This window comes from Ranitomeya variabilis, chromosome 2 (genome assembly GCF_051348905.1).
Source record: "Ranitomeya variabilis isolate aRanVar5 chromosome 2, aRanVar5.hap1, whole genome shotgun sequence".
NCBI lineage: Eukaryota > Metazoa > Chordata > Amphibia > Anura > Dendrobatidae > Ranitomeya > Ranitomeya variabilis.
In genome coordinates, this window is record NC_135233.1 from 441,651,442 (window position 1) to 441,766,368 (window position 114,927).

The 114,927-nt window shown below is 45.3% G+C and overlaps 1 protein-coding gene across 6 annotated transcripts; it reads right to left on the reverse strand.

Annotated features, from left to right (window-relative positions):
• Window positions 1-31,798: 31,798 nt before the first annotated feature.
• On the reverse strand, window positions 31,799-104,339 carry NAP1L4 (nucleosome assembly protein 1 like 4). 6 transcript variants are annotated; one of them, XM_077287114.1, is made up of 15 exons: window positions 104,246-104,339; window positions 99,355-99,414; window positions 96,497-96,596; window positions 91,808-91,949; window positions 81,786-81,878; window positions 81,396-81,515; window positions 79,740-79,811; window positions 79,432-79,571; window positions 77,679-77,824; window positions 77,237-77,256; window positions 76,919-77,038; window positions 76,610-76,639; window positions 76,030-76,086; window positions 72,339-72,382; window positions 52,702-55,093 (listed from the first exon to the last, which is right to left on the reverse strand). In XM_077287114.1, the coding sequence occupies exons 2-14, from the start codon at window positions 99,386-99,388 to the stop codon at window positions 72,377-72,379; spliced, it is 1,080 nt and encodes a 359-aa protein (XP_077143229.1). In that variant the 5' UTR covers window positions 99,389-99,414; window positions 104,246-104,339; the 3' UTR covers window positions 52,702-55,093; window positions 72,339-72,376. The 6 variants fall into 6 exon arrangements, with proteins under 6 accessions (XP_077143228.1, XP_077143229.1, XP_077143232.1 ...); XM_077287117.1 differs by having other exon boundaries at window positions 104,154-104,255; XM_077287115.1 differs by lacking the exon at window positions 104,246-104,339 and adding an exon at window positions 104,011-104,239.
• Window positions 104,340-114,927: the final 10,588 nt, after the last annotated feature.

Below are 114,927 nucleotides of genomic sequence, written 5' to 3' on the forward strand. Positions count from 1 at the left end.
CACAGCCACGTAGTATATTGCACAGCCCACGTAGTATATGTCACAGCCACGTAGTATATGTCACAGCCAAGTAGTAAATAACAGCCCACGTAGTGTATTACACAGCCACGTAGTATATAGCACAGCCCACGTAGTATATAGCAGCCACATAGTGTATTGCACAGCCCACGCAGTATATTGCACAGCCCACGTAGTATATTGCACAGCCCACGTAGTATATTGCACAGCCCACGTAGTATATTGCACAGCCCACGCAGTATATAGCACAGCTCACGTAGTATATAGCACAGCCCACGCAGTATATAACACTGCCCACTTAGTATATTGAACAGCCCACTTAGTATATAGCAATGTGGGCATCACATCCATGTTAAAAAAAAGAATTAAAATAAAAAATAGTTATATACTCACATTCCGTTGGCCCCCGGATCCAGACGAAGCGTTTACCGATGCTCCTCGCGCGCTCCGGTCCCAAGAGTGCATTGCGGTCTCGCGAGATGATGATGTAGCGGTCTCGTGAGACCGCTACGTCATCATCTTGTGAGATCTCAATGCATGGAGCGGTCACCGGAGCGTCGCGAGGAGCGGAAAAGGCCTGTTCCTGATCCGGGGGGCCGATGGACGGTGAGTATATAACTATTTTTTTATTTTTTTTAAATTATTTTTAACATTAGATCTTTTTACTATTGATGCTGCATAGGCAGCATCAATAGTAAAAAGTTGGTCACACAGGGTTAATAGCAGCGTTAACGGAGTGCGTTACACGGCGGCATAACACGCTCCGTTAACGCTGCCATTAACCCTGTGTGAGCACTGACTGGAGGGGAGTATGGAGCAGGCACTGACTGCGGGGAGTTAGGAGTGGCCATTTTGCCGCCGGACTGTGCCCGTCCCTGATTGGTCGTGGCTGTTTTGCCGCGACCAATCAGCGATTTGGGATTTCCGTGACAGACAGAAAGACGGAAGTGACCCTTAGACAATTATATAGTAGATACCTAGGGGACAGTATTATAGTAGTTATATTCTTGTACATAGGGGGCAGTATTAAAGCAGTTATATTCTTGCACATAGGTATAGTAGTTATATTCTTGTACATAGGGGCAGTATCATAGTAGTTATATTCTTGTACATAGAAGCAGTATTATAGTAGTTATATTCTTATACATAGGGGCAATATTATAGCAGTTATATTCCTGTACATAGGAGCAGTATTATGGTAGTTATATTCTTGTACATAGGGGCAGTATTATAGTGGTTATATTCTTGTACATAGGAGCAGTATTATAGTAGTTATATTCTTGTACATAGGGCAGTATTATCGTAGTCATATTCTTGTACATAGTTGCAGTACATAGTTATTAAGGTTGAAGGAAGACTTTAAGTCCATCTAGTTCAACCCATAGCCTAACCTAACATGCCCTAACATGTTGATCCAGAGGAAGGAAAAAAAAACCCATGTGGCAAAGAGTAAGCTCCACATTGGTGAAAAAAATTCCTTCCCAACTCCACATACGGCAATCAGACTAGTTCCCTGGATCAACGCCCTATCAAGGAATCTAACGTATATACCCTGTAACATTATACTTTTCCCGAAAGGTATCCAGTCCCCTCTTAAATTTAAGTAACGAATCACTCATTACAACATCATATGGCAGAGAGTTCCATAGTCTCACTGCTCTTAAAGTAAAGAATCCGCGTCTGTTATTATGCTTAAACCTTTTTTCCTCCAGACGTAGAGGATGCCCCCTTGTCCCTGTCTCAGGTCTATGATTAAAAAGATCATCAGAAAGGTCTTTGTACTGTCCCCTCATATACTTATACATTAAAATAAGATCACCCCTTAGGGTATGTGCACACGTCAGGATTTCTTGCAGAAATTTTCCTGACAAAAACCAGACATTTCTGCCAGAAAACCGCATGCGTTTTTATTTTGCGTTTTTTTCATGCGTTTTTTGTGCGTTTTTGTGTTTTTTTTTCCAAATGCATAGAATTGCGGGAAAAACGCGGAAAATCCGCAAAATTAATGAACATGCTGCTTTTTTTACCGCGATGCGGTTTTTTTTTTCGCGGAAAAAAAACGCACTATGTGCACAAAACATGCAGAATGCATTCTAAATGATAGGATGCATAATGTATGCGTTTTTAATGAGTTTTATAGCATTTTTATCACGAAAAAAACGCGAAAAAAACCTGAACGTGTGCACATAGCCTTAGTCTTCGTTTTTCCAAACTAAATAGCCCCAAGTGTAATAACCTATTTTGGTATTGCAGGCCCCCCAGTCCTCTAATAACCTTGGTCGCTCTTCTCTGCACCCGCTCTAGTTCAGCTATGTCTTTCTTATACACCGGAGACCAGAACTATGCACAGTATTCTAAGTGTGGTCGAACTAGTGACTTGTATAGAGGTAAAATTATGTTCTCCTCATGAGTAGTGTTGAGCATTCCGATACCGCAAGTATCGGGTATCGGCCGATACTTGCGGTATCGGAATTCCGATACCGGGATTCCGATACTTGCCGCGTATCGGATACCGGAATCGGAAGTTCAAAGATTCAAAATGCAGAAATTCAGCCAATGAGAATGATTCCAAGTGTGGGCACATCCTGTTTAGCATGGAGGGCATGAAACTACTGGCAAGGCTGTGATTGGCTGCTGAAATGATGTCATGCTGCAGTTTAAAAGTCGCTGGCGCCATTTTGCGATCACTCTGCTGTGAATTCAGTTAGTGACAGGACGCTGTTTGCTGACTGAGGGACAGTTTAGAGATAGCGATTTGCTTCTTTGTGCTTTCCAAAGGCTAATTTAGCAACCGCTGTGTTCACCTACTATTCACCTTGCTTTTGCCTTGTAGCGCTGTTTTCACAGCGATCTGCAAGGTCTGTGTGTGTGTGTGTGTGTGAGTGCAGCCCACTCTCTAGTCTGAGTGCAGCCACATAGGCCATCCATAGCTGGTTGTATTCAGTTCAGGGAGGGTGGTTCATTGCCTCATACTGTTCTTTTTTTTTTTTTTTTTTTTTCAAGTAGTGTAGTCTGCTGCTAATTTATTAAAAAAAATCCTATTAGTGTCTTTCCACCCGTCTCCAGCTAATTTGTGGAAAAACACTACATAGGATAAAGTAGAGGAGGGTTTTTGGGCCTTGCAGCGCCGTTTACGGCTGTCTGCATGGTCTCCGTGTGACTGCAGCTCGCCCTGTAGTCTGTGAGCAGCCATAGCCTGGTTGTCTCCAGCTCAGGGTTGTTCACTGCGTCATACCGCCAAATCAATTTTAATTTTTTTTCAAGTAGTGTAGTCTGCTGCTAATTTATTTAAAAAAATCCTATTAGTGTCTTTCCACCCGTCTCCAGCTAATTTGTGGAAAAACACTACATAGGATAAAGTAGAGGAGGGTTTTTGGGCCTTGCAGCGCCGTTTACGGCTGTCTGCACGGTCTCCGTGTGATTGCAGCTCGCCCTGTAGTCTGTGAGCAGCCATAGCCTGGTTGTCTCCAGCTCAGGGTTGTTCACTGCGTCATACCGCCAAATCAATTTTAATTTTTTTTCAAGTAGTGTAGTCTGCTGCTAATTTATTTAAAAAAATCCTATTAGTGTCTTTCCACCCGTCTCCAGCTAATTTGTGGAAAAACACTACATAGGATAAAGTAGAGGAGGGTTTTTGGGCCTTGCAGCGCCGTTTACGGCTGTCTGCACGGTCTCCGTGTGATTGCAGCTCGCCCTGTAGTCTGTGAGCAGCCATAGCCTGGTTGTCTCCAGCTCAGGGTTGTTCACTGCGTCATACCGCCAAATCAATTTTAATTTTTTTTCAAGTAGTGTAGTCTGCTGCTAATTTATTTAAAAAAATCCTATTAGTGTCTTTCCACCCGTCTCCAGCTAATTTGTGGAAAAACACTACATAGGATAAAGTAGAGGAGGGTTTTTGGGCCTTGCAGCGCCGTTTACGGCTGTCTGCACGGTCTCCGTGTGATTGCAGCTCGCCCTGTAGTCTGTGAGCAGCCATAGCCTGGTTGTCTCCAGCTCAGGGTTGTTCACTGCGTCATACCGCCAAATCAATTTTCTTTTTTTTTCAAGTAGTGTAGGTTGCTGCTAATTTATTTAAAAAAATCCTATTAGTGTCTTTCCACCCGTCTCCAGCTAACTTGTGGAAAAACACTACATAGGATAATGTAGAGGAGGGTTTTTGGGCCTTGCAGCGCCGTTTACGTCTGTCTGCACGGTCTCCGTGTGACTGCAGCTCTATCTGTTGTCAGTTCAGCCCCCAAAAAATAAATAAATAATAAAGTTCACCAAACACACCAGTTACACCACTTTACATTTGTGTAGGCCACATTAGCTCATATTAAAGTCTAGTCCACACTTTAGAAAATTAGTGTTTCTTATACCTGTTAGGAGGAGTTGCTCAGGAATAAGCACACAAATCCGTTAGTACTTTTCTGCTTATCTTTATCAGTCAACCAAGATGAAGAAGGCAGTGAGTAAGGCACGTGGGCGTGGGCGTGGGCGCGGAGCAGGGAGGGGACGTGGGGATTCTGTGCCTGCTGCGGGCACCGGTGACTCATCAGCACCCACTTTCACCAGGCAACAGTCGTTCATGCGCAGCTTTGTGTCAGAGCGCCGTACACCGCTGCTGCGTCAAGAACAAATTGAAGCTGTTGTCGGATGGATGGCAGCTAATGCATCAACTTCCATTAGTGCCACATCCTCTCAGACACAGAGCACTGGAGAGCAGCCATCTGTCTCTTCACCACCTGCCAAATTGCCCAGGCAGACAGAGAGCCCAGGACAGGAGCCGTCTCTACTTCTGTTCTCTGAATCTCTTGGCTTGGAAACAGGGGGCCAGCCAAGCAGCATTGGAGAAATGGAAGAAGAGGCAGGGTGCAGTGATGCCCAACAGCTTTTTCTGTCTTCCTCTGAAGAGGCGGGTGGGCCAGTGGCTCCGGTCACCACATCGCAGGCCGCATCAGCTGATGATGACACTCAGGTGCCACTTACTGGTGCGTGCTCTGCTGCTGAGACTACCCAGGAGGAGCAGTTGGGGGCAGAGGGTAGTGTAGATGATGAGGTCCTCGACCCATCTTGGCGTGAGGGACAGGAAGGTGGTGGGAGCAGCTCTGAGGAAGAGATTCCCCGTACGGCCCAAAGAGGGAGAGGGAGGGGGAAGACTGCGGATCCTGCAGCCTCCGCTTTGGCACCCGTTAGGAGCATGTCTCTTCCAAAAGCCAAAAAGGGCGCTCCCAAGACTTGCAGTGCCTGGTCCTTTTTTGACACAGTTGCAGATGACATTTGCTATGTCAGATGCAACGTGTGTCATCAAAAAGTCAAAAGAGGTCGAAATGTCAGCAACCTCAATACCTCCAACATGTGGAAACATGTGCGCAACAGGCACCCGGCGGAGTTAGAAAAACACACTGAAGAGGTAGGCCAACCAACAGCGGCAGCTACCACCTCTTCAGCTCGTGTTGCCTCTTCCTCTAGCTCACACGCAGCTGGTTCGGCTTCCTCCCAGGATCGCCGTGGAAGAACCTCTGGCCCTGTTGTCCAGAGACCCGCTGTAATTCCACCCGCAGCACCACTTTCCCAGTCAACCACACACTCCCAGCCCAGTCTACAGCCATCGGTAGTACAGGCATGGGAGAAAAGGCGGCCTTTCTCGTCAAACCACCCACGAGCACAGGCTCTGACTGCAGGCATTGCCAAACTTCTGTCACTGGAAATGCTGTCATTCAGGCTGGTGGAGACTGACAGCTTCCGTGACTTGATGTCATTGGCAGTCCCACAGTACAATGTGCCCAGCCGCTTTTACTTCAGCAGGCAAGCCGTCCCTGCCCTGCACAAGCATGTGGAGGGACACATAAAACACGCGCTACTGAACGCCGTCAGTAGCAAGGTCCACCTCACCACCGATGCGTGGACCAGTCAACATGGACAGGGGCGATACCTTTCCCTCACTGCCCATTGGGTTAATGTCGTTGAGCCGGGTACAGACCGTGCGAGTGGCGCAGGACGTGTCCTGCCCACTCCAAGGATTGCAGGAATCCATTCTGTACGCATTGACTCCTCCTCTTACACCAGTTCCTCAGAATCATCGCTGCAGGAGCCGTCACAGTCCACCTCCACATGGACCCGTGATGAACGTGTACCTGTTACGACCGACATGAGCACAGCCGTGGCCAAACGTCAACAGGCCGTGTTGAAATTAATTTTTTTGGGGAATCGTAGCCACACAGCGCAGGAGCTCTGGAATGCCATCAAGCAGGAGAGCGATGTGTGGTTTGTGCCAGCGAATCTCCAGCCAGGCATGGTAGTGTGTGATAATGGCCGAAATCTGGTGGCAGCTCTGGGCCTCGGCAACCTCACTCACATCCCATGTCTGGCACATGTGCTCAATTTGGTCGTGCAGAGCTTTTTGAGGGACTATCCGGATCTTGATGCACTGCTGCACAAGGTCCGCCTAGAGTGTGCTCACTTGCGGCGTTCCAGCACGGCAAAAGCGCGCATTGCGGCTCTGCAGCGCCGACACCGCCTGCCGGAACATCGCATCATATGTGACCTACCTACCAGGTGGAATTCCACGTTACATATGTTGGAGCGGTTGTGTGAGCAGCAGCAAGCTGTAATGGAGTACCAGCTGCTTCAGGCGCAAAAAAGTCGCAGTCAGCGCCGTACAGACTTCACAACCACAGAGTGGGCCACTATGAATGACGTCTGCCAGGTTTTGCGTCCCTTTGATTATTCCACGCGGATGGCGAGTGCAGATGATGCACTAGTCAGCATGACTGTCCCCCTTATCTGCCTGCTTGAAAAATCACTGCAAGCGCTAAGGGATGATGTTGTGGAAGAGGTGGAGGATGAGGATTCACCATTTCCATCATCTTCTGGACAGTCAGCGCCACGTGGTTCCTCACAAACGCGTAGGCAGGGGACAGTTTGTGAGGAGGATGAGGAGGAGTCAATGGAGGAGGAAGACGTCCGTCCAGAGGAGGGAGTTACCGAATTGTCCAGTACTCAGTGTGTACAGCGAGGGTGGGGTGATGACGAGCAGGCAGAGATCACGCCTCCAGCAGGGGACAGCGTTTCTTGGGCAGTTGGCAGTCTGCAGCACATGGTGGATTACATGCTGCAGTGCCTGAGAAACGACCGCCGCATCGCCCACATTCTCAACATGTCTGATTATTGGGTGTTCACCCTCCTCGATCCTCGCTACCGGGACAACGTAGAAAGCCTCATCACACCGTTGAACCGGGAGCGAAAAATGCGGGAGTACCAAGACACACTGGTCAATTCCATCATCTTCTCCATTCCAACTGAGAGAAGTGCTGCTAGTGCATTCCAAAGCAGCTCAGTGCGTCCAGGCAGTGGTGGAGGCTCTGCACAAAGAGGGAGCAGAAGCAGTGCCTCTGCCCAAGGCAAGACCAGTATGGCCCAACTGTGGCACAGTTTTCTGTGCCCCCCACAAAAGTCTACACCATCACAGACGGCTCCAGTCAGCAGGAGGCAACGGTTCCGTCAGATGGTGACAGACTACATGTCCTCTTGCTGTACTCCCAGACGGCTCTTCCCCTTTCAAGTTTTGGGTCTCAAAGCTGGATACATGGCCAGAGCTAAGCTAGTATGCATTGGAGGTGCTGTCTTGCCCTGCGGCCAGTGTATTATCGGAACGTGTCTTTAGTGCTGCAGGTGGTGTACTAACTGACCGTCGCATGCGACTATCCTCCGATAACGTTGACCGGCTTACTTTCCTGAAAATGAACAAGGCCTGGATCTCGCAGGAATTTGCCACTCCTCCTCCTGATTAAATAATTAGGTCACTGTATACGTTATCCAGGTCTCCTGTTGTGTTCATCTTTCTACCACCTGAACTTAAATTCCTGGGCTCCAACACCGCCAGTTGAGGCTCAGAAGTGCCGTCTGCACAGTCAAAACATACGACCCAGTGTTATTGGGTTTCAGTAACGTCAGCTGATCCCCAGCTGTGTAGCCGGCAATGTGTCATGCGACCGCCACGCTGACACAACAACTGAAATGTAAGGGAATCTGTCCCCCCCCCCCAAGGCGTTTGTTACTGAAAGAGCCACCTTGTGCAGCAGTAATGCTGCACAAGGAAAAGGTAGCTATTTTTGTTTAGCACCTTGCACACGCAGAACTTAACACTTATAAAATGTGTCCACTGATACCGTAACACCGTCCCGGAGGTGGGACTTTCCTTCGTAATGTGACGCAGCACAGCCGTCATTCCTACCCCCCCGGCGCCGCGCACCCGCTCCTCAGCGTTGTTTGATTCCGTCCCGGAGCCTGCGCTGTTATGTTATCCCGTGGCCAGGCACACTTAGCGCTGCCCGTCTTCTGGCATCATTTGGTGTCAGGATGGCTGCGCCTGTGCGGCCGCGCTGGCAGAGAGCCCGCCTCGCAGTGTCTTCTGATTTAATCCCACTGGGGGCCTGGGATCCATGGACATGCGCAGTGCATATCTGAACCTCCACCTCTCACTTATCTCCCTATGGCTTCTTCAGACTGTTCGGTGTCAGCTGGTCCCTAATAGCATGCCACGGCCCTAACACCGCACAGTCTTAAGAAGCCGTAGGGAGGGGAGTGAGAGGCGAGGATATGCACTGCGCATGTCCATGGATCCCAGGCCCGCGGTGGGATTAAATCAGAAGACACTGCGAGGCGGGCTCTCTGCCAGCGCGGCCGCACAGGCGCAGCCATCCTGACACCAAATGATGCCAGAAGACGGGAAGCGCTAAGTGTGCCTGGCCACGGGATAACATAACAGCGCAGGCTCCGGGACAGAATCAAACATCGCTGAGGAGCCAGTGCGCGTCGCCGGGGGGGGGTAGGAATGACGGCTGTGCTGCGTCACATTACGAAGGAAAGTCCCACCTCCAGGACGGTTTTACGGTTGCAGGGGACACATTTTATAAGTGTTTAGTTCTGTGTTTGCAAGGAGCATGATGAAAAGAGCCACCTTTTCCTTTTGCATCTTTTGTGCTGCACAAGCTGGCTCTTTCAGCTACAAACGCCTTGGGGGGGGGTTAAAGGTTCCCTTTCGACTTTCTCAGGCTTCGGCCTACATTGTGTTCCTCTGCTTTTCCACCTGTCCCTGGGCTCCAACACCGCCAGTTGCCATCCAGAAGTGCTGTACGCACAGTCAACAGTCCCTCCTCTGTTATTGGGGTTCAGTAACGTCAGCTGTTCCCCTGCTGTGTGTGTGGCAATCCCTCCTACCTCCTCCAACCTCCTCCAACCTCCTCCTCCTCCACCTGTCCCTGGGCTCCAACACCGCCAGTTGCCGTCCAGAAGTGCTGTACGCACAGTCAACAGTCCCTCCTCTGTTATTGGGGTTCAGTAACGTCAGCTGTTCCCCTGCTGTGTGTGTGGCAATCCCTCCAACCTCCTCCAACCTCCTCCTCCTCCTCCACCTGTCCCTGGGCTCCAACACCGCCAGTTGCCGTCCAGAAGTGCTGTACGCACAGTCAACAGTCCCTCCTCTGTTATTGGGGTTCAGTAACGTCAGCTGTTCCCCTGCTGTGTGTGTGGCAATCCCTCCAACCTCCTCCAACCTCCTCCTCCTCCACCTGTCCCTGGGCTCCAACACCGCCAGTTGCCGTCCAGAAGTGCTGTACGCACAGTCAACAGTCCCTCCTCTGTTATTGGGGTTCAGTAACGTCAGCTGTTCCCCTGCTGTGTGTGTGGCAATCCCTCCTACCTCCTCCTACCTCCTCCTCCTCCACCTGTCCCTGGGCTCCAACACCGCCAGTTGCCGTCCAGAAGTGCTGTACGCACAGTCAACAGTCCCTCCTCTGTTATTGGGGTTCAGTAACGTCAGCTGTTCCCCTGCTGTGTGTGTGGCAATCCCTCCTACCTCCTCCAACCTCCTCCAACCTCCTCCTCCTCCACCTGTCCCTGGGCTCCAACACCGCCAGTTGCCGTCCAGAAGTGCTGTACGCACAGTCAACAGTCCCTCCTCTGTTATTGGGGTTCAGTAACGTCAGCTGTTCCCCTGCTGTGTGTGTGGCAATCCCTCCAACCTCCTCCAACCTCCTCCTCCTCCACCTGTCCCTGGGCTCCAACACCGCCAGTTGCCGTCCAGAAGTGCTGTACGCACAGTCAACAGTCCCTCCTCTGTTATTGGGGTTCAGTAACGTCAGCTGTTCCCCTGCTGTGTGTGTGGCAATCCCTCCTACCTCCTCCTACCTCCTCCTCCTCCACCTGTCCCTGGGCTCCAACACCGCCAGTTGCCGTCCAGAAGTGCTGTACGCACAGTCAACAGTCCCTCCTCTGTTATTGGGGTTCAGTAACGTCAGCTGTTCCCCTGCTGTGTGTGTGGCAATCCCTCCTACCTCCTCCTACCTCCTCCTCCTCCACCTGTCCCTGGGCTCCAACACCGCCAGTTGCCGTCCAGAAGTGCTGTACGCACAGTCAACAGTCCCTCCTCTGTTATTGGGGTTCAGTAACGTCAGCTGTTCCCCTGCTGTGTGTGTGGCAATCCCTCCAACCTCCTCCAACCTCCTCCTCCTCCACCTGTCCCTGGGCTCCAACACCGCCAGTTGCCGTCCAGAAGTGCTGTACGCACAGTCAACAGTCCCTCCTCTGTTATTGGGGTTCAGTAACGTCAGCTGTTCCCCTGCTGTGTGTGTGGCAATCCCTCCAACCTCCTCCAACCTCCTCCTCCTCCACCTGTCCCTGGGCTCCAACACCGCCAGTTGCCGTCCAGAAGTGCTGTACGCACAGTCAACAGTCCCTCCTCTGTTATTGGGGTTCAGTAACGTCAGCTGTTCCCCTGCTGTGTGTGTGGCAATCCCTCCTACCTCCTCCAACCTCCTCCAACCTCCTCCTCCTCCACCTGTCCCTGGGCTCCAACACCGCCAGTTGCCGTCCAGAAGTGCTGCACGCACAGAGCCAAACACCTCGCAAATGTGTTAGTGGGGTTCAGCACCGCCAGCTGTTCCCCTGCTGTGTATACGGCAACGTGTACTGCGACCGCCACGCAGGCACAACAAGTTAAATTTAAGGGAACCTGTCCCCCCCCCCCCCAGGCGTTTGTTACTGAAGGAGCCACCTTGTGCAGCAGTAATGATGCAAAGGGAAAAAGTGCCTCTTTTCGTGGTGCTCCTTGCAGATGCTGAACCTAACACTTATGAAATGTGTCCCCTCACAGCGTTCAACCGTCCGGTAGGTGGAACTTTCCTTTGTCATGTGACGCAGCACAGCCGTCATTTTTACCCCCTTGGCGCCGTGCGCCGCCTCCTCAGCGTTGTTTGAATCTGTCCCGGAGCCTGCGCTGTTAGGTTACCCCTTGGCCATGCACACATTTCGCGCTGCCTGTCTTCTGACATCATTTGCTGTCAGGCTGGCTGCGCCTGTGTGTGTGCGCTGTCCGAGATTCAGCCTCGCAGTGTCGTGTAATGTAATCCCACCGCGGGCCTGGGATCCGTGGCCATGCGCAGTGCATATCCTCGCCTCTCACTCCCCTCCCTACGGCTTCTAAAGACTGTTCGGTGTCAGCTGATCCCTAATAGCATGCCACGGCCGTGACACCGCACAGTCTGAAGAAGCCGTAGGGAGGGGAGTGAGAGGTGAGGATATGCACTGCGCATGGCCACGGATCCCAGGCCCGCGGTGGGATTACATTACACGACACCGCGAGGCTGAATCTCGGACAGCGCACCCACACAGGCGCAGCCAGCCTGACAGCAAATGATGTCAGAAGACGGGCAGCGCGAAATGTGTGCATGGCCAAGGGGTAACCTAACAGCGCAGGCTCCGGGACAGATTCAAACAACGCTGAGGAGGCGGCGCACGGCGCCAAGGGGGTAAAAATGACGGCTGTGCTGCGTCACATGACAAAGGAAAGTTCCACCTACCGGACGGTTGAACGCTGTGAGGGGACACATTTCATAAGTGTTAGGTTCAGCATCTGCAAGGACCATAATTAAAAGAGCTAAGTTTACCTTTTCCAGCATTAGTGGTGTACACGATGGCTCTTCCAGCTACAAACGCCTGGGGGGGGGGGGGGGGGTTAAAGGTTTCCTTTCAACTTGCTCCAGTGCAGGCTTCGGCCTACACTCCGCTCCCCCTGCTCCTCCTGCTGACCCTGGGCTCTAACACCGCCAGTTGGGGCCCAGATGTGCTAGCTGCACAGAGAAAAACACCAGCCAATGTGTCAGTGGGGTTCAGCACCGCCAGCTATTCCCCTGCTGTGCAGCCGGCAACGTGTCCTGCAACTGCCACGCAGGCACAACAGACCCAAAAGCTGCCGCCAGTGCAGGCTTCGGCCTACACTCTGCTCCATCTCCTCCTCCTGCTGACCCCGGGCTCCAACACCGCCAGTTGGGGCCCGGTACTGCTAGCTGCACAGAGAAAAACACCAGCCAATGTGTCAGTGGGGTTCAGCACCGCCAGCTGTTCCCCTGCTGTGCAGCCGGCATCGTGTCCTGCAAAAGCCACGCAGACACAAGAACTGAAATTGAAGGGAACCTGTCCCCCCTCCCCCAGGCGTTTGTACGTTTTAAAGGCCACCTTGTACAGCGGTAATGCTGCATGTGTGCAAGGTGGCTCATAAACGTATTCTCCTCGCACATGTGGAACTGAAAACACGTCTAAAATGTGTCCTCTGTGTGACCATTTAACCGTCCCGGTGGTGTGACTTTCCTTTGTAATGACACGCTGCAACCCCCTTGGTAGCGCTGCCCGTCTTCTGGCATCATTGTTTGGCTGCCTGCGCCTCTGCGGCCGCCCTGACCCACACAACGCCCCTCGTTGTCTTATTTATTGGGACTGCGAGGGTGTGATTGACGGGCATGATCAGTGCATCAGTTCGCCTGTCCCTCATCTCCTTCCACCTTCTGCGGACTGTGCGGCTTCATGGCCGTGGCATGCGATAAGGGATCAGATGACGCCGCACAGTCTGAAGCGGGTGTAAGGACCCGAGTGTCAGAGGCGAACATATGTGCTGCGCCAGGCCCTGAATCCCAGCCCCGCAGTGTTTTAACAATGTTAAGACACTGCGGGGCTGGGATTCATGGTCATCGCGAACCGCACCGGCCGACATTAAATGATGCCAGAACATGGGCAGCGCTAACAGCGCTAGGCCAGGGGATCACACGACAGCGCAGACTCCTGTACAGCAAATAACAACGCTCAGGAGGCTGCACCCAGCACCAAGGTGGGATTCTTGACATCTGTGCTGCGTCTCATTACAAAGGGAACTCGCGCCTCCAACACAGTTTGACTGTTTAAAGGGCTAAATGTTATACGTGTTTCATTCAGCGTGTGCAAGGAGCGAAATTAAAAGAGCAACCTTTGACTTGTGCAGCACTACTGCTGCATAAGCTGTGGCTCTTCTACTTTGTAACCCCTGAGGGGGGGTTAAAGGTTACCTTTGAAATTGGTTCAATTAGGCTTCGGCCTACACTCTGCTCCCCCTGCAGAGCCCTGGGCTCCAACACCGCCAGTTGGGGCCCGGTACTGCTAGCTGCACAGAGAAAAACACCAGCCAATGTGTCAGTGGGGTTCAGCACCGCCAGCTGTTCCCCTGCTGTGCAGCCGGCAACGTGTCCTGCAACTGCCACGCAGGCACAACAGACCCAAAAGCTGCCGCCAGTGCAGGCTTCGGCCTACACTCTGCTCCATCTCCTCCTCCTGCTGACCCCGGGCTCCAACACCGCCAGTTGGGGCCCGGTACTGCTAGCTGCACAGAGAAAAACACCAGCCAATGTGTCAGTGGGGTTCAGCACCGCCAGCTGTTCCCCTGCTGTGCAGCCGGCATCGTGTCCTGCAAAAGCCACGCAGACACTTGCTCTTGTACCTTCTGCTCCCCATCCTGGTTCCAGTACCGTCAGCTGGTTCCGGGCAGAGCCTTTGGCTTAGGTGCCTCCCTCTGGGTATCCGAGTTCCACCAACGTCAGGTGGTCCTTGGTAGTGCTTTCAGGCACGGGTACCTCCTGCTTAGTAACCGGGTTCCAGTAACGTCAGCTGGTCCTCGGTAGTTCCATTGGCTCTTGGACCTTCGGCTACCCATCCGGGTTCCAGCACCGTCAGCTGGTTCTCGGCAGTGTCTTTTGCTCTTGTACCTTCTGCTCCCCATCCTGGTTCCAGTACCGTCAGCTGGTTCCGGGCAGAGCCTTTGGCTTAGGTGCCTCCCTCTGGGTATCCGAGTTCCACCAACGTCAGGTGGTCCTTGGTAGTGCTTTCAGGCACGGGTACCTCCTGCTTAGTAACCGGGTTCCAGTAACGTCAGCTGGTCCTCGGTAGTTCCATTGGCTCTTGGACCTTCGGGTAGCCATCCGAGTTCCAGTTCCATCAGCTGGTTCTCGGCATTTTCTCAGCCTTCTTGTACCTTCTGCTACATTTCCAAGTTCAAGAGACTAAACACGATGACCCGGAAGACCACCCCTAAGATGACGACGACACCAGAGACGACAACCACTGTGATGACGACGACCCTGGAGACGATGACCCCGAAGACCACCCCGATGACGACGACCCCGGAGACGACGACCCTGGAGACGACGACGACCTGGAAGACCGAGAAGCAGAAGAACAAGAGGCTGCAGAACAAAGAGCAGAAGAACATTAAGCATAACACTAAATATCAGAGCAAAAAATATTATCTAAATTATAAGCAGAAGAAGACTAAGCAGTGTATGGGGGTGAGTCCGTTCCTCCTCGTGGTGCCCCTGGATAAAGCCTGATGCTGCAGGCCAAACTGAACATGGACAAATGTAACTGTTTTGTGACAGGCAGAACGGAAGGTGTAATCTTCAAACTTTTATAGATAACAACTACGGGAATGCCTGTCACAAATAAGAATATGATGAAGAAGTAGAATATGATGAAGATAATAGTAAAATAAAAAGAATATGAACAATGTAACCAAAAAAATAATAGGTAGAAGATGAAGAAGATGAATAAGGTGAAGAAGTTGATGTCAAAGAAGCTGATGATGAGGATAATGAAGAAGAAAGTGTGGGAGAAGTAAAAAAGAAGGTGAAGGGCGTGGAAGTAGTGAAACATCAATATCTGACAAAATAAAAAAAAATTAACATAGTCTAAATCTTTCTACCGCCGAACGTCATAAAAAACAAAACAAAATCCTGCTATTCTATTACATTGGGCTAAACCTCTGTGCCTTTAATGTCTCCGCCACGTCCCCCAATACATCCTACATTATTCTTAGTTGTTTTCCTTCATGTAGAATGAACCTACAAGTTTATAAAGGGTTTATTTTAATTCCGATATTTTCGTCCCATTGACTTGCATTGGGATCGGGTATCGGTATCGGATTGGATCCGATCCGATATTTTGACGGTATCGGCCGATACTTTCCGATACCGATACTTTCCGATATCGGAAAGTATCGCTCAACACTACTCATGAGCATCTATGCCTCTTTTAATGCATCCCATTATTTTATTTGCCTTTGTAGCAGCTGCCTGACACTGGCCACTGAATATTAGTTTGTCATCCACCCATACACCCGGGTCTTTTTCATTGACGGTTTTGCCCAGAGTTTTAGAATTAAGCACATAGTTATACATCTTATTACTTCCACCCAAGTGCATGACCTTACATTTATCCCCATTAAAGCTCATTTGCCATTTATCAGCCCAAGCTTCTAGTTTACATAAATCATCCTATAATATAAAATTGTCCTCCCCTGTATTGATTACCCTGCAGAGTTTAGTGTCATCTGCAAATATTGAAATTCTACTCTGAATGCCCCCTACAAGGTCATTAATAATTATGTTAAAAAGAAGAGGGCCCAATACTGACCCCTGTGGTACCCCACTGCTAACCGCGACCCAGTCCAAGTGTGCTCCATTAATAACCACCCTTTGTTTCCTATCCCTGAGTCAGCTCTTAACCCACACATATTTTCCCCTATCCCCATTATTCTCAATTTATGTATCAACCTTTTGTGTACATATGGGCAGTATTATAGTGGTTATATTCTTGTACATAGGGGCAGTATTATAGTAGTTATATTCTTAAACATAGGAGGCAGTATTATAGCAGTTATATTCTTGTACATAGGTATAGTAGTTATATTCTTATACATAGGGGACAGTATTATAGTAGTTATATTCTTATACATAGGGGCAGTATTATAGCAGTTATATTCTTGTACATAGGGACAGTATTACAGTAGTTATCTTCTTGTACATAGGGGCAGTATTATAGTAGTTATATTCTTGCACATATGGGGCAGTATTATAGTAGTTATATTCTTGTACATAGGGGCAGTATTATAGCAGTTATATTCTTGCACATAGGGGCAGTATCAGAGTAGTTATATTCTTGTACATAGGAGCAGTATTATAGTAGTTATATTCTTGTACATAGGAGCAGTATTATAGTAGTTATATTCTTGCACATAGGAGCAGTATTATAGTAATTATATTCTTGTACATAGAGGGCAGTATTATAGTAGTCATATTCTTGCACATAGAGGGCAGTATTATAGTAGTTATATTCTTGTACATAGGAGCAGTATTATAGTAGTTATATTCTTGTACATAGGAGCAGTATTATAGTAGTTATATTCTTGTACATAGTGGGCAGTATTATAGTAGTTATATTCTTGTACATAGGGGCAGTATTATAGTAGTTATATTCTTGTACATAGGAGCAGTATTATAGTAGTTATATTCTTGTACATAGTGGGCAGTATTATAGTAGTTATATTCTTGTACATAGGAGCAGTATTATAGTAGTTATATTCTTGTACATAGGAGCAGTATTATAGTAGTAATATTCTTGTACATAGTGGGCAGTATTATAGTAGTTATATTCTTGTACATAGGGGCAGTATTATAGTAGCTATATTCTTGCATATAGGGGCAGTATTATCTATATATATATATATAATTGTCTAAGGGGTACTTCCGTCTTTCTGTCCTCAACTTCCGTCACGGAAATCCCGCGTCGCTGATTGGTCTCGGCAGCTGCCTGTCATGGCTGCCGCGACCAATCAGCGACGGGCTTAGTCCGATTAGTCCCTCCCCTACTCCCCTGCAGTCAGTGCCTGGCGCCCGCTCCATAATCCCCTCCAGTCACCGCTCCCACAGGGTTAATGGCAGCGGTAACGGGCCGCGGTGTAACGCACTCCGTTACCGCTGCTATTAACCCTGTGTGCCCCCCGTGAGTATAAGCCGAGATTTTCAGCCCAAATTTTTGGGCTGAAAGTGCCCCTCTCGGCTTATACTCGAGTCATGGTCGGCGGGTGAGGGAGAGAGAGGACTGTCGCATACTCACCTGCTCCCGGCGCTCCTAATGCTGTCCCAGCCTGTCCCATGGTCTCCCGCGCTGCAGCTCTTCCTCTATTCAGCGGTCACATGGTACCGCTCATTAAAGTAATGAATATGGACTCCACTCCCATAGGGGTGGAGCCGCATATTCATTACTGTAATGAGCGGTACCATGTGATCGCTCATTACAGGAGGAAGCTGCGGTACCATGGGACAGGCAAGGACAGCGTCAGGAGCGCCAGGAGCAGGTGAGTATTTCATATTCACCTGTCCGCGTTCCATCCGCCGCTCCGTCTTCCCGTCCTCTTGCAGTGACTGTGCAGGTCAGAGGGCGCGATGACGTATTAGGCTTCTTTCACACTTCAGTTGTTTGGCGTCAGTCTGCTCCGACATAGTGACGGATCGACGGATCTGTCACAATTGTTGAGAAAACGGTTCTAACGGATCCGTTTTTTTGACGGATCCGTTACTTGGGGGTTGTCTGGGAAAAGTATCTACTTTTTGGAGCATGCGCAATTGAAAAAGCGGATTGGGGTGACGGATCCGCCGAAATGACGGTTGCGACGGATCGGTCGCCCATAGGCGGCCATTCTATGGAATGGCGGACGAGATGGATCCGTCGCGAACCGCCATTTCGGCGCAAACAAAAAACTTTATAATGTCCGTCAATGTCTAGATGATGTCCGCCAAATCTCGACGGATCCATCACATGGCGGATGGAACGGACGACCATCTGCTATAATCTGTCACTAATGCATGTCTATGGAAAAATAGCGCATCCGCCAAAAAAAAATATGGCGGATCCGCTATTTGACGAAAATGGCGGTTTCAAACTGACGCCAAAAGACTGAAGTGTGAAAGAGGCCTTAGTGTGTGCGCCGCCCTCTGCCTGAACAGTCAGTGCAGAGAGACGGGACGCTGAGGAGCAGCGACGAGAGGTGAGTATGTGATTTTTTTATTTTTATTGCAGCAGCATTACATGTGGCACAATGCTGTATGGAGCATCTATAGGGCCATAAAGAACTGCATGGAGCATTATATGGAGCATCTATGGGGCCATAACTGCATGGAGCATTATATTGGGCATCTATGGGGCCATAACTGCATGGAGCATTATATGGGGCATCTATAGGGCCATAACTGCATGGAGCATTATATGGGGCATCTATGGGGTTATAACTGCATGGGGCATTATATGAAGCATCTATGGGACCATAACTGCATGGAGCATTATATGGAGCATCTATGGGGCCATAACTGTATGGAGCATTATATGGGGCATCTATGGGGCCATAACTGCATGGAGCATTATATGGGGCATCTATGGGGCCATAACTGCATGGAGCATTATATGGGGCATCTATGGGGCCATAACTGCATGGAGCATTATATGGGGCATCTATGGGGCCATAACTGCATGGAGCATTATATGGAGCATCTATGGGGCCTTAACTGCATGGAGCATTATATGGGGCATCTATGGGGCTATAAAGTACTGCATGGAGCATTATATGGGGCATCTATGGGGCCATACCTGCATGGAGCAATATATGGTACATCTATGGGGCCATAACTGCATGGAGCATTATATGGACCATCTATGGGGCCATAACTGCATTGAGCATTATATGGAGCATCTATGGGGCCATAACTGCATGGAGCATTATATGGAGCATCTATGGGGCCATAACTGCATGGAGCATTATATGGAGCATCTATGGGGCCTTAACTGCATGGAGCATTATATGGGGCATCTATGGGGCTATAAAGAAGTGCATGGAGCATTATATGGGGCATCTATGGGGCCATTACTGCATGGAGCATTATATGGAGCATCTATGGGGCCTTAACTGCATGGAGCATTATATGGGGCATCTATGGGGCTATAAAGAAGTGCATGGAGCATTATATGGGGCATCTATGGGGCCATTACTGCATGGAGCATTATATGGAGCATCTATGGGGCCTTAACTGCATGGAGCATTATATGGGGCATCTATGGGGCTATAAAGAAGTGCATGGAGCATTATATGGGGCATCTATGGGGCCATTACTGCATGGAGCATTATATGGGGCATCTATGGGGCCATAACAGCATGGAGCATTATACTACGTGGCTGGGCAATATACTTCGTGGCTGGGAAATATACTACGTGGCTGGGCAATATGCTACGTGACTGGGCAATGTACTACGTGGCTGGGCAATATACTACTTGGCTGGCCAATATACTACGTGGCTGGGCAATATACTACGTGGACATGCATATACTACAATACCCGATGCGTTAGAATCGGGCCACCATCTAGTAGTAGTTATATTCTTGTAGATAGAGGCAGTATTGTTGTAGCATTATTTTGGTACATAGAGGGATTATTATAGTAGAAGTAGGCCCACTAAATTCAGCTACAATTTTCAGTGCAGAGGTGGCCAAACATTTTAGGGTCTTTGTTAGGACTGGGCAGCACTTGTTCATTAGACCAGTGGGAGTCTCAGCTGTCAGACCACAGCATTTCTAACTTTTATAACATTTGATAGTTCAAGGATCCTCTGTCTCACCATATTATTCATCCAATCATTGGTTTCATACCCCCCCACCTTTGCCTTTTGAGGTTGACAGCACTAATATAGCCTTGCTTTGGAGATTCTCGTGATTTGAAGGAATGTGGTCACGTCTCAGTGGTGGACCCCCCTCGTGCTTGATAATTCATCCTTCAGCCTCGCATCCATCTCAGCATTACATTGTGATGAAAACTGAGCTTTTAATTGTTTTCTGTAGGTGTAGAGACAAATGCTGACAAATGTTTATCCAGGATGTGGGATTGTCCTCTTCCTGGAGCACAGCGATTGTTCACTTTAGCCGATGAAGTCGCGGTGACAGCACAATACAGGATTTGTCCGTCAGGCTCACTGCTCACTGTCACATCATGTACAAACCGCAAGTGGCATACTTGTGGCCACAGAAAATAGTTTCCCTTCCATTTATCTGTTCTGCACACAAATAGTTGGGACGGCTAAGACTGCAAGTATGCAGGAACACACGACCCACGCCCTGAGCCTGCAGTACATAAACTTTACATTTTGGGGTAAAATTAAAGGGAGCTTCCATTTTTGTGATTCTTCAAATTTAAGGGAGTAACTAAAGCACTTGGGACCCAATGCAACATTTATTACGAAACACTGAGGGTTGAAAAATGAACCCTCCACCCTCCTACAAAAATAAGGAGAGACACCTCTTTTTTTTTTTAAATTCGTTTATTAATTCCAGAATAAACAAACAATGCACACATTTGCATTTATCATTATCAATTATACCACCGGATACAAATAATTACAGAATATCATCATATCCAAATTTTACAGGGGTAATAAACTGTGCATCTTGAATCACTATTATCTATAAAATGCCTACTATACAACTTTAACCCTTAATAGTAAGTCGCCAAAAGGAAAAACAGATTTAAATCCTACTCCACAAGTGATGTCCCAAAACCACAAGCCCGTCTTCCTGTGCATGTATCTAATCAGCGTGGACTACAGAGTATGATAAGAGGAGTTCCATCTACCCCAGATTTTTTCGAATTTACCTGGGCATCCTCTATTTTGGTACAGTGTTCTTTCAAATGGGATGACCGAGTTCACCAAGTCAATCCAAGTTCTGAGAGACGGGGAGGAACCACCCATCCACCTTAACGGCAGTACCTTCCGTGCTAAGAAGAGCGTCTCTCAAAGAAAGATCCCAGTATGGTGATCCCAGGCCTCTGTATCCCACACCCCGAATAAGCAGGTCAATGGCTCAAGTGGGACAGGGATTGACAATAAAGATGTTAATAATGTCGTGACCTCTTTCCAATAGTGAAATATTACCGGGCACCTCCAGATCATATGGATAAAATCTGCATCACGCGTGTGACATCGTAAGCAATCTGAAGAATGTAGGCGGCCCATTTTAAAGAGTCGTGTTGGGTTCAAATAAGTCTGATATATAATATATAGCTGGGTCATCCTGTTATTAACTGAAGGAGAGACTTTAGTTGGAGACTCTAGAATATCTTCCCATTCCTCTCCCAGTGTATCAGGAAGAAGTCCCTCCCACTTCCTTTTGAGAGAGGTAATAGTAGACCCATCTTCCACGGATAATAGGGACGTATATAAAGAGGAAATGAGTCCCTGTGATTTGAGAATGCCTATCAGAGGTAGAGATGAGATCGCTTGACCTGCACCCACATTTCGCATATGCGATTGGAAAGCTGACCTAAGCTGTAAATAACGGAAGAATTGAGATCTTGGGTTATTGTAGGTATCTCGTAATTGTTCGAAGGATACAAAAAAACCCTGGTCGTGTACATTGCCCACCGAAAGAACACCACATGAGATCCAGAACTCAGTAGATGGGTGATTCAGTAATTCTGAGAAATAACTCTTATGCCATAGTGGCATTTCGGCTATTATATCTGCAAATTTAATAACTTTTTTGATTTGTCTCCATATTAATCTCGCCAGTCGAAGTAAAGGCAGCAAACGGGGAGCATTGACTTTCTCTATTTCCAAAAATCCTAATGGACAATCAATCCGGGCAGAATGGATTAGATGACTCTCTGAATTAGGTAGGGAGTTATTAGGCATCCATCTGCTTAATGTCTTAGCCTGCCCGGCAAGATAGTATAGATAAAAATCTGGTAGGGCCGCCCCACCCCCCCTTTTCGGTCTCTGCAGAGTAGATAGTTTATGTTTGGGTCTGGTTTTCCCAAATATAAAGGATGTGGTTAGGGAGTTTAAATTTGCAAAGAAAGACTTGGGTATTGGCACAACACTATGTTGGAGACAATAATTAAGTTTGGGGAGCAGTATCATTTTAATTAGATTAATGCGGCCTGCAACGGAGAGAGGGAGTTTGCTCCAGGTTATAAATTTAGATTTGACCAGGTCTAATAGTGGATAGATGTTAAGTTGTAGGTCCAGCCGACTATATTGAGACATATGGATACCTAAATATTTGAAATTGGAAACTACAGGTAGTGACGAGAGATTTTCGAGACAAGGCATCGGAGCATGAGATAGAGGCATCAGGGCAGACTTGTCCCAATTTATATAAAGACCGGAGAATTTACTAAATTTACCAATGGTCGTTATTACTTGTGGTAGTGTTTCTTCTATTTTATCCATAAATATGATCATGTCATCGGCATAAAAACCGATGGTATCCACACGATCTGCAATATTTATTCCCTTAATATCTGTGGAGGACCTTATGCTTATTGCTAAAGCTTCTATCGCGAGGGCAAAGAGAGCCGGGGACAAAGGACATCCTTGTCGGGTTCCCCTGTGCAAGGTAAAAGAATCAGAGATAGAGTTATTCACAATTACCGGTGCCCTAGGATTCCTATATAGCGTATCTATCCCTCTAATAAATTTGTCCCCAAAACCGTATTTCTGTAGACATGCGGACAGGAAAGGCCACTCGAGGAAGTCAAACGCTTTCGCTTTTCCAATTCTAGAGAGCTATATTGAATCACTGATTGGACCCGCCTAATATTGATGGAGGTACTTTTCCCGGGCATAAAGCCAGTTTGATCTAGGTGTATAAGGTCTAGTATGATCGTATTTAGTCTAGTAGCCAAGATTTTAGTGAAGATCTTATAATCTACGTTCAGCAATGATATGGGGCTATACGATCCACACTCCAAGGGATCCTTTCCCTCCTTCTTAAGTACAATAATATTTGCATCGTAAAATGTTTCAGGCATAAATTCTCCCTCCCATATACTCCAGAGTACCTTCAGTAAAAGTGGTGCCAGGTGGCTTCGATATTTTTTATAGAACTCAGCGGGAAACCCGTCGGGTCCAGGGGCCTTCCCGGTGGCCATGTCTATTATAGCATGTTCCACTTCCTCCAGAGTAAACTCGGCTTCCATAAAAGCTTGCTGGGTTGGACTCAGTGAGGGGAATGCTATGTCCGATAAATAATCTATACATTCAGGGACACCAAGACCACTACCAGATTTGTACAATGACTTATAGTAATTACGAAAACACAGAAGAATCTCCTCAGTAGAGGATACCAACGAACCATCAAGTGCTCGAATCTATAGTACTGTATTAGAGGTATTATGCTGGCGTACTAAAAAGGCTAGAAGTGTACTAGCCTGATTCCCCAGTTCAAAATAGGATTGACGGGTAAAGAATAGTTTACATTTCGATTTATGTATCTATATGTTGGGTGTATAATCTTTGGGAAGTAAGCCATTCCACCCTGTTGCCACTGGTTTGATTGGTTACATAGGCGGCCTCCGAATCCCTCAGCCGCCGCTCCATCTCATCATCCTCTCCTGCCGTCACCCTTTTTATGTAGGAAATTGTGGAGGACAGACATCCCCTTAAATATGCCTTTAGAGTGTCCCAAAACAAATTAAGATTAGAGACACCTCATTTTGCTCCTGTTATGCACTTAACTGCCACTGTGATTGTTATGCCTGCTGCAGCGCAGTAGCACACAACCTCCACCAGGTAGTGCAGGTGAAGTAAAGCAGATATACTCACAGTGAAATCAGAGAGCAGCAGGCACTAGGTGGCGAAAGAGTAGTCAGAAAAAGCCGGGTCAGCAACAGAGAAGGAACGAAGTACCAGAGGTCACAAGGGTCAGAAACAAGCCAAAGAAGTCAGAGCCGATCGGGAGCAGGAAAGCCAGAGACACAAGACAGTCAAACAGGTCAGAGGACAAAGCCAAGTCAAATACCAAGGGGTCACAACACAGAGAGCAAGTACTACAACAAGCGAAGTCAGAGGGGAAAACAGGAACGGGACCTAGGTAAACGGGCAGAGGCTAAATCAGGGTATAACGGGGTCAGCTGCTCAAATCAGAGACAGGAACAATAACTGATACAGATTGCATGTAACAGCAGACTGAAACAGCCAGAGAGATTCCAAAATGAGGCAAGGAAGATTAACCCCCACATGACCATCCCGGGGAGAGAATAATCAGAAACAAACCCCGGACTGTATCATGACAGTGATGTTCTGAACGGATATGCCATTTAGTTATTGTGTTATTCTGGGTCAACTTTGACCCTGTTGCGGTGGAGATACCATGCAGTTTCAGAAATTTTACTTTTTGCTATGCGTTTGCTATTATTTTGCATGTGCTTTTATTTTATGCTACATTGTGCTTCGTTCCGCCTGCTGCTAGGATAGATACAGCGGTGACATTTGCAAACTGCAGCTTTGATTACACGTGATGTGTCATATAAGTGATGAGAGTAAGAGATAACATCTCACTGCTGATTACATGCCCAAGAAATGTCTCATAGAAGATGTCTGAAGTAGCACTAGCAATAGAAGAGAGGATTTGGCACTATGTCCTTAATGTTAATGTGCACTGAGTTTTTGGTGGCATGGTTGGTTCACCGGGAAAAATTAACATCCCGAGAGCACAAAAGGCAGGAGGTTCCTTACAGGAGAGGTCAGACACACACAGATGGTACAGAGAGGCAGAGGAGGAGACGCTGAGAAGATCACAGAAACACGTGCCTTATAGCTAGACAGCAAGTGGGGGTGAGTAGTACTCAATGTTAGTGAGGGTCGTAGAGAAGCATGAAGAAAATTACAGAACATAGAAACTTGTACATCCATCTGCCATTGGAACTAAAAACAGTTGATCGGTGGTCAGGTGTCGGACCCCCATCGATCTGTTATTGATGACTAATCCTACGGATGGGTCATCAGTATCAGAAACCTGGACAGCCCCTTTAGTAGCTCCAGCACAGCCTCCCCATCTGGCATCCTAAACTTAAACCGTACAAAGCAAAACTGAATTCCTGCTACACACTTGCTAAAATTTTTGATTTTTTTGCATGAAAAGGAAACAGGGAAACAAAAGGGAGCAGTTTCTTTAAAATGTGTATAAATAGGCCTGTGCTCTGACAGTTTTAGGGACATTCCATAGTGCAATGAAATGGGCTTAAAGGGTTTTTCCATTATGACAATATTGATGACCTATTCTTATCATTCGAGGATCTAATCTGCAGTATCTGGCAGTGGCCACTACATGTTGTGCTGGAGCAAAAGAGCATCGGACCTACATATCCTGATTGAATAAATACTTATATGGTAATATGAATCCCTATAAACAGCATGTAAATGTAGAGCAGTAAATAGTAAATATAAGGGCTGATATAGGTGTTCATAGAGAGGTAGATAGGCTCACGGTAAACACTGCATTTGCACAGGTATCTTGAATACTGGTGATAAAATAATTAGATTAAACAAACACATACAGACAAAGTATGATACTAAGATGAACAGTAAATTACCTGAGGCCATATTGTGTAGGATATGTGGTCTATGACCGCATCTCGACGTGCGTTTCACCACCTTTGCAGACAATGTGATTATTTTAACACCTACTGCCGGAGCGGTTAATGGCTGATCCGTGGTGATGCTGAGGATGGTTCATCAATTTCATTGAAGAGGTTATCTAGGGCTTAAAATGCATAGCAATGATGGAAGCCTGACCCCTGGAATTGATGCTGATCGCTTGCTTAAAGGGACAGCACCTCTCAGGAGACTAATGTGACCTATTTACAATTTGCAGTGATTAATGCACATCGGCGAGTGGTTTGCTGCAACAGTTTTAAAGCTTCATCCCATTTTTTCCTAAGCATAGTGTAAACAGACCTTCCTAAAATATCTTGTTTATTGGACTATAAGACGCTCCGGACCATAAGACGCATCCCAAATTTTCAGAAGAAAAATAGGGAAAAAAATGAATGCGTCAAATGAGGGTAGTCCGAATTATTCAGCTTACCTGGGGGGTAGGGTGTGATAGGGAGCACTAGTGGAGCAGAGTCTTAGATGGTATCAGGTGGTCTGGCTCATCCCAGGCTGGTGCAGCAGGCTCGGTGCTGCGGGGGCTCCGCCATTTTGGGAAAGCCCCCACACATCCATCCCATGCTGATGCGCGGCAGTTTGGCAGATGATCGGTGGTGCAGCACAAAATGCCAGCGCAGCCCCCGCACCACCGATCATTTGCCAAACTGCTGCGCATCAGCCTGGGATGTGTCTCCTGATAAGTGCATCCCGACCATAAGACGCACCCCCATTTTCCCCCCAAATTCTGGGGGAATAAGTGTGTCTTATGGTCCGAAAAATACGGAAATTATAGACTATAGTCCATTGGAAAAGCCAAAAAGATTAACTGGAGTATGAGTTGGTATACATGCAATTTGTAGGAGCTTGTTCACACTGTGGCCATAAAACAGAGAAAACCTAACATAGGAACAAATTGAACATATACCCATGCAAAAGTCTATATAAATAGCATAGGGTACGTAGTACAATGTTTTAGACCATTTAAAGCGTAAAAGCCATCCCACCAGCGCCAAGGTGTACCCAGTCCAGATGTCCCATCCTCTAGTATTAAAACCTTACCATGTGTAAAAAATTGACCTCAATGTGAGTAATGGCCGAGCAGGAGCGGGATCCAACTATGGACACCCAGCCATGCTATGTAAATGCAATGTCCAGCTCAAAGAAAGGGATGGCCGCACCCTTGTGGAACTGAGTGCAAAAACCTAAATTTAACCCCGCAAAAATGAACTGGAGTATAAGTTGATATACATGCAGTGTTTAGGAGCATGTTCACACTGGACATTACGCTTATATAGCTTCCCCTTGCTGGTGTCCACAGTTGGGCACCATTCCTGCACTGAATGTCACCTACACACCTCTAGATAGGGAGAGCCGAATATATGGGGTGCACAAGAGATTTGCCTACAGCTTCACCATTTTTGGAGGGTATGAAAACTTTCCTATCCTGGTGACAACCTATTGCCAGGCTTTTTATGGTCGCGACGTAGATTTCTTAGCATCCTGATGGGCAATAAACGAGTGTCATGACCCCATAGCTTTTCTGATCAGGCGTTTAGGGAAGCTGATTGGGGTCTATGATGGAGGACGTACTATTCCCCAATGGAAGCGTAGAACATATTGATAATAAGTTGACATAAGGGGCTTTTACATTTATCAGGGGTTTGATGGACTTCAGACCTAGATTTCCTATTTAATTAGTGATCGGCTTCCTTGGCAGACTTCTCGCAGCCTGTGTGTACAGTGACTCCTTTGATTCTGCAGAGAATAATTATCCGGGGCGGACATCGGCTGCCTGTAGGGTGAGTCATCGCCCTCTAACACTGGAAAATATATCCTCAGTCATGGAGACGCGGCTGAATCACTTCTCCAAACAATTCACCGCGAATATATGGCCATAGGGAACATGTCAAATAAAAGGCTGGTTTCTATGGAATCGATTTCAACAGAAACTTAGGATCTGTCCCTATCTGTCGGAGGGGAAACTAAACCAATCCGTCCTCGGGGCAGGAACGGGGGAAAAAAGCTGCACTGAGTCATATAAGTAACTTCTGTGCTCGGGAGCCTGAAGGGGCCCAATGGCCCCAATATCACACCATAAATAACAAATGGACATCAGTCTTAAGATTTTCCATTGCACCCCAGAAGCTTAAAGTTACTCCACAGCCAAAAATGGGGAACAATCTTCGTCCAACACTGCAGCCTTTGTTTTCCGGTCATCATTTCAGCCTACAAGCCTGTAGGATTAGTATCTGCAGTGCATCCGTCATAGGCCACCTGAGATATTTATAGGAGGTTTGTAGGAAAAGTGGTCCCCAAACATCGTTATGCCTATAAAATAACCAACAGAGCAGGTACTCGCTCTGTGCCAGCTCTCAACTTTTGCTTTTATACCGGTTTTATACATCCATGACCCCCAAAATGCCTCACAGCAGGATACCCCCAAAGTACATTTACCCAATCAATTTGCCTCAACAGTATCCCCACAAACACAGTATGATGACCCTACAGTGCCCCCAACACAGTATGATGATCATACAGTGCCCCAACACAGTATGATGACCCTACACTACTCCCAACACAGTATGATGACCCTACAGTGCCCTCAACACAGTATGATGACCCTAGACTACCCCTAACACAGTATGATGACCCTACACTACCCCCAACACAGTATGATGACCCTACACTACCCCCAACACAGTATAATGATCCTACAATACCCCCAACACAGTATGATGATCCTACCCTACCCCCAACACAGTATGATGATCCTACACTACCCCCAACACAGTATGATGACCCTACAGTGCCCCAACACAGTATGATGATCCTACACTAGCCCCAACACAGTATGATGACCCTACACTACCCCCAACACAGTATGATGATCCTACACTACCCCCAACACAGTATGATGACCCTACAGTGCCCCCACAGTATGATGATCCTACACTACCCTCAACACAGTATGATGACCCTATACTACCCCAACACAGTATTATAACCCTACAGTGCCCCCAACACAGTATGACCCTACAGTGTCCCAACACAGTATGATGACCCTACAGTGCCCCAACACAGTATAATGACCCTACAGGGCCCCCAACACAGTATGATGACCCTACAGTGCCCCTAACAAACCATGATGACCCTACAGTGTCCCCAACACAGTATGATGTCAACATAGTTCCAACACACACCACGAAGCCCCTCATATAATATAATGCCCATACAGTTCCCCCACACACCATGATGCCCCTCATATAATATGATGACCCTACAGTTCCCCCACTCACACAGCATGATGGCCCCCTATATACAGTATCTTAACATTCAGCACCCCTAATAGTATAACATTCCTATACAAAGTATCATGGCCCCTAAAGCCCCCCACACAGAGTATCTTAGAATCCACTGCTCTCGCACACAGTGTGAAGCCCCCAGAAGTACTGACAATAATTACAAAATAACTATCACCTCGCCATTGTTCCCTCGCTGCACTGATCTGCTCTGTGCAGCTCATGGACTGAGGCTCCGCACAACAGGTGCAAAATCAGTGAAGTCATTGAGTGGAGACTCAGACACACCACGCAAAAAACTGTTTGGGGGCCACTCTTCTTAAAGAGAAAGCCCCCTTTAAAGTTGTCATTTTGTCTATTAAAATATAAACAGTTGTCTCTCAGCTAGTGGGTAGTGACTATCTGCTATGATGTCTCCCATACCCATCACACAGAGACATAAGGGACTCCTGCTTTCCTATTTCTATCTGGAGGACATCATACAGCAGTTCTGAGTAGTGTAGTGAATCCAGTGCTAAGGTGAGATAAAACCCTTACTAGAAACCAGCAGCACAGGTCTCTATGTCTCTCTGATTCTCACTCTGTTCTTCCCTCCCGTTTCCATAAACTTCAATAGGCAGCTGTAATCTAATTTCTCCATAAACCAGCAGTCCATCTTGTCTTAATCAAGACTAATTTTAGCAGTTTCTCATAGGGAATAACGAATTCAGGATGCAGGGGGAGGAGAAAAAGTGGCTCATAAGTGAAGAAAGTTTTTTTTTTAAATTACAGTAATTAAATGTTAATATTAACCGCTTGCATCAGTCACCACTAGGGGGAGCGCACTGCTCACACCATTGATTCAATAATAAAGTATGCATTAAGCTCCTAAGCTCCCTCTAGTGGAGGGTGGAGGCAGACAAAATATTATATTTTTATATCAGAAAAATTGAGCTCTGACCTCTGCAAAGCTTATTCAATGCCAGAGTTGTCCCTTTTCAGAAAATCTGAGATCCCAGATTCAGTTTGTCATAAAAAAAAGCTATAGATGGCAAATTACCCCTTTATTTATTGTGTCAATCAGCCTTCTGAGCAATAAAATAATAAAATATTCACATTTGTTGTCAGCCAATAAATGTATTTAGGAGGTAGAAATTTAGAAAAGAAAAGACAGAGAAGATCACAGAATCTCATGCTTTATAATGAAAAATCCAACCTGCAATGATCAAACCCTCTCTCAACAATTCCTGCCAATAATGTCCATTAATCACTGAATTGTTACGCTTCAGCTATCAAAGTTACATTCCTCTGACACTTTGTCAGCGTTACATCATGATACATTGTATCCATGCAGCAAAACTGATTACAACATCAATCTAAACCATTGTTCCAAAGGGAGGTAAGGGCATATACAGAGGACTTGTGGTGGTATTAAAGATCCATGTGGCCCAGGAGGTACAGCAGAAATATCATGCCCACAAGATTTAGATGAAGGGGACAAATTCTGAATTTACAGATCTGTGAATAGAATGCCAGAATTGCAGTGAAGACTGACATATAAAGGGTTAGTTCAATGTTGGTAATTATCTCCCATCCACAGGATAGGTGAGGACTTGGTAATCGATGATGGTCCCCACACTGATCCAATTGCCATCATCAGTTCATCATTACATGGTTTTCAGAGAAACTTCACTGGGAGGTTATGCCAAACATCTTGGAGACCTAACCCCAGACCTTCTGTGTATGAGGGTTGTGCGGATCCTTCTGTCTCTTCCTGTGATCCCAGACAGACGGGATGATGTGAGATCATGGCTCTGCGGGGGCCGGATCATCACTTCCAGGACTCCTCGTTCTGCTTTACAATGAATATCGTTCTTAATGACATTGGCTGGATATTGGGAGTCATTGTCCTGTTGCAAAATGTTTGGAGCCAATCAGACGCCTCCCTTGATAGTGTTATATAATGGACCTCAACCGTCCAGCCAATGTCAAGAAGAACTATCTTTAGCATAAAGAACAAGGAGTCCTGGAAGTGATGATCCGGCCCCCGCAGAGCCCTGATCTCACATCATCCAGTCTGTCTGGGATCACAGGAAGAGACAGAAGGATCCGCACAAGCCTCATACACAGAAGATCTGGGGTCAGGTCTCCAAGATGTTTGGAACAACCTCTCTGCTGACATCCTTCAAAAAACTGTGCAGAGAACTGATGAAGGCAAATGCCGATCACACCAAATATTGATTTAATTTAGATTTCTCTTTTCTTGATTAACAGAAATTGATGACTTATCCTACTGTTAAAGTAGTGGACAAGCTTTTTAACCTACATATAAAGTTCTGAAAAAAAAAATAAAGATGGGAACACCAGAATTGCTGTTTTTTGCATGTGGAAAATTCCCTGCCCATGCACCAGAAAAAATATAATGAAAAGCTATAAAAACAATATGCACCCCAAAATGTATTCAATGAAAACTATAGTTTTCCTGGCAAAAAAAAACAAGCTCTAGCACATCTTTGTTGGTGGGGAAAAAATAAATAGATTATGCGTCTGAGAAAATGGTGACAGCAATTTTTTTCTTTGGTTTTTACAAAAGTTCAGAAGTTTTTTTTTTTCAACTACTAAAATAATTATAAAAAAATTAAGTTTCATCATTAATAAATATTTAAAAATATTACAATTCTAATCACCAATTAAAAAAGAAATGTAAAAGTTGTGTCCATAAAAGTCAAATCTATAAACATATAAAACTGTTTAACCCCGTACGTTTAGCCCCTAAAATATGAATAAAAAACCTATACAAGTTTTGGTATCGCTGTAAGCGCGCTGACACAAAAGAGAATGTTGGAATTGTGTCTTTCACCATATCACAACACTGCGTATTTTTTTTAAATTTATTTATTTATTTTTAAAGTACAACTTTTCTTGCAAAAAACAAGCCCTTGTACCTCTATTGTGATATTAACAAAAAAGTCAACGGTCTTGGAAGTAGGGGAAGGAAAAATGAGAGAGCAAAAACAAAAATAAGACCCAATCCTTAAGGGGTTAAGAAACTTTCAGGAACTTTTTTTTGTAGGTGGCAATTTTATTTAAAGGGACTTTCCAGAGCAAAAAAAAATAAAGATGACTCATACAAAGAAAAGCTTAACTATTTTGTCAAACTTTTTGCTTTCATTTTTCACAACGTACAAGACTTCTGCTTCTTCTCAGTGAATATGAACATTTTTGTTTTACATCTTGAAGCTGAAAATCTCTACTAACTTAATATTTCTTACACCTGATGGTTAGCTACAATGTATCCAGCCTACAGATTCTTTTTTTTGGGATCACTCATACCTTTTTTAAGTCACTTTTCATTTTTGTCTTGTGGTTTATGTTGATGTTTTTGCTCCAAATTTTTCAAAAAATGTACGTCTTTTTAAAAAGTTGTAATTGATGAATCGGCCGAAATCATCTGGAAACCCCAAACACCGCCTACAATGACAAACATAAAAAAGAACACATCAAGTAGACGTTAAAACGAAGCAAATCAGAAGAAGAATATGGCCCAAATTACAAAAAAATAGGCAAAAAACCCCACCAAAAACGAGACAAAAAGAAAGAACAAATACAATAATGAATCGGGTCTAACATTCTTTTCTTGCTTAGTGTTCACTTAAATTTATAATACTGGCATTTTTGGGAACAAGATGACCCCATGGTTGCCACATTCCTTTTCTTCCATATACACCCTGGTCAAAAACATCAATTTGTTAAGACCAATGAATCGTATGACACATTCTCATAATAAAATGTCTTCATTGTGTCACTTTGAAGATATTTCATCAATTTTCAGGAAATGACTAAATTCTAACAACCAAAACTTTATTAGCCGGACACAGGACCCTCCACTGTTTGTTATAAGTACGCTGGAATTGCAAGGAATGAGGTCTACATAAAATCTGTTCCTAAGGACTGAATCACTCGTGACGTCGTGTTGATACAAACAGTCTGAGCGGATGTTTACCTGTGTTTACGCTAAACGGCAAGCGTTATATGCGCAACTATATACAGGTGTCATGCTGTGATTACTGGATTATTCAGTGGAAGATAGAAGTAAAAAAAATAATTTCCGGCATAAAAAAGTACTGCTCTTATGTAGAATATAACTGCTATAATACTGCTCCCATGTACAAGAATATAACTACTATAATACTGCTCCTATGTACAAGAATATAACTACTATAATACTGCCCCATATACAAGAATGTAACTACTATAATACTGCTCCCATGTACAAGAATATAACTACTGTAATACTGCCCCATGTACAAGAATATAACTACTATAATACTGCCCCTATGTACAAGAATATAACTACTATAATACTGCACCTATGTACAAAAATATAACTACTATAATACTGCCCCTATGTACAAGACTATAACTACTATAATACTGCTCCTATGTACAAAAATATAACTACTATAATACTGCCCCTATGTACAAGAATATAACTACTATAATACTGCTCCTATATACAAGAATATACCTACTATAATACTGCTCCTATATGCAAGAATATAACTACTATAATACTGCCCCTATGTACAAGAATATAACTACTATAATATGTTCCTATGTACAAAAATATAACTACTATAATACTGCCCCTATGTACAATAATATAACTACTATGATACTGCCCCTATGTACAAGAATATAACTACTATAATACTGCCCCTATGTACAAGAATATAACTACTATAATACTGCTCCCATGTGCAAGAATATAACTACTATAATACTGCTCCCATGTACAAGAATATAACTACTATAATACTGCTCCTATGTACATGAATATAACTACTATAATACTGCTCCCATGTACAAGAATATAACTACTATAATACTGCTCCTATGTACAAGAATATAACTACTATAATACTGCCTTTATGTACAAGAATATAACTACTATAATACTGCCTGTATGTACAAGAATATAACTACTATAATACTGCTCCTATGTACAAGAATATAACTACTATAATACTGCCCCCTATGTACAAGAATATAACTACTATAATACTGCTCCTATGTACAAGAATATAACTACTATAATACTGCCTTTATGTACAAGAATATAACTACTATAATACTGCCTGTATGTACAAGAATATAACTACTATAATACTGCTCCTATGTACAAGAATATAACTACTATAATACTGCCCCCTATGTACAAGAATATAACTACTATAATACTGCTCCTATGTACAAGAATATAACTACTATAATACTGCTCCTATGTACAAGAATATAACTACTATAATACTACCCCTATGTACAAGAATATAACTACTATAATATTGCTCCTATGTACAAGAATATAACTACTATAATACTGCTCCTATGTACAATAATATAACTACTATAACACTGCCCCCTATGTACAAGAATATAACTACTATAATACTGCCCCCTATGTACAAGAATATAACTACTATAATACTGCTCCTATGTACAAGAATATAACTACTATAATACTGCCCTTATGTACAAGAATATAACTACTATAATACTGCTCCCATGTACAAGAATATAACTACTATAATACTGCTCCCATGTACAAGAATATAACTACTATAATACTGCTCCTATGTACAAGAATATAACTACTATAATACTGCCTTTATGTACAAGAATATAACTACTATAATACTGCCTGTATGTACAAGAATATAACTACTATAATACTGCTCCTATGTACAAGAATATAACTACTATAATACTGCCCCCTATGTACAAGAATATAACTACTATAATACTGCTCCTATGTACAAGAATATAACTACTATAATACTGCTCCTATGTACAAGAATATAACTACTATAATACTACCCCTATGTACAAGAATATAACTACTATAATATTGCTCCTATGTACAAGAATATAACTACTATAATACTGCTCCTATGTACAATAATATAACTACTATAACACTGCCCCCTATGTACAAGAATATAACTACTATAATACTGCCCCCTATGTACAAGAATATAACTACTATAATACTGCTCCTATGTACAAGAATATAACTACTATAATACTGCCCTTATGTACAAGAATATAACTGCTATAATACTGCTCCCATGTACAAGAATATAACTACTATAATACTGCTCCCATGTACAAGAATATAACTACTATAATACTGCTCCCATGTACAAGAATATAACTACTATAATACTGCCTGTATGTACAGTAATATAAGAAATATAATACTATTGTAATATTGACCATTAACCTTGTCTTTGATCATTTACCCATATTCCTCATGATTCACCATGTTACGTACATACAGGAGGCTGATTAATAACCTGTAATTGTGAGAACACAATAGATGAATTTCTTAAGAAATGTCTGTATTGTTTTATTGATTGATGAGATACATGCGGCAGGATGAGGAATGGAGGGGTGATGTGGTTAAGGTGCGGGCAGCAGGTGATGCGATCGCTTCCTGCTGGCGTGGAATGTTCACGAGGGGAAAGTCTCAGGTGACGGTAGAATGTATGGTATGATGATGGAACTTTCACTTCTCTCTCTTAAAGAAGACTATCTACATGACAGTTTGTACCTAACTCAGTATATTGTAAAACAAGAAACAGAAAGAATAAAAAAAACTATTAAAAAAAAAGAAATATGAACACAAAAGTTTTAGGGTGAAAAACGGCGTATGGACAGGAAGGATCCTGACGTGACTTATCCATCCAATGTCTTTAGTGGGTTCTCACAGGGGACATATAACGCAGTCTATGAGCCTGGAGACACTGTAGAAGATTTTTTAATCATTACCAAAGTTAATTTATTATTTTTATTTTACCTGCATTGGAGAAATGAGCACATTGATTGAAAAGGTCTATATTAAAGGGGTTTTCCCTTTAAGAAAAGTGGCGCCCATATGCACCAATATACCTAAAATAGCAAACAGAGCAGTTACTCATCCTCCCTGGATCCAGCTCCGGCTCCCCGATACTGATCAGCTCTCTATATAGACAGGACAACCGCTGAGCTCAGTGATTGGCTGCAGAGGTGATATACACTGTCGAAACCATGTCACATGTGCAGCCAAATCACTGAGATCCAAGCAGCCGCAGGGAGCCGGCACCGGACCCGGTGAGGACAAGTACCTGCTCTGTTAGTTATTTAAGGAATCATAGAATGTTGAGGCCCACTTTCCATAAAATGGAAAACCCCTTTAAAGGGAACCTGTCACCTGAATTTGGCGTGACCGGTTTTCGGTCATATGGGCGGGGTTTTCGGGCGTTTGATTCACCCTTTCCTTACCCGCTGGCTGTATGCTGGCCGCAATATTGGATTGAAGTTCATGCTGTGTCCTCCGTAGTACACGCCTGCGCAAGGCAATCTTGCCTTGCGCACGCGCAGTATGCTTTGCCCAACTGCAGGCAAAGCCGAAAAGCATTAGTGCGCATGCGCCGGCGCACTATGTCCCGGAAGTATTTTGCTGTGTTCCGGGACATAGTGCGCCGGCGCATGCGCACTAATGCTTTTCAGCTTTGCCCGCAGTTGGGCAAAGCATACTGCGCGTGCGCAAGGCAAGATTGCCTTGTGCAGGCGTGGACTACGAAGGACAGAGAATGAACTTCAATCCAATATTACGGCCAGCATGCAGCCAGCGGGTAAGGAAAGGGTGAATCAAAAACCTGAAAACCCCGCCCATATGACCGCAAACCTGTCCCGCCAAATTCAGGTGACAGGTTCCCTTTAAGGAAATCCATTAGTAATAACACTGGTAGGTTTCCAGAAAGCAACTTTCCACCCTGGCACTGAAAAGTGAATACACATTTGTCATTATGGCCTCTGTTTTTCATCCGCTGTCCCCTCCGCTGATATTTTTTTCTCTGCCAGGATGGAGGGTCCCTTTAAAGGGGTTTCCCACTCCACTATACTATATACACACTGAGAGGCTAGCCTGCAAGTGACTGCTCAAACTGGCCAGCAGAGGCGAATCCTAACTGCAAGTATATTGCACACTGGTATTTGTTCCCTAGGGTGGGAACTCCTTTAAAAGAGACCTGTCATCGCGTAAAATGTGGGCATTTTTTAAATTTTATTTTTCTCCCTCTGTCAAGGTGAATATTCTATTTTTTTGTAAATCTATCAGACAAGAATATGGACCTGTTTATTTAGTGGTAATTTGTTTATTCCTTTTTTTTTTTTTACATAAGGGAGTGGCTCACAAGGTTAGACACGCCCCAGAGGATCCTGGAAGCCACACCCCCTTGTAAAAATCTAAATAATAGCACCAAATAAAAAATCTAATTTTTTGGGAACTGTATAGCAGATTTACAAAAAAAAAGAATGACGTGTCAGCTCCATTGATTACAGTGGAGATGTGGCTGCGTATGCAGAGTTACTACACAGCTGCTGGACCTTGGGTTTATTCCCCTTTCATTACCTCAAACTGCCTATGTAGAGCCATGGCCAACCAGAGCCAGAACACCACACCCCATGGGATTATATATACATCCCAGATTCAATTCATGATTTAAAGGGATTTTCCACTTTCAATAAAATGGACTCCAAAAGCTGTCAGGGTACTCGCCCTCATCCAGCACCACCTCTTTGCGGCTTTTTCAGTCTCTTTGGTATGGCTGCAATAGTGACACCATGTCATCAGCGAGCTGCCGTCTACTATGTCAGAGCCGCTCAGCTCACTGATTGTCGACCCCAGGTGTAGAATCAGCGCCGGACCTGGGGAGGGTGACTAAACTTTAGTTAGTATTTTTTATGCAAAGAGAAGGCCAAAACCGGTAAAACCTCTGCAACGTACAACATGAAGATGTTATATAATTTAATCCAACCCAGGGCTCTCCAGCTGGTATTGGCATGCTGGGAGTTGTAGTTTTTTTTAAAGCTGGATAGTAACATGTTGCAGATCACTATGTTATAGGAAGGCGTCTCGGACGTTGGTGCATGATGCAAATCTATAGATGTCTGCTGAAATAGCTCCAGGGAGGGGTTCAGTTGTAATCACCGGCCATGAGGAAGAAGAGCAAGAATGTGGATGAAGTAATCGGGAGTAATACTCTCACACTGCAAAGTGACGGAATGTAGAGACATTTATGAAGGGCGCGAGTCACTGCAAGCGCAAGTAATGACCAAGGCGGGCACCCGGAGACACCGTCTGATGGAGAGACCGGTCATAAATGGTGATGTGATGCCTGAGCATGGAAAATCAGAGGGCAACTGCTGAGTGGTCTGATAAAGAACCAGTGCTGGCATGTGCAGTGACTGTAATGATCAGTGATCTACAGCCGTTGTATAACTACAACTCCCAGCATGTCTTTACAGCCTTACGGAATGCTGGCTATACATGGAACTTAATTAGAAATCTGTATGCATCAGCTCCCCCTAGTGGTGGCTACAGGCAGCTAGAATTATATAATTAAAAGGGGTTATTCCCAGCTTCATAAATGGATATTATCAGACAGAGCTTGTAATCACAAACACTTTTGCAATTTACTGTTTATTAAAACTTGCATCCGTTCTTGAGATATTAACATTTTTTGTTTTGCAACTCATTGCCTAGGAGACCGACCACCCCTGGTGTTTAGTTTGTAAGCACTGTGCGGCAGTTGTCCGAGATTATGAGGTCCAGCCATCCAAGCATCTTTTGAACAGTGGTTACAGGCTCAATAGAAAAGAGCTTGGTAATACTGAGAGTGTTCTGCAGACTAAGGCCGGCGTCACTCTAGCGAGTTTTACGGACGTATGAGAGGCGCAGAAAATACACATTGCACACGGTACAATGATTCTCTATGGGGCAGCTCCTATCTGCCATATTTTATGCATCAGTATTTTACGGTCTTGTTCGGCCGTAGAAAATCGCAGCATGCTGCGTTTGTCAGCGTATTGCGCAAAAAATCCGCCAATGAAAGTTTATGGGGGCGAGAAAAATACGGATTACACACGGACCATGCATGTGACTTGCGAGAAATACGCAGCGGTGTTCTATAGAAAAGCCGGCAATTCAGCGCGGTGTACAGTAAAATCACACTGACAGGTTAGAATAGAATAGGTAGAATAAATGTCTACACATAGTATAGGTATATATATGTCAGTGAGACATATATATATATATATATATATATATATATATATATATATATATATATATATATTTATTTATATTTAATACAGCGCTAGATAGCAGAAAAGCAGGTAATTCAATTGCCGGCTTTTCCTCTCTCCTTCACAAACCCGACAGGATATGAGACATGGATTACATACAGTAAACCATCTCATATCCCTTTTTTCTTTGCATATTCCTCTTTACAAATGTTAGAAGTGTCTGTGTGTTAAATTTGGGGGCTCTAGCTGTTTAAATAAAGAGTTAAATCACGGAAAAAATTGGCGTGGGCTCCAGCGCAATTTTCTCCGCCAGAGTGGGAAAGCCAGTGACTGAGGGCAGATATTAATAGCCTAGGGAGGGACCATGGTTATAGGAACCCCCTGGCTAAAAACATCTGCCCCCAGCCACCCCAGAAAAGGCACATCTGTAAGATGCGCCTATTCCGGCACTTAGCCTGTCTCTTCCCACTCCCGTGTAAAGGTGGGATATGGGATAATGAAGGGTTAATGATACCTTGCTATTGTAAGGTGACATTAAGCCAGTTTAATAATGGAGAGGCGTCAATTATGACACCTATCCATTAGTAATCCAATAGTACGAAATGGTTAATAAACATACACACACACACATTAGGAAAAATTATTTTAATGAAATAAAGACACAGGGTGTTGTAGTAGTTTATTATACTCTCAATCCAACTGAAGACCCTTGTCACCTGAAGCAAAGTTAAAATAATAAAACAACAATATCCCATACCTTCCGTCGTTACAGTCAAGTCCAATGATGTAAATCCATCTGAAGGGATTAAATTAATTTACAAGCAGGAGCTCTGCTAATGCAGCTGTGCTCCTGCCTGTAAAATCTGGGGAATGAATGGAAGAGGGGAACATAGCTACCTAGACTTGCGGTGCTGCGCCCCCTGCTGGCATAAACTCATATGAACTCGAGCGTGGGAAAATATTCAGAAAAGTTCCCACGCTCGAGTTCATATGAGGCTATGCCAGCAGGGGGCGCAGCACTACAAGTCTAGGTAGCTACGTTCCCCTGCTTTCCATTCATTCCCCAGATTTTACAGGCAGGGGCAGCTGCAATAGCAGAGCTCCTGGCTGTAAAAATCTTTAACCCCTTCAGATGGATTTACAGCGTGGGACAAGACTGAACGACGAAAGGTATGGGATATTGTTGTTTTTTTATTTTAACTTTGTGTCAGGTGACAAGGGTCTTCAATTGGATTGAGAGTATAATAAACTATTACATCACCCTGTCTCTTTATTTCATTAAAATACTTTTTTTCTAATGTGTGTGTGTTTTATTAACCATTTACTACTATTAGATTAATAATGGCTAGGTGTCTTATTGACACATCTCCATTATTAACCTGGCTTAATGTCACCTTACAATAGCAAGGTGACATTAACCCTTCATTACCCCATATCCCACCGCTACACGGGAGTGGTAAGAGAGAGGCTAAGTGCCAGAATAGGCCCATCTTACAGATGTGCCTTTTCTGGGGTGGCTGGGGGCAGATGTTTGTAGCCAGGGGGGGGGCAATAACCATGGACCCTCTCTAGGCTATTAATAGCTGCCCTCAGTCACTGGCTTTCCCACTCTGGCAGAGAAAATTGTGCGAGAGCCCATGCCAGTTTTTTCCGCGATTTAACCCTTTATTTAAACAGCTAGAGCCCCAAAAGTTTGCACACACACACTACTAACATTAGTGTGGAATATGCAAAAAAAAAAAAAAAGGGATATGAGATGGTTTACTGTATGTAATCCATGTCTCATATCATGTCAGGTGTGTGAAGGAGAAATGAAAAGCCGGCAATTGAATTACCTGCTTTTCTGCTATCTAGCGCTGTATTAAATATAAATAAATATATATATATATATATATATATATATATACACATATACACACATATATATATATATATATATATATATATAGACTGTATATATGTTTTCATGAACATTTCAGCCCATGGATACATTGTATGTCCGTTTTGCAAGCCGGCGAGAAAATCTCGCTGTACGGATGCCATACGGATTACATACGGAGGTTTACAAGCACAAAATACACTGCCACACCCTGCCTACGGATGACATACGGATCACTATTTTGGGAACATTTCTGCGTATTACGGCCAGAAAAAACGGACCGTATTTTCATACGCCTAGTGTGACGCCAGCCTTACAGAGGTGGCTGGTCTCCAAGGCAACGAGGCGTAAATAAAAGTGCTAATATCTCAAAAACGGATGAAATTATTAAGAAGCAGCGAGTTACAGAATTGCTTGTATTTACAAGTACTGTCTGATTATACCTTTTTTTTTGAAGAATGGAGGGTAACCCTTTAAGTGTCTATGCAGTGGATTTGGAGCGCTCCATGTAATAAATTGGAAATTATGTGCAGGTTTCTCAGTGGCGTCAGGACATTTCCGAAATAAACACTTAAAGGGGCTATCCAGAACTTTCATATTGAGGACCTATTTGTCGGATTGGTCATCAATATGAGATCGGTGGGGGTCTGACACAAGATACCCCCAAGTGATCCCTTACTAATAACCTATTGTAAAAAGAGGTAGTCAAAACATAAGTCACCAGACAACCCCTTTAAATTATAGCCGTCCTCCCTGTTGACAGTTTCCAGTTTTCAATATCTTTCTAGCTTTATTGATGTGAAGCTGCTCAAATGTATCACTAGTCACAAGAACAATGTGGAGTCATCATAAGTATGCATCAAGGAACAAAAGCCTCTATAGTTGGAAAGTCCTTCCCTATAATGGGACTTATGTGAAAAAAAACCCTTTAAGTTGAGATTTTAAATGATTTATTTCTATAACAAAAGTTCATTTTAATCAATAGATCTTAGAATGAGATTAAGTTCTACAATTGGATGTGTTTAAAGAAAATGTTGATTAAAAGATCTATTGATTAAAAAGAACTTTTGCTCGTGGCAAAACCCCTTTAAAGAACTTTAGCTACAACATGAGGAGTCCGATGAAAAAGGATTTTTCTTGTTGGGCTCCTGTACAAACGTCTATTAAGAGTTTGCAGCTTTCATGTATGTCCAGAGCTAAACCCGAGGAATGCGCTCCGTTTATTTAGTGGCAGAAATATGTTGTCTCGTGACGCAAGTGCAATTATAGAACTATCCTGTTATCTCTGCGGATGTCAGGGTGAAGGAAAACATAATATACCAATCATAAAACGCAGGGTAGCAGCACATAGTGTAAGGATCGGACCGAGGAGCTCACAGGAGTTAGGAGGGATTAAGAATATTTGGCAAGAAATTCTAGCTGCCCTAATCTGCTCTGCAATGTATTCCACAGTCAGCGAGTCCAAGAGAGAACAGAAAAAACTACCTGTAACCTGCTCAGATTCCTATATGTGTACATAGGGGCAGTATTATAGCAGTTATATTCCTGTATATAGAGGGCAGTATTATAGTAGTTATATTCTTGTACATAGGGGCAGTATTATAGCAGTCATATTCCTGTATATAGAGGGCAGTATTATAGTAGTTGTATTCTTGCACATAGGAACAGTATTACAGTAGTTATATTCTTGCATATAGGAGCAGTATTATAGTAGTTATATTCTTGCACATAAGAGCAGTATTATAGTAGTTATATTCTTGCACATAGGAGCAGTATTATAATAGTTATATTCTTGTACATAGGAGCAGTATTATAGTAGTTATATTCTTGCACATAGGAGCAGTATTATAGTAGTTATATGTCTATACATAGGGGCAGTATTATAGCAGTTATATTCTTCTATATAGGAGCAGTATTATAGTAGTTATGTTCTTGTACATAGGAGCTGTATTATAGTAGTTATATTCTTGTGCATAGGGGGAGTATTATAGCAGTTATATTCTTGTACATAGGAGCAGTATTATAGTAGTTATATTCTTGTACATAGGGGCAGTATTATAGTAGTTATATTCTTGTACATAGAGGGCAGTATTATAGTAGTTATATTCTTGTACATAGGGGCAGTATTATAGTAGTTATATTCTTGTACATAGAGGGCAGTATTATAGTAGTTATATTCTTGTACATAGGGGCAGTATTATAGTAGTTATATTCTTGTACATCTCCTACTGACCTCTCCTCAACCTCAAATCTGTCCTAAGAGAACATAAAACAAGCCGGCCACTCTCTTTCTCCCACCTGCGCTCTCTCTCTCTGCTTCTCCTCACTGCTGGAGACATATCTCCCATCCCTGGACTCCCACATCTCATACCTCCCATTACTACTCCCTCCTATCGCTCCCTATCCAATATGAACTACCGCAATCTTTCCAACATAAAACCCGTGCCCCTGACACCCACCCCCCTGCTCCCTCTCTCTGGAGCACTCTGGAATGCCCGCTCAATCTGCAATAAGCTTCATGTGATTCACGACCTTTTTCTCTCCCGCAATCTTGCCTTCCTTGGCCTCACAGAAACATGGCTAACACCCTCTGACACAGCCTCCCCTGCTGCGCTATGTTACGGAGGCCTCCACCTCACCCACACTCCTCGACCCGGCAACAAACATGGTGGAGGAGTGGGTCTTCTCCTTTCCTCAAACTGCACCCTTAACCCAATCCCGCCTCCTCCCTCCCTTATCCTCCCCTCTTTTGAAGTCCATTCTGTCCGCATCTACTCCCCCTCCAACCTCCAAGTGGCCGTCATATACCGACCTCCAGGCCCGACCACTGCTTTTATTGACCAATTCTCCACCTGGCTTCTTCACTTTCTCTCTCCTGACATTCCCACCATCATTATGGGTGACTTCAACATTCCCATTGATAACCTTCAGTCAACAGCCTCCAAACTTCTGTCCCTTACCTCATCCTTTGGACTTACTCAATGGTCCTCCGCAGCCACCCACACGGACGGGCATACACTAGACCTGGTATTCACCCGTCTCTGCTCTCTATCTAACTTCACCACCTCCCCTCTCCCTCTATCCGACCACCATCTGCTCACCTTCTCATCCCTGTCCTCCTCACCGGCCATCTGTGTCCAGCAACATGCGCACCCCCCGCAGAAACCTTGCACACTTAGATGCCCACACACTCTCTGACTCCATCCTACCACTGGCATCCATATCCTCACTCCACGACACAGACACTGCCACTGCTTTCTACAATGCCACTCTCGCATCAGCTATTGACATGGTTGCCCCTCTCGTCCATGGCAGAGTGCGACGTATCAATAGACAACCCTGGCACAATAACACCACTAAAAAGCTCCGGCAAGCGTCCAGGGTTGCGGAGCGGCGTTGGAAGAAAACACACTCGCAAGACGATTTCACTGCATTCAAACAGGCAACACTCACTTTTAAATCTGCTCTCACCGCTTCTAAACAGGCCTACTTCACAACCCTCGTATCTTCCCTATCCTGCAACCCCAAACAGTTATTCAAAATCTTTAACTCCCTCCTCCGCCCCCCACTGCCCCCTCCAACCTCCCTCATCTCTGCTGAGGACTTTGCCACACACTTTAAAAATAAGATCGACCAAACAAGACAAGTCTTCATTGTTCAACCACCACAACCCCTTTGTATACCAGACCAATGCCCAAACCCCATAACATCCCTATCCAACATCACTGAGCGGGGGCTTAACTGTCTCCTCTCCAAATCGCACCTCACCACCTGTGCGCTCGACCCCATCCCATCCCACCTCCTCCCCAACCTCACCACCACACTTATCCCATCCCTAACCCACCTGTTCAACCTATCACTAACTTCTGGCACCTTCCCTTCTGCGTTCAAACATGCCACAATCACGCCTATCCTTAAAAAGCCAACCCTCGATCCAACTGCCATGTCCAGCTATCGCCCAATATCGCTGCTCCCATTCGTTTCCAAACTCCTGGAGCAGCACGTCCACGCTGAACTTTCCTCTCACCTCTCATCTAACTTGTTGTTCGACAATCTGCAATCTGGTTTCCGCCCCCACCACTCAACTGAGACTGCCCTGACCAAAATCACTAACGACCTACTTACCGCCAAAGCTACTGGACAATACTCTGTACTCCTCCTTCTAGACCTGTCCTCTGCTTTTGACACAGTTGACCACTGCCTCCTACTACAGATCCTCTCCTCCTTTGGCATCAAAGATCTCGCCCTATTCTGGATCGCCTCGTACCTTTCCAACCGCACTTTCAGCGTCTCCCACTCCCACACTACCTCCTCATCCCACCCTCTCTCTGTTTGAGTCCCCCAAGGCTCTGTTCTAGGACCCCTACTCTTCTCAATCTATACACTTGGCTTAGGACAACTCAAAGTCCCATGGATTCCAGTACCACCTCTATGCTGATGACACCCAGATCTACCTCTCTGGCCCAGACGTCACCGCTCTGCTGTCCAGAATCCCAGAGTGCTTATCAGCCATATCCTCCTTCTTCTCCTCTCGCTTCCTCAAACTCAATGTGAACAAATCCAAACTCATCATCTTTCCTCCATCCCACATATCTTCCTTACCCGACCTATCTATCGCAATCAATGACATCATGCTTTCCCCCGTACCGGAAGTCCGCTGCCTCAGAGTAACCTTCGACTCTGCCCTGTCCTTCAAACCGCACATCCAAGCGCTTTCCACCTCTTGTCGCCTCCAGCTCAAAAATATCTCAAGAATCTGTCCTTTCCTCAACCTTCAATCTACTAAAATGCTTGTGCATGCCCTCATCATCTCCCGCCTTGACTACTGCAACATCCTTTTCTGCGGCCTCCCTGCTAACACCCTTGCACCTTTCCAGTCCATCCTTAACTCTGCTGCCCGACTAATCCATCTCTCTCCTCGCTACTCCTCCGCTTCCCCCCTCTGCAAATCTCTTCACTGGCTCCCATTCCCTCAGCGTATCCAGTTCAAATTACTAATACTGACCTATAAAGCCATCCATAACCTGTCTCCTCCATATATCTCTGAACTAATCTCCTTTTATCTTCCCTCACGTAATCTCCGGTCCTCCCAAGACCTCCTTCTCTCCTCCACACTTATTCGCTCCTCATCCAATCACCTCAAAGACTTCTCCCGAATATCCCCCATCCTCTGGAATTCTCTGCCCCAAGAAATCCGGTTATCCACCACATTCGGATCCTTCAGACGGAACCTGAAAACTCATCTCTTCAGGAAAGCCTACAGCCTGCACTGACCCCGCTACCTCCTCATCACCACCGAAGCTACCGCCTCACCAACACCGGAGCTCCTGCAACCCCCAACCTACTGTCTCCTTCCCCTTAATCCTGCAGAATGTAAGCCCGCAAGGGCAGGGTCCTCGCCCCTCTGTATCAGTCTGTCATTGTAAGTTTGTTTTCTGTAAGTGATATCTGTAACTTGTATGTAACCCCTTCTCATGTACAGCACCATGGAATCAATGGTGCTTTATAAATAAATAATAATAATAGGAGTATTATAGTAGTTCTATTCTTGTACATAGAGGCAGTATTATAGTAGTTCTATTCTTGTACATAGGAGCAGTATTATAGTAGATATATTCCTGTACATAGGGGCAGTATTATAGTAGTTATATTCTTGTACATAGAAGCAGCACTATAGTATATTCTTGTACATAGGGGCAGTATTATAGTAGTTCTATTCTTGTACATAGGGGCAGTATTATAGTAGTTCTATTCTTGTACATAGGAGCAGTATTATAGTAGTTATATTCTTGCACATAGGGGCAGTATTATAGTAGTTAGATTCTTGTACATAGGAGCAGTATTATAGTAGTTATATTCTTGTACATAGGGGCAGTATTATACTAGTTATGTTCTTGTACATAGGAGCTGTATTATAGTAGTTATATTCTTGTACATAGAGGGCAGTATTATAGTAGTTATATTCTTGTACATAGCAGCAGTATTATAGTAGTTATATTCTTGTACATAGGAGCAGTATTATAGTAGTTATATTCTTGTACATAGGGGCAGTATTATAGTAGTTCTATTCTTGTACATAGGAGCAGTATTATAGTAGTTATATTCCTGTACATAGGGGCAGTATTATAGTAGTTATATTCTTGTACATAGGAGCAGTATTATAGTAGTTCTATTCTTGTACATAGGGGCAGTATTATACTAGTTATGTTCTTGTACATAGGAGCTGTATTATGGTAGTTATATTCTTGTACATAGGGGCAGTATGATAGCAGTTATATTCTTGTACATAGGAGCAGTATTATAGTAGTTCTATTCTTTTACATAGGGGCAGTATTATAGTAGTTCTATTCTTGTACATAGGAGCAGTATTATAGTAGTTATATTCTTTTACATAGAGGCAGTATTATAGTAGTTATATTCTTGTACATATAATTAGTGAGCACCTTTTACATTATGCTATTACATTCAGCGGTCATGTGCAGGTAACATCTTCCCCGCTCTCCCTTCCCTCTTGGCTGCAGCGGATTAGCTCCTCTCCTGTTGTGCTGAGGAGGAGGTTACAGTTCATGGTGAAGTTGAAGTCTTCAGAGTTTGTTTGAAGTTCAGTTTGCATGACAGATATTGGGGGGGGGGGGGGGGGAGAGATCGGTCACGCTACTCTCTACAGCTGAAAACAGACTGTGTGTATATATCTACATACATACATCATATATACACATATATTGTATTTTATTTTTTTACTGTAAAATGAGCAACCTGAAACATGTCAAACCAGAATCTGCACATCAACTAACCTGTGGATGTGGCAATCTACTATTTGGGTTTTATTGGGCGAATGCCATCGCGGACTGCACTTCTGGAATTCTATTCATGGACATCCAAGACCTGTATGGACATCACTTTAGCATCCGGTTGGATTATGGAAAATTACACTAAAAATTAATACAGCATGCGGGGAAGGCTCTTAAAGGGGATGTTCTATCATTTGTAGCACCCCCCCCCCCCTTAGTGTCGGGTGAAAGTTATGCCACACGTTGCCCTGTAATCCCTACGCTGTTCCCTTTTTGTGGGTTGGAGTGGAAACAAATATATATGATAGTATACAGATTAGCATAAAGCCATAATGAGGTTTATGAATATGAACCGGAATGCGACAAACACCAAACAAATCCTGGAAAGTGAGGTTTCCTGGACTATTATATCATGGAGATCGCCGACTACCAACTCCTGACAACTTGGTATAAGATTACTGATGATGGTCAGGGATCTGACCATTATGCATTGAACTGTGGCATGCTGGTCAGTTAAAGGGATGTTCCTGCACTTCCCTCCCTCTTCATTATACGCAGATTTTATTTTATCTGCCCTATTGTGCTTTTTAGACTCATTAATTCTTTATGCATTCTTACTGCCTATTTTCCTCAACCTCATAATTGAATTTCCACAGAACCGCCATATGTGAACATACCTTAGTGCTAGAGCAGCTGTACAAGCTGAGAAGCAGCAGCGCTACCACCATCTGAACGACAGGACGCTGGCACACCCTCATGGTGCGGCTTCATACCACTATGCCCTGACCTTCAGGATGTTACCTCACTACCTGAGGCCGCTTTCACACATCAGTGCCTCCGGTATGTGTGGTGACAGTTTTCTCACATACCGGAGACACTGACACACATAGACCCATTCAAATGAATGGGTTTATGCAGATGTCAGCGTGTTTTGACGGACCGTGTGTCCATGTGCAAAACACACACACACGTCCATTTTTACCTGGACACACGTCCCGCACACGGCGAACAGTGTACACTGTCCTGCTGTGGGGGAAGCAGTGCTACTGTAAGCCACTGTTCCCCTGCATGTGGTGCTGAACCTGGCTTTCATCCATTGTCCTCTGCTCGGCCAGCAGCAGCACAAGCAGGGGACAATGAATGAAAGAAGGAAAGGGGGGGGGGGGAAATCGACGTGGGGTCCCCCCTATATTTTACAGCCAACCCGGCTAAACTCACAGGTGCGGCTGCTATTCTCAGGCTGGTAAGGGACAGCCTGATTTTCCCACGCTGAAGAGTTCATTTGAGTTCACAACACCAGGGAGCGCAGCTTCGGTGATGTCACTGAAGCCCCGCTCCCAGCATTTCATTCCTTCACCAGTAGCTTACAGCTGGGACGGTCACATTAGCACCACTCCCGGTTGTAAACTATATATACTCCAGCTATGGATTACTGCGTGGGACTGACTGTACACTGGACAGGTATGGGTATATTGTTGGTTTATTTTTTTGACATTGTTTCCAGGACAGCGAGGGCTTCACTTGGAATGGCAGAGTAATAAAGATGGAAAAACTGTGTGTATTGTTTTATTTCATTAAAATACTTTTTTCTAACTGTGGTGTGTTTGATTAACTCTTTAACAACTATAGGATTAGTAATGGGAAAATAGCGTGGGAAAAATCAGGCTGTCCCTTACCAGCCTCAGAATAGCAGCCCGCACCTGCGAGTTTTGCCGGGTTGGTTGTAAAATAAAAGGGGGAACCCCACATCATTTTTTTTCTTTAATTCATTCGCCCCTGGTCACACTGCTGCCGGGTGAGCAGGGGAGAAAGGATGACAGCCGGCTTCAGCACAAGCAGGGGAACATCGCTTACTGTAGCGCTGCTTCGCGGCGGCTGTCCGTGTGGTACTGATGCAGCACACTGATGTATCACATGGACATCTCCAGCACCGGTTTTTCCAGTACCAGAAATATCAGGACATGTGAAACCAGCCGTACTAAAATTTTGGTTCAAGTCCCGTGAATCTACACCCATCTATCAGCGGCCCTCCATGTGCCGCACAACATCTGAGACTCATCACACCACCTTGTATAAAGCATTGCATGTGGCGTGCACTACAAGTATCACAATTCCCACCAGCATGCACCTGTGCTACAATACGGTTTATCGCAGCGCAGATCTTCTCGGATTATCGCTCAGCCCCAGCTTTATCCATTGTCTGGAGCCGGATGAATGAGCTCCACTCCCTGGATAACCTGAAGGTACAATCAGTGCTCTGTCCTATACATGAAAAACAAATATATTTTCTCCGCCACCCACCTCCCCAGCTATTACAGACTTTCCTGCAGGCGCGGGTCCTGCCATCGGCACCGCTGGCATTAGTAATAGGCTTACCTATGCGGTAAGCTCGGGACCTCTTTAATCCTTGTATGACCATAAATTGGGTCATGGGAAAAGGGAAGGTGTTACGTCTAATTTATTGACCCAAAATACAAGTGTCCTACCCTCGAGTGAAGAAAACAGATCACTGGTGATTACTAGTTCTTACAGTACCCAAAAGGTGTTGTCACCCAGCTTTCCACCTCCCCTGAATGGTAGATATAAGTGCACGGTTGAATTACTTTCTATTATTGTCCTTCTGTTTTAATGCAAGTGTCAGTCTCAACAATAAGCAATAATTAGTGAATGGCTACTTGCTGTGGACCCAAGCAGGCCAACAACCCTAAAGTACCCCCTTTTTGCTACTTAAGAAACCCCCCTTCCCACCATTCAATAATAGAAAGAATGACAAAAGTAACTGAGGAACTATTTGCCTGGCTTGTTGCAAGTTTTTGTTGGTCCAAGTGACTATTATTCAAAGGGAGAAATGTTATACCTGACGGATTGTAAGCTCCTGGGGACGGCTGCTGTCTCTCACATGCTAGGGGAAAAAAATTACATGTATGCGGTGCCATCTTGCGTATGCAACTGAAACTGCACGTATGGGTCTACACTGTCAAAAAGTTGTGCTAAATTACAAAAATGCTGCAAAAGAAAATTCACAGCGGAAATTTACCAGCAGTATAAACCACATACACATACATACATACACTGGGGATGTTCACAATCTAAGGCTATGTGCACGCTCTGCGGCGTGCTCTGCGGGTTCTCCCGCAGCGGAATTGATAAATCTGCAGGGCAAAACCGCTGCGGTTATCCCTGCAGATTTATCGCGGTTTGTTTTGCGATTTCCGCTGCGGGATTACTCCTATACTATTGATGCTGCATATGCAGCATCAATAGTAATGGTAAAAATAAAAATTGGTTATACTCACCCTCTGATGTCCGGATCTCCTCGGCGCTGCACGCGGCGCTCCGGTTCCAAAGATGCTGTGCCAAGGAGGACCTTCGTGACGTCACGGTCATGTGACCGCGGCGTCATCACGGTTATGTGACCACGACGTCACCGCAGGTCCTGCTCGCACAGCAACCAGACCGGACGGCCGCGTGCAGCGCTGAGAGGCGAGTATAGCATCATTTTTTATTTTAATTCCTTTTTTTTTTTACACTAATATGGTTCCCAGGGCCTGGAGGAGAGTCTCCTCTCCTCCACCCCGGGTAGCAACCGCACATGATCCGCTTACTTCCCGCATCGTGGGCACAGCCCCATGCGGGAAGTAAGCGGTTCAATGCATTTCTATGGGTGCAGAATCGCTGCGATTCTGCACAAAGAAGTGACATGCTGCGGGTTGTAAACCGTTGCGTTTCTGTGCGGTTTTTCCCGCAGCACGTGCACTGCGGTTTCCATAGGGTTTACATGTTAATGTAAACGCTATGGAAACTGCTCCGGACCCGCAGCATCAAAATCGCCGCAGATCCGCGGTAAAAACCGCGAAGTGTGAACATGGCCTAAAGCTGCAGCATTTCGACACAACAAATGCACCAAAAAAGTTTGGAATTTCTGCTTTCTGTTAGGATGCAACATAAAAGAAAGGGGAGAAAAGAGGAAACCCCCCCCCCAAAAAAAAACAAACACTTGCCATGTGTATTATGGGGATGACTAAGAATGTTTGAGAGTTGTGGGCAATGGTGACCATATTAATTTTACCCAGCTTTCTGAGAATCCGATAAAGAATAAAACAAACTTTTTTTTTTTAGTAAAAAAAAAAAAAGTGTTAAAATCACATTTATTGGTGAGTTTTTTTAAACTCACCAATAAATGTGATTAACACTTTGTTAAAAAAAAAAAGAAAAAAAAAAGGGGAATATGGTGGACATACAGGAGAACCTACACACGCCATCTAACACATTATATGTATATACTAATAAGGTTTAAACAGTTTATTGAAAAAACTATATATTATAAAAATTACAATTATATGCATATGGGTCCATAAAGGAGGAAAATAAATGGGGTGCATCAAAATCCAATATACAATGCAACTCAGCAAAACATTCACAGACAGTATAAGCGAAACAACTAATACAAGAAACGCGCGTCGGGGCAGTGTGGTGGGCTCAAGGGGGAAGTGTCACATGCTGTATATTGGATTTTGATACTCCCCATTTATTTTCCTCGTTTATGGACCCATATCCATATAATGGTAATTTTTATATCTTTTTTTTTTCAATAAACCATGTAGCAGTATAACGCCCATGGTCCCGTGTCCTCCTACGATGCAAAGGAGAAACCATGTTTTAACCTTACTGGTGGTTCATGGCTACTCTGTTGGCATTTCTTGTAGTAGATTATGTTTGGAGTACTCCACCTCCTGAATACATTTAGTCTGATTTATTTATTTAGGGTGGGCGTACTCTTGTTCCTGACCTAGATATTGATTATGCGCGCTATTAATGCTTCAATATTTACATTATAGCTATAGTGGTCACTGCAGGGGATAATGAGCTACCCACACCACTCCATCCTCCCGACATCTGCCCCTTTAAAGAACAAATTGCCGATACCCATATTCCCGTTTCATTTTACATTCTAGATTTTAATAAAAAACAAAACAAAAAAAACAAAAAAAAAACAAAACACATGACCCACATGATCGTTCAGTCATTTCTGGTTTTCGCTTTATTAATATTTTTACATTGTCCTTGAAAAAACAAAAAGGAGAAACCCTAAAAACACAAGATGATGTAACTGACGGATCAATAAATAATGAAGCCTGCAAAACAAAAAAAAAAAAAAAAAAACACCAAAAAAAAAAACACACAGATGAAACGACATTCTGGAAGCATCAGTTTATAAGAGGCTGAAGACAACGCCCCTCGGTGGTGCCATTACACCTATAGATGAGAACCCGAAACATACAGTGTATGATAGAGTAGAACCGCACCCAGAGAGGGAATCCAAAACTTAATAACTCATATCTATCATCAATGTCCTACAGCCTATAATCACACAGGGGCCATTGGATCCCCAAAACGATGTCACTTAAGACTTCCAATTGGCACCAAAAGTTGTTCAGGGAACTGTGTGCCTGTTTTAACTCTTTTTAGGCATCTTTTACAGGCCCAGAAAGAGTTAAACATCACCGTTTAATTCACAGTCCCTTCTTCTGTAGAGTCATATAGGACTCTGGCCCAGAGAATGAAGGGTCTGGGAAGGTTGGGGGTCCACAACTGCACTGGGCTGCATCATTAATGGAAGGAAAAAAAATTAAAATAAATAAATCACACAGTCACAAATCAATGTAGATGTCCATTGACTTCATAGTGTGTGCAAATCAGAACAAAAAATTTTTTTTAAAAAGTTTGGAAGCAGATTGCATTGGCCTCCTCACCCCGGCCATTGTACAACAGCGCAAGCCTGACTCCGGTATAAACAATATAAGGCATCAGGTATAAGCAATAGTCAATTTCACACGACCTCCACGTTTTAGTCCAACCTGAGCTGCATGAATCAAGAGTTGTAGTGGGTTACTTGGAATAAGAAAAATGGATTCACTTCTCCTTAAACTATGCCACTTCTGTTTATTGGGCCATGTCTGGTATTGCAACCCAATTTTTATCCGCTTGCAATCCCAGACGTAACCCTTAAGACAGAAGCGAGTCTGTTTCATGGACTTGGATAAATGGTCTGGAAACCCAAGTGAAAGTGGAAAACCCCAAACTAGGTCAGGTAAAAATGCAGCCTGGAGAAGCCATCGTTCTGTAACAGTGACCTATATGTATATCCGTATGCAGCAGGTTCAGCCATTCTATATTTTATTGCATCTTAAATACACTATACAACTTAAATAAGTAGAATATCTTGAGACGTAAAAGGTTTCAACATTAATTATTTTAAATTTGTGTCCTCCTTTACCCTCCATGGAGGACGCCACTTTTTTTTTTTTTTTTTTGGGAGGGGGGAGCTGGATTTAGCCACGTGCCGACATGGATGTTCAGCACAGGAACATACCGTCATTGAAACTACAGCAGTGATAACGACACTTTATTCATGGGAAGGATGTGTCCAGAAGAAAGAGGTAATCAAGTTCTATTTTGGCCAAGAGGCAGTACACACCACCCTTTTAGGAACCAAGGGTCATGATGGGACACTCAGTTGATGAAGTAGGGTTTATTCGTTGATGCACGCATCTGCACACTTAACGGCACCACTTGCCTACTGACAAAGTAGTGAGTGGCTCCACTATAACCCTTTAAATATCCCACCATGACTCCTGGGTAAGATCATAGGACCCTCTCTTGGTTATGTAAATGACCACCACTTGCCTACAATTGCAGTCAAGCAAATTAGAAAAGGCTGGTTATTTGCATAGTAAGGAGAAAGTGTAGAGGTCCAAATCTGAAGACCCAGTGCCGAAAATTGGAAAAAAGAAAAAAAAAATCCAAAACAGGATTGTTCTCTGCAAGATCACTGGATGAACACTAAAAAAAAGCGACTTTTTTTTTTTTAATGGTCTGAAACGTGCGGTTTCCAGATGTTGTGAAAACCACAACCCCCAACAAGCCCTGACACACTACAACCAGTCTGAACAGGTGCAGATCCATAAAGTTGCAGACCAGTGCTAGAAACAATTGAACACTCATTTTTTTTTTGTCTTTTTATCATTTGGTTACTTCGTAAGGTAGCTGTGTATTCGAAGGAGAAAAAAAGAAAAAACAAAAACAAAAAAAAGAACACCGCGTGTAGACTTAGACTGTGCTTCTGCTCCTCCTGAATCCAAAAACAGATCCAAAAGTTTTAAGAAATCATTGGAAGATACCAGGCTTTAAAAAAACAAAAAACAAAAGTGAGAAGAGAAATAAAATGTGGGGGGGGGGGGGGGGGGGGGGGAAAGAATTCATGCATAGAAAAGTGAAGCTTTGATGTAAAAAATATGCTGCAGCACAGTAGAATCCTGAATATTTGGAAAGGTTTCCTCTAGAAATGCATCCGTCGTCTCCGGTCACTGCTGTTTGCACTCAGCAGGCTGGACGGCTTCTTTCGGCTGGGTGGAAAACGAGAAATAGGAACAGCAATTAGGTAGAGATAAAAACGCAATCAGAGGGTAAATCTATAGAGACAGGAGCATAAAGGGGGACACCGATAATACAGGTGGAGAGCGGGGGGGGGGGGGGGGGGGGCTAAGAGGTACAGAGAACCTCCTCCTAATAACCTTGAGAAAAGCAATAGTCACATTCTAGAAGGCAAGTTTATTCAATGGTAACACTACTTGCCCAATTTTTTTTTTTTTTTTTAACTCTGAAATTAAGATACAGGATAAGAAAGAAAAAAAAAAAAAAAAGTGTCAGGAACTCGCAGGTCAATCAGTGGGAACTTTACAGGATGTGCCCCCTATATCAGGCCGTGTTCACACGTAATAAAGATGCTGTTTTTACTGCAGATGTGTGCGCCATAATACACACACTGTACATACATTACTGACCCTGTACTGATCCAGAGTTACATCCTGTATTATACTCCAGAGCTGCACTCACTATTCTGCTGGTGCAGTCACTGTGTACATACATTACATTACTCATCCTGAGCTACCTCCTGTATTATACTCCACAGCTGCACTCACTATTCTGCTGGTGGCTTAGCTTTAGGTTGCATTTCTTAAGACTGAATTTTATACAGTCCTTGCTCAGCCACACTGCTGGTCTCTCAATTCTAAATATTTTTTTTATAAAGAGTCCTCAGTGGTCTCTTTATAGGCATGTATGAGGCTGTTACATCAGGGCATTGCAGTCCAAGCATTGACTGTAAAATACTGTTGTGTGAATGCAGCCTTATAAGTAGATTGCGGCGTGTGAGTTGTAATATTACATGAGACAAGTCGAGAGAGCACATAAAAGCAACACATGTAAGGGCTTTCGCAGTAGATCAATTAGTAAGCTGGGGTCCGGCTGATAGCCCTTAAGCATGCACAAGTCCTACACCAAGACCTCCACATACTACACTTTCAGGCTCATACTCATCAGCGTAAATAAAATCATTCTAATGTTGATCCAGAAAAGTAGAACACTTGTCATGCAAGTAAAATGCGATTGCATACGGATGCTAGGTGAGCAATGTGATTTTAACATTCGCTTTTACATAAGAATTACTGTATGTCATGTCAAGATAATTTAGTCAATGCTAAAAACTCTTATGCACAGAAATAGACGAGTTATCAATTAGTGCATTGTGTGCATTTTAACATACATGTATTTAGCTACCGTATATACTCAAGTATAAGCCGACCCCCCTAATTTTGCCACAAAATAACTGGGAAAACTTACTGACTCGAGTATAAGCCTAGGGTGGAAAATGCAGCAGCTACCGGTAAATGTCAAAAATAAAAAAAAGATAACAATAAAAGTAAAATTAACTGAGACATCAGTAGATTAAGTGTTTTTGAATATCCATATTGAATCAGGAGCCCCATATAATGCTCCATACAGTTCATGATGGCCCCATAAGATGCTCTATACAGTTCATGATGGCCCCATAAGATGCTGCATAAAGGTTGATGGCCCCATACAATGCTCCCCCATACATTGTGGACCCATACGATGCTCCCCCATACATTGTGGACCCATACGATGCTCCCCCATACATTGTGGACCCATACGATGCTCCCCCATACGATGCTCCATACATTGTGGCCCCATATCCTGTTGCTGTGATTAAAATAAAAAAAACAAAACAAAAACAAAAAACCACAACAACCATACTCGCCTCTCTTCGCTCAGGCCCCCGGCACTTGCGATAGTCACCTTCCTCGTTCCACGCTCCGCTCTATCTTCCATCCTCCGCACTGACTGTTCAGGCAGAGGGCGGCGCACACACTAACGCATCATCGCGCCCTCTGACCTGAACAGTAAGTGCAGAGGACGGAAGACAGAGCAGCGAGCAGCGGTGGAACGAGGAAGGTGACTATTGCGCAATGCTCACCTCCCTGTTATACTCACCTGCTCCCGCCGCGGTCCATGGCAGCGTCTCACTGTCAGATGGTCTCCGGGAGCATCTTCCCGTGTTCAGCGGTCACATACCGCTCATTACAGTAATGAATATAAGTCCATATTCATTACTTTAATGAGTGGTACCACGTGACCGCTGAACACAGGAAGATGCCGCCGGCTCCCAAAGATCATGGGACATGCAGGGACAGCGCCAGGAGCAGGTGAGTATGTCACCGCACCGCTCCCCCTCCAACAATGACTCAAGTATAAGCCGAGAGGGTCACTTTCAGCCCAAAAAAGTGGGCTGAAAATCTCAGCTTATACGGTAATTAATTAAAAGCCGCCCGTATGGGCCCCCCCCCCCCCCCCCCCCTTTTTTTTTTTTTTTTTTTTAAACCAGTCGAGGGAAAGCCGACTACTGGGGGCAGATGTTTATAGACTGGGAAGGGGGTAATACACATGGAGCTTCTCAGGCTATTAATATCTGTTGACAGCTGTCTACTTCACCTTTACTGGTTAGTATCAGATTTCACTCGTCCGATTTATACACAGATGAGTATGAGTCTTTAGTGGGAGTCTCGCCTACTGGTACCTTGCCAGCACTGGAAATCCTAGTTAGTAAAGTCAAAGACAAAAATACTTCATGCTTGAAAAAACAAAAGAAAAAACAAAAAACAAAAAAAAAAAAACAAGAACGCAATGCTGGATTCCCCCCCCCCTTCTTTACAACTTTATCATAAGGGTATGTTTCCACTGTCAGGATGGCCGGCGGTATCGCTGCAGCGGCGAAGCCGCTCGGCGCTAAGCCCCGCCTCCTTTCTGGGACGCGATCATGCCAGATGTGTTAACTCTTCACATCCGGGATGATCGCTCTCTCCCATAGCGCCCTGTGATATGCCTTGCGGGGACGCTGCGTCCCCGCAAGGTGTACGGACATGCTGCGATCTGAAAAGACGCGCAGCATGTCCGGAGTCGCAGGGCTGCCGCGTGCGGGTTTCCACGCATAGTGGAGACGGGATTTCATAAAATCCCCTCCACTATGCTGGAACATCTGGACGCTGCTTGTTTGACGCTGCAGCTCTGCACAGCGTCAAACAAGCAGCGTTTCCTGACCGTGGAAACATACCCTAAGGGTTCAATAACTTATTTTTTATTTTTAACTAGGAAAAGTGGGGTAGTATCAATGTATATTTTTAAACTTTCGCACTTAAGTTTCTATTTGGTCCACAGAGAGGACTGGAACCTGCACTAACTTGATCACAATATATGGCAATATTTCAGCGCAGATCTCACAATTTCTCCAGTCACCTTCCACGACAGCAGTATCGGAAGATGTCTCCCCGCCCTAATAGGGGACAGGAAACAGAAAGAGGTTAAATACCCCTCCCCTTCCTGCAACCACCAGTGTTTTTTCCTGTCCCTTATGGGGCATGAAGAGGTTCATTGATAGTGCTGCCGTGGTCGGCAAACTGGAGTGCTGTTACCTGATAGCCGGGCAGTCGCGGTCGGGAGCTCCGCTCTCCTCCTCCTCTAGACTGCTCCCATCTCCGCGTGACTTGGGACCTTCGCCCGCTCTTCCTGCGCCACTTTCGGGAGGCAATGCAGAGCGGTGTAGTGCGCCGGGGTCCTCCTGCAGCTCCCCGGCTTCCTCCTCCCTCCACGCTGCTGCTGGGGTTGGCGCGCGCGCATCGGAAGTGACGCGCACCAGAACTTCCGGTTTTTCGGGCTGGAGCTCCGGCGCGTGCCGGCCGGCGTCCTGGACTTTGGATCATCAGCGGCGGCCAGGGCGGGCGTCTCGGACCCCCCAGGGACACTATCGAGGGGGAGGAGCACCAAACTCGCTGGAGTCTCGGTAAGATTATTTATTCCTGACTGGGGAAGCCTCCAAGTAAGACGTCTGTCTGTGACCCTCACTGGACCTCTGACGTTATGGACAGCGATAAACCCTTACACTCTGCTCCTGCAGAGCCCAGCACACACCCCTCTACCGTAAGTAGTGGGATGATGTCCCTTGCTGTCCATTTTTTAAATTTAAGCGACTTAGTCCACCTTCCTCTCTCGTTCCAGGGAGACAAGGTCCCTGGCCCTAAGAAAGTCAAGATGCCCAGCCGCAAGTGTGCTGCTTGTGCATCCAAGCTTCCCTCAACGCATAAAAAGCTCTGCCAACCATGCACAGACGAAGTGCTGCGTAGCGAACAGCCTTCTTTGATGGATAGCATCAGAACCCTCATTAGACAGGAGGTTCAGTCCTCTATGGCGGCCTTCTCTCAGGCCCCGACTCTGCAGCCTCCCCCTCCTAAGAAAAGGAAGATGGGCCCGGTAGCCTCAGACTCTGAACCGGAGGTATGTATCTCACCTGAGTCAGAGTATAGCTGGGAAAACGAGGGTTCTACTTCTGCTCCCAAATCTGATAGTAAAAAATACCTCTTCTCCTCTGAGGATTTGGAAGAGTTAATTTCCATGGTGAGAGGCACCATGGGGGTAGAAGAGGAGGTAGAGGGCCATTCCGTGCAGGATGATATGTTCGGGGGTCTGAAACCTAGGTCGGTAAAGGGATTCCCCATACACAAAAACATTGAGAACCTTATCCTCCAAGAGTGGGGCCTGCCGGAAAAGGGGTTAAACGTCCCATCTGAGTTTAAAAATCGCTTCCTCCTTGAGGGAGACTGTTCTTTATTTTAAATGCCCAAAGTGGATGTTCAGGTGTCAAGGGTAACCAAGAAAACGGCCCTACCCTTTGAAGATTCCTCCCAGCTAAAAGATCCTATGGATCGCAAAACTTAGAGTTTATTGAGGAAATCTTGGGACACCTCAACTAATTTATTGAGATCCAACGTAGCCTCAACATGTGTGGCCAGATCGTTGTTTCTCTGGCTTCGTACCTTAGAGAATCACCTCGTACAGGGTACATCCAGGGAAGACATCTTTAATTCTCTCCCGCTGCTCCAAAAAGCAACTGGATTCCTCGCGGTCGCCTCCGCGGAATCAGTTCGGGTAGCCGCTAGATCCGCTGTCCTCACAAATTCAGCTAGAAGGGGCTTGTGGCTTAAGTCCTGGGGAGGAGATATTACCTCAAAGTCCAAACTTTGTGGTATTCCTTTCCAAGGTCATCATGTTTTTGGGCCAGCCTTAGATGACATCCTGGACAAGGCTTCGGACAAAAAGAAAGTTCTTCCGGAACAAAGGAACCCTAGGAAGCGTTTTTTTCGTTCCCCTCGTGACCAACCCCCCCCAACAGAATTATAGGGGAAAGGGCAAATTGGGACGATGGAGCTACCCCAAAAGGTGGGAAAGCCAGAAAATCGTAGTAACTTACCGATAACGGTATTTCTCTGATCTCATGATGGCACCACGGAGAGAGGGGTCCGCCCCCAGGGACAGGAAACCTACAGGTGAAAAAGGGCGTACCTCTCTCCCACATCAGTTGGTTTACAGAGCCTTTATACAGAACTTCAGCTGCAACTCAACATTTACACAAATTAAAACTTAACCAATTTAACTTAACAGAGGCACCGTGACTAAGCTAATGACTAATACATTATAATGTGCACACCTGTGTGTGAAAAGGGAGGGAATATACGGGTGCCATCATGGGAACAGAGAAATACCATTATCGGTAAGTAACTACGATTTTCTCTATCCCCCATGATGGCACCACGGAGAGATTTGCATAGATTGTAACTCTTAGGGAGGGACCACAGCCTCTAGAACCCTTCGCCCAAAGGTGAGATCTGAGGAGGTCAAGTCTAAGCGGTAATGTTTGAAAAATGTAGACTGGGAAGACCAAGTGGCCGCTCTACATATCTGTTGTATTGATGCGCCAGCTCTCTCCGCCCAGGATGACGCCACTGCTCTGGTTGAATGGGCTTTAATATTCTCCGGAACGGTCGCCCCACAGGATGAGCAGGATAGAGTGATGGCGTCCCTTATCCACCTCGCCAGCGTGGCTTTCGATGCTTTCTGTCCCTTCCGTGGACCCTGGAAGCAGACAAACAGAGCCCTGTCCTTCCTGCACTCCCTAGTGGCTAACAGATATTGGACCAGACACCTTTTTACATCAAGGGTATGCAGTGTTTTTTCCCCCTCATTTTTGGGGCTGGGACAAAAGGAGGGCAAAGGGATCTCTTGGGTCCTATGAAATTGCGATGACATTTTAGGGAGGTAAGCTGGGTCAGTCTTCGGCTAGGTTCACATTGCGTTATTGGGTGATCGCTAACGGACAGCGTTGCACGGCGAAAATGTCGCAATTAACGCCGTGCAACGGGTCCGTTAGCGCACCCATTGACAGCAATGTTGTTTCTACCTGAAGCGCATCGCTAGCGCGTGCCTTTTTCGGCTCGCGCTAGCGATGTGCCGTTCTTTTGTGGCGCGCCTCGGACGCTGCTTGCAGCGTCTGCGGCGTGCCCGAGGTCCGTTCCCCGCTCTCGCAGATCGGGGGTCTGCGAGAGCGGGGACGTTAACGCGACCCCAACAAATACATTGCGTTAGCGCATTCTGCTAGAGCTAGCGCTAAACGGATTGCCCTAACGCAATGTGAACCTAGCCTTAAGGATGACTATCTTCGAGAATCTGAGTAAAGGGTGGGCATGCAGACAGCGCTTGTATATCGATAACGCGACGGGCCGAGGTTAAGGCTACCAGGAGTGTGGTTTTTAGAGATACAATTTTTAAAGAAGCGTCTGCCAAGGGCTCGAAGGGAGGTTTGGTTAGAGCGTTTAGAACAAGATTTAGATCCCAGGGAGGAGAGGTATGGAGGGGAATAGGCCTGGACCTACTTGAAGCTCTAATGAACCTCATGATCCAGCGATTTCTGGCTAGATCATGGTTGTACAAAGCCCCCAAGGCTGCTACTTGGACCTTTAGAGTGTTTGTAACTAGACCTTTTTCTAGTCCCTTTTGCAGGAATTCAAGGATTTTTTGTATTGGGATTTCCCCTGTTGGGTCTGCGCCGGATACTGACATGAATTTTTTCCACACTTTCCCATATATTTTGGTGGTTACAAGTTTCCTACTCTGCAGTAGAGTGGATACTAGATTGGGGGAGAATCCCTTATCGCTTAGTAGCTTCCTTTCAAAAGCCAAGCTGTCATGTGTAGGCTCTTTACATTGGGGTGGAAAACTGGTCCCTGGGATAACAGGTTCGGAGTGTCCGGTAGGACACAAGGGCTGGATATGGACATTTTTCTTAGCCACGAAAACCATATTCGGCGTGGCCAGAATGGAGCTATTACTATCACTGTTGCTCCCTCCTCCCGAATCTTCCTCAGTACTAAGGGAATGAGGGATATCGGGGGAAATGCGTAAGCGAGATGATAGTTCCAGGGAATTGTGAAGGCGTCTAACGCTACTGGGCCCCCCCAGGGATCGATTGAGCAGAATGTCTCTACTTTCTGATTTTGACTGTTCGCAAACAAGTCTATTTCTGGACGCCCCCAACGTTTTATGATCTGGTTGAACACTGATTGCCCCCGGCGGCGATGGCGCTTCATCGGTCCCACGTCCAGCCTTCCATCCATACGGCCTCTCGTCTGGGACCCCATGGGCTGGTAGCCGCCGCTGCCCCCATGCGCCGCAGAGCAGCGGTACAGAGGCTCTCTCTGTGACCGCCGTCACCAGACTCCTTCCTCCCCTTTTTTTTTTTTCTTTGGGGAAGGCAGGCTTAATCCTCTTCACTGCCTCCCCCTACTCACTCACCCTTCAGGTCCGCCGACCTCAGCGGTGGTGCTTCAGGGAAGGAGAAAAAAGGGGGGAGAAAAAAACCGCTCCATCCAGCCGTGACAGGGCGCCCCCTGCCAGGAACCGAACTGGATCAGCCCCTGGTTCTTCAGGTACGTGCTGTAGGTTCCCCGTCAGGGACAGGAAACCAACTGATGTGGGAGAGAGGTACGCCCTTTTTCACCTGTAGGTTTCCTGTCCCTGGGGGCGGACCCCTCTCTCCGTGGTGCCATCATGGGGGATAGAGAAATATCCTGGTCCCCCAACCCCAGCAGTCCTCTGAGAAGCAATGACTGCTCACAGGTCGGGGGTCGACTCTCGGATTTTCTCTCCCGGTGGCAGGAGATCACCAGGGATCAGTGGGTCCTGCGTACCATACAGGATGGCCTAAGATTGGAATTCGAGAGTCCTCCTCCTCACCGTCTAACGATCACTTCTCCACAATCTCCAAAACTTCAGGAAGCTCTGAGGTCGGATATTCTAAGCTTACTTCAAGCAAAGGTGATTTCCCATGTACCACATCGGGAAAGAGGAGAAGGCCATTACTCCCATCTCTTTCTGGTGAAGAAACCCTCCTGGAAACACCGTATCATCGTAAACCTGAAACCTCTGAATCAGGTGATAAGATATCGAAGATTCAAGATGGAATCTATCAGATCAGCAATCCCGCTGATTGGACAGACCTGGGTAATGGCCACATTGGACCTGAGGGACGCATACTACCATGTGCCAATACATCCAGACCACAGGAAGTTCCTCAGGTTCGCTATTTCCCAAAACAAGCGGATCAGCCATTACCAGTTCAATGTCCTTCCTTTCGGAGTATCATCAGCTCCGCGTGTCTTCACCAAGATCACGTCAGAAGTGATAATCTTTATCCGACAACAGGGGGTCTGTGTCATTCCATACTTGGATGACTTCCTCCTCATTGCCCCATCAGCTTCACGCCTCAATCAGGACGTGACGATGGTTCTCAATATTTTAACATCTCTCGGGTGGATTCCGAATCTGGCAAAATCTGATCTCCGGCCGTCTCAACAGAAGAAATTCCCAGGAGTTCTTCTGGACTCAGAGAAGAGAATGTCCTTCCTACCCAGGGACCGTCAGATCGATCTTGTCCACAGGATCTCCAGATTCAGAGGCCAAAAATTCCCGACTCTAAGAGACTATGTCAATCCTGGGTTCACTAACATCATGCATCCAGGCAGTTCCCTGGGCCCAGGCCCATACGAGAATTCTTCAAGCTCACATCCTGTCATATTCAAGAGGACACCAGATGGCTTTATCCAGGAAGATCCCTCTTCCCACTCATGTAAAATCCTCCCTCTCATGGTGGCTGAACTCCCGAAACCTACATCGGGGAGTCAGCTGGGATCAGACTCCTCTCAGAGTACTCACAACAGACGCAAGTCAGAGAGGTTGGGGTGCCGTGATCGAGAAGTCCCACTTTCAGGGGTTGTGGCACCCAGATGTGAGACGCAGCTCCTCAAATCTGAGAGAATTAAAAGCAGTAGAGGAAGCGCTGAAAGCCTCATCGGCCCTCGTCCAGGGTCACCATGTACGAGTGATGTCCGACAATATGACCACTGTCGCCTATCTCCGACACCAAGGGGGCACAAGACACTCAAGCCTAAAGTTAACTGCTAGAAGGATTTTTCCCTGGGCAGAGAAGCACCTCCTGTCCATCTCCGCAGTGCATATAAAGGGTTTGGACAATTCCCAGGCGGATTACCTCAGCAGGAGGGACTTTCATCCAGGGGAATGGTCCCTAAACCAGGAGGTATTCCTATCCTTGGTCCAGAGGTGGGGAACCCCCGAGGTGGACCTGTTCGCCAGCAGGCAGAATACAAAGTCAGACACCTTCTTCTCCCTAAGCACCTCAAACGAGGCACAGGGGCTGGACGCATTCTCCCATCCTTGGGAATTTGCCCTAGCATATGCTTTTCCGCCAATCCCATTGCTATCCAGAACGTTACAGAAGATCCGGATAGATCAAGTTACAACGATTCTGATAGCCCCATTGTGGCCAGGGAGAAGCTGGTTCAACGCGTTAACAGGCATAAGTCTAGAAGGTCCGATCCTGCTTCCCCAAAGACGCGACCTGCTTCAACAGGGTCCCCTATTTCATCCAGACCTGCACAAGCTGAAGTTAGCAGCCTGGTTTCTGAAGCAGAGATCCTGAAAGCCAGAGGGCTCTCTCAAGACGTGATTGAAACCCTACAAAAAAGTAGGAAGCCGATAACTAATGCCATTTATGGCAAAACATGGAAGAAATTTTCTTCATGGTGTTTCCCGAACAAACCGGATTCATTCAACCCAGAGATTGCACAAATCCTTCAATTCCTCCAGAAGGGCTTGGAGCTGGGGCTCTCACCTAGTACCCTAAAGGTTCAGGTGTCAGCTCTGGGGTCTTTCTTCGACCAAGATCTGGCAAATCATTGATGGATCAAACGGTTCATAACTTCAGCAACTAGAATCTGTCCGAGACGTCTTATCCACACCCCTCCGTGGGACTTGAATCTTGTTCTAAAGAGTCTGACCGGTGACCCTTTTGAACCCCTTTCAGCCTCCAACTTAAAAATCTTGACCCTTCAAACTGTCTTCCTGGTGGCTATAACTACCGCCAGGCGTATAGGGGAAATACAGGCTTTGTCAATCCAGGAGCCATTCCTGACCATAACTATGGACAGCATAATCCTCAAATTAGATCCTTCCTTTATGCCTAAAGTGGTCTCAGAATTCCATAGAAATCAAGAGATCATGTTACCCTCATTCTGTCCGAATCCCTCTAATCCAAAAGAGGAGGTCTTTCATACCCTGGACGTCCGTAGAGTGGTCCTATTCTATCTTCAGACAGAAAGTTGGAGGGTGGATCAGAATCTGTTCGTCCAGTGGTCAGGACGAAATAAAGGCAAGAAGGCAGCCAAAAGTACAATAGCAAATTGGATTAAACAGGCCATTAGTCTTGCCTACTCATCCCAGAATCTGACTCCTCCAGCTTCTCTAAAAGCACACTCCACGCGTTCAGTCTCAACTTCCTGGGCAGAGAGGGGTAACGCATCATCGGAGCAGATATGCAGAGCCGCCACCTGGTCGTCAGTCCATACATTCACCAGACACTACAGGCTCAACTTCAATAGGGACCTATCGTTTGGCAGATGAGTTCTCCAAGCTGTTGTCCCTCCCTAAAGAAATTAGCAGTTGGTATCACTCAGATACTGCTGTCGTGGAAGGTGACTGGAGAAAATAGAATTAGAACTTACCGGTAATTCTCTTTATCGGTCGTCCATGACAGCACTACGGAGAGAGAGGGGATCCGCCCTTCAGGAACAGGAAACCTACAGATACATAAGGGCGGCACCTCTCCCACGCATCAGTTGGTTTCCTGTTCCTGGAGGACAGGATTCCCTGCAGATACGACTTCGTTTCTCCTATCAATACCCAGGCCGGCTGTCCGACCCAGGTAGCGAGGGGGTCTCCTACCTCGGGCAGTGCGGGTCCCTGGAAGCGCCACGGTGGGTCCGGGTAGGGCTCCACGACAGTGAGCGGTGCAGTGTGGAGTGACGTCCGGAGGAGGTCCATCCCCAGTGGTCAGCAGGTGAGTATGTCCTCCCCGGGGTCCGCTCTCCCCCCTGGGCCTCGGTCTTCCCCACTCTGATCCCCGTCGGTGCGGTGCAGCGCGGCGTCCTGTGTGCTCCTTTCGATTCGGGACCGGAGCTGGGGGTCGGACGCCGGCCTCTGCCGCGGTCACCGCTGGGCTGCGGCCGTGGAAGCGGCGGTGGCGTAGCGGGGGGGGCGGCTGGATGGTCCGGCGGCACCGTTCCCCGGCTTCCGGGCACGTTTGAGCGTTCTGCCCGAAACCGGAAGTGACGCGCAGGGGGCGGGGCCAAAACCGGAAGTCAAACGCCGGCCGGTTTTTTTTCTAAAAACGCCGCTGTCCTGCATTCGGCGGGGGCGGGGGCGTTTGGGTGCAGGGGGGGGTGGAGCAGTCACCTGCAAGTCGGGGGGGGGTGGATTTGGCCACACACCTGCACTGATTCCGGATCCGGGGGAGGGCTATTTATAGCCAAACAGAATGCTGCAGCACTGCTTGTGAGCCCATCTGCAGCTATGGATGAGCCGGAAGCTGCCGTCGGTCTGCTGGAGCAGGAGCAGGAGCAGGATGGATCCTCGGAGAAGTCCCATGCGAACCCCCAGCTGAAGACCCGCGGACGCAGTAACCAGACCAGTCGCAGATCTAAGCAGAAGGATCTGGACCGACCCCCCAGTAATCCGGTACCTACCGCTACTGCCTGGGTAAGAGATCTTCGTGAATGTACCCTGATGCAGTCTTTTCCTATGTTTATTTCCGTAGGGGAAAAAAAGCGCTGGTAAATCAAAAAACAAGGAGTGCGCGCTATGCGCTTGCCCTTTGCCAGACGCCTACCCTAAGAGACTTTGTCAGTCGTGTGTACGGCAGACGGTAGGAAATAAATTGATGGGAACACTGATAGCGGTAGCGCCAGATAAATTACATAGCCTTTTTCTCCGCTCCCATAGGTGGCGGAAGAGTCTCCTGATTTCACATCAAGCCTTAGGGAGATTATCAGGAAGGAGGTGAAAGATTCCCTGAAATCCCTGTCCCGGGGGGAGTCTTCAAAAAGAAGAAGGGAGCCTAGCGCCTCAGAGTCGGAGTTGTCCGCTGGCCCTAGTAGGGAGAATGAGTCAGACGCCTCTGTCTCCTCAGCGTCCTCTTCGGAAGAAGAGTCTAACCGGTTCTGTTTCCCATTGGACCAAATGGACAAACTTATTAAGTCAGTTAGATCCACCATGGGGGTGGCTGATGAAAGGCCAGAACTCTCTACACAGGACCTAATGTTTGGCGGTCTAGACCCTAAAAAACGTAGGTCTTTTCCGCTCAATGACAAGGTCCAGAACCTCATCAAAAGGGAATGGAAAAAACCGGAGAAGAAAGGCTCTTTTCCACCTGTCTTTAAACGCAGATATCCCTTTGAGGACCCCATGGTGAATACATGGGATAAGGCGCCGAAATTGGACGCAGCGGTGTCTAAGGCGTCTAAAAAATCATCTATCCCCTTCGACGACATGGCTTCCCTAAAGGACCCTCTCGATAAGAAGGCTGACTCATTCCTTAAAGGGACATGGGAGATGTCGGCGGGTGCCCTGAGACCTGCTGTAGCTGCGACATGTGCAGCCAGATCGATGATGGTCTGGCTGGATCAGCTAGGGTCTAAGTTGGAAGGCGGTGTTTCCAGAGACTCTATGTTGAAATTCCTGCCAACAATTCAGAATGCCGCTGCCTTTCTCGCGGACGCATCTGCGGATTCGGCAAGAATGGCGGCTAGGGCGGCCGGACTATCAAACGCAGCACGCAGGGCCCTATGGCTGAAATGTTGGCCAGGTGACCTTCAATCCAGATCCCGTCTGTGCTCTATCCCATGCGAAGGGGAATACCTGTTTGGTCCAGTCCTAGACGAACTGCTGGAGAAGGCTGGAGACGAGAAGAAAAAGTTTCCCAATCTACCAGCTACCTCTTACAGGCGTCCCTTCACAGGGAAAAGATTCTTTCGGAGGAGACCAGCCAGAGACCAGAGCAGATGGGATGAGAAAAAGAAGAAAGGTACTGGATTTATGTTTGGAGGTGGAGGACGTCAGGAGCCATCCCGTGAGGTCAAAAAACCACCCCAATGACTAGTTGCCCCGGTGGGAGGTAGACTATCTGCCTTCTACCCGGCCTGGTCCAAAATCTCCAGTAGTGATTGGATTTTGGGGTTAATAGCCACGGGTCTGCGGCTAGAGTTCTCCTCCATCCCTCAGAACTTCTTCAGAGTTACCCCACTCAGGTCCTCTCCAGCAGAACAGGCGGCCCTGGAAGCAGAAGTTCACGACCTGCTCAGTAAGAATGTCCTGTCAGAGGTTCCGGAAGGAGAACAGGGTAGAGGATTCTACTCTCCTCTATTTCTAATAAGTAAACCTGATGGCTCCTTCAGAACAATTATTAACCTTAGGGCTCTTAATAATTTCCTGACCGTCCAATCATTTAAGATGGAAACTATTAACACCGCAATAAAGCTGCTGTTTAAAAACTGCTTTATGGTAGTATTGGATTTGAAGGACGCCCATTACCATATCCCCATTTATGCAGGTCACCAACGATACCTGAGGGTGGCGGTAAGGTTGGATGGGGTAATCAGACACTTCCAGTATAGGGCCCTCCCCTTTGGTATATTGGTCGCCCCTCGAGTGTTTACCAAAGTTATGGCGGAGGTTATGGCTCACTTGCATGAGTCCAACATTCTAATAATCCCCTACCTGGACGATCTCCTTATCGTAGGTAAAACGGTGGATCACTGTCTGGAACAGTTACATAAAGTGATGTCTGCTCTGGAGCGTCTGGGGTGGATGCTAAATGTCAAAAAATCACGCTTACAGCCCATGACGGTGCAGCGATTTTTAGGCCTGACCCTGGATTCCCAGGTTCAGGAATGCCGTTTGCCTCAAGAGAAAATTGATCGCCTGCACCTTCAGGTGCTGAATGCCTCTAAAAACCCCACCATGTCCCTTAGAAGAGCCATGTCTCTGTTGGGCTCTCTCTCGTCCTGTATTCCAGCGGTCCGATGGGCCCAGTATCATACGAGGATACTTCAGGGCGAGGTGCTGTTACAACAAAAAAGGTTGGGGGGATGTCTGGAGAGCCTGATGACCCTATCCCAAGACGCTATTATATCCCTCGGATGGTGGCTAGTCCAAGAGAACCTGTCCACAGGGGTCCCCTGGGAATATAATGTAACTCGTATAGTCACCTCGGACGCTAGCCCTTCTGGATGGGGGGCTCACATGGGGGATACATTGATCCAGGGGCTTTGGGATCAGGATCAGATAGAAATGTCTTCCAACCTAAAGGAGTTAACGGCTGTGGAACAGGCAGTTAAATCACTCCTTATCTATCTACAGGGCCACCACGTGCGGGTATTCTCGGACAATCGGGTCGCCGTGGCATACATAAATCACCAAGGCGGGACTCGTTCCAAATCCCTAATGTGCGTAGCAGATCGTCTATTCCATCTAGCAGAGCAACATCTTCTCTCATTGACGGCTCTTCACATAAGAGGGGCAGAAAACACTACAGCGGATTTCTTAAGCCGCAACACATTGAGGCAGGGGGAGTGGTCCCTGAACGACTCCATCTTCAACCTCATCGTGGAAAGATGGGGTCAACCAGAAATAGACCTGTTTGCCACAAAAGAAAACAGGAAAGTGGCACAATTCTGCTCTCTCAACCCCAGAGAAAATCCTCTGTCAGTAGACGCCCTCCTCATAGACTGGAACTTCAGGCTAGCCTACGCCTTTCCTCCCCTGTCTCTACTTCCTCTGGTGGTGAGGAAAATCAGGAAGGACAAAGCCACAGTGATAATAATTGCCCCCTTCTGGCCCAGAAGGACGTGGTTTCCATGCCTGAGGGCTATGTCGATATCCGACCCATGGGTCTTGCCAGACATCCCGGATCTCCTGTCCCAGGGCCCAGTCTACCATCCTCGGGCGGTTGGCCTTCATCTGACGGCGTGGATTTTGAGCGGGCGCTGTTAAAGGATAGGGGGTTCTCTCCGGGCCTCATTAACACTCTACTGAAGAGCAGAAAAATAATCACCACAAAGATTTATGTTAGGATCTGGAAGAGGTTCCTTCAAAACTCGGGGGTAATAGCTGGTCAGTCAATACCAATAGACCAGATTTTAGAATTCTTACAGAAAGGGTTAGATATGGGGTTATCCCCAAATACACTTAAAGTGCAGGTATCAGCCTTAGGGGCCCTCTTTGGCTGCAACATTGCTGAGAATCACTGGGTCAGCAGATTCATCAGAGCGACAAAACGGTCCAGGCCAATGGTGAAGAATAGGGTCATGCCATGGGACCTGAACCTAGTCCTCTCAGCCATGACAGAGGCCCCATTTGAGCCAATTGCATCAGCCTCTATTAAAAATGTATCACTTAAAGTAGCCTTCCTGGTGGCCCTAACATCGGCGCGTAGGATAGGCGACATCAAGCATTATCCAGGGTTCCCCCTTACATGCAGCTTAGGGATGATAGAGTGATACTATCCCCTGATCCAGCATATCTTTCTAAAGTAGTGTCCAGGTTCCACAGAACACAGGAAATAGTTCTTCCATCCTTCCTCCCCAATCCTACTAACGATAAGGAAAGGAAGCTACACACTTTAGATGTAAAAAGATGTATCCTGGAATATCTGGCAGTAACTGATCCCTGGAAGATAGATAACGCCCTATTCGTGTCCTATCAGGGTAGTAGGAAGGGTCACAGGGCATCAAAATCTACTTTAGCTAGATGGATCAGGGAGGCTATCTCGCTGGCATACATCTCAAAGGGCAAGCCGGCGCCTGAAGGTCTGAAAGCGCATTCCACTAGAGCTATGGCGGCTTCGTGGGCGGAAAGATTGGAGGTGTCGATCGACCAAATTTGTAAGGCTGCTACTTGGTCTTCTCCACACACAATCTATAACCATTATAGATTGAACTTGGGTGCCTCTTCTGACCTTTCGTTTGGTGTAAGGGTGCTGCAAGCTGTAGTCCCTCCCTAGTTAGTTACTCTCTGTAATTCTCTCCGTAGTGCTGTCATGGACGACCGATAAAGTCTTAGTTACTCACCGGTTAACGGTGTTTTTCGGAGTCCATGACAGCACCTGTACATACCCTCCCGTCTTCTTAAGTTCTGGGTGTACACCTCTTCCTTTATTTATATAATTCACGGGTAGTGAATAGTTAGTTATTTGTATCATTGTTTATTATGTATGCTATTAACCTTGGTGGTCCTCTTGTGCTCTGTAAACCAACTGATGCGTGGGAGAGGTGCCGCCCTTATGTATCTGTAGGTTTCCTGTTCCTGAAGGGCGGATCCCCTCTCTCTCCGTAGTGCTGTCATGGACTCCGAAAAACACCGTTAACCGGTGAGTAACTAAGACTTTCTAGGAACCTTCCACGACAGCACTAATTTCCCTCCCTATCTGATTTATGTATTAGATGTTTCCTGCACTTAAGTGGTAACTATACATGCTATGGTGTCCAGAAAAAAACACTGGTGGTTGCAGGAAGGGGAGGGGTATTTAACCTCTTTCTGTTTCCTGTCCCCTATTAGGGCGGGGAGACATCCTCCGATACTGCTGTCGTGGAAGGTTCCTAGAAAGAGAATTACCAGTAAGTTCTAATTCTAATTTTCCCCCCTTGATTATCGCACCCTACAACCATTGCCTGTTATTGCCAGTTTTTGCCTCTGCCCCAGTCTCCATGCCAGTTCATAAACCAGAAAATTGTAATTCCAAGACCACACGTTTTTCACCTCTAGATGTAACCAAAAATGTTCCCATTCACTGACAACAAGCACAGATATTGTAAAAGGACAAGGAAATAGAATAAAAGCAACACTTAAAGCAGCAGACATGGAAAAAACAAACTGATAAAAGGAAGCTTGTCCAACTAGACCCCAGTACAATGGGGATTAGTGAACGTGACCAATAATAGAGAAAAGAAAGAAAAATCGGAGGTGGGGAAGGATGACAGGAATGGCGAGCCACCTTACCTAGGATTGCATGAATGACAAAACAAGAAAAAAAAATATTACACCTAAACAGAAAAAAATGGAAAAGATCAATCAAAGCCAGTATGGAATGGAAAAATAAAAATCTGATCAGACGTAATTAGTCACAGGCGGAGCTACACCAAAGAGAAAATATACCATGAAGTTTCCTTAATTCAGCCAAAAATATGCTGCGTTATCAATACTATCTATAGACTAGATTTAATGTATTAAATAGTCTTCTGATTATCTCTGCTCCATAATACATGCATCATCTGATGGATAGTCGGCACAGTATAGGATTACCACTGAGCAGGAAATATAACAGACAACTTTCCAAATAAATTACAGTGTATACTCGAGTATAAGCCAACCCGAGACCCCTAATTTTGCCACAGAAAACTAGGAAAACTTATTGACTTGAGTATAAGCCTAGGGTGGGAAATGCAGCAGCTACTGGTAAATTTCAAAAATAAAAATAGATACCAATAAAAGTTAAATTGATTGAGACATCAGAAGGTTAAATGTTTTTGAATATCCATATTGAATCAGGAGCCCCATAAGATGCTCCATAGAATAATAAGCCCCATATAACCTGCTCTGACCAAAATTACTAATGACTTACTCACAGCCAAAGCTAACAGACCGTTCTCCATCCTCCTCCTTATCGACCTGTCCTCTGCTTTCGACACAGTCGACCACCTCCACAGATTCTTTCTTCCCTCGGCATTAAAGGCCTTGCCCTGTCCTGGATTGGCTCATGCCTTTCCGACCGCACGTTTAGCGTTTCCCACTCCCACACTACCTCCTCACCCCGCCCCCTCTCCGTTGGAGTCCCTCAAGGCTCTGTGCTAGGGCCTCTACTTTTTTCCATCTATACCCTTGGCCTAGGACAACTCAAAGTCCCATGGCTTCCAGTACCACCTATATGCGGACGACACTCAGATCTACCTCTCTGGCCCAGATGTCGCCTCTCTGCTGTCCAGAATCCCGGAGTTTCTGTCAGACATATCCTCCTTCAACTCTCGCTTCCTAAAACTCAATGTAGACAAAACCAAACTCATCATCTTTCCCCCATCTCGCGTTATCTCCCCTACCTGATCTATCTATTATAGTAAACGGCATCACGCTCTCTCCCGCACCTGAAATCCGCTGCCTCGGGGTAACTCAATTCTGCCCTGTCCTTCAAACCGCACGTCCAAACTCGTCACCTCCAACTCAAAAATATTGCCAGAATCCGTCCCTTCCTCAGCCCACAATCTACTAAAACTCTTGTGCATGCCCTCATCATCTCCCGCCTCGATTACTGCAACACCCTCCTCTATGGCCTCCCCGCTAACTCCCTTGCACCACTCCAGTCTGTCCCCAACTCTGCTGCTCAGCTAATCCACCTCTCTCCTCGCTACTCCCCTGCTTCACCCCTCTGCAAATCCCTCCACTGGCTCCCAATTCCCCAAGGAATCCAGTGCAAACTACTAACACTGATCTACAAAGCCATCCACAACCTGTCCCCTCCCTGCATCTCTGAACTAATCTCCCGATATCTTCCCTCACGTAATCTTCGATCCTCCCAAGACCTCCTACTCTCCTCCACACTTATTCGTTCCTCACACAACCGCCTCCAAGATTTCTCCCGAATATCCCCCATCCTCTGGAATTCCACATCTCAACACGTCCGATTATCCACCACCCTCGGTTTCTTCAGACGGAACCTGAAAACCCATCTCTTCAGGAAAGCCTACAATAACCATTCTGCCGCCTCACCGACCGAGCTGCCGCCACGTCACAGACCACCCGAGCTGCCGCCACGTCACCGGCCACCAGTGCTGCAGCACACAAACCTCCTGTCTCTTCCCCATCATCCTGAAGAATGTAAGTCCGCAAGGACAGGGTCCTCTCCCCTCAGTACCAGTCTGTCACTGTAAATTTGTTTACTGTTAACGATATCTATAACCCTGTATGCAACCCCTTTTCCCCATGTACAGCACCATGAAATTAATGGTGCTACATAAATAATAATGTTATTATTATTATAATTATTAATAATAAATATTATAACGCTGTTGCGATTAAAAGAAAAAAAAAAACTGACACTCAACTGTCGTCGCTAAGGGACAGGTGCCGGTGTTGCCGCTGGCTCAGGCCACTTGTCCCTGTTCCACTGCCACGCGCCGCTGTGTCTGCCGTGTCCTCTGGCTGTGACTGTTCAGGCAGAGGGCGCGCACTAACCACGTCATTGGCTGTGACGTTCAGGACAGAGGGCACAGAGGACCCTGAAGACACAGCCCGGCGATGGAAAGGGGACAGGTGAACATCGCAAGGCTCACCCTCCCCCGTCATACTCACCCTCCTGGCGTGGTCTCCGCTTCTCCGATGGTCTCTGGCGCCTGCAGCTCTTCCTGTGTTCAGCGGTCAGATGGTACCGCTAATTAAAGTAATGAATATGCACTCCACGCCTCTGGGAGTGGAGACGCGTCCATATTCTTTACTTTAATAAGGGTACCATGTGACCACTGAACACAGGAAGAGCAGCAGGAGCCAGAGACGTGCAGAGGCGCACAAGGTAGGGCGAGTATGTTGTGACAGCCGCCGGCTCCTGCCGCTCCCCCTCCCTCGCCGAACCCCTGGTACAATGACTCAAGTATAAGCCGAGAGGGGCACTTTGAGCGCCCCCCCCCCAAAAAAAAAAAAAAAATAAAAAAAAATTCCAGGCTTATACTCGAGTATATACGGTACATATTTTGTATTATACTCCAGAGCTGCACTCACTATTCTGCTGGTGCAGTCACTGTGTACATACATTACTGATCCGGAGTTACATCCTGTATTATACCCCAGAGATGCCCTCATTCTGCTGGAGCAGTCAGTGTACGTACATTATCATGTATCATACTCCAGCACAGGATAAGTAAATGTAATATATTTGGAAAGTTGCCATGTATGAATTGATAGCGTATCTTATGGCCGCTATTACTCAGGTGGATTAATAATGCAGCAGGTTCTGGTAATTGATCAGATGCATTCAAGTCACCTGCACCACAAATATCTATACTTATAGCATATATAAATGGTCCCATCATCAAGAGCTGAGTGGAGTGATCTCCTTACTATATAAATGTATACATTTTCTTCTTTTGGTTTAGTTCCGCTCTACCGACCACAACAATATTTAGACATTCAGGACTTCAGACAGCGCCCCCTTAAGGACAACGGAGTGAACAGCTCACAGGTAGGCAGCTCATGCAGTACACAGAACGTGCCAGAGCAGATTAGCTGGATTAGAAAAGGACTATTTGCAGAAAGAATTTGCAACATTAATGATGGATGCAATTGCTGAAGACCATCCTAGATGGGTGCCACAAGCAGTCTACATCCTAGATGGGTGACTACAAGCAGCTCGAAGGTGCCGTGCAGTCTGTACATATGAGGGGTATTTGGCAAATACGGCTACCGAGACATGACTTCTAGAAGGGATCAAAGTTTATTCTGCACGCAGAGCTGCTCATTCATTTTTACCCCTCATCAGTTCTGTTCCTTGCCAATTATAGGATCTCTACTTACAAAGGTTTTTTTTTTTATCTACTGGTAATAATAGGGGGCGAACTGTCACAGCCCATCTTATCATTCCCTTCATAAAACAAAAAAGCCTGACAAGTTCAGAATGAAGAATTATATTCTATTTGGCAGAACGTACTTTGTCAGCATTTGGCTCTTCATCATCTTCCTCACATTCTTCTTCCCCTTCCATTTCCTAAAATGTAAAAAAAATTAAAAAAAAATGTCTAACTCAACATCCAAAAAGAAAATATAAAAGTGACCGCTTACCACTATCACTAGTAAGGTTACACCCCAAGGAGATAATGGAGACAAATATTTCAATAACAGGATGTTACAATAAAGGGTTAAGTAATGTCCACTTAAAAGGTCCCATATAGTCTTATTGGTGTCCGTTGGAAGAATAAAGGTTGCACCTCATGTCAGAAAATGCCCCAGGCGAGTGAATGTTCCCTAAATCAATATGACGGGATGGCAATTTGTTAATATCTGCCCGTCTATTGGACGTTCATCGATTGCAATGGGTGCCGATTAATACCTAATAAACGCAGTTGTTATGCTCCAGGTACAGCATGAAGGTCAGTACACATTTGTTCTCACTGATACACACAAAACAAAGCCGCCTGTGAGTCAGCAGCAATCGGTTTGGACAATCTTATAGGGGGCCCCGTGAACAAGGTTTGTCCTTTAAAATATAATAAATAGTGTTGTGAACTCACCTCCTCTTCTACTTCCTCCGCTTCCTCAAACTACAAAAGAAGAAAAAAATAAAATCAAAGCGTTATTTTCAAAGATGATTCTATGGAGACATTACAGAACATTTTAGTCACAGAAACTTTACTAGGCATGTTTGTTTAGTTCATTTATTTTGTGGTTGTCAATAGTGAAGAGCAAATAGTATCTAAAGGCTCGAAGCCCACGGTAAGAGATGTAAGGTTGGATGCATTATTGCAAAACGTCATTTCTGATGAGACAAGCCCTTTACCAAATGCTTCATGATCGTAAACATTTGGTGCAATAAAACATACACTGTCCTCATCCTCAATGGCTTCTCCAGTGAAATACAGAACAGCTCGAGGAACTATTCTTTCCCGGAAAAAGTGTCCGAGCTCAAAGTCAGCAGCTAAAGAATTCTCCATCTCTTCGTCCTGTAAAGAAAGGGATGACATTGTGGGTAAGAGACACGTTCACATTGACATTTCCCACAACACAAATACTTAGAGGTTGAACCTCTATGACAAGTATTTTACACACAAAATGTTTACTATATATTCTTTAAGAGACCAATTAAACAAAAAAAAAAAAAAAAAAACACCTGTATCACACAACATTCACATTTCACTTACCAATTCTCCTTCTACAGGTCCTGAAAAACAGAGGAAAAAGAATAAATCAACACATGTATATCAATTATGGCCAAACATAATACCATAAAGGCAATGCAGGGGGTCATAGATGACAGGGAAGAAAGAACTACAATTACATATTAATATTAGGCACTGCTCAGGCTGCCAATCCAAAAAGCACTAAAACAGTGATGTAGAGAGTTAAATGGAGCAGTGGGAAGTATGTACAGTACAACCACTGCAAGGGGGGGGGGGGGGGGGGGGGAGGTCAGAAACCCATTTTTTTTTTTTTTTTTTTGGGAAGACCGGAGGTCTATCATTTGATCAGCACAAAATCTGCACTAATGAAATATAATTTTTAGGCAGGAACAGTAGTGTCATACTTAATGGTGGAAGTTTAGAAGACAAGAGGATTATAGATAATGGAAGCTTGTTGATTCACCTTTGATTGGAGTGAAGAAGTTGAAGAAAGACTCATTGGGAACTTGCTTTGTTATAGTCCGTACGGTGCCACGTCCCTTGTGCTTCTGCTTCTTTTTTATTGTTTTAACTGTAACATTCTTGCCTTTTTTCCAGTCGATAGTACATCTGTTATCAGAAGAAATAATTATGTGAAATAGTTCTCATCCACAGGGATATAATTCCAGTTGTGAGAGGTTTCAGCTTACAACCATTCACTTTAACCCCTTCACCCACGGAGCTTTTTCCGTTTTTCCGTTTTCGTTTTTCGCTCCCCTCCTTCCCAGAGCCATAACTTTTTTATTTTTCCGTCAATTTGGCCATGTGAGGGCTTATTTTTTGCGGGACGAGTTGTACTTTTGAACGACATCATTGGTTTTAGCATGTCGTGTACTAGAAAACGGGAAAAAAATTCCAAGTGCAGTGAAATTGCAAAAAAAGTGCAATCCCACACTTGTTTTTTTGCTTGCCTATTTTGCTAGGTTCACTAAATGCTAAAACTGACCTGCCATTATGATTCTCCAGGTCAGTACGAGTTCATAGACACCTAACATGACTAGGTTATTTTTCACCTAAGTGGTGAAAAAAAATTCCAAACTTTGCAAAAAACAAAACAAAACAAAATTGCGCCATTTTCCGATACTCGTAGCGTCTCCATTTTTCGTGATCTGGGGTCAGGTGAGGGCTTATTTTTTTGCGTGCCAAGCTGGCATTTTTAATGATAGCATTTTGGTGCAGATACGTTCTTTTGATCGCCCGTTATTGCATTTTAATGCAATGTCGTGGCGACCAAAAAAACGTAAATCTGGCGTTTCTATTTTTTTCTCATTACGCCGTTTAGCGATCAGGTTAATGCTTTTTTTTTTTATTGATAGATCGGGCGATTCTGAACGCGGCGATACCAAATATGTGTAGGTTGGGTTTTTTTTTTATTGATTTATTTTGATTGGGGCAAAAGGGGGGTGATTTAAACTTTTATTTTTTTTTATTTTTTTCACATTTTTTTTTACTTTTGCCATGCTTCTATAGCCTCCATGGGAGGCTAGAAGCAGGCACAACGCGATCGGCTCTGCTATGCAGCAGCGATCATAAGATCGCTGCTACACAGCAGAAATGCCGGTGTGCTGTGAGCGCCGACCACAGGGTGGCGCTCACAGCCACCGGCGATCAGTAACCATAGAGGTCTCCAGGACCTCTATGGTTACAATGTACAAGCATCGCCGACCCCCGATCATGTGACGGGGGTCGGCGATGCGCTCATATCCGGCCGCACGGCCGGATGCGGTAGTTAAATGCCGCTGTCTGCGTTTGACAGCGGCATTTAACTAGTTAATAGCGGCGGGTGATCGCGATTTCACCCGCCGCTATTGCGCGCACATGTCAGCTGTAAAAAACAGCTGACATGTCGCGACTTTGATGTGCGCTCACCACCGGAGCGCACATCAAAGCAGGGGACCCGACATCTGACGTACTATTACGTCAGATGTCGGGAAGGGGTTAAAACTGAACCATCAGGTGTCTTATGACAATATCAGAGAGTAGCGTAGGAGAAAGTGGAGACGCTGAGCAAAGTTTTTACTAATTATTTAAGTCATAAATGCTGCCAGGATTTACAGCGCGTCTTGAATCCTGATCCTTCACCCATGTTGGAGAGGTGAAAGCAGGACGTTCAGGCTGTGTAATCGCAGGCGGTAGACAGAATAAATCTAGAACATATCAGAGGACACAAATCTTACCCATCACAATCGACAATTTCAGGGCCTTCAAATGAAAAGGGATCGGTAGAGTCCGGTTCAGACTTCATCTTGTAGGTTTTTGTCAGTACATGGTTAGCAAAATACTCATTTGGTTCAAAGTGGAACTCTAATGTGAAGGACTGGAAAATAAAAAGGGTTACATAGTAACGAGTCTTGTAGTGATCTGAGCTTTAACCATACAGTAGATCTGGACACCATCTAAAAACAGTGCCGACATTACCTGACCGCAGCCATTATTAATGTCCTAAATACTAGACATCAACTGCGGAAAATCCCAAATTACTCACCATCGGCTGCCCTGGCTCAGAGAACTTCACTTTTACATCCTGCAAGTGCTTTAATATTGGCTCATCGTATTCCTGCAAGAAGTGGGGAAAAAAACAAAAAAACAAAAATCACTATGAACAGAAGCTAAATTGTTAAAAGGACTTCACCACCAATCCTCAAATATTCTAGGCCATATGTCATAATCTACTACAGTATATAATTGTCTAAGGGTCACTTCCGTCTGTCTGTCACGGATATTCATTGGTCGCGGCCTCTGTCTGTCATGGAAATCCAAGTCGCTGATTTGTCGTGGCAAAACGGCAACGACCAATCAGCGACGGGCACAGTTCGGCGGCAAAATGGCCGCTCCTTACTCCCCGCATGTTTTGATCTCCCGGAGGTTTCCTACTCCACACTGATGAGGGGCAAATACCCCGAAACAGCTGTCTGTGGATGGATACCATGTTTTGGCATAGGTGGTTTTCCTTTATTGGATGCTGCCCTTCCCGTGGTTGTTCCTTCCCTGTGAAAGACCTGGCTATTCATTGCTTGCGTTGAGAAACATGTGATGGTGTCTCTGCGGCTTTTCTACATGCATTTGCATATTTCCCATAAGGGATGGGGGCAGTGTTCTGGATCACTGCGTTGAGAAACACGTGGTGTCTCCGCAGTGTTGGATGTTTTGATCTCCCCGAGGTCATTCATCCTCATGTTTATAGCCTTACTCCCCGCAGTCAGTGCCCGCTCCATAATCCCCTCCAGTCAGCGCTCACACAGAGGGTTAATGGCAGCGGTAACGGACCGCGTTATGCCACGGTGTAATGCACGCCGTTACCGCTGCTATTAACCCTTTATGACCAACTTTTTACTATTGATGCTGCCTATGCGGCATCAATAGTTAAAAGATCTAATGTTAAAAATAATAAAAAATAAATAAAAAAATAGTTATATACTCACCGTTCGTCGGCCCCTCGGATCTAGAACAGGCCTTTCCCGCTCCTCGCAACGCTCCGGTGACCGCTCCATGCATTGCGGTCTCGCGAGATGATGACGTAGCGGTCTCGAGAGACCGCAATGCACTCTTGGGACTGGAGCGCGCGAGGAGCATCGGTAACCGCTTCACCTGGATCCTGGGCCAATGGAAGGGGAGTATATAACTATTTTTTATTTTAATTCTTTTTTTTTTTTTTTTTTTTTTTTTAAACAGGGATATGATGCGGGTTGTGCTACACACTCCGTGGGCTGTTATATACTACATGGCCGGCCGCGAACAATCAGCGACAGGCGCAGTCCGGCTGCGAATTGGCGCGGGATTTGAACCACGCTTCACTAATTGGTCACGGTTGGCCGAATCCTGTGTATTCAATGTATTATTCTAAAATCTTCATAAATAAACTACATACATATTCTAGAATACCGATGCGTTCGGGCTACCATCTAGTCTTAGTAATAAAAAGCAATGAAGGGAGAGAAAGAAAATAATCATCAGCAATTGACATCTGTAGTCCATAAACTTCGACCACTGACAGCAATGATTACCATTCTGTAATGTTGATCTTATAGCGCCCCCTAGTGTTGCTGCTCCTGCACTTTATGGACACCTTGCATCTTACCCAATAGAAAGCCATGTATAATTTCATTACGGTTCATACTTCTATAAACTGGGCACTACTTACGTGCAAAGATATATTAATCATGTCTACATTCCTAAATATTGTGAGCCAGAAGTCTGGGATCCCTTTAGGGTCTTCTGTATTTGGTGCGTCTGATATTGTCATTTTCTTCTTTACATCTTCCTAAGATTACAAATAGAGATTTTATAAGTGCCCTTAATTCCATGGTGCTGTATGTGCAAAAACATTGTTTTTGTACTGAACCCCAACAGTACAAAAAAAAAAAAAAAAAGTTACTGATGCCAAGTAAGTGCAATAAAAGTGCTGAAGGCGGTGGGATGCCGTGTGCCATCTCCGGCCAACAGTATAGATGCAGAAGAGTAGGGGGTCCCAGGACAGTGCTCCGGGGTGACACTAAAGGAGGAGATGACTAATCCAATCTTTGTTACTTACTGATAGTTTGTCTTTGTCATCGTCCTCACCGCCGCTGTGCCATTCAGATTCTGCATCTGTTGGCTCTTCTGCTCCTGAAACAACGAGTCTCCTCTGGAAATAAATTAACAAGATCAGCCTCAAAGTATACAGCATGTATAACAAAACATAAGTAATTGCAATAATTTTCTGGGAGAAATACTTGGTTTGCTGGAATTATTTCAAGCCACCACTTTCGGCCATAGCTGTATATAATGATTAGCTGGTTTCTCCTGCTCCTCGCCACAATGGAGCTTGTAAATGTTTCGTCAGTGCAGAGCCGATTGTTTGTTGCCTGCTGCTGACAGGTCAAAGATGTGAAACTGAAAATGGCGCTAAGTTGATGCACATGGCAGAGTTATCTTCTGCCATTGGCATCAACAGAGCAACACTGGAAGTTTCATATCACAGCTCACAGAAGCAGGCAACAGCTCTACTCCCGTCAGCCTCTCTATATACAGCCCATCAATCTGGTCAGACAAGTGTGTACCATCCTATCCTGCAGTACATTGCACCTCATCGCCTGTATACAGAGCCCCATCTCAGCCCCCATCCTGGAGTACATTACTCTCCTCAGCCACATGCTGCAGTAAATCACTAGTCTCAGCCCCTCAATATACAGCCCCATCTGACAATAGATCATACTATTCAGTCCCCATTATACACAGCCTCATCCTGCAGCACATCGCTCCTCAGTCAATTATATACAGCACCATCCTGCAATACATTGATGATGAGCCCCTTTATGTATTACATGGGTCATCTGTTTTTTTTTTTTTAAATCAGATAATTTTTTATTAACAGTAGTCAAGTTGACAGACAATTGTGTCAAAAAGGAGAACAAACATGTTTACAAAAAAGTTTTTGAAACAGTCCCCAGTTCCCTCCCCCCCCCCCCCCTAAATACCCTTTTCCATATTAATAACAATATCAGACGGTCTATAAAATTCCTGCAGAGTCGGCGATACCTCACTCAACCAGTGCCTGGCAATTAGCTTTCGCGCAACATAATTAGCTTGCGATTGTAGTCTAGCTATGTCCACTTTATGATGATTTGGAACTCGGATCTCTTCCACATATCCCAAAATAAATATCACAGGATCGCTTGCGATGGGAAATCGTATGGCTGTACAAATTGCTTCTCCCACCTCCAACCAATATGAATTCAATCTTGCACATTGCCATAACATGTGTAGAATCCCTGCCCCCCTCGGATTGACACCTAGGACACTCGGAAGTCTGTCTCAGTCATGCCTTATATAGCCTATCTGGAGTTCTATATACTCTGTGAAGTACATATAATTGCGAAAGTCTACCCGGCTCACTTAATGATAATTGGGGAATATACTAAATGATAGCCTCCTCTATCCTTCCTAGCTCTTCCTCCCATTTCTCTCCAGAGCCTCTCACCTAGCCAAATCAGTTCTCATGCTTCGCACTGACGAGGGCCGATAGCCCGAAACACCGTGTCTGCGAATTGAGATACTGATTTGGCTTTTATCCTAAGTCATATTGCACGACTCGTTAAAGGGTTGATTGTGACTTGTAGGATCGCTACTTCCAATAGGTGGCGCTATAGAGTAAAGTCCTCTTTTTCTCAGAAGAGGCAATTTGCATATTGCTTTAATATGGAATATATTAAGAAAGGTATATAACAAATCCCTATAAATATCCAAGACTACCCCTTTCGTTCCTCCCGTCGCACAGACATAGTCCAGCAGAATCGCAGCAAAGTGAAGGACAGAATCCAATCCAGGTGAAGTATAAAAAGTCCTTTATTGTGCCAAATGCAACATTTCAACCATATAGGTTTTTTTCAAGCATGCTTGAAAAAGACCTATATGGTTGAAACGTTGCATTTGGCACAACAAAGCACTTTTTATACTTCACCTGAATTGGATGCGGTCCTTCACTTTGCTGCGGTATGTACTTTTCCATTTGGGTCCGAACTAGGAAGGGCATCCCTATATCAGTTGTGCTGTTGGCTATTTTCTAATATTTGGATAGTCCACCAGAATGTCTCTATTAATTCCCATATCCATCTATCCATCATTTTGCTCTGCGCAAGATAGGCATGTCTCAACTGTCCATATTGAAACCTACAGGTCTCCTGCAACCCGTACCTCTCCTGCAGTGCCTCAAAGGATAACAGTCCTTGTGCGTCCTGAATCTGAGCCATATTTTGAATACCCAATGCTTTCCAATTTTTGAATTTCCCCATTTTAATACATTCAGGTAATATTTCATTGTGCCATATTGGGGAGAGATTTGTTAAAAGTCCCACTCCCCTTGTCTTTTTAATTGTCTCCCATACCTTTTGAATCAATGTCAAGGTAGGAAGAGCCCTTCCAAACTTCCTGAATCCCCCCGCCTCCAATCCCTGAACCAATGGGTCCCTTCCCACCAACCAAACCAAAATCCACTAAACCGAACCCAGTCCATTCACCTCTCCAACTTCTCACCTGCGGACCCTTTGCTGCAAAAAAAAAAAAATAATAAATAAATAAATTTATAGATCCAGGGATTCGGAAGGGCCAGTCCCCCCCAGTCCCCCCATCTTTAGGCCTCTGAAGCAATTCCAGCCTAATTCTTGGCTGTTCCTTCCCCCAAACAAGGTCTCGAAATATAGGAGTTAATGGTTTGAAACCGCTTTCGGGGCAACCAAACAGGGGAATTATGCAATACATACAATAATTGGGGCATAAGAATCATTTTAATTAAGCTTATCCTTCCCACCCCTGAAAGGTATAGTTTGCACCACGCCCCTATTTTCTTCCTAAACCTGTCCAACAATGGGGACAGATTCAGATCGACGTAGCTCGAAAGAGGAAAAGACACTTGAACACCTAAATATTTCAACTGTGAAACCATTGTCAGCTTACTACCTTCCCCTGATATCGGGATGTCATCACCCCCTTTATCCACTATAAAGATATTTGACTTCTCCCAATTGATTTCAAGACCTGATATATCACCAAATGTCCTGAGAATATTCATCGCACCCTCCAAGGCCTCTCCAGAATTTTCTAAAAATAGGAGCATGTCATCTGCATATAGGGCTATTTTCTCCTCTATCATACCATACCGGAACCCCCTAACTGAAACCGAATTCCTAAATGTTTGTGCTAGGGGTTCCACTGCCAACACAAAAAGCAGCGCAGATAGTGGGCACCCCTGCCTAGTCTCCCTATATAAGCCACATGGGTCATCTGTAACCAGTATGCCATTGCTTCCTGGTATGAGCTCTGCCCTGTAGGAAGATATGCTACTTTCCATCACACCATCCCTAATGAGAGCAGCTTAGTCCCAGAGCAGAGATATGGTGGCAAGAAGGCAACAGAGACTACACCGAGCATGATTGATTGGGAGCACTGGAACTACAGGAGGGTCCCAGTGACAAATGAAGGGTAAATAAGAACCTGGAGGAGCATCCTTTAAAGGTGGTGGTGTTGTGATTAGTGATGAGCAAGTGTTCTCGTTGCTTGGGTTTTCCTGAGCACGCTCGGGTGGTCTCCGAGTATTTATGACTGCTTGGAGATTTAGTTTGTTGACTCAGCTGCATGATTTACAGCTGCTATCCAGCCTGAGTACATGTGGGGGTTGCCTGGGAATCCTCACATGTATTCAGCCTGTCTAGCAGCCGTAAATCATGCAGCTGCGGAGATGAAAACTAAATCTCCGAGCACTAACAAGTACTCGGAGACCACCCGAGCAATGAGTATACTCGCTAATCACTAGTTGCGATATGTGCAATACAGACAGATTCAAAACTACATTATATTGGTACAAAAGTGTGCGCATTATAAACCATATTTTGATTTTGGGAATTAAGACCTAGACGACCCTAGTCAAAAACGTTTGACACGCCTCAAACGTTTTCACACATTACCCTGAAATTTCCTAAAGGCGCTTGAGAAGATGAAGGGAGATTTTTGTGTACTCACCGTAAAATCCTTTTCTCTGAGCCAATCATTGGGGGACACAGGACCATGGGTGTTATGCTGCTGCCACTAGGAGGACACTAAGTAAACCCAGAAAGAATAGCTCCTCCCTTGCAGTATACACCCTCCTGCTGGCTCTCAGTTTACCAGTTCGGTAACAAAGCAGAAGCTTAATATTTAACAAGGATGAACTATGTCAAAAACCAAGTTAACTCAACAAAAACCAAAGCCAACAGGCTAACAGGGTGGGTGCTGTGTCCCCCAATGATTGGCTCGGAGAAAATCTCCTTTTCTCCTGCGCCTCACTGGGGGACACAGGACCATGGGACGTCCTAAAGCAGTCCCTGGGTGGGAAACAATTAACTGCAATTGCTACTTGCACCCACAAGTTACAGATGCGGCACAGCCGCCTGCAAAATTCGTCTGCCGACGGTCACATCTGCCGAGGCCTGAGAGTGAATATGGTAATGTTTTGTAAAGGTATGCAGGATGGACCAAGTCGCAGCCTTACAAACTTGTGCTGCCGAAGCTTGGTGCCGGATGGCCCAAGACGCACCCACTGACCGAGTGGAGTGAGCCTTAATCCCTGCTGGGACAGGAAGACCTCTGACTCGGTAGGACTCCTGAATAGCCGAAAGATCCATTTGGCTATTGTTGCCTTGGAAGCGGGAAACAGTTTCCTCGGTCCTTCCGGGAGCACGAATAGGGCATCTGACTTGCGGCAAGACGCTGTCCGCGAGATGTATCTCCTAAGAGCTCTCAGTAAATCCAGTGTGTGAAGGGCCTTCTCGATGCGATGGACTGGTGCCGGACAGAGTGAGGGTAAGACAATCTCCTCATTGAGATGAAAAGAGGATACAACTTCGGTAGAAAAGACGGGGATGTCCTCAAAACCACCTTATCTTGATGAAAATTCAGGAACGGAACTTGAGAGGACAGAGCCGCCAGCTCGGAGACTAATCTGATAGAGGTGACCGCAACTAGAAAAGCAACTTTCCATGAAAGGAGAGACAGGGAACCCTCCTGTAGAGGTTCGAAAGGAGCCTGTTGCAAAACTCCGAGGACCAGATTAAGATCCCATGGTTCCAACGGCATCCTATAGGGGGGCGCCAGATGGGAGACTCCCTGAATAAAGGTCTTGACCTGTAATCTGTTGGCAATCCTGCGTTGGAAGAGAACAGACAGGGCTGAGATCTGACCCTTGAGAGAACTAAGGGCTAGACCCAAGTTCAATCCCGTTTGTAAGAACTCAAGAATGGAAGGGATGGAAAAATGTAGAGGAGAACGTCCTCGGTCGCCAAACCATGAAAAGAAAGTCTTCCAAGTGCGATGATAGATACGCATAGACGTAGGCTTTCTAGCGTTGATCATGGTAGCTATGACTTCTGGAGAGAACCCTGCCTGGGTTAGGACCCAGGAATCAACGGCCATGCCGTCAAACACAGGGCCTCTGAGTTCTGGTGGTAAAAGGGGCCTTGAGATAGCAGATCTGCACGATTCGGTAATCGCCAGGGAACGTCGGCAACTAGTTGAACTAGTTCCGCGTACCACGCCCGGCGCGGGCAATCTGGCGCAATCAGGATTACCGGTACCCTCTCCGCTCTGATTTTCTTGAGGACTCTCGGTAGGAGAGGAAGCGGGAGAAATATGTACGGAAGCCGAAAATGATGCCATGGGAGTACAAGAGCGTCTGCCCCGATGGCTGCTGGATCGTGGGATCGAGCCATGAAGTCGGGAACCTTGGAATTCAGCCGTGAGGCCATCAGATCCACGTCCGGGGTTCCCCAACGACAGCAGATCTGGTGGAAGATCTCCGGATGGAGAGACCACTCCCCGGAGTCGAGGCATTGCCGACTGAGGAAGTCTGCCTCCCAATTGTCCACTCCCGGGATGTGAACCGCAGAGATCATTGAGCGGTTTTCCTCGGCCCATCGGAGGATGTGGCCTACCTCTGTCATGGCCGCCTTGCTGCGGGTTCCCCCTTGGCGGTTGATGTATGCCACTGCAGTGGCGTTGTCGGACTGAATTCTGATTGGGCGACCTGCTAGGAAGGGATGGAACTGGAGGAGAAGTGCCAGCCTGATCGCCCGGATTTCCAAGATGTTGATTGGAAGGCGTGACTCCTGGGGGGGGGGGGGAACGAGCGGCCCTGAGCAGTGTGATGAAGGAACACCGCCCCCCAGCCTAGAAGGCTGGCGTCTGTCGTCACAACCAGCCAGTGTACTGGAAAAAAAGACTTCCCTTGATTCAGGGAGGATTTCAATGTCCACCACCTGAGAGACTGTCTGACTCGTTGGGGAAGGAGGAACCGACGGTCTAGGGAGAACGGGTTCCTGTAACAACAAGCAGCCAGGAGGGCATGCTGTAGAGGACGGAGGTGTAGTTGGGCAAATGGAACAGCCTCCATAGCTGCTACCATCCTGCCGGGGACTCTCATACTGAAGCGCAGAGACTGAGATCTTTTCCGGGGGAAGAAGAACCAACCCCCGGGACGAGTAGAGTATCATTCCTAGAAAGGAAATTCGCTGAGCCGGTACTGGGGAAGATTTTTTGAAGTCTATCTTCCAACCCAGGTGAGAAAGTATCTATTGTGATGGCCACGGCTTCCTTGCAGGAGGGCGGAAAGAGGGGCCTTTGATGAGGATATCGTCTAAATACGGGAGCGCCACCACTCCTCGGGTGTGGAGTATGGCCACGGCAGCCGCCATGACTTTGGTGAATACCCTGGGAGCGGTGGCGAGGCCGAAGGGCAGAGCAACGAATTGGAAGTGATCTTCCTGAACTGCGAAGCGAAGAAACCTTTGGTGAGGATGTAAAAAAATAGGAGTGTGGAGGTATGCGTCCTGGATGTCTATAGATGCCAGGAACTCGCATTTTTCCATGGAGGCGATGACAGAACGAAGCGATTCCATCCGGAACCGTCGTACCCTGACGAACCTGTTCAGCAGTTTTAGGTCCAGTATGGGCCGTACTGTACCGTCCTTTGGAACAATGAAGAGGTTTGAATAAAAACCTTGAAACCTTTCGCTTTGAGGGACTGGAATAATAACTCCATCTTTTCTCAAAGAGCTTATAGCTTTGAAGAATTCTGATGCTTTTGCCCTGGGAGGAGAAGACAGGAAAAAACGGTTTGGAGGATGAGATAAGAGATCTATCTTGTATCCGGAGGACACTAGATCGCGGACCCACTCGGCACTGAAGGAAAGCAGGCGGCTGCCTACTTTGAGGGTGTCCCCCGGATACCGCAGGGAGTCATTGTGTGGAAGGTCTGCCCGTTCTGGCGCCTCTGGATCCTGGCTGCCTTGGCCTGCCTCTCCATTAAGGGGAAGGCTTGAAAGAGGCCTGTGAACCTCTGTCTCCACGTTGTGCCCGGCCAGAACCGGGAGATGTGGAAGTAGAGGACCAGTTTGAGTTGTAACGAGGAAAAAAAAAAAAAAGAAAAAAAGAAAAAAAGTCGGGAATGAACCTGTGGTTGCAGATTTTGAAAGGGCCGAGAGGGTCTCTGTTGTGGAAGAAATTTAGTCTTCCCTCCAGTGACGTCAGAAATTAACTGGTCGAGCTTTTCGCCAAAAAAGCGACCGCTTTGATATGGGAGAGAAGTCAATGACTTTTTGGAAGTAGAATCCGCACGCCAGTCCCTGAGCCATAAGGACTTCAGGATGGTGATGGCATTTGCTGCTGCTTGAGAGGCGCAGTTAGCGGCATACAGGGACAGTGTCACTACAAAATCTCCAGCTCTGGCTATCTGAGTAGTGAGGTCAGCTATCTCTGAGGGGGGGGGGGGGGGGGGGGGGGGGGAGAGATTGGTATCCAGTACTGCTGAAGACAAGACCTCAGCCCAGTGGGTCATAGCCTTAGCCACTCACGTAGCGGCAAAAGATGGACAGAGTGCGGCCGCTGAGGCTTCAAAGGCTGAACGCGCCATATTGTCGATCTGACGATCGGTTGGATTTTTGATAGAGGCGCCCTCTGAGGAGGATAAAACAGATTTGGTAGCCAGGCGCGATACCGGAGGATCTACTGGGGGAGATTGTGACCAATCTTTTCTTAGATCCTGGGCAAAGGGATATTTGGACTCCATGGGCTTCTGCCCTGTGAATCGCTTATCTAGACGATCCTGTGAGATTCCACAATTTGCTTAAACTCGGGATGAGTGGCGAACACTCTGTGAGCTCGTTTGGTCCTCTTAAAGGACATGGCATGAGCCATTTAGATAAGGGTTCCTCCTCAGTCTTATTCACTGACTCAATTAGAGAGTCGAGAGTCTCCTGATCGTGATGAAATTCCTGATCTAGGGACGTATCAGAATCGTCCTCTGAAACAGCTTCTCTACTAGCCCCAATGGAAGGGGAGCAAGAAATGGAGCTCTCAGAACGCGAAAACCGTTGATGGTCTGGGGATATGGCATGAGTCCTTTTCCTGGAAGAATGAAAACTCCTTGGCAAGGTACGACCCCTGGAGTACGAGGGGTTCTGAGCATCGGAAGCGTCGTCTGTATTAGTGCCCTGGTTAGAGGAAGGGTCTCGGAACGAGTCTAAGGCCGGAGACACACTGGTGCGAGATACGGCCGAGTCTCGCTGGTTAAAAGCAAGCTGTGGCACCGGCACTCCGAAGCGGAGCGTGCGGCTCCATGTATTGCTATGCAGCTGCACGCTCCGCTCCGGAGTACAGGTGCCACAGCTTGCTTTTAACCAGCGAGACTCGGCCGTATCTCGCACCAGTGTGTCTCCGGCCTAACGCTTTTGCCAGGAATGCCATAGACCGGATAAGGGAGGTAGCCCACTCAGGGGGACTAGGCTCAGTGGGTTCAGTATCAGCAACAGGTGGTTCCTGAGCCGTCGCCGGTTCACAAGCTGTGCATAATGCAGTATTGTGACCCCGGGGTAATGATACCTTACAAGAGGTACCTGCAGCGAAAAATATATATATATATAAAAGTTTAAATCACCCCCCTTTCGCCCCAATCAAAATAAATCCCAAAAAAATCAAACCTACACATATTTGGTATCGCTGCGTTCAGAATCGCCTGATCAATAAAAAAAAAAAAAAAGCATTAACCTGATCGCTAAACGGAGTAACAAGAAAAAAAAAATCGAAACGCCAGAATTACATTTTTTTGGTCGCCGCGACATTGCATTAAAATGCAATAACGGGCGATCAAAAGAACGTATCTGCACCGAATTAGAATCATTAAAAACGCCAGCTGGGCACGCAAAAAATAAGCCCTCAACCGACCCCAGATCATGAAAAATAGAGACGCTACGAGTATCGGAAAATGGCGCAATTTTTTTTTTTTTTTTAGCAAAGTTTGGAATTTTTTTTCACCAAAAAAATAACCTAGATATGTTAGGTGTCTATGAACTCGTAGTGACCTGGAGAATCATAATGGCAGGTCAGTTTTAGCATTTAGTGAACCTAGCAAAAAACAAGTGTGGGATTGCAATTTTTTTGCAATTTCACCGCACTTGGAATTTTTTTCCTGTTTTCTAGTACACGACATGGTAAAACCAATGATGTCGTTCAAAAGTACAACTCGTCCCGCAAAAAATAAGCCCTCACATGGCCAAATTGACGGAAAAATAAAAAAAAGTTATGGCTCTGGGAAGGAGGGGAGTGAAAAACGAACACGGAAAAACGAAAAATCCCAAGGTCATGAAGGGGTTAAAGGAAAAAAATAGAACAAAAAATAAAAAATAAAAATAAAAACGGTGGGGTCTGAAACAGACCCAAGTGCCTCCTACAGACACTAAGCAAGAACTGGTTCACTGAGAGCCAGCAGGAGGGTGTATACTGCAGGGGAGGAGCTATTCTTTGTGTTTACTTAGTGTCCTCCTACTGGCAGCAGCATAACACCCATGGTCCTGTGTCCTCCAATGAGGCGTAGGAGAAAGCAGCAACATGACTAACCAGAAAACTTTAAAAAACAAAACCTAAATTAGCCATGGTGGCCCAATAATGCACGTTGGTTTGCTCTGGAAATCATTTAACATCTAGATACTGTATTTTACAAGTACATATGAAGCCGACGGCCATACAGTATATGACAGCATGTGTGCTACATACCTTCTCAAACAGGGGACGGTACAGGGCTGCGTACTTTCTTTCCAGCTCATGCACCTCTTCATAGAATTTTGCTTCTATGTGTGAACATTTCTCCTGAAGTTGCTTTAGCGCATTGATTCTTCTCTTCACTGGTTTGGGCAAACTGTTGGGGAGAAGAGAAAACACAGTCAGTTATATTTGACTATCTTGCAATCACCCCATTTCCCCCCACAAATACTCCCGGGAGCCCTTATGGGAAAGGTTTTGAAAATCTTAAGTCTCAGCAGGATCTGATTTTTTGGGGGAGAGTTGTGTGACAAACAAAGTAGCTGCCATAGGAGCACCCACTCAGCTATCTTGGCCCTGTAAACAGCAAACCTGCACAAATTCTGTTGGCATGATTATGTATAAAATGGCCTTTAAACACGTATTAATTGATTCATCTAGTCAATCGGCGCTTGTTCAAGCAGGAAATTTGCCTTTATATTTACAATAAGTTTTCCCTAGGCAAATCTACCCTTGTTTGCCAGAAATATATATATATATATAGAAGTCGTCACTCTGGCTTTCAGTCTAGTCAGGTTATGCTGGGAGTTGTAATTCTGCAACGGCTGATGACCAGCCAAACAATGCTATATACATACTTGGCTCCTTCAGGGATCATTAACCCCTTAGTGACAGAGCCAATTTGGTACTTAATGACCGAGCCAATTTTTACAATTCTGACCACTGTCACTTTATGAGGTTATAACTCTGGAACGCTTTATCGGATCCCGCTGATTCTGAGATTGTTTTTTTCGTGACATATTGTACTTCAAGTTAGTGGTAACATTTCTTCGATATTACTTGCGATTATTTATGAAAAACACGGAAATATGGCGAAAATTTTTAAAATTTTGCAATTTTCAAACTTTGTATTTTTATGCCCTTAAATCAGAGATATGTCACGAAAAATAGTTAATAAATAACATTTCCCACATGTCTACTTTACATCAGCACATTTTTGGAAACAAAATTTTTTTTTGTTAGGGAGTTATAAGGGTTAAAAGTTGACCAGCAATTTCTCATTTTAACAACATGTTTTTTTTTAGGGACCACATCACCTTTGAAGTCATTTTGAGGGGTCTATATGATAGAAAATAACCAAATGTGAAACCATTCTAAAAACTGCACCCCTCAAGCTGCTCAAAACCACATTCAAGAAGTTTATTAACCCTTTACGTACTTCACAGGAACTGAAACAATGTGGAAGAAAAAAAAAAAAAAAAATGAACATTTAACTTTTTTTTTGCAAACATTTTACTTCAGAACCATTTTTTTTAATTTTCACAATTGTAAAAACAGAAATTTAACCACAAATTTTGTTGTGCATTTTCTCCTGAGTACGCCGATACCCCATATGTGGAGGTAAACCACTGTTTGGGCGCACCGCAGAGCTTGGAAGAGAAGGAGTGTCGTTTTACTTTTTCAATGTAGAATTGGCTGGAATTGAGATCGGACGCTATGTCACGTTTGGAGAGCCCCTGATGTGCCTAAACAGTAGAAACCCCCCAAAAGTGACCCCATTTTGGAAACTAGACCCCCCCATGGAACTTATCTAGATGTGTAGTGAGAACTTTGAATGCCCAAGTGCATCACAGAAGTTTATAATGCAGAGTCGTGAAAATAAAAAATATATTTTTTTTTTTAACAAAAAAGATTTTTTAGCCCCCAAGTTTTTATTTTCACAAGGGTAACAAGAGAAATTGGACCCCAAAAGTTGTTGTCCAATTTGTCCTGAGTATGCTGGTACCCCATATGTGGGGGTAAACCACTGTTTGGGCGCATGGCTGAGCTCGGAAGGAGCGCCGTTTTGGAATGCAGACTTTGATAGAATTGTCTGCTGGCATTATGTTGCGTTTGCAGAGCCCCTGATGTGCCTAAACAGTAGAAACCCCCCACAAGTGACCACATTTTGGGAACTAGACCACCTAAGGAACTTATCTAGATATGTGGTGAGAACTTTGAATGCTCAAGTGCTTCACAGAAGTTTATAATGCAGAGTAGTGAAAATAAAAAAATATTTTTTTTCCCCACAAAAAAGATTTTTAGCCCCCAAGTTTTTATTTTCACAAGGGTAACAGCAAAAATTGGAACCCAAAAGTTGTTGTCCAATTTATCCCGAGTACGCTGATGCCCCATATGTGGGGGTAAACCACTGTTTGGGCGCACGGCAGAGCTCAGAAGGGAGGGAGCACCATTTGACTTTTTTTAGCGCAAAATTGTCTGTCGTTTGGAGACCCCCTGATGTACCTAAACAGTGGAAACCCCCCAATTCTAACTCCAACACACCCCTAACCCTAATCTCAACCCTAACCTCAAACCTAACCCTAATCCCAATACACCCCTAACCCTAATCCCAACCCTAACCTTAACCCTAATCCCAAACGTAACCCTAATCCCAACTGTAACCCTAATACCAACCCTAATCCAAACCCCAACCCTAATCCAAACCCTAACCCTAATCCCAACTCTATCCCTAACTTTATCCCCAACCCTAACCCTAATTTTAGCCCCAACCCTAGCCCTAAGGCTACTTTCACACTTGCGTCGTGTGGCATCCGTCACAATCCGTCGTTTTGGACAAAAAACGGATCCTGCAAATGTGCCAACAGGATGCCTTTTTTGCCCATAGACTTGTATTACCGATGGATGGCCACACGTTGCATCTATCGTGCACTGGATCCGTTGTGTTTTGGCGGACCGTCGTCACAAAAAAAGTTCAATGTAACCTTTTTTTTGTACGTCGCGTCCGCCATTTCCGCGCATGCGTGGCCGTAACTCTGCCCCCTCCTCCCCAAGACAGACTGGGCAGCGGATGCGTTGAAAAACTGCATCCACTGCCCACGTTGTGCACAATTTTCACAACGTGCGTCGGTACGTCGGGCTGACGCATTGCGACCGCCCCGTACCGACGCAAGTGTGAAAGAAGCCTAAGGCTACTTTCACACTAGCGTCGTACTCGGCCCATCGCAGTGTGACGGGCCGACGTACCGACGCTAGCGTTGTAAGCGCCGCACAACGGGTGCAGAGGATGCTGTTTTTTCAACGCATCCGCTGTCCCATTGTGAGGTGCGGGGAGGCGGAGGCGGAGTTCCGGCCGCGCATGCGCGGTCGGAAATGGCGGACACGTTGCACAAAAAAAAGTTACATGTAGCGTTTTTTTGTGCCGACGGTCCACCAAAGCACGACGCATCCGTCGCACGACGGATGCGACGTGTGGCAATCCGTCGCTAATGCAAGTCAATGGAGAAAAAAAAAAAACGCATCCTGCAAGCACTTTTGCAGGATGCGTTTTTTCTCCAACGACGCATTGCGACGGAAGCCAAAAAACGCTAGTGTGAAAGTAGCCTAACCCTAGCCCTATAACCCTAACCCTAGCCCTATAACCCTAACCCTATAACCCTAGCCCTAACCCTAATTTTAGCCCCAACTAGTCTCTCCTGCCGGCCGGCAGATGGCAGCAGATGGCGGGCGCACTGCGCATGCGCCCGCCATTTTCTTTGCAGAGGAAGAAGCCGGCCGGCAAGAGGAGACGCAGGAGGACCCGGGGACACCGGGTGAGTATGATAGGGTCCCCGAATCCCCCTATTTCTCTGTCCTCTGATGTGCGATCACATCAGAGGACAGAGAATTACAGATCGCTTTTTTTTTTTTTTTGCGGTCGCCGGTAAACAGTTAATTACCGGCGATCGCAAAACAGGGGTCGGTAAGAACCGACCCCCATCATGTTCTTTGGGGTCTCGGCTACCCCCGGCAGCCGAGACCCCAAAGATCTTCCGGGTGCCGAGCGCACTGCGCATGCGCCCGCCATTTTTTCCCAGAAAAAAGATGGCGGCGCCCATCGGGAGCCACGAGGAGCACCGGGGGAGATAGGTGAGTATTGGGGGCCATCGGGGACACTATTTCTCTGTCCTCCGATGTGCGATCACATCGGAGGACAGAGAAATTAAATGGCAAATCGCGTTTTGTTTTTTTTTGTTGCGACCTCCGGTAAACGGTTAATTACCGGCGATCGCAACTCGGGGGTCGGTAAAACCCCCCCCGAATCATGTTCTCTGGGGTCTCGGCTACCCTCCGCAACCGAGACCCCAGAGAAAATCCGACTCTGGGGGGCGCTATTCACTTTTTACACAGCGCCGTTAATTAACGGCGCTGTGGTTTAAGTACCCTTAGCAGCCGCCGTTAAAAGGCGTATCGGCGGTCGTTAAGGGGTTAAGGTGTCCAATTTTCTTCATATACAAGAAAAAAAAACAACCCCCCCCCCCCAAAAAAAAAAACAAAACAAAACAAAAAAAAAACAAAAAAACACACGGATGAGTTTGATCAGAGGGCATTTGTTTTTCTTACTTGATAAAAAAACAACACACACACGGACGTATGAATGGCCCCACACACCATTACAACAAGTACGAGTGACATCTGTGAGAAACATGTATAGCACTCATATGTGGAATCGGAAGTCTGAATCAGCTCTTAAACTGTGAGAACTTGTGATGGATGTGATCACAATCTGTGTACAGCGCTGTGGAATATGTGGGTGTAATAAGGCAATAAACTAGAGTAAGCCTCGTAATGCTCATTTGTCAAGATCATGCTCACATTTAGCTGTGGATTTGTGGTGCGGACTGCACCCCAAGATTTTACTCACAGTTCCAGGGGGTCACTTACGTTTCAATATAGCTTGAAGGTGTCTGAGAGACGCTGTCGAGCCTTTCCTGAAGGGCAGCGAGAACCTGAGGATTCTGCATTATCTGGTCTGCCAGTGTTTCTGTTGACAAGAATAGAAACATCAGCGGTGAAAGTGCATCCCCAGCTCAAGGTATAAAGGGTCTCGTCATATATGGCTCCATCCACCTGACAGATGCCGACTGTGTCCTTGTAGTCTCTGCCAGGTGTGCACTCATTTTTAACCTCGATACCCTTTTTATAAGCGGTGTTCCAAAATGTATAAGGACATGAGTCACGTCTGCCCTTTTGAAAATGCCCTTGAGAAAAAAAAGCCATCTGCAAACAATACCAATGGTGTGTGAAGTGTCAGCATTACCGAATGTAACGTCAGATGAATGGCACTCCTGTTATTAGCAGAGGCACAGTAATGGGTGCTGCCATACCCTATATAGTTGTAAAGGCACAGATGATTGGCCTCGGGGAGACCAAAACATCCAACACCGCGGAGACACCATCACGTGTTTCTCAACGCAGTGATCCAGAACACTGCCCCCATCCCTTATGGGAAATATGCAAACGGCACTGCTCCTAATAGCCAGATTCCTACTCCACACTGATGAGGGGCAAACACCCCAAAACAGCTGTCTGTGGATGGATACCATGCTTGGCATAGGTGGTTTTCCTGTATTGGATGTTTTTCTTTATTGGATGCTGCCCTTCCCGTGGTTGTTCCTTCCCGGGGAAAGGTCTGGCTATTCACTGCTTGCGTTGAGAAACACGTGATGGTGTCTCCGCAGCTATCCTACATGCGATAACCTATATAGCGGCGCAGAGAAAACCCTGGTGGACCCATCTAGGTTTTCACAAAATCCACCATCTCACCATGGCTTACGAAATAAAATAAAAAATATAATATATTAAGTAATATTTAGCCATAGGCTTCCTGTGTTCTTGTGCACGATGCCCTTGTGACACAATGCAGTCTACTCTAGAAAGTGTTTTAAAGAAAAACCTGCCAAATAAAATATCATCTATGGATTTAATATTACTGGTCCATGCTTTTATGCAAATTTTCAGATTTTGCCTTAAGACAATATAATTAACCCCTTTCTGCCAGCTGACGGAATAGTACGTCAGCTGGCAATATCCCCTGCTTTGAGGTGAACTCCGGCGGTGAGTCCACTTCAATCAAAGCCGAGACATGTCAGCTGTTTTCCGCTTGCGGCCATTAACAGTTAAATGCCGCTGTCAAACTGACAGCGGCATTTAACAAGTGCTGCCGGTGGCACGGCCGAAAGTACTCACACCGCTGACCCCCGTCACGTGATCGGGGGTAACTGGTGCGTTGCAATCACAACCAGAGGTCTCCTCGAGACCTCTATGGTTGTTTATGGCAGATTGCTATGAGCACCACCCTGTGGTCGGCGGTCATGGCAATGATGTAATTCAGCTACATAGAGGCGATCTGTGCATCACCTCTATGTAGCAGAAGCGATCGAGTTGTGCCAGCTTCTAGCCTCCCATGGAGGCTATTGAAGCATGCCAAAATAATAATATTATATATATGTACAAATCACATAATAATAATAATAAAATATATATGTACAAATCACATAATAATAATAAAAAAAAATAATAAAAAAAAATCAACACATTTGGTACTGCTACGTTCAGAATCGCCCGATCAATAATAATAATAAAAAAAAAGGATTAACCTGATCACTAAACAGCGTAGCGACAAAAATTCAAAAGCCAAAATTAAGTTTTTTTCGGTCGCCGCGACACTGCATTAAAATGCAGTAAAGGGCGATCAAAAGTTTGTATCTGCACCAAAATGGTATTAAAAACGTCAGCTCGGCACGCAAAAAAAATAAGCCCTCACCACAGATCATGAAAAATGGAGATGCTACGGGTAACGGAAAATTGCTTAATTTTTTTAAGCAATCTTTGGAATTTTTTTTTACCACTTAGATAAAAGAGAACCTAGATATGTTTGATGTCTATGAACTCGTACTGACCTGGAGAATCATAATGGCAGGTCAGTTTTAGCATTTAGTAAACCTAGCAAAAAAGCCAAACAACAAACAAGTGTGGGATTGCACTTTTTTGCAATTTCATTGCACTTGGAATTTTTTTTCCCGCTTTCTGTTACACGACATGGTAAAACCAATGGTGTCATTCAAAAGTACAACTCGTCGCACAAAAAATAAGCCCCTACGTGGCCATATTGACGGGGGGGGGGGGGGGAGAGAAAATGTAATGGCTTTGGAAAGAAGGGGAGCGAAAAACGAAAACAGCTCTGGGGGTGAAGGGGTTAAGTGGTACCCCCCCTCCCTGCAATGCTCATGTGCCACCTACACACGTGACCACTGCAGCCAATCACTGAGGTGTATGGCACAAGATCATTAAGGCCAGAGGGGAGCACAGCAGCAAAGGTGTTGGAGTGACAGGACTCGCCTTATGAGTGATGCTAGTTTTATTTTACTGCATTTACCGTTATTTTAGCACGTAGCAAAGTTGCACTGGTCATGGAAACACCTTTTAAATTTTTATTTTCTTACCAGAATTGCAAGTTACCAGTATTGGTATTACTTCCTGATTAATGGGAGCCCCAGAGAACAGTGCACAGAATCCCAGCTTAGATGGAGAGAAGGTGCACATGTTCGACCTCTGCTCTATTAGCTCAGGGACTGTGGATATAAATTGAGCAGATCACTGCAGCCTGGTTCTCAGGATCGCTGGGGGTTCCAGCAGTCAGACCCTCCTAGGAAAACTTGCAATTCTGGGAATGCCACATGATGAATTACAATGCAATATAAACTAATGATTGGTCCTGACATTTCAGAGCAGGGTCTCACCTTTCTTATCGCCTGCATGTTTATTCCCTTCCATGGACGCTCCAGCAGTTGTCAGCTTTGCTGCAGAAGAAAAAAAATTGTCAAAAATTCTCATAATTAAGAGTATTTACTACCACACAAAGACAGACGAGCCCCCCCCCCCCCCCCACCAATAACCCCTAAATGGGGACATCTAAAATCATCTGGTATTATCCTACACTATATTTTGTCAGTGCCCTTTGCAAAAATCTCATGTAGCATCAGACAATAAATTAGTGCACTTCGACATGGGGACCACATCTAGGGGGTCGGAGAGCCCAAATATCATTAGAATGATAAATTCCCCCATGTACCAAGATTGATGGATATGCAGGCTATGAGTGCCAACACTATCCAGGCATCTCAGAAGGGTCTTGGCTCATGCAAGGGACGTAGAGACCTTTTGCTCTGGTGCTTGGTTGCAGGTCATAGCTTGTAGACGGCCAGCACTTTTTAGAGGTCACTTCAAGACTGCAGCAAGTATCGGAGGTGCTCAAGTTTATAAACCGCGTCTCCTCCCAAATGCTAATCCGCAGACTGGTCCTACCCGTTTAGGATCCACTCCAGCGTTCACGTGCTGCGGCCATGACCTGGGATACACCCTGCACAGCACAGGACAGGTCTTAATTTATTAGTCACTGTGAAGGGGTGCCCAGACTTGTTTGTTTTAATGCAACTAAGCTAAAAACTAAAACAGTACAAATAGCCTTGATTAAATTTTACAAATCTCATACTTTTTAGTGCACACAGCTCCTGTTAGGATCAATTGTCTCCACGGTTACAGACTATAAACAAACCCTGTGTGTTCCGATACTGCAGACCTACCACAGATCCAAAGGGTGAACTAATTTCCCATTCAGACCGGCCGATCCAGGCCACTAAACAATTTACCTATTTTCCATGTACAAGTAGGTTATTGGCCTGTTTAGCATTTTATTTGTTCATCAGGCAGGTGCCGGCCTGTTTAGATGTGCCGAATCAGAAAAGATGGTTTCTACACTTCTATACTCGTTTGACAATTACTGAACCCGAATATCAGGTACAAATCCGACGACCTGGGTGCAGATAAGAAAGTATGAGCACTAGATATCCATTTGCTTTAGTGTGATTCAAGAGATCACTGACACAGGACACATTGCTCTTCATCAAAAAGGGTTTAGTCATTGATGCTAGTTAAGTAAGAAGTCAGAGCTAAGGGTTTTTTTTTTTTATTGCTCTAGTAAAATGAAAGCTGTGCTGTGATTGGATGCCATGGACAAGAAAAGTTTTACTTTTATACAGTGCTGTCATCCCAGTATTCTAATCACACAGTGAGAGGCCTCCAGTGGGCAGGACTATAGGTCAGGGAGGCAGCCGGGAAACTCCAGGAAGTAAAAAAAAAAGTTGAAAAATTGAATATTACTCTCCCGCTCTGGACCCTCGGCATCACACCATGCACTAAGGCTACGTTCACATTTGCGTTGTGCGCCGCAGCGTCGGCGCCGCAGCGCACAACGCAAACAAAAACGCAGCAAAACGCATGCACAACGCTGCGTTTTGCGCCGCATGCGTCGTTTTTTTCATTGAATTTGGACGCAGCAAAAATGCAACTTGCTGCGTCCTCTGCGCCCCGACGCGGGCGCCGCAGCGACGCATGCGGCGCAAAACGCAAGTGCGCCGCATGTCCATGCGCCCCCATGTTAAATATAGGGGCGCATGACGCATGCGGCGCCGCTGCGGCGCTGGCCGCAAATGTGAACGTAGCCTAAGTCTGGATTCACACGTCCGAGCACGGACCAAAAATGTAAGGATCGGCTGAGGTCTCCGAACCTAAACGCAACAGCCTCATTTATTCCTTTGGGGTTGTTAAGTTAAATAGGAACTGTTACCAGGTCAAAAGTGGCCAGATTATGCTCTAATTTTACTCCTGCTGTTCTCTTAAGTATTCCATTTTTTGGGGGGAAATACACCATACGGTTTCAGAGAAATGTTAATTTTTATGGTCTTTACTAATGAAGCAGTGCTCACAGGATCCTCTGGGGAGTGTCTTTAGGCTGATCTGCATAATTACATCATTGACCACACCCCCTTGCAAAGAGCATGAAAACCAGCACCAAAAAAAGGTCCATATGTCATGAACTGTGTAGAAGCAAAATGTATATCTATCTCTCACATAAAATGTAACATAATATAAATAAAAATCCACTGCGAGAATTAAAGGGGTTGTCCATGAATGACATATTGAAGGCCTATCCATTGAATATGAGTAAAAAGCCTCCGCTGAGTATTGTTCTTTATCTCTCCCTCATTTGAATGGCAGAGGCCATTAAGCAATGGACGGGGCTGCTGTACTTCCCAGCATAATTGCTTTCTGGACACTGCTGTAAGAGTTCACAGTTGATTGGTGGGGTACCAGGTCACAGACCCCGAATGATCACATTCTAGTGACCTAGTCAATGGATAAGCAAGTCTCGACAACCTTTCTAAGCCCAAGTTCACATTTGCGTCTGTGTGCGCAGCGTACGATCCGCATGCGTCTTGTATAGATATCGTTAACATTGTGTACACAGGGACATGTTTTTGCATGCATTTGCTTACGAATGCGTCGTTTCGCGTTGTGCGGCGGGGACAGGCGAATGCAACATGTTGAATTTTTTTGAGGGGTCAAATATTGCGCAATCGTCTGTATGCGGGCGATTGCGTAAAAAAAACGAATACCTGTATATGGGAACGCATTGGTACGCAATGACATGCGTACAAATGCATTGTCGATACGCATGCGTACTTTAGACTGCGCATGTCCAGAAAATGATGTCACAGCCTCCTCTATGCGCATAAAAACATAAACGCTTGCCAAAACGCATTTAAATGCATGCATATGCAGCGTTTTTGTTTGCGTCATGCGCAAGATGATGCACAGGCGTAAGAATGCTTTTGCGCACGCAGACAATACGCTGCGGACACATACGCAAATGTGAACTTAGGGTAAGGCTACGTTCACAGGATGAGGACATGATGTTGCAGATTTTCTGGATCAATTTGCTAACTTAGGTTACTTGGGTTTTTCTTCATTGCGTTTGTCTTTCATGTTATGTTTTACATAAAGCTGCTTCGGTTTTTAAAAACAAACCAGAGTGTGCGTGAAACGTCTATGCACCTCATTCATTTTGCTGGAACTGTAATATGCTGCGGGTTTTTTTGTACGGCGTCAAACGCTCAACAAAAACTCATTGTGGGAACTTAACCATAAGTTTTGTTTTAGCGTTAGACCACTGGCAGCAGGGTTGGTGGGACTAACGACCATCTCAGACTTCATTTATAGAAAACCAGGACATTTCGATAACAGAAGTGACAGGCCTGCATAGCCCTGCTGTCCAGACGAGGGTCTATTCAGCCCTCTATAAGGAGGCCTTCATCAGACAGACAAACAATGTTAACCTGCAGGAAACTGCAGGACAGGGGGCTGTATTAAGTGGCTGATAACAGGGGACAATAGCTTGCAATAAAGTCTGAAAAGAGGCTGACATGCTTTATGTTGCATCTCCAGTTCTCAGATGACCCTCCAACATTTACGCGGCAGAAAGGGCTTTGCCCAAGTTTCCAGGAGTCTTGAGCTAATTAAACTGGCAGCTAATTCAGGACAAAGTCTCCTTTAAATTTTCTGGCGGCAATAATTTACTACAGCGTCACAATTTACAGAACTGCCAATCATTTGTCCTTGGCCTGCAGTACAGATCTGAGGCCCACATAGCACATTAAGTTTTTTTTAATTAGGATATTAGTTATAAATACCAAGAATAACATGTGCCAGGGCCATGTGTGCCCGCTGTGCCAGTCCCGATCTATTAATAACTTCACACATTTCGTCCTGAAGCATATGTGCCGCACGTGTAGGATTACAGGGGTCGCTAACATGACAGCTGCCACCGCTAATGTGGCAAATACAGCAATACACAATGCAGCAGGAACCTAGAACCTGCCCCTTTAAATTAGGATTGCTGGGCCCTGCTGACAGCTGAAGATACGCGTGTAAAACGTACTACCATGGTAAGGACAGCATGTCACTTCTCTCTGGTGGCAAGGTGCCATAATGCAGCGTTACATCGAATAAGAGACAATGAGAACAGCTCTGCAGGTCGGTCAGGTAATAAGGGCCCCACACCATCCTCCATAGTAAGGCTATGTGCACACGTTGCGGATTTTTCCGCACCTTTTTTTAAAAAATCCACAGGTAAAACGCACTGCGGTTTTTGTGCAGATTCCCATTATGGAACAGGTGTAAACCACTGCGGAATCCGCACAAAGAATTTACATGCTGCGGAAAATACAACGCAGCGTTTCTGCGCGGTATTTTCTGCAGCATGTGCACAGCGGATTTGGTTTTCCATAGGTTTTCATGGTACTGTACACTGCATGGAAAACAGCTGCAGATCCGTTGCAGATCCGCAGCATGTACACATAGTCTAAAGAGAATTGGGAGTAAAAACACAGCAGCTACTGTGGGCACACATCAGGAAAGAGGCAGGAGGCCTCTGTACCGGCTGTGGGCACATGTCAGGGAAGAGGCCCCTGTACCGGCTGTGGGCACACGTCAGGGAAGAGGCAGGGGCCTCTGTACCGGCTGTGGGCACATGTCAGGGCAGCACGAGGCCTCTGTACCGGCTGTGGGTGATATCGCGCAGGACAGCGCTGCTCTGTGTCCGGGCAGTGAGGGGCGGCATGTGGTGCGGACTCTGGGGAGCTGTCAGAGTTCAGGCGCTGCCCGGCTCCGGCCTACACTTGCTACTGCCATCATTCCTCACACAGAGCCCTGGTCAGCGCCCGCTCTCGGCCACGCAGTCCGCACTCATCCCCGCCCGCCACACGTCCTCCACCGCCGGTCACACCCGCTTACCAGCCGCCTCAGATCACCGCACTCTGCTCCTCAGCGCCTACCAGGAACTGCTCAACCGCAGGGTAATGATTGGCTGGGGAGGAATGACGCAAACACGCAGCCGAACGCTGATTGGTGAAACTGTTGTCACTCCTGCAGTCACGTGGTCGTCATCCGCAGCAGTTGCCCCAACAGGTAGTGTCCATGCTGCTACTGTACTAATGGGCTGTATACCGTATATATAGTAATATATGTACACAGCCCTATATATATATATATATATATATATATATATATATATATATATACACACACACACACACCGTATATAACAGGTACACCGCCCTATATATACCGTATATATGTACACACCGCCTTATATATACCATATATATGTGTACACCACCCTATATATACCGTATATATGTGTATACTGCCTTATATATACCGTATATATGTACACACCGCCCTTTATATACCTTATATATGTATACATCGCCCTATATATACCGTATATATGTGTACACCGCCCTATATATACCATATATATGTGTACACCGCCCTATATATACCGTATATATGTGTATACTGCCTTATATATACCGTATATATGTACACACCGCCCTTTATATACCTTATATATATGTATACATCGCCCTATATATACCGTATATATGTGTACAACGCCCTATACCTTATGGGTACACAGCCCTATATATACCGTATATATGTGTACAGCGCCCTATATATATACCTTATGTGTACACTGCCCTATATATGTACACACCGCCCTATATATACGCATGTGTGTACGCCACCCTATATATACCGTATATATGTACACACCGCCCTATATATACGCATGTGTGTACGCCACCCTATATATACTGTATATATTTACACACCACCCTTTATATACCGCTTATTATGTGTACACCGCCCTATATATATGTACACACTGCCCTATATATACCGTATATATGTGTACACCGCCCTATATATATATATGTACACACTGCCCTATATATACCGTATATATGTACACACCACCCTGTATATACCTTATATATGTGTACACCGCCCTATATATACCTTATATATGTACACACCGCCCTGTATATACCGTATATATGTGTACACCGCCCTATATATACCTTATATATGTACACACCGCCCTATATATATGTACACACCGCACTGTATATACGTGTACACCGCCCTATATATACCGTATATGTGTATACTGCCCTATATATAAATTATATGTGTGTGCGCCGCCCTATATATACCGTATATGTGTACACCAGCCCATATATACCGTATATGTGTACACTGCCCTATATACACACCGTATATGTGTACACCGCCCTTTATATACGTATATGTGTGTATGCCACCCTATATATACTGTATATATGTACACACCGCCCTATATATACACCGTATATGTGCCCACCACCCTGTATATACCGTATATATGTACACACCACCCTATACCGTATATATGTACACACTGCCCTATATATACCTTACATGTGTACACAGCCCTATATATGTACACACCGCCCTATATATACCGTATATATGTGTACACCGCCCTATATATACACACCGTATATATGTGTACACCACCCTATATATACACCGTATATATGTGTACACCACCCTACATATACCGTACATATGTACACACCACCCTATATACCGTATATATGTACAGACCGCCCTATATACACCTTATGTTACACAGCGCTATATATACCGTATATATGTGTACACCGCCCTATACTGTATATATGCACACACCACCCTTTATATACCGTTTATATGTGTACACCGCCCTATATATACCTTATATATGTACACCCCGCCCTATATACAGTACAGACCAAAAGTTTGGACACACCTTCTCATTTAAAGATTTTTCTGTATTTTCATGACTATGAATATTGTACATTCACACTGAAGGCATCAAAACTATGAATTAACACATGTGAAATTATGTACTTAACAAAAAAGTGTGAAACAACTGAAAATATGTCTTATATTCTAGGTTCTTCAAAGTAGCCACATTTTGCTTTGATGACTGCTTTGCACTCTTGGCATTCTCTTGATGAGCTTCAAGATCAAGTCCCTCCAAACTCAGGTGACAGAGTCCCTTTAAGCCCTTCAGAGGTGGACTTGCTGGTGTGTCTTGGATCATTGTCCTGCTGCATAACCCAAGTGCGCTTCAGGACGATGTCACGAACAGATGGGCGGACATTCTCCTTCAAGGGTTTTTGGTAAATAGCAAAAATCATGGTTCCATTTACCACAGCAAGTCTTCCAGGTCCTGAAGCAGCAAAATAGCCTCAGACCATCACACTACCACCACCATATTTTACTGTTGGTATGATGTTCCTGTACATATATACGGTGTATATAGAACGGTGTGTACATATATACGGTATATAAAGGGCTGTGTACACATATATACGGTATATATAGGGCGGTGTGTACATATATAGGGCGATGTATACATATATACGATGTATATAGGGCAGTGTAAATATAGGTAAACTGACTGAACAGCAATCTAGTCTGAACTGGTGCATAACCAAAAAAGACTAACATAGCAAATAGATCAATGGCTGCACTCAACTGTACTAAAGCAAGGAAATGTGCGATATATGAAATGTGAATAGCATAATGGCTTGTGAAATCTATGAAAAAAACACATGAGATGCTTAGCACAAGATTTGGCCAAAAAATGTGAGCCCATCCACCAAACGTCAAGGTAATCTCAGATCGGATGGGTCCCTGACCTGACTGCCTAGTGTGAACACTTACCTATGGCTAATAACATGGTAAAGCCTGCATTTATAGGAAGGTCGGAACCAACTGTGTTTGGATGTACGGTAATTAAAATCACAGCATGGTGAAGGGTGGGGCGTTCAAGTCAGAAAAAATAGTACATTGTAAATATAGGTAAACTGACTATATAGAATGCCTCTAATGGCCTGTACCCCCATCTTTTGTGGAATGTTAGTGTACAGGTTGACCACATCCATGGACGCCAAGGAGAACCCCGGCTGCCAGCTTAAATTTTACATATATAAGGTGTATATATAGGGCAGTGTGTACATATATACGGTGGTGTGTGTGTGTGTGTATATGTGTGTGTGTGTATGTGTGTGTATATGTGTGTGTGTGTATATGTGTGTGTGTGTGTATATATATATACACATACACACACATTATATATATGTGTGTGTGTGTGTGTGTGTGTGTGTGTGTGTGTGTGTGTGTGTGTGTGTGTGTGTGTGTGTGTGTGTGTGTGTGTGTGTGTGTATATATATATATATATATATATATATACACTCACCGGCCACTTTATTAGGTACACCATGCTAGTAACGGGTTGGACCCCCTTTTGCCTTCAGAACTGCCTCAATTCTTCGTGGCATAGATTCAACAAGGTGCTGGAAGCATTCCTCAGAGATTTTGGTCCATATTGACATGATGGCATCACACAGTTGCCGCAGATTTGTCGGCTGCACATCCCAAAGATGCTCCATACAAGGCAGGATGGATCCATGCTTTCATGTTGTTTACGCCAAATTCTGACCCTACCATCCGAATGTCGCAGCAGAAATCGAGACTCATCAGACCAAGCAACGTTTTTCCAATCTTCTACTGTCCAATTTCGATGAGCTTGTACAAATTGTAGCCTCAGTTTCCTGTTCTTAGCTGAAAGGAGTGGTACCCGGTGTGGTCTTCTGCTGCTGTAGCCCATCTGCCTCAAAGTTCGACGCACTGTGCGTTCAGAGATGCTCTTAGGCCTACCTTGGTTGTAACGGGTGGCGATTTGAGTCACTGTTGCCTTTCTATCAGCTCGAACCAGTCTGCCCATTCTCCTCTGACCTCTGGCATCAACAAGGCATTTACGCCCACATAACTGCCGCTCACTGAATTTTATTTCTTTTTCGGACCATTCTCTGTAAACCCTAGAGATGGTTGTGCGTGAAAATCCCAGTAGATCAGCAGTTTCTGAAATACTCAGACCAGCCCTTCTGGCACCAACAACCATGCCACGTTCAAAGGCACTCAAATCACCTTTCTTCCCCATACTGATGCTCGGTTTGAACTGCAGGAGATTGTCTTGACCATGTCTACATGCCTAAATGCACTGAGTTGCCGCCATGTGATTGGCTGATTAGAAATTAAGTGTTAACAAGAAGTTGGACAGGTGTACCTAATATAGTGGCTGGTGAGTGTGTGTGTGTGTATATACATATATATATATATATATATATATATATATATATATATATATATATATATATATATATATATATATATATACATACATACACACACATATATACATACATATATATATATACATACACATATATATATATATATATATATATATATATATATACACATACATATATATATATATACAGGTCCTTCTCAAAAAATTAGCATATAGTGTTAAATTTCATTATTTACCATAATGTAATGATTACAATTAAACTTTCATATATTATAGATTCATTATCCACCAACTGAAATTTGTCAGGTCTTTTATTGTTTTAATACTGATGATTTTGGCATACAACTCCTGATAACCCAAAAAACCTGTCTCAATAAATTAGCATATTTCACCCGTCCAAACAAATAAAAGTGTTTTTTAATAACAAACAAAAAAACCATCAGATAATAATGTTCAGTTATGCACTCAATACTTGGTCGGGAATCCTTTGGCAGAAATGACTGCTTCAATGCGGCGTGGCATGGAGGCAATCAGCCTGTGACACTGCTGAGATGTTATGGAGGCCCAGGATGCTTCAATAGCGGCCTTAAGCTCATCCAGAGTGTTGGGTATTGCGTCTCTCAACTTTCTCTTCACAATATCCCACAGATTCTCTATGGGATTCAGGTCAGGAGAGTTGGCAGGCCAATTGAGCACAGTAATACCATGGTCAGTAACCATTTACCAGTGGTTTTGGCACTGTGAGCAGGTGCCAGGTCGTGCTGAAAAATGAAATCTTCATCTCCATAAAGCATTTCAGCCGATGGAAGCATGAAGTGCTCCAAAATCTCCTGATAGCTAGCTGCATTGACCCTGCCCTTGATGAAACACAGTGGACCAACACCAGCAGCTGACATGGCACCCCACACCATCACTGACTGTGGGTACTTGACACTGGACTTCAGGCATTTTGGCATTTCCTTCTCCCCAGTCTTCCTCCAGACTCTGGCACCTTGATTTCCGAATGACATGCAAAATTTGCTTTCATCAGAAAAAAGTACTTGGGACCACTTAGCAACAGTCCAGTGCTGCTTCTCTGTAGCCCAGGTCAGGAGCTTCTGCCGCTGTTTATGGTTCAAAAGTGGCTTTACCTGGGGAATGCGGCACCTGTAGCCCATTTCCTGCACACGCCTGTGCACGGTGGCTCTGGATGTTTCCACACCAGACTCAGTCCACTGCTTCCTCAGGTTCCCCAAGGTCTGGAATCGGTCCTTCTCCACAATCTTCCTCAGGGTCCGGTCACCTCTTCTCGTTGTACAGCGTTTTCTGCCACATTTTTGCCTTCCAACAGACTTACCATTGAGGTGCCTTGATACAGCACTCTGGGAACAGCCGATTTGTTGAGAAATTTCTTTCTGGGTCTTACCCTCTTGCTTGAGGGTGTCAATGATGGCCTTCTTGACATCTGTCAGGTCGCTAGTCTTACCCATGATGGGGGTTTTGAGTAATGAACCAGGCAGGGAGTTTTTAAAAGCCTCAGGTATCTTTTGCATGTGTTTAGAGTTAATTAGTTGATTCAGAAGATTAGGGTAATAGGTCGTTTAGAGAACCTTTTCTTGATATGCTAATTTATTGAGACAGGTTTTTTGGGTTATCAGGAGTTGTATGCCAAAATCATCAGTATTAAAACAATAAAAGACCTGACAAATTTCAGTTGGTGGATAATGAATCTATAATATATGAAAGTTTAATTGTAATCATTACATTATGGTAAATAATGAAATTTAACACTATATGCTAATTTTTTGAGAAGGACCTGTATATATATATATATATATATATATATATATATATACCTCAAGGTGTAGGATCTGTCAAAAGCTTGCTGTGGTGCATACACCTACTATTCGGCCACCCCTAAACAGTGTTCACAAGCAGAAACGGTTGCAGTGGGCCCAGACATACATGAAGACTAACTTTCAAACAGTCTTGTTTACTGGTAAGTGTTGAGCAACCCTGGATGGTCCAGATGGATGGAGTAGTGGATGGTTGGTGGATAGCCACCATGTCCCAACAAGGCTGCGACGTCAGCAAGGAGGTGGAGGAGTCATGTTTTGGGCCAGAATCATGGGGAAACAGCTGGTAGGGCCCTTTAAGGTTCATGAAGGTGTGAAAATGACCTCTGCAAAGTATATAGAGTTTCTTACTGACAACTTTCTTCCATGGTATAAAAAGCAGAAACGTGCCTTCAGGAGCAAAATCATCTTCATGCATGACAATGCACCATCTCATGCTGCAAAGAATACCTCTGAGTCATTGGCTGCTATGGGCATAAAATGAGATAAACTCATGGTGTGGCCACAATCTTCCCCTGACCTCAACATAGAGAACCTTTGGAGTATCATCAAGCAAAAGATCTACGAGGGTGGGAGGCAGTTCACATCAAAACAGCAGCTCTGGGAGGCTATTCCAACTTCATGCAAAGAAATACAAGCAGAAACTCTCCAAAAACTCACAAGTTCAATGGATGCAAGAATTGTGAAGGTGACATCAAAGAAGGGTCCTATGTTAACATGACTCTTGGCCTGTTGGGATGTTTTGGCGTTAAATAGCTTTTTTTTCAGTGAATGTGACCTCCTAATGCTGCAAATTCCACAAATGAGCATTTTCAGGTCTTTAAAACAGATCAAATGTTTAGATATTGTACTGTGCCTAATAATTTGGAACAGTGCATTTTGAGTTTTTATTAATTTTGGAGATTATACTGTTTTCATTGGGAGGTTCCTTAAAAAAAAATTCAATGTATACTCTTAACGGGTGATGACTTTTATTAGACTGACTGTCATTTGCACCGACCATTTAGGAAAATCCGAGAAAAATGTAATTTGCATAATAATTTGGAACATGGTGTAGGGCAGTGTACACATATATATGGTATATATAGGGTGGCGCACACACATATAAGGTATATATAGGGCGGTGTGTACATATATAAGAATAGAGGGAAAAAAGCCAGCTCACCAAGCCACCATCGCAGGTGCACGGAATTCCACGCTGATCAACGAGGTCAAATCCAAAGGAAACAAAAAACGATCCAGCTCCATGGTAAAATTCAGGTGTTATATTTTTATTAAATCCTGTTTAAAAACGATGGCTGTAAAGCTCTCCACGGGCACACAGGACAACGAGCGACGTTTTTCGATCCAAGCGGATCTTTATCCAAGCTCTGTTTTTTGTTTCCTTTGTACATACATAAGGTATATATAGGGCGGTGTACACATATATACGGTATATATAGGGCTGTGTACACATATATAGGGTATATAAAGGGCGGTGTGTACATATATACGGTATATACAGGGCGGTGTGTACATATATACGGTATATACAGCGTGGTGTGTACATATATACGGTATAGATAGGGCGGTGTACACATATATACGGTATATACAGTACAGACCAAAAGTTTGGACACACTTTCTCATTTAAAGATTTTTCTGTATTTTCATGACTATGAAAATTGTACATTCACACTGAAGGCATCAAAACTATGAATTAACACATGTGGAATTATATACTTAATTTCAGTTGTTTCACACTTTTTTGTTATGTCTTATATTCTTGGTTCTTAAAAGTAGCCACCTTACGCAGGCGTGTACTACGGAGGACAGAGAATGAACTTCAATCCAATATTGCAGCCAGCATGCAGCCAGCGGGTAAGGAAAGGGTGAATCAAACACCTGAAAACCCCGCCCCTATGGCTGAAAATTGTTCCCTCCAAATTCAGGTGACAGAGTCCCTTTAAGAAAAATAATATGTAGACTTTGGAGTGGCCTAGTCAAAGTCCTGACAATCAGATTGAGATGCTGTGGCATGACCTTAAAAAAGCTGTTCGGAAACCTCCAATGTGGCTTAATTACAACAATTCTGCAAAAGATGATTGTCAAAAATTCCCCCAGAGCGTTGTAAAAGACTCACTGCCAGTTATAGCATACGCTTGTTTGCAGTTGTTGCCGATATTGGTGCTAACCAGTTATTACGTTTAGGGGGCAATCACACTGGGCCCTGTAGGTTTCTTTTACCCTTAATAATTAAGACCTTCATTTATAAACTGCATGTTGTGGGTTTTTTTGTGTTATCTTTGTCTAATATTTACATTTGTTTCCTGATCTGAAACATTTAATGTATTTTTAGGACTATAAGACACACCTAGGATTTAGAGGAGGAAATAATAAAAAAAAAAATTTGAAGCAAAAAATGTCAATTCTGTACTAATATCCCCTATCCTAGTATTTATATCTCTCCAACCTGGTATGCATGGCCCCCTCATCTCCATTCTGGCAGGCATGGCCCCCTGTATCCCTATCCTTGCATTTATGCACCCTCTCTCCATCTTGGTATTCATGGCCCCATCAGAAAAACATTAAAAAAAACAAACCATTACACTTACCTTCCCGGCACTCCCTCGCAGCATCCTGTTCCGCGATGCCAGCAGCAGTGTTATGCTTGTAAGCAGCGCATGGCAGTGACGTCATGTGCTGCCTATAGAGGACAGCTGCCGGGACTATGGGCCTGTGAAGCAGTGAATATTCATTGATCTTTAATAGCGGGCATAGTGTTAGCCGCAGCCGCCGGCTCCTGCAGCTGCTGGGCGATCACGTGTGCCCGCTACTAAAGGGAATGAATATCCACTGTTAACCTGAACTGCTCATGGTCTGATACTGCTTGCAGAGACAGCGTTACCTCTGTAGGGGTACAGAAGCTGAGTTGATCCAGCAATCCGGCTAGCTTGCTAGAGTGACGCATGCAAACGCGAGTTTCTTGCCCAGGAAAGAAGAAGCTTGGAACCATAGAATTAAAAATTCCTTTTTCCTTTGGCTAATGACCTACCCTGAAACCGTTCAGATTGGATGATGTTGCAGAAGTATAATACTCGCCATGACGTCTGCAGATTGTTTCATGTGTTCAGTGTAGACCACTCATTTGTAAAGAGAATCGGATTCCTAATGGTGGTCCTGCCCATTCTGGTGTTGTCTGAATGGCAATTGAGCTTCACCACACTGAGCTGTGAGCACTGGTCCCACCACAGGACGTCGGACCCTCATGGAGCCCATTTCTAACAGTCTGAGGAGCAATATGCTCGCCAGAGGGCTGTGGCCGTGCTCCTTGCACAATGCAGCAGATACCCAGTCCTGTTGCTGGGTTGATGCCTCCAAAAGCAGTATGATGTCAAGAAATGCACAGAGAGACTAGGCCATGCTTGAAGGTGCCAAACAAGAGACCAGACTTACACTTTTTTAAGCAAAAGAGCAATCAAATTCAAAGAAGCTTTATTGGCAGGACCAAATACACATCAGTTTTGCCAAAGCAAGTGTATAAAGGCAATAGGAGTAGGGACTGTGGGGATGTTGGGTAGGAGCTGTAGGGAAGGTGGATGGGGGCAGATCCAGGGTGGGGGCTATAGTCCATGGCATAGGGAAGGTGGATGGGGGCAGATCAATTGTGGGGGCTATAGTCCATGGCATCATAGTTCTCTTTCTCGCAGTCTATGACATTCGCTCACATACCGCGCTGCTATCTCCACTGCTCTCTCTTCTTCTCCCAGCAGGATATATGTCTTCTCTTCCTCCTTCATGGTGATGAAGTCCGGGAAGAGATGTGAGAGTCTCCTGAAGTGAGTGTCCCTCACTGCTGAGTATTTGGAGCAGTGTAGCAGGAAGTGGGTTTCGTCCTCTATGGCCTCCTGATCACAGTGTTGGCACAGTCTTTCCTCCCTGGGCTTGTAGTTCTGCCTGTGTCGGCCACATTCGATGGCCAGAGTGTGGGCACTGAGTCTATATCGGCTCAGGATCTTGCGATCTCTGGGATCCGGGAGTTTCTCCAGATATGGGGCCAGTCTGTAGTTTCTCTGTAGACTCCGGTACATGATCAGTTTCTGTGAGTTGTTGATATCATTCTTCCAGTCACTGACATACCTCTCCTGGCCTTCATCTGCCATCTTCCTGATTCCGGCTTTTGTCAGGTTGTTGTGATTGGTGTTCTGGTCCGGTTGGGTTTGGCTGGGCTGTTCCGAGGGTTCTGGTTTTTCTGTTTCACCTACATGTATCAGGGCTTTATGGTGATGGGAGCTTGGATTGCTCCTATGCAGGTGAGCCCGGAATGACAGCGCCCTCTTTAGAACTGTTCTATCAGAGTTCCAGATTAATCTCCACTCTGAACAGTACATCTCATTTGTCAGACTGACTCCACCCGAAGGAGCTAATTAATGAGCTGCAGCTGGAGGGCAGTCTTCATGGAGACAATGTGCTGAATTAACACCTTAGGTCCTCCTATGGACGGAGTAGTTAAGTTGCAAAGAAAGGTGAAACACTTGTTTATTGAACCAGAAATGGAAAGCATGCTTCCAAAAAAAAAAAAATCACTCTGAAGCCCAATCATAAGGCTCTGTGCAGACAAGACCTGC

Excerpts from the sequence above, each read along its gene's own strand:
- NAP1L4 (XM_077287111.1), bottom strand. The coding sequence starts at position 99,388 with ATGGAAGGGAATAAACATGCAGGCGATAAGAAAG. Across the intron at positions 79,572-79,739 it reads CTGAGCCAGGGCAGCCGATG|TCCTTCACATTAGAGTTCCA; the intron begins GTGAGTAATTTG and ends TTTATTTTCCAG. Across the intron at positions 77,039-77,236 it reads GACCTGTAGAAGGAGAATTG|GACGAAGAGATGGAGAATTC; the intron begins GTAAGTGAAATG and ends CTTTCTTTACAG.